Raw genomic sequence first — 142,930 nt, 5'->3', positions numbered from 1 at the left:
GATTTTTGAACCGGGTAGGATTTTGGAAAGAAGATGAAAGAAGAGGATGAAGGTGAAAAGGAAGAAAATGAAGGTTTATTTTTTATTTTTTGGGTTTGAAAGGGAGGATGAAGGTGGAAGAAAAGAATTAGTTGTGATTGAGAAAAATTTAGACGAACTAAAAATGATATGAAAAAGTTCACGTGGTCACTTCAGCTGACTAAACTCATCATTTAGATGGATGACTGGTTAAAATTGATGATATGTAGGCATAAGGATTTACTTTGATTAAAAAAGTTCTCAAGAATAACATTTATTGAATGAAGATCAGGAAAATTCTATAGTATCAAGGGATGAAAGAAACAAGCCCAAACAGGTTACAAATTCAGAAGTGATTCCTAGCAGTGTTGATACAAGCTGTGGACAACTCAGCAATTCTGTTGTAACAAACTTGACAGCTAAGCAAGCCTGCTCAGCAAGAGAAGGTTATGGCAAACTGATTTGGGAATATAATAGGGTGTAGCAGAGTAACAGAATAGTTATGGTGTACTCTACTTTAGCTAGTATAAATAAGGGTAGTGCATTGTAAATCGTAACAAAATTTTTACTTGTTCAATAAGATTCTTCTTCAATTCTATTTGCTCTGCAAATTTCTGATGGTATCAGAGCTCCTACACAGGGGCTCTGCTATCTTCCGCTGCATCATTCTTCCACGTTTAGGGTTTCAATCGAAAGCATGAAGATCGTGATTGTGTTCGTGTTGGTCGATCGCTGAAGTTTCTCAAATTCTTGTTGATTTGTGTTCGTGTTGGTTGATCGGTGAAGTTTCTCAATTTCTTGCTTCCTGATTCTTGGTTCTGGTGCGTGATTCTTGGTTCTTGCTTCCTAATTCTTGGTTCTGGTGCGTGATTGATTTTTCCAAATTGATTTCTGGCTTCAATCTACTGGTTCGATTACTTCCATGGCGAGGAAGGCAAACAACGCACACGCTGAATCTTCAGGTGTCAACAATGGAGTTCTTGATCCTTCACTTGATCCTTTGAGTCCATACTTTGGTCATCCAGGAGATGGACCTTCTACGGTTTCTGTCACACCAAAGCTGACAAGTTCAAATTACCAGACATGGATGCGTTCGATGCGAAGAGCGTTGAGCTCCAAGAACAAGTTTCGGTTCGTCGACGGAAGTATTCCAGTTCCAGATGCAGATCATCCTCTCTACTACGCTTGGGACAGGTGCAACAATCTAGTTCATACTTGGATTATGAATTTTGTTACATCTTCTATTGCACAGAATTTAGTTTACATTTAAAATGTCATTGATGTCTGGAATGAGTTGAAGGAACGGTTTTCACAAGTAGATTTGATTAGAATTTCAGAATTGCAAAGTGAAATTTACAATTTGAGACAAGGTTCATCCACAGTTACTGATTTTTTCACTGAGTTGAAGACTTTATGGGAAGAAATTGATGGTTTTAGACCATTACTTATATGCATCTGCAATGCTAGATGTCCTTGTCAGGGTCATGCTAAGTCTTACAAGGATCAAGATTACATAATCAGATTTTTGACAGGACTTAATGAAGAATTTAGTACTGTTCGTTCACAAATTTTACTCATGAAACCTTTACCAACATTGAATGATGTGTTTTCACTGGTTATCCAACAAGAGAGACAATCTGCTTCAGTGAGTTAAAGTCAGAATGTGAATGAGTCAAGTTCCTTGGTCAATGCTGTTGATTCAAGAAATGGTTATGGTAGAGGCAGAGGTCAAGGAAATCAGAGTTATAATGGAAATCAGAATTATGGTGGAAGAAGTATTATTCCTACTGCTAACACAGGAAATGGTAGAGGATATTATCAAGGCACTGGTAGAGGGAACAAAATTTGTTCACATTGTGGGAGGCCAGGCCATACTATTGACTCATGCTATAATTCTGGATCTGTTAATAATTTCCAGTCAGATGACAATCATCATGGTGATCATGTTGTTTTGAATGAAGACAATCAGTCTTTGCAATCAGAGACAAATCAGTTTTCTCATGTTAATGGCACTAGTTCCTCATCTGTTCCTGCACCATCATTCACAGGTTTTACACCAGAGCAATGTCAGAAACTTTTAAGCTTGATTCAAGGAACTACTGAGAATCAATCTGCAAGATCTTCACATGTCAACCAGCTAAGGATTCAAGAGCACCACATCATATTAATCAATTTTGTAACACCCCGATTTCGGTGGCGTCACTTTAGTAACCAACAAGAAACTTAAAGCGGAAAACGTGAATTATTTTTTTTTGATAATAGAATCAAAGACTGAAAGAAATAAACTCCCAACAAAAGATAACAAAACTAGTATATAACATAAATACAGCCCCCGTTGTAAGTAGCAACCTCGTCACGAGTAACCTCCAGTGACGGAAAGTAGAAAAGTGTAACGCCCGTAGGCAAAATGTACAATCCCAAAAGGATAGGTCAAGTGTCAGCAACACAAGCCCTCAAAATAAGAATGAGTCAGAGCTAGGACACTAACACCCAACCTTAGTAGACTCTAAACACCCATCCCCTATACTTCCATCATCGACTCTCATCTGGTCATGCCTGAAGTCCGGGTCCACGCCGAAGGCTCAGTAGTAGTCATTTCGCTCCGGGTCTTCCCCGAACGACGAAGAATCACGAAAGAATCCATCAACGGCATCTGACAAAAAGGGCATACATAGCCCCCCAAACACAGGTAGCACGCGCAAGGGTCAACTTACGGAATATAGTATAGAGAATACAAGACAACAGGTAAAGTATAAGGGGTATATATATATGTTGTATATATACATATAAGTTCTGTATCGTCTACCCTAAGGTATATACATAACACGTTATCAGATTTTTAATAACAATTCAATCATCAAAGCACGTGACGATATTTATCAATATCTACTCATCAAAACACTTAACGATATTTATCAACATCTATTCATCAAAACACTTAACGATGTTTATCAACATCAAATCATCCAAATCTCAGCGAATATAATTAGAGTGCATGATATGTCAATGCAACGTCACTCTCGACGGTTCCAGAAAGAGTAGGCTGGGCACGATCGAGTCGGTCCTAACACTGGCATTGTGTCGACCATAACCCTCGAGTGTCACTTACAACCTTGACATAGCCGGATCAGTCCTAACCCTGCGGGTCGACTTTTCCCTCCGCTATGCCCGACAATCAACAGGTCGATCCTAACCTCACGGTCGATCATATCCCCCGTCGATGTCCGAATTACCCGAAGGTATAAACTGTACCCGAAGGCATAAACTGTACCCGAAGGCATAAACTGTACCCGAAGGCATAACTGTACCCGAAGCCATAAAGTGTACCCGAAGGCATAACTGTACTCGAAGGCATAAACTGTACCCGAAGGCATAACTGTACCCGAATGCATAAACTGTACCCGAAGGCATAAACTGTACCCGAAGGCATAACTGTACCCGAAGGCATAAACTGTATCTCATGATGATCTCCAAATCATCCGACTCATCTCTATCCGATGGTCAACACTGCTCAACGAGCAAAGAGCATCAACATGCTCGGAAACTACCCGTTTCCCGGCTTATCTCTCAGATAGCCCAACAACACAACTGCTCCCAGAGCACAAGAGTATCAACATACTCAAAACCTCTCAATATCTCAACACTTGGATCCGACGACACTTCTCGTTTTCCAAAACTAAGATTCGACTCCTAAGCTTCCTTCGAGATTATTATCATTACTTAAAGATTTAGAGGTTGTTTAAGGTCTTATGAGTTTTCTTCACAAAATAATATCCTTTTAGCCTTATCGCAATTCTTATAAGTTCTCGGAATCTCCAAATCCCCAAATGACTCCAGAGAATGTCTCGATCCATAAAACACCATAACAAGGCCCGAATCTCATTCGTCCTATCAAACTTTCTCAAAACTCTCAAAATAAAATCGGCATGACCTGCCCGCTATTCTCACTACACAGAATCTCAGATTTCACTGCAAAAGCATAAATAACTCAGCCCAATCAACCAGCATGTCATATATCCACATATTATGCAATAACCACGTAGCACTTAGCATATAAAGCATGCACCACACATCCTAAATTACCCACTTAGCACGTACCATATAATTCAATCTCAAAAACAGTCAGTAGATGAATCATCTACATTGTCAGCCGAAGCCTCAGAAAACTTTTCCCAATCAAAACACAAACAAGTGCATAAACAGTAAATCAAGTCGAATGCGTCGACACCTAAAGCATTAGCTAGTAAGGTAAGTTGCCCTTACCTTAGCCAATTTTCTTCCTAAACTGCAACTCCAATCCTATCACATCTTTGTTTTCTGTGTCGGCTCGCTTCCTTCTATTCTTTAGCTTCGTCGCAAGGCGCTCTCGTCCTTCGTACCCTTCACAAGTTCACATACTAAACCTTAGCCTCTAAAGTCACATCTAAAGTTCCAAAACAGCTTAGCTAATCATTCTAACTAACGTAGGCTAATGCACATGCTTTATGTTTCAAGGACTAAAGTCCAAACCGAAGATATTTGTGAGTTTTAAAGAAAGGTCCTTCAAAAGCCCATTTAAAAAAAACAACTCCTCAACTTTTAAGTAATTCAACCCTAGTCCCTTGACAAGCACATAATCACAAAATGGTCCTTTAAGAAACGCATTTTGCAAACAAGTCCTCAACTATACGTGAGTTCTTTTTCAACCCTCAATCTTAAATAAATTTATCAAACAAACCCAAAGACTTTTAAAACTCAAGTTTAACCCAAAACTTCTAAGCATATTGTGTTTTAGTCCTAAGGTTTTCCCACAATAAACTTTTAGTCCTCAAACTTAACTTATGATTTTCACTAAATCAAAACAAGTTTCAGAATTGATTTTCCAAACCCAAAACACATGCCATAGGCTCGACCACGTCTACATAAATATGTATAAATTTTCCTTTTTCCCAAATCACTTTCCAAAGCCATTTTTAACATTTAAACACAACTAATCAAGACTTAAATTAAAGCTCTTTAAATCCCAAAATCACTTAACTAAAAAAAACAACTTTTTAGAAAACTAATTGGTGAAATCTATAGATCCGGTGATGAGGAATAACATTTGTAAAAGCACTTTGGAAAAAGCTCTAATTGAAAATTTTACAAAGACAAGAACTCAACATTTTTGGAAACAAAAATCAAAGTTTAGTGAATCATTTCCATAGTCATAACTTTAATGAAAACACTATGTGTGGAAACTAAAAGAATAAAGAAGAGATTATTTACCATATAAGTCCATAGAGATTATGGTTACTGTGGCTGTCCAAGGGAGCTACGTGAGGAAGAAGGACAGAGGGTTGTGGTGCGTTTGGCCAGCCATGGAGAAAAGAAAAGTAATGAAGAAGAAGAAAGGAGAAGAAAAACGTGATTTGTAGAAGAAGAAACATGGTGTGCGTGGACTGCCAAGGGAAAGAAAGATGACGGTGATGCTTGCTGCCAAGAAGAGACAAAAACGAAGAAGAATGGTGATGTTGGTGGTGAGAAGAGAGAATGGGTCGAGAGGTGAGGGGATTGGGATTATGCTGTGCCAAAATGTGATGATAATAATCATTCAGATATGTAAAGGAAAGGATAGAGAAGAAGCAGATAAGAACGTGACGAGGATAGATAGAAAATATCTGAATTCAAAATATCCTATGGGTTGCTTCAGCAAAAGAAAATGAAAGAAAGAAGAAGTGTTGCAGGAAAAGAAAATAAGGGACGTGAATGAAGGAGAAAGAAAGAAAATGAATAAGAAAAGAAAGCTGGTGGTGAATTGCAAGTGGGAGAACAAGTGGTGAGATATTTATTCAAGATGTTTTGAGAAGATACTTTTAAAATCGGTACGAATTGATTTAGACACCGAATGATTTAACTCATAGAGTTAAGAGAAAAATATAAGAGTGATATATTATTATGTAAAAATTATGAGGAACTCTATGAAATGATAAAATATAAATTTGAATCACTTTGAGCAAAATAAAATGATTCATAAACCAAGAAAGGAGTAGAAACTGAGCTAAAGAATAACTGTGAGACGATCAGAACAAATATGAAGTTGTCATATTATGCATCAGAGTTAAGTATCTCTCTATAAAATGTCGATACTTGTTCCTGGTTCATTTAAGTGAGAAAATAGCTTGAACGTAGTATGGGTTGAAATATGCCGCAAAACTACTTTTTGCGTTTGACGTCGGATGAAGAAACTTCCTTCTGAAGAAAGATTGAAATCATCAAGAGAAATGGGTGCACGCGTGTGGAATCTTCATTTGATGTTCCGAATAGAAAAAGTCTTCATTGTCGGGTGATTCTAGGGTTTTGAAATACCAGGGTTTCGGTTTCGGCAAACTTCCGATGATTGGAATCGGACGTTCGTAGATCCTAGAGTTTCGCCTCGAAACGATTGTGATATATGGAAAAAGAGAAGTTCTAACATTTCTCTGAAGATTTTTGGAATTAACTTCCATCATGCCTATAAGTGAAAACTAGCTATTTACTAGGGTTTCTGACCTAGGTTTAAGCGTATAACGATCGTGCTATAACTTTTATCGACTTCGGTACGATCCTCAGACTTTCCCTGAACTTTCTCCTTCATATATTTATTTCATTTGGTAAACTCTAGTTCAGGTTTCCCTTCACAACACATCAACCCTAATCGTGAATAAGATTTTATTCACTTAGCATAAGCTTAAAAACTTGGGTCTTACAAATTTCATGTTCAACATAAGTCTCATGATACTTCTCATGTTACAGGGAAAGGTAGAACCATAATTTTATCTTCTTACACTACTTCTACACAAGCTTGTAGCTCCTGGATATTAGATTCAGGAGCCACTGATCATGTGTATTCTTCATTGGATTTGTTTCATACATATTACAAGATAAGACCTATTCATGTCCAGTTACCTAATAGTACCATTGTCAATGCTCATTTGGCTGGTACTGTTGTTTTCTCTCCAATGTTATCCATAAGAAATGTTCTTTTTGTACCACAATTCAGCTTTAACATTGTCTCTACTTCCAAATTGTGTAAACACTTATCTTGTGTTGTCCAATCCTATTATTCACACTCTTTGATACAGGACCTCAATTCCCAGAAGATGATTGGTTTGGCTAAGCAAGAGGGAGGCTTATACTACTTGATGGTTGATAGTCTAGAGGGTCAGCCAGAAGAGCAGAAAGCACAGGGAGAGTCAAGGGTTAATACAGCTACTACTACATCCACTTCTACAGTAATACCTAGTTCAGTCTTATGGCACTTTAGATTAGGACATTTGTCCAAAGATAAACTTCTTGCTATGACTAAGTCTCATCCTTATATTCATGTAAATAAGGCATTAGCCACTGCTTTAGTTTGTGATGTATGCCATATGGCTAGACAAAAGAGATTACCTTACTCTTTGAGCATAAATAAAGCTGTAAAACCTTTTGACTTACTTCACTTTGATATCTGGGTTCCTTTTTCCATGACAACAGTACATGGCCATAAGTATTTTTTAACTGTTGTTGATGATAATACTAGATATCTATGGATAATCATGCTGAAACAGAAATCAGAAGTATCTTCTAAGGTTCAGGACTTTGTGATGTATGCTAAGACTCAGTTTGGTGCTGATGTTAAAACTATTAGAACAGATAATGGGCCTGAGTTTACACTTCATAATTTATATACTTCTAGAGGCATTGTTCATGAAACCTCTTGTGTAGAGTGTCCCCAACAGAATGGAAGAGTTGAAAGAAAACATCAAGACATTTTAAACATAGGGAGAGCATTACTGTTTCAGTCTAAATTGCCAAAACAATACTGGAATTATGCAGTACAACATGCAGTGTTTTTGATCAATAGAGTACCAACTGTAGTTCTGCATAATAAATCACCCTATGAACTTTTACACAAGCAGCCACCAGACTTGACAAACCTCAAGGTTTTTGGATCTTTGTGTTATGTATCCACTCTACACAATGCTAGGCACAAGCTAGATCCTAGAGCTCGAAAGTGTGTTTTTCTAGGATATAGACCTGGTACAAAGGGTTATGTTGTGCTAGACATGATAAGTAGAGCCTTGAGTGTCTCAAGAAATGTAATTTTCTATGATCATATTCTGCCTTATCATCAGTCAGAAGCAATGCCATGGTCTGTTTTTACAGCAGAGAATGAGGATGCTGAGGGCCCTAGTATTGATCTTTTGCAAGATTCACCTGTTCCTGCAGCTTTCTCTAATTCTCTGGATGATTTGTTGGCTTCAATTCCCTCAGCAGATGCTACATCAGTTCAAGTGTCTCTTCCAAGTCCAGCATCTCCATCAACAACTTCTGTTTCTGATCAGACAAGGAGATCTACACGACCTAGACATCAACCATCACATCTCAGAAACTTTGTTCTTCATACAGCCTTTTCCTCTTGTAAGGCTAGCCAAACATCTTCAGGTACTAAATATCCTATCTCTGACTATATGTCCTATTCTAATTTGTCTATCCCACATCATGCATATGTCATGTCTCTGTCTCTTGATTCTGAACCCCATTCTTATGCTGAGGCTTCCAAACACAAATGTTGGGTAGATGCCATGAATTTAGAAATCACTGCTTTAGAGGCTAATGGAACATGGAGCCTAGTGCCACTACCTCCTAATGTTGTACCTATTGGTAATAAATGGGTTTATAAAATCAAAAGGAAGGCAGATGGTACAGTAGAGAGGTACAAAGCTCGCTTAGTAGCTAAAGACTATAATCATATTGAAGGGATAGATTATTTTGACACATTCTCACCAGTAGCTAAACTTACTACTGTCAGAATGGTTTTAGGCTTTTAGCCCTTGCATCTCTGAACAATTGGCATTTGCATCAATTAGATGTCAATAATGCTTTCCTTCATGGAGATCTATATGAGGATGTGTATATGAAGGTACCAGAAGGGGTTTCTTGTGTTGATTCTGGAAAAGTCTGCAAGCTTCATAAGTCTTTATATGGACTTAAACAAGCTAGTAGGCAATGGTATGCCAAGCTCACTAGTTTGTTAGTTACTTGTGGCTATAAGCAAGCACATTCTGATCATTCTTTGTTTACTAAAACTCAAGGTCAGAGTTTTAATGTCTTGCTTATCTATGTGGATGATATTATCTTAGCTGGAAATTCTTTGGATGAGTTTACACAGATCAAAACAGCCTTGGATACTGCCTTTAAGATCAAGGATTTGGGAGTCTTAAAGTATTTTCTTGGTTTAGAAGTTGCTCATTCTGCTAAAGGTATTTCTTTGTGCCAAAGGAAATACTGTCTTGACTTGCTTCATGATTCAGGTGTCTTGGGCAGCAAACCAATGAGTACTCCTCTTGATCCATCTTCCAGATTATCTCAAGATGGGGGGCAACTCTATGAAGATGTTTCTTCATACAGAAGACTCATAGGAAGACTGCTTTTATCTTACTACAACCAGACCAGGCATAACTTTTGCAGTCCAACAACTAAGTCAATTCCTCTCCAATCCAACTGTGACTCATTATACTGCAGCTCATAGAGTTTTAAAGTATCTGAAAGGGAGTCCAGGAAAAGGGTTATTTTTTCCAAGGGATTCTGCAGTACAATTGTTGGGGTTTAGTGATGCAGATTGGGGAGGTTGTGTAGACACTAGAAGATCAGTGACTGGCTATTGTTTCTTCATTGGAAAGTCATTAATCTGTTGGAGATCAAAGAAACAACAGACAGTATCTAAATCATCCTCAGAAGCAGAGTATAGAGCTCTAGCTTCAGCCACTTGTGAGCTACAATGGCTTACTGTAACACCCCGATTTCGGTGGCGTCACTTTAGTAACCAAAAAGAAAGTTTAATGCGGAAAAACGTGAATGTTTTTTTTTTTTTTTGATAATAGAATCAAGACTGAAAGGAATGAACTCCCAACAAAAGATAACAGAACTAATGTATAATATAAATGCAGCCCCCGCTGTAAGTAGCAAACCACGTCACGAGTAAACCTCCAGTGACGGGAAGTAACAGAAGGTAACGCCCGTAGGCAAGAAGTACAAACCAAAAGAAAGGTCAAGTGTTCGCAACACTATCCCTCAAAAATGAGAATAAGCTGGCCCAATGGCCTGAAAGAAGACCTCCTAAGTCCAACCAACTCTCTGTGATTCCCGTAAAGAAACCACACAAAAAGCTATAGGTGGGAAACTACCCTGTCCCCAAAGAAACAAATGATGTTCAGAGCTAAGACTCTACTCCTACACTAATCCCATCTCGAGGAGCTCACACCAGCACTAAAACCTACATACTGGCATGATCGTCGTCCGAATTCGAAATCCAGAACGACCTAGTCTATGTACACCATCCGTCCTCCTCTCGCTACCGCGATGCGCTCCTGTTCCAGCATCTCCAACCTAGTTCCCCCCGAAGGGTGAACCATCATGAACTAGTCCGCCATGGACATCTGATAAAGGGCGTAGTCCGCCAAAGCACACACAGAAGACGCGAGGGTCAACTCCAAAGAATTATGTAAATAATAAATCCAATAGATACAGGTAAGGTATAGCCACTTAGGCTTATAAGTTAGAGATAGCATCCTAGGGTTGTATATTTCACAATGAATATAAAAGACAGTAATAACAATTTAACATGCATCAGATAAGATTAACAATTATCAATCACACTCAGCAACTAAGTCAGTATGCATGTTGCATGAAATGATATGGCGGTTAACCCAGTTAACCAAATGCATTCCGGAAAGGGATGGACATCAAACGGATCAGCCCTAACACCAGCCACGGTGGGACCATTTCGGCCCGCGTGCCTCTTACACCACACAAAGGTAGTCAGATCAGCAGTAAACCCGAAGGTCTGCCATTTCGGTCTGCTACAAGAGTCGTCTACAAACGCTCTTACACGGCATTCCGGGTCTTATGACCATTTTGGAAACCGACGAGGTCCAGAGTACGTCCTGTGTTAATACCTCATTAATGTTGCATGAATGCAGGATGATTAGTCAAACAACGTCTCCGAATCTCACTCGACACGTCGCCACGTGTTCTAGCTAAATTAATGTCTCTAAAAGCTTACCCTAAGGTAACAGTCGATTCTGCGACAAAAGACAACACTTCACAACAACACATAACTCATGATGATCTCCAAATCATCCGACTCATCTCCATCCGATGGTCACAACTGCTTAACGAGCAAAGAGTATCAATATACTCGGAAACTACCGGTTTCCCGGACTTATCCCCAGGATAGCCCCACAACACAACTGCTCCCAGAGCACAAGAGTATCAATATACTCAAAAACTTACTAGTTTTCTCAGCTCTTGGACTCGACGACACTTCTCATTATCAAAACTTAATGTTCAAGCCCTAAACTTTCGTCTGAGTCTTTTATCATTATATTAAGGGTTTTGAGGTTGTTTAATACATTATGGAGGTTCATTATGCAATTGTTTAAGTTTTGTCTCTAATCCTATTAGTTTTCAAAGATCTCATAATTCCAATGATTCCCTGGAGAAGGTCTCAAAACAAAAGGTCCATCATCACCCAAGTAATGGCCCGAGAAGTCCCCAGGTAAGCTGGCCGGGCACAATGCCTCATTAAAAGCCCTTCTTGCCTTAGACAGAACAACCCAAGTTCTTACGTGAATTCAAATGGGGTTTTTCCAATATCATTTTCAAACTCATTTTCCTTTGAGAAGGTCTCGATCCATAAAACAATAACAGGGTACGAACCTCGGTCCGTCCCATCAAACTTCCTCAAAATCTCAAAATAAAATCGGCATGACATGCCCGTTATCCTCACTCCGAAACATAACAGATATAGGTATAATGGCATAGTTAAATTAGCATAGTCCAACAATCATAGCGCATATATCAACACATCCTAAATTAACCACGTAGCATTTAGCATATAGAGCAGATATCACACATCCTAAATTAACCATTTAACACATAGCATGTGATTCAAACTCAAAAACAGTCAATAGATGAATAATCTACATTGTCAGCCGAAGCCTCAGAAAACATTTTTCCAGGCAAACACAAATAAGTGCATAAACAATAAATCAAGTCGAATTCGTCGACACCTAAAGCATTAGCTAATAGTTCAGTGAGTAGCCCTCACCTGTAGATTCTCCAGGGTTCTCTTCAAACGCTCCTTCACAATCAGCTCCTTGTTCTTCAGGAAATTCCTCAAAATAACCTTAGAGTAAAACCCACAGAATTCTATCAAAATCTATCGGAAACTAAGCTATCAATACTCACTAAGGTTACACGAAGCAGTATATACTCCGAGGTACGAAAATCTAGCGCGAAAGGACAAGTTTGCGAAAAAAGGAATTTTCCTCCTCCCCCCTTAGGGTGCTCGGCCACTTTAGGTAATTAGGAGGTTCGATTTTTCTTCGATCAAACTTGGTTTTTATGCTATCATTGGCCGTAACTAAGGGTATTCTAAACTCGGAAAAATTATCGGATCAAAAACTGTCGCAGGGGTATTTTGGTCATTATTTTCAGCTCAGAATTTCAAAACTGAAATCTCAAAAAGCAAATTGGATGAGGACGTCACCAACGACGTATATGACAACTAATCCTACTAGCACTAAGCTAAGGCGATAGTTTTCAGCCCAAAGGTTGAGACTTTGCTTAAAAATGGGTATTTTAAGCAGAAATTGATTCTGGCGGAAATCCGGCGACATAACGGAAAAACTAATCCGACAGAAGTTCTCTTGGGCACGTAAGGAAGATGTTTAGAATCAAAAATGAAGTATTCAGGATAGTTTTGCAAAAACCTCAAAACTAAGAGTACAGAAAGACATAGAGAAAAGCTATGGAAAAGACGATCAGAGGTAAGGAAAAGCGTCAGTACCTTGAGGCCTACGCGTAGCAACGAACTGTGGAACGATCAGACAAGAATCGGCGAAAAGCTCTCCTCCTCCTTCTTCTCTCCAAGCCGCGGGTTGTGTGTGTGTTTTTGGGTGAGATTTTGTTTCAAGCTTCAACATGTATATAGGGAAGGAAATGGAAGATATTTAGCAAGGATCGGATAAGTATGAATAGATATTTATCAAGATTGGATAAGTATGAATAGATATTTATCAAGATTGGATAAGTATGAACAGATATTTTGAGAAGATATTTTGTAAACCGGTACAGATTTGTTTAGATATCGGAGGATTTTGCTCATAGAGTTAAGATAAAAATATGAGAGTGATTTCCGATTCTTCCTACTGATTCCAAGGTATTCTAGACACGATATTCTCCCCGCTGAATCTTCTAATTCTTCAAAGAAATATCGGTATGATTTTTGGTTTTCGAGGATTGTTTTTAATGCTATATATAGAGGTTGGAAAAACGCGGGAAAATGAAAGTTTCGCGAATCTGATTTTTTCCGGCCTCATTCTCCGTGAATTCTAAGATAGGTTTTGGCGACATAAATCCAAAACTCAACAGAGGTTTCCTTGTATTTTAAGTGACTAATGCAAAGTCGGTGTAAAACTATTTTACCCGATAAGTTACTTTTTGCATCGATTGTCGGAATAGAAAACTTCCTTCTGAAGAAAGATTGAAATCATCAAGAGAAATGGGTGTACGCGTGTAGAATCTTCATTTGAAGCTCCGAATAGAAAAAGTCTTCATCGTCGGTTGGTTCTAGGGTTTTTGAACTATCAGGGTTTTAGTTTCGGCAAACTTCCGATGATTGGAATCGGACGTTCGTAGATCCTAGAGTTTCGCCTCGAAACGATTGTCATACAATGAATAAGAGAAGTTCTAACATTTCTCTGAAGATTTTTGGAATTAATTCCCATCGTGACTTTAAGTGAAAACTAGCTATTTACTAGGGTTTCTGCCCTAGGTTTAAGCGTATATCGATCGTGCTATACCTTTTATCGATTTTGATACAATCCTTAGACTTTTCCTGAACTTTCTCCTTCACAAATTTATTCCTTCCGATAAACTCTTGTTCAGGTTTTTCCTTCACGATACGTCAAGCCTAATCGTAAATGGAAATCTCTTCCACTTATTCTAAGCTTAAAAACTTGGGTCTTACACTTACTTATTTACTAAAGGATCTTCAGATTGAACCTGTAAGATCATCAGTCATTTACTGTGATAACCAAAGTTCCCTTCATATAGCTGCTAACCCTGTTTTTCATGAAAGAACTAAGCATTTATAGATTGATTGCCACATAGTAAGGGAGAAATCAGAAGCTGGTTTAATGAAGTTACTGTCTATTTCTTCAAAATTTCAAGTGGCAGATTTATTCACAAAGGCTCTTTCAGTAGGACCCTTTTCTTTTCTACTAAGCAAGCTCAACATGTTAGACATCTACCATGGTTCAGCTTGTGGGAGGCTATTGAATGAAGATCAGGAAAATTCTATAGTATCAAGGGATGAAGGAAACAAGCTCACACAGGTTACAAATTCAGAAGTGATTCCTAGCAGTGTTGATACAAGCTGTGGACAACTCAGCAATTATGTTGTAACAAACTTGACAGCTAAGCAAGTCAGCTCAGCAAGAGAAGGTTATGGCTAACTGATTTGGGAATAGAATAGGGTGTAGCAGAGTAACAGAATAGTTATGGTGTACTCTACTTTAGCTAGTATAAATAAGGGTAGTGCATTGTAAATCGTAACAAAATTTTTACTTATTCAATAAGATTCTTCTTCAATTCTATTTGCTCTGCAAATTTCTGAACATTTAAAAGATTTTGTTTCCCGTAACTCAATTTAATTTCTCTTATAAAGTCAGGAAATCAAACATATTCAACTTTAAATTTAATCATTCACTTACACAAGAATTACATATTTTAGCACCTCAATTACAGTTCAAGCTCATAGCATATATGCTAGTTCTATATCGTTCATTTGCACAAGCATTACGCACTTTGTATTCCACCACGTGCGCCATGCTGTGTCGTGGACCCCGCACAAACTACCATGTGTTCAACCTACATTTACTACATAAAGATGGGTGTTTTAAGAGTTTTACTTGCGAAAGAACATTTTTGCACCATTTGTCGGGAATTCGAAATCAATCAATTCCCATCGCAAAGTAAAGTCACACCAGTAACTTTGTTTGGAAGAGTAAAAAACAAGAAGAAGCAATACTAATTTTTAAAGTTTTTTCTCTAGTTTGAAATGCAAAGAAAACAAAAAGCGAGCCTTGGGCCACACTAATTTTAGTGTCTAGGCACAATCGATAAGAAAGTAACCCAAAAACCGGATTAAGTCTAAAATCTGTTATAATATTTGATTTCTAAAAAAAAGCAGCAATACTATGCCAACTATGACTAGCTATCGAATGAAAATTGGAAAGGTTGTCTTTGGCCCTAGTAGTTCATCCAATTTTTGGAACATTTTCTGAAATATGAGGAACCAAATTAATAGGTATCTTTTTTTGGGTTTGCTAAAAAAAATACAGATAAACCTCTCATTACTCACCTTAGTTTCTAATCCAATGTTGTTCTAATTACGCGATGTTGTGTATTTTGGCTACCCCCGGGGTAATATATGTTTTCTTTTAAAGCAAAAAATATATATATATATATATATATATATATATATATATATATTGATAGATAGTGTTGAGAAATATATTTTCTCAACATGAATATAGTAATCAATACAATAAAGCAAACCAGCGTAAACTCAACTAAACATAAGAACCCAAATCACCTACTGTTTACACTGATTTTTGGTAAACAAATATCCTCTTAGTTCGACTAAAGGAAGTTTAGATTCAGGGTCCTTTTGAGAAAACGCTTTGCCAAAGTGTTGTGTGCGTGTGAGTGTTTTTCGACAACAACGAATCGGTTTAAACAGAACTGAATTTCATTAAGCATGGGCCAATTACAAAGAAGTCACATACATCAAAATAACGCAAAAGCTACAAGAAATGTGGATTTCGACAGGAAAATGCATAAAGGAACTGGAAATTAACAAGCTTAAATACAAGAAAACTAAAGTGTTGGTTCTGCAACATACTCCTCCATCATCACGTTTTGCTCCTTGAGTCTCATTGATGCGGACATTTAGAGCTTTCTGGTGAATTTTCAGAGTTTGAGTTGGGAACCCTTTTTTCTGCTGCTGCTTTTCCTATTTATAGTGCTGCTTCTTCCTCCACGTTCTTGGCGGTTTTTTCTTCAATGCATGATGGCTTCGTGGGTTTGAATTTTGGCGCCTTACCCCACGTTTAGCCGGTGGATTTGTGCACGTGACTTTGATTGGTTTGCTTGCGACGTGGGTAGCCTTGAGTCGTGGGTAACCACCGCTGTTTGTGGCATCGTGGGTACGCACACGTGCTGATAATTGCCCACCTTTGGTAACTGCCTCTTTCGTCGCGTTTGCCGGTTTGTCGAATTTTCCTTTACTCCCCTGACTTTGGGGGGAGTGTTGCCTGATGGGCTTCAAGCTCCGTCGCGGTTCTTCCTGTCGAGGAAGCATCCTTCTAACACCGGTGTCGATAATTGTAGCATTAGAAATCTTGGCTCAACAGTTGCCCCCCAAAAATGTTGGTTGTCGACTGCTCTAGCTTGAAGACACCAAGCATTTTTGATCGCACCCGTTCAATCTCAACGATTCAAATACTTTGTGCTTTTGACCGTTCGATTCTCAGGTCCAATCAGCAGCCATAACGTCTGATGACTCTCTACTAGCTGACAGTTATAGCCTTTTTAGGGCCATAATTCCATCTGTACCAAAAAGCTGAGACATGACTTGATTTAGCTAATAAAATAACCACTTGGACTCCAAATTTTATAAATTAATGCGCAATGTGGCCTGGGTTCCGTTTGCCTCTCTGCTTATAAATACCCTATTGCCGTTTCTTGTTCAAACTTTACTTTCCTCCCCAAGCTTTCAGCTTTCTCTCCGAGAGTTCTCACTTCATCTTTCTTCATTTTCTCCGGAATACCTATTATTTCTTTCAATGGCTTCCGACCCTGAGCAGACCATTCCGTTGGCCACTGAGCTTAAGTTGGATGAATCCAAACGCGTGGCAATCCCGGAACCTCCCAACGAAGCGGAGAAGAGAGCTATCTGGAAATCCCAGGTACTCATTCCTTTCTCTGTTAATGGTACTTTACGCGCCATTTTGGGTCCTTTGAAAGTAGTAAAGCATGATAGGCCCAATAGTCTCCCTGAAGAACATGAGTCATTTCACCCTAGTGTTAGGGGAGAGGAGCTTATTTTGGCATTCCAACCTTCTTACCGTATGCCATTTCTTAATTATCCCAAGCGGGCTTTTCGTTCAGCTCCCCCTAACCCTTCTGCTAACGACAAAGCTTACCTCAAATGGTTAGATAGGGTTGAGGAAGCCAAGAGGCAACACTGGAAGGATGTCGGGATTCTCGACTTGATTCAACTGTCGAGATCGCAAATCTCGTATAACCCTGCTATGCTGTTGAGTGCTCTTTATTTTTGGGAGAGGTCTACCAATTGCCTTCATGTTCCCTTTGGCATGATTACCCCCACCCTCTTGGATGTTGCTGCTATCACCGGATTATGGCCCATTGGTGATGATTATCACTCCGCACCTGCAACTGCTAAACCCATTTCGCTTCCTACTGACAACATTTCGTTTAGTCGATTTATTAAGGACCATTATGTCGAGAGTGGTGAGGTGTCTGACGCTGAACATGTCGCGTTCCTATTGTACTGGCTTTCAGCTTATGTTTTCTGTACCAAGTCTTTGCGCATACCTGCCAAGCTTTTGCCCTTAGCCAACTTGCTCCACGAGGGTCGACAACTTGCCATGGCCAGGCTTGTTCTTGGTAACCTTTACCAGATGCTGAATGAAGCTGTCGAGGATATCCGGAATGCCAAAACTGTTTCTCTAAATGCAGCTAGACCCCTCTGGTTATTTCAGCTTTGGTTGAACGCAGTTTTCGAATCTCTATTGCCGGCACGAGACAATCCTCCAGCTGTTTCTAACACCAGGATTGATGCCCACAGGCTCGAGACCCTGACCCCAGCTTATGATGCGTCGAGCTTTGAGGCCGATTTCAGAAAGTACTTTACCATGTTTCTTGAGCTGAAGCATTATCGCTCTAGTTTCTCTCCTTATAGCAAGGCTACTCGTGGCCCTTTCTGGCTGAGGAATTCCTACCCTAACGCTTCTGATTCCGCATTGCCCAAAGAACATCATATTACGCTTTGGAGGACCATCCTTTCTCCTAGGGTTTTAACTGTGGGCTTTGCTAGCAGTGATTACACTTTGTGTGGCCACAACCCTCAATTGGTTTCTCGACAGTTTGGGCTTAGCCAAGCTCTGCCCAACACCTTGTTTGACAGGAGTCTTGTCTTGTACCCTGGGGCTGTTAAAAGGGCTTCTGCTTTTGACACGACTGTTCATTTCTATAACAAGAAACTTCTCAACCTGAGCCCCTTCACTTACGCTCCTTCGTATTATGCCACTAATGCTTTCAAAGCCTGGTGGTCTGATTATTGGGCCCAGATTTCGAAGCCCCTCGTAGATTGTCTTCAATGCATGATAGATGCTTTTCTTTTGCAGAAGCAGGATCTCAAGAAGACCAAAGGTATGCACCTGGCAAAAATTCGATCCTTTCAAGAGTTCTTTGGTGTGGTATATTATCCAACTCTTCGCCTTCGAGATACGGTTGCGAAAGCAGCCCAAGTATTAAGGCAAAAATGGGAATCTAAAGCCAAAAAATCCAAGTTAGTTATTCCTCCTGGTGAGGAAGGTCTATCTTTTGTTATTCGAAAAACTGGCTTTAGGTTCCCATCTTTGCCTACGAGTAGGTTTGCATTGGCCTTTCCACCGGTCTTGCCCAAATGGGTTGACCATGTAAATATAAGTGTGTTGGCCAATCAAGCTCTTCCTCCTCGAAAGCGAGTGACTTGGACCAAGTACCACTTATGGAACTTTCCGTATCATGTGCCCGTCGAAATCTTCAACCACATATCGCTGAACATGCGTATTGGTCAAGGTAATATTTCGACTTGGCCTAGGTTTTTCTATTTTACCTCTTAATTTCTCTTTCTATTTGCAGCTGAGGTCATTACCCATCCGACTCCTCAAGTTATTTCTCCGGTGGCTCATTCTTCTAAGGACAAGCCAGTTGTGATTGAGGACGATGATGATGATGATGAGGATGATAATGTCCGTCTCGCTGACAAGCTCAAGGTACTTTCCTCGTGGCTTTTCCTTTTCCTTTTCAATTTCTTTGGAATATTGACTAATGTATTCTTCGACAGGGTCGAAAAAGGAAACCTAAGCCTGCTGCTTCGGCTAGCCAGAAGAGGGCCAAGGGGGCTAGTGTTTCCACCACCAGTGGGGCTTCTAAGTTGGCATCTGATGCTCAACCAGAAGTCGATGGCAAAGAAGGTGGTGGTGACGCCACTATTCAGGTATGTTTCTCATTCTCGAGAGTGCCTTGTGACATGTTAACCTGTGATTTCTTAGTCTGATCGTGTTTTGTTCTTATCTTCAGGCTGATGTTCATGAGCATTCCATTTCCAATCCTCCATCTCGTGAGGATTCTCCAGCTCCCAACCCTGCAAAATCCAAAGCTGAGGGTGTCGAGAAGCCTCCCAAGGCCGCATCCTCGGCTAAAAAGACCTCGACATCTGAGGGGAGGAGGAAGGTTAGGAGCAAATCTGGTCACAAATCTCCCCATCGTTCCAAAAGCTCCACCAACTCAAGCCCTTCTAAGGAGTCTACTTGCCATGTACCCTTACACTTTTCCATGTTCTGTTGGTTCCTTAACTGTGCATTTTACTTTATCGAAGAGGGCATTAAAGAGGTTTTTTCTGATTTTCTCTTGTAGGAAATTCAAGGTGCAACCTCTCCCATTCGCGAAGCAGAAGCTCTTCCAGGCAAGGACGATAACCCCATGGCTCCTCCAAAGTCGACTGCCATTGTGCAACCTTCGTCTCAAGCCAAGGGTGGCTTTTCATCTCATGTGTCTAGTGAAAAGCTTGACACTTTATTTGAGGAGGACCCGCTGGCAGCTTTGGATGGCTTTCTCGATGGCACCTTGGAATGGGATTCTCCACCCCATCAAGCTGATGCCACTGCTGAGACTGCTCAATCTAGTGGGGTGGCCAACCTTCAGCAAATCGAGGAGAGCATGGGTCGGTTGAAGGCTATCGTCTTCGCCAGCGGATTTCTCGACCAGATTCAAGTTGACCCTCAAGCGAGTCATGCTGCTAAGGAATTGCTTGTCTTCCTACTTGGCCAAAAGTTTGATTCTCATCAGGCTGCTGCTATGGCCAACCTTCAATCTTTCTTACTGGATGCTTTAGCCACTTTTCATCAAGTCAAGGACGTTGGCCAAGCTGTCAGCCTTAAGGAAGCAAAAGTCTCTTCTGGTAAAGCTCAAGTTGCAGCGATGAAAGAAGACTTTAAGAAATTTACTGCTAGGAAGGTTTTAATTGCAGATGAAATTTCTGATGTCGACACTAAACTTGAGGAGCTGCGTCGAGAGATTGCCAAGTTGGAGAAAAAGCGAGCTGATTTGGTCGAGGAATGCCCTGCTGTGAAAGCTCAGTTGGATGCGCTTACTAAGGAATCCAAAGCTCTGATCATCTCGACAAAAGATGTTATCAAGGAGTTGGAGGTTGACCAGGCCGTGAAGAAGGATCTCGATGCCAAGATTGCCACCTTTGCTGATCGCTTGAATTCTTTTAAATTTATGCTTTAAGACTTTCTCTTATCAGTATGTAATGATGGCACTATTCTAACCATGGCTTTCGATGCCGATTTGCATGTAATTTTTCGACAATGGTTTTGGCACGTAGGCCATATAATTTGACGTTTAATTTGCCAAGTCTTTTCAGTTTCCACTATGCATTTATTCTGACGGCTATTCACTTATTGTTGCGCCGTTCGAACTCCATTGCACCCTTTACGTAGTCGTTGCTTGGTTTCTGGGAAATAAGCCAATTTATTGCAATCTTATACCACGTTTTCTTGATTCAATGAAAGTCTTTGTTCATTAAAGGCCAAAGCCATTTACGATGGTAGTGGTGATTTACGTGGCCTGTAACCATAAGATGAAGAGTTGGCAACTGATTGCCACTAATTAATGCACTCCTTTGTTGTTATACTATAAATAGAGCGTTTTTGGTTACTTCTCTTCAGTAACTTCTTCAAACTCTTCCTTGCTTCTTTTCCAGAATTCCTTTCCTGTTTTTGGCAACCTCCCTTAACCATGGCTAGCCGTCGTATCCTTAATCAGATCCGGAGCTTGGCCTTTGACCAAGACCTGTTTTGGGAATTGCATTCCTTCCTTTCTTTGGCTGAAGAGCTTACTGGGCTCATCAACCAGCTTCTGCAGAGGAATATTATTGCCTCTGTAAAAACCCCTCTCCTGGAGTTTCTGGGCCTTCTGCATGAAGCGGTGCCCCTGTATGAAGAACACCGGGAACTCACGGCTCGAGTGTTCTTTGCTGAACACCAAATAGATGAGAAGATGGAGGAATTCGAGGCGTTGAGGGCTGCTCTGAACCAAGTGGACCCTGAGGGGAGTGTGGGAGCTCTGAAAGCCTTGGTGGACAAGCTTTCTACCACTGCCCGTGAGGAGCTGGATCTTCGACAGGAGAAATCGCGACTGGAATCCCAACAAGAAGATGTCTTAAGGCGCATGGAGCCTCTTAGGGCCAGATACAATAGTTATAGGGCCAATCTTCCCTTTTAGAGCTTTTTTGCCATAGTTGTAATGCTTCATTTTAATTAATAAAACATTCGAGTTTTGGCAATTTATTTTCTTTTACCTCCTTATTCGATGTTTATTTCATGCAACGTTGGCTTATACGTTTTTAAGTATTTGCCATTTATCGCTATCTGTCGATTTCGATTTCCTAATTCCTTAATCGAATAAGCGTTGTTTAAAAGTACTTTCTCGACTGTGAAAGGGCCTTCCCAGTTTGAGGCCCACTTTCCGTAACGTTTATCCCTTTTATCGACTGGTAAGACAACCTTCCATACGTAATCACCGGGCATAAAAGATTTAGCTCTAACCTTTTTATTATAAGCTTTAGCAACGCGATCCTTTTGCCTGGTTAAGGTATCCAATGCCAATAGTCTCTCTTCGTCGAGATCGACTAACTCATCAAGCATCATATTGCAATAGTCTTCACTTGGAATTTCTTCTTGCCTTTGGATTCTACATGACTGTAAATATACTTCTGCTGGTAACACCGCTTCTTGGCCGTATGCTAGTCGAAATGGCGTTGCTCCGGTAGCTTCCTTAGGTGAATTCCTGTAAGCCCAAAGCACTTGGCCTAACGTTTGATGCCAGCTTTTAGGTTTTCGACCGACATGTTTTTTAATCAAGGAGATTAATGTTTTGTTGGCCGCTTCTACTTGGCCATTCGCTTGAGCATAATAAGGAGTCGAGGTTAGGAGTTTTATACCCCAAGACTCTGCGAATGATGCCACTTTTTGACCTACAAATACTGTGCCTTGGTCTGTAGTGAGTGACTCAGGTAACCCGAAACGATACACTATGTGATTTTGGATGAAATCGATCACCGTGTCCTGGGTAACATTTTGTAGAGGAATTGCCTCTACCCATTTGGTAAAGTAATCTATGGCCACTATTATGTACTTATGCTGCCTAGAAGAACATGGGTTAATCTCGCCAATTAGGTCTAAAGCCCATCCCCTGAATGGCCAAGGTTTAATGATTGAGTGTAACTCACTTGCTGGCACATGTTGTATCCTTGCATGTTTCTGGCAATCTTGGCACCCCTTGGCATACTCCATGCAATCTTTCATGATAGTGGGCCAATACATCCCTTGTCGAAATAGGATCCACTTCATCTTGATTCCTGCCTGGTGGGCACCACACAACCCATCGTGAACAGCCGAGATCGCTATGAACGCGTCGTCTTCGCTTAAACACTTCAGTAGTGTTCCGTCGACATTCTTCTTGAATAGCTCGTTTCCCATGACGACATAACACATTGCCCTGTACTTTGTCTTCCTGTCTGTAGTGCCCACAGAATTTTGCAAGTAATCGACAATTGGTTTTCTCCAATCATTAGGTGCCATATTGTTAATGAACAGGAAGTCGAGGTCAGAGGGATTTAGTTTTTCTTTGACCTCGATAAGCTCTTTTAGCCTAAATTTATCGACCATGTATCCTGACGCGATTTGTGCCAATTCATTGGCCTCTTGATTATCTATCCTGGGAACATGGCCTATTCCGGCTTCGTCGAATTGGGCCAACAAATTATTCGCTTTTGTGTAGTATCTAGCTAGATTTTCACTAACGCATTTGTATTACTTGGTAAGTTGCTTCACTACCAACTCAAAATCTCCTTTTACGACAACATTATTTGCCCCAAGGGCTATCAGGATTTCGAGGCCTGATGTTAATGCCTCATACTCAGCCTCATTGTTTGAGCAGTTACTCTTAATCCTAAACCTGAATTTCATGGGGGTGCCCCCTGGGGATACTATGAACATCCCGATTCCGGTGCCATTCTTGTGGCTGGAACCGTCGAAAAATAGCTTCCAAGGTTGGATGCCTACGTAAGTTACAATTTCTTTAGGCAAAGTATGATCTGCCAAGAAGTCAGCAATTGCTTGCCCCTTAACTGCCTTTAGTGGGGCATAAGTTAGTGAATACTCGGTTAGGGCTAAAGCCCATTTACCAATTCGACTGTGCAAGATAGGTTTGGATAACATGTGCTTTATTATATCATAATGAGAAAAAACCATTACATCGATTGGCTTTATATAATATTTCAGCTTTATACAAGAGAAGTACAAGCATAAACACAGTTTCTCGATCATAGTGTATCGAGTTTCTGCGTCATTTAACAACCTACTTAAGTAAAATATGGCTCTTTCTTTGCCATCCTCATCTTCTTGGGCTAACATACTTCCAATGGTTTCATCTGTGGCAGAGATATACAACTTCATTGGCCTCCCTCCTATGGGTGGTGCCATCACAGGTGGGTTGGACAAGTACTCTTTGAGCTCCTCAAATGCTTTTTGATGTTCTGCTTCCCAGTGGAACACCTCTTCTTTTTTAAGTCGAAGAAGTGAGGAGAATGATTTAGTCTTCTCGCTAAGGTTAGCAATGAATCTCCTCAGGAAGTTGATCTTTCCCAGTAATGATTGCAGTTGTTTCTTGCTAGTTGGTGGACTCGTGTCGAGAATGACCTTAGCCTTGTTTTTGTTGATCTCGATGCCCTTTTTATGCACCACAAAACCCAAAAAATCACCTGCAATAACACCAAAGGCACATTTAAGGGGGTTCATCTTTAAGCCATATTTCCTCATCCTCTCAAAGGATTTCCTTAGATGGGATAAATGGTCATCCCTTGATGGGGATTTTACCACAATATCATCAATGTAAACCTGCATGAAAGTTTCAATGAAATCATGAAAAATGGTATTCATTACCCTTTGGTAGGTCGCGCCAGCGTTTTTCAACCCAAATGGCATGACCACCCACTCATATGTCCCCAGGGCACCAGGACATCGAAAAGCTGTCTTCGACACATCTTCTTCTGCTATGAAGATTTGGTTGTAGCCTGAATAACCATCTAGCATGCTTAAGTACTCGTGGCCAGCAGCTGAATCCACCATCATCTCGGCAATAGGCATGTGATACTCATCTTTTGGAGTGGCAGCATTAAGATCTCGAAAGTCAATGCAAACCCTCATCTTTCCATTCTTCTTGATTATTGGGACCACGTTAGCTAACCAATCCACATATCGAGCTGTTCTGATAAATTTGCACTTGAGGAGTCTTTCGATTTCTTCCTTGATTTTTACCAACACGTCTGGATGGAACCTCCTAGGTAGTTGCTTGACTGGTTTCTTGTCTTCTTTGATGGGTAACTGCAATTCCACCAGTTCTCGACTAAGTCCTGGCATCTCATCATAATCCCAAGCGAAACAGTCTTTGAATTCTTTGAGCAGTTTCACCATCCTATCCTTTAACTCTGGGTCAATAAGTGCACTGATATATGTTGGCCTTTTCTCTGAGCCATCACCCAAGTCCACTTCTTCCAAAGGGTCCTGAGCTTCCATTTTCTTGGAAATGTCGATCGCTGGCTTCTCGAAACCCAATGGGCTGTCATCATAGATGCAATCCAGCCTCAAATTGCGGAGATCTTCAAACTCTTCGACACTCTGCTCGTCTTCTTCCAAGCGCGTGTTATCCTTATTCGTTGTTACATCCTCCTGAGATGTCATTTCGACAGGCAGAATTGAGGCATTAGCTGCATCAATAGCCATTTCTTTGGCCATTCTTTCGGCCTCTAAGGCCGTTCTTATTTTGTTTTCGGCTGCATAAGCCGAAATTCGAGCTATGCTCGAATTAATCATCTTTACCACTGGTTTGCCACTCAGTAGTGGCATCTTTTTCTTCGTCGTTGTGTCATCCACTCATGGCATCAGGTTTGCATGCTTCATTGAGGTTTAGACCCCGGATGGGATCCAATGTCACTGAGTAATCTGAGTAGGGGTTGAAATATTGATTAGCCACTGTGTCCAAAGGAGCTATGGTGGCTAGGCTCTTTTCGAAATTCTTTTTACCAACGTAGCCTGTCTCTGCTAAGTAGTAGCTTTGATCTGCTTGTACATTTTCGACGACCCCATCAGATTTCCAAATGGATATACGTTGATGCAAAGTCGAAGGCACTGCTCCCACACCATGAATCCATTGTCTTCCCAGCAGCAAATTGTAATTGGCCTTTGAAGGAACCACAATGAACAATGTGGAGCGGGCCACCGTTCCTACGGTTATATTTAGCATGATTGCCCCCAGGGAAGAACCTGTCTTTCCCTCATAATCCGAAAGAACCATATCATGTGGGATTAGGTCTGCTTCAGTTTTACCCAACTTTTTGAGCATAAACCCAGGCATCAGGTTGATTGCGGCTCCTCCGTCGACAAGGACTTTGTTAACTCCTTTCTCCTCGACTTTGGCCCAAACGAATAATGGCTTTAAATGGCTCTTCATTTGTTCAGTTGGCCTCTGGAAAATAGCTCTCTCCTCCTCGACAGACCCTCTCTGCATCACATAATAACACAAAGGATTGTCATCTGGCTCTTCCTCGACATAGTAATCTTCTTCGCTTTCTGTAACTTCTGAGATTCTGTCGAATTCAGCAGGTAAGATAGACACTATGCAAATGATGTTGAGGTCTTCTCCATCACTGTCGTCGAAATCTTCGAGCATGTCTTCATCCTCATCTTCAACAGCCTCTTTCCTCTTTTCCTTGGCTGGGTTAGGTGGCATAGTTGTTCCTTGTTTAACGGCGTGGTCTAGCTGGTTGATAATCGACGCCACACTAGGTTCATTACGAGGGTTGTCTTCTGGCTTTATGTCCCATAGTGAATGGAACTTGCCACTTCTTTCTCTTTCAGCTTTCCTTTTCCTCAGGAAACGTCTGAACTGAGTCCTAGTCATTTGTTCAGGAGCATAGTAATTCCCAGAACCATAGGAGTAGCTTCGCGACACACGGGAGTTGTTGATGTAAGAGGATCCCTGGCCCAAGTCGATTTTCTGCCACTTTTGGTGTTGTTTTGGTCTTGGAGGTGCTGGCCTGAACCATTGATTTTTTGGCAACCCAGCATCAGGGACGTAAGTTTTGTCTTTATTCCTCGACTTCTGGCCTTTATGGCCATCGAGTTCCTGGCCTCTTTCAACCCACTCCTCATGGGGGTATTTCAACCTCCTAGACACAGGCATTTTGTTCTGGTAATACTTCTTCATTTCAGAATCTTGGTAGGCTTTGGCTGCAGATTTGTCGAAGACGGCGCTGCATCGAGGGCACAGCATGACTTCTTTCTCGCCATCTTTGCTCCGAGATAGAAACTCGACAAGAGTTTCTCCAGCCTTGGGGTAAACCTCCTCTAAGCTCACCTCTTTCTCGACCTCTGGCTCGTCGACAGCAATGTTTTCTTCCTTTGCCTCTCCAAGTGTCAAACCCAGATCTAGCTTTTCAGAAATGTCGACTATGCCAATGTAGAAAGGCTCTACATAGTTGGCCTCATCTATCTGCAATGGGTCAGAGTCAATCTTCATTTGGTTTTTGGCTTTTTCATCATACTTGAGTCTTCCTGAATCCAATGCCCCCTGCACAAGATCCCTGAAACGAACACACTGTGAGGTCCAATGACCAAAAAAGTTGTGATATTTGCAGTATTTCTTCCCTTTCCTTTGCTCAGGAGAAGGAAGTTTTTGGTCTTTAGGGACCACAAGCAAACCATCAGACACAAGTATATCATAAATTGCATCACATTTGGTCACATCAAAAGTATAAGTTTTTACTGCAGGAATGGTATTCTTGGGGCTTTCTTCCCCAAGTTTGTTTTCATATGGTTTCAATGCCTTACAAACATAAGGATCACCTGGTTGGAGTTCATCCAGATTGACATCATTTAAGTCGACGTCTGCGGGGACTTCTCGACAAACACATGGACTTTGACACACTGGATCAGCGTCTATGTACGCTACTTTTTCCTTCTTTGGCCACTTAGTAGTTTTGGCCTTTTCTTCAGATTTCTCGGCCCTTAGTAACTCGATGTGCCTCACTCTGTCTGCGAGTAGAGACATATCTCGAATATACTGAGTATCGATTTTCTTTCTAATAGAATACTCTAGACCTCCAGCGGCTAAGACAACTAGCTCATGTTCAGGGACATGAGTGAAACATCGAGATTTAAGCATCCTAAACCTGTTTAAGTAATCATCAATGGTCTCTGCTGGCTTTCTTTTGACACTAGCCAGATCTTTCAAACTCACTTTGCACTCTCCCCTAAAGAATTGTTCATGGAAAATTCTTTCCAACTGGGCCCATGTATGAACCGACCTAGGGGCTAGGGTGGTGAACCAAGTGAACGCATTTTTAGTTAAAGAACTCGGGAAGTACTTCATTTTTAAATTTTCATTGATGGCTAGATCCCCTGCCTCGATTTGGTACCTGGCTATGTGCTCTACAGTAGACTCTCCTGAATCCCCAGAGAACTTAGTGAATTTGGGGACCTTCCAGCCTCGAGGAAGTTCCGATTCGAGAACCTCTTCTGTAAAGGCTGACACAAAATGGGGTCTATTCGCAAAACCCACGTTGAAGCCATGTTGGTTCAACAATTGTTCCACTACGGCAACAACATTTTGTTGCCCCCCAGCATTCTGGTGTCGAATTCTTTCTAGTACGCCATCAGCATGCTCTTCCCTGTTTACCATATACACATTTTGCAATGGTGGCTGCACTGCCTCGTTTCCCCTAAACAAAGGGTTTGCCCTCATTTCTTGACGTTGTGGCGCTTGATAGCGCACAGGGGCAGGGACATGGTTAGGCAATGGGATTTGGTTAAACCCTGGTGCTGGTTGCATTTCGACTGGTGCCCCCAGGGCTGTAGCCAAACGATCCATTTGACGTGCCAAATGCTGATTATTGGCATTACTATTTTGGAGCACAGGGTTAATTAGTTCACCTATCTGTCGAGATAGCATGTTAACCATTTCATGGTTACTATCATCTACTTGCTGCCTAATGGCTTGAAGTGAACCAGTGTTCATACCTGTAGACAAATAAATCTGTGAACTGGACCCAGGGATAGGGCCAGGAGGGCTGACTTGACTCCCTAAGTTCAACATTGTTCCATTTGCCCCAAAGGGGGGTATGCTAAATGGAGGAACATTCTCGGGGAATGTCGAGTATGAGCCCTGTATGCCTTGCATTACAGACATAGGCATACCATAAGGCATGTCTCCTCTCGTAACAGTTGGAACAATTTGTGCCTGCACTGGTGTAGATACAGGCATTTCTGCAACTGCAGAGATTGCCACATTCTGGGTTGGCATAGTGGTGCCAGGTCCCATCCCAGTAGACACTTCTTCATTATTATTACCACTACTTCCCCCGGGGCTACCCTGATTGCCCACGTTAGACCCTTGGGGGGAGGTTCTTCCTCGATTGCTTGCCATACTTATAGTCTTACCACTTCTCAGGTGCATATAAATCACAATCAAGGCAAGTAACAAATACCAAATAGCATGCAATAAACTAAACACACAAAACGCTTCTGTAAAACTTAGTTTTCACAAAAACGGTCCCACTGGGCGTGCCAATTTGTTTACACTGATTTTTGGTAAACAAATATCCTCTTAGTTCGACTAAAGGAAGTTTAGATTCAGGGTCCTTTTGAGAAAACGCTTTGCCAAAGTGTTGTGTGCGTGTGAGTGTTTTTCGACAACAACGAATCGGTTTAAACAGAACTAAATTTCATTAAGCATGGGCCAATTACAAAGAAGTCACATACATCAAAATAACGCAAAAGCTACAAGAAATGTGGATTTCGACAGGAAAATGCATAAAGGAACTGGAAATTAACAAGCTTAAATATAAGAAAACTAAAGTGTTGGTTCTGCAACATACTCCTCCATCATCACGTTTTGCTCCTTGAGTCTCATTGATGCGGACATTTAGAGCTTTCTGGTGAATTTTCAGAGTTTGAGTTGGGAACCCTTTTTTCTGCTGCTGCTTTTCCTATTTATAGTGCTGCTTCTTCCTCCACGTTCTTGGCGGTTTTTTCTTCAATGCATGATGGCTTCGTGGGTTTGAATTTTGGCGCCTTACCCCACGTTTAGCCGGTGGATTTGTGCACGTGACTTTGATTGGTTTGCTTGCGACGTGGGTAGCCTTGAGTCGTGGGTAACCACCGCTGTTTGTGGCATCGTGGGTACGCACACGTGCTGATAATTGCCCACCTTTGGTAACTGCCTCTTTCGTCGCGTTTGCCGGTTTGTCGAATTTTCCTTTACCCCCCTGACTTTGGGGGGAGTGTTGCCTTATGGGCTTCGAGCTCCGTCGCGGTTCTTCCTGTCGAGGAAGCATCCTTCTAACACCGGTGTCGATAATTGTAGCATTAGAAATCTTGGCTCAACGCCTACAAAAAGCAAACCCCACAAGCATTAACACATGCTTTAACACCTAACATAACAGTCCAATAGAATCCCTAAGAGTGACAAAATCGATCAATTCAGGATTTGACAAACATCTTCAAAGCACGATCCACGGTGGCCGGAGCAGCTAAATATCCAAGAGAAAAACATCAAACCAAAGAGTAGCTAGCTTCAAATAGTGCATAAGCAAAATAGGCAGAGGTGAGTGACAGTAGCTAGCTTCAAATAGCGCATAAGCAAAAGAGGCAGAGGTGGGTGGCAACAAATCAGGACCAACAAGAAGCACGCCGAGCAAGAGACAACAACCCAGGAACGAAAAACCCCAGCAAATCAGAGTCAACAATGTCACAATCTACCATGTCTTACCTGAACATAAGCAAACAGAGCATAAATGAGCTAGCGCCATCAAAACCAATCATAACCCACAACACCAAAGGTCTCAAACACAGCAAAGTTCGGTAATGTAACACCCCGATTTCAGTGGCGTCACTTTAGTAACCAAAATAAACTTAATGCGGAAAACGTAAATATTTTTTTTTTTTTATAATAACTAAGACAAGACTGAATTGAATAAAACCCAAATGCGAAAGGTAACAGAACTAATACACAATACATATAACATTCCCCGCTGTAAGTAGCGACCTCGTCACGAGTAACCTCCAGTGACGGAAAGTAGAAAAATGTAACGCCCGTAGGCAAAATGTACAATCCCCTAAGTGATAGGTCAAGTGTCAGCAACACAAGCCCTCAAAAATAAGAATAAGTCAGAGCTAGGACACTAACACCCAACCTTAATAGACTCTAATCACCCATCCCCCATACTTCCATCATCGACTCCCATCTGGTCATGCATGAAGTCCGGGTCCACGTCGAAGGCTCAATAGTAGTCATTTCGCTCCGGGTCTTCCCCGAACGACGAGGAATCACGGAAGAATCCACCAACGACATCTGACAAAAAGGGCATACATAGCCCCCCAAACACAGGTAGCACGTGCAAGGGTCAACTTACGGAATATAGGATAGAGAATACAAGACACCAGATAAAGTATAAGGGGTATATATATATATGTTGTCTACATACATATAAGTTCTGCATTGTCTACCCTAAGGTTTAAACATAGCATGTTATCAAATCTCTAGTACAATTCCATCATCAAAGCACATAACGATATCTATCAACATCTACTCATCAAAACACATAACGATGTTTATCAACATCAACTCATCAAAACACATAACGTTGTTTATCAACATCAACTCATCAAAACACATAACGATGTTTATCAACATCAACTCATCAAAACACATAACGATACAATTAGAGTGCATGATATGTCAATGCAACGTCACTCTTGACGGTTCCAGAAAGAATAGGCTGGGCACGTTTGAGTTGGTCCTAACACTGGCATTGTGTCGACCATAACTCCGGAGTGTCACTTACAACCTTGACATAGCCGGATCAGTCCTAACCCTGCGGGTCGACTTTTCCCTCCGCTATGCCCGACAATCAACAGGTCGATCCTAACCTCACGGTCGATCATATCCCCCGTCGATGTCCGAATTACCCGAAGGTATAAACTGTACCCGAAGGTATAAACTGTACCCGAAGGCATAAACTGTACCCGAAGGCATAAACGGTACCCGAAGGTATAAACTGTACCCGAAGGTATAAACTGTACCCGAAGGCATAAACTGTACCCGAAGGCATAAACGGTACCCGAAGGTATAAACTGTACCCGAAGGCATAAACGGTACCCGAAGGTATAAACTGTACCCGAAGGCATAAACGGTACCCGAAGGTATAAACTGTACCCGAAGGCATAAACGGTACCCGAAGGTATAAACGGTATCTCATGATGATCTCCAAGTCATCCGACTCATCTCTATCCGATGGTCAACACTGCTCAACGAGCAAAGAGCATCAACATGCTCGGAAACTACCCGTTTCCCGGCTTATCTCTCAGATAGCCCAACAACACAACTGCTCCCAGAGCACAAGAGTATCAACATACTCAAAACCTCTCAACTTCCTCAACACTTGGATCCGACGACACTTCTCGTTTTCCAAAAACTAAGATTTGCATCCCAAGCTTCCCCGAACGAGTCTATTATCATTATTTGAAGATTTAGAGGTTGTTTAATGTCTTATGAGTTTTCTTTACAAAATAGTATCCTTTTAGTCTTATCGCAAATCCTATCAGTTCTCGGGATCTCCAAATCCCCAAATGACTCCAGAGAATGTCTCGATCCATAAACACCATAACAAGGCCCGAATCTCATTCGTCCTATCGAACTTTCTCAAAACTCTCAAAATAAAATCGGCATGACCTGCCCGCTATTCTCACTATTCAGAAACTCAGATTTCATTGCTAAAGCATAAATAACTCAGCACCATCAATCAACATGTCATATATCCACATAATAAGCAATAACCACATAGCACTTAGCATATAAGGCATGCACCACACATCCTAGATTACCCACATAGCACATAGCATATAATTCAATCTCAAAAACAGTCAGTAGATGAATCATCTACATTGTCAGCCGAAGCCTCAGAAAACATTTTCCCAATCATACACAAACAAGTGCATAAACAGTAAATCAAGTCGAATGCGTCGACACCTAAAGCATTAGCTAGTAAGGTAAGTTGCCCTTACCTCTAGTTATTCCAGCGTTCTCCCCAAACGTTCCTTCACAATGAGCTCCTTGATCTTCAGGAAATTCTTCAAAAGAACCTTTAAAGTAAAACCACAGAATTCTATCAAAATCTATCGGAAACTAAGCTATCAATGCTCACTAAGGTTACACGAAGTAGTTCATACTCCGAGGTACGATAATCTAGCGCGAAAGGACAAGTTTTCGGAAAAGGAATTTTCCCCCTCCTCCCTTATAGGGCTCGGCCACTTTTCACAATTGTGGGGCTCGATTTTTCTTCGATCAAACTTGGTTCCTATGCTTTCATTAGCCGTAACTAAGGGTATTCTGAACTCGGAAAAATTATCGGATCAAAAACTGTCGCAGGGGTATTTTGGTCATGATTTTTAACTTAGAAATTTCAAAACTGAAATCCCAAAAACCAAATTTTGCAGGGACGTTACTAACGACGTTTATGACAACTAATCCTACTAACACTAAGCTAAGGCGATAGTTTTTAGCCTAAAGGTTGAAGCTTTACCTCAAAAACTCCAAAAATGGGTATTTAAGGCTAAAATTGATTCCGGCGGAATTCCGGCGACATAACGGAAAATCTAATCCGGCAGAAGTGATCTTGGGCACATATAGAAGAGGTTTAGAATCAGAAATGAAAGATTCAGGATAGTTTTGCAAAAACCCATAAACTATCCACTCAGAAAACTCTACAGAAAAGCTATGGAAAAAGCGATCAGAGGTAAGGATTAGCGACTATACCTCGAAGCCTTGAAGCAGCAACTGATTAATCGACGATCAAGCAAGAGATGAAGAAAAACTCTTCTTCCTTACTCTTCAATGGAGCTCGCGGGTTTGGGAGAGAAATGGAGGAGTTCTTGTAAATTTTCTCACCTTTCTTGCTATATGTAGAAGATGGAAATTCGCGGCGAAATGAAAGTTTCGCGAATCTGATTTTTCCGGCGTCATTCTTCATGAATTCTAAGATATGTTTTGGCGAAAGAATTCCAAAACTAAAATGAGGTCTCCTTATATTTTTGGCAACAAATGCATAGTCGGTGTAAAACTATTTTACCCGATAAGTTGCTTTTTGCACCGAATGTCGGAATAGAAAACTTCCTTCGGAAGAAAGATTGAAATCATCAAGAGAAATGGGTGTACGCGTGTGGAATATTCATTTGAAGCTCTGAATAGATAAAGTCTTCATTGTCGAGAAATTCTAGGGTTTTGAAATACCAGGGATCCGGTTTCGGCAAACTTCCGATGATTGGAATCGGACGTTCGTAGATCCTAGAGTTTCGCCTCGAAACGATTTTGATATATGGAAAAAGAGAAGTTCTAACATTTCTCTGAAGATTTTTGGAATTAACTTCCGTCGTGCCTAAAAGTGAAAATTAGCTATATACTAGGGTTTCTGACCTAGGTTTAAGCGTAAAACGTTCGTGCTATAACTTTTATCGATCATAATGCAATCCTTGAACTTTTCCTGAACTTTCTCCTTCATAAATATATTTCATTTAATAAACTTTCGTTCAGGTTTCCCTTCACATTACATCAAGCCTAATCGTAAATGGAAATCTCTTCCACTTATTCTAAGCTTAAAATCTTGGGTCTTACATTACTACCCTCCAAAAAGAAAGTTTTGTCCTCGAAACTTAAGGGTCAGTAATAGTTCTGGATATTATTCCTTGATCTTTTCCTCTAACTCTCACATAACACCGTCCGTGTCCTTATTCCAAATAATTTTCACTAAAACACTCTGCTTTCTCTTCGATTGTTTCACTCTTCTAGTCCCAATGTTGACCAACGGCGTCTCAACAGACATATCATCTTTCAACTTGCCGAGGTCTAACTACAATCCTCAATGATACCACCACTAAAACTCTTACTCGAATATGATCTCCAGCTTCTGAAGTCAATCTTTACCCTAAGATTCTCATTCCACATAGCAAAATTCACTCGCTAATCTCTAGCTCGTATCACCAAAATCCATAACAAGTTTCATTCACTCTTAGACTTTAAGCAACTTGTCCAAATATGACAACCTCAAGTGTTCATCTTAATACTAACACTTCCCTTTTCTGTAACTTGATCACCATCTCGTCAATCAACTTCTTAATCTCTCTATCAAATTCTAATCAACTTCGAGTCCTAGAAACTTAAGACAACAGTTCATAGACTTAAAACCTGAACCTTCACCAAGTTTGGACCTCTAATGTCCGTTAATTCTTCAATGCTTCCTAAATGAATATCCATTTCTTCAAACTATATCTCCTTCGCAAGGGAACTTATACTTAATGCGAACTTTTCCTCCCAGCTCGACTAATCCTCGATCCAATCAAGTTAATCTTACCAATCCTTCTATCAAAGTCCATAGCCAGCTCTGATTCCGAATATCACCCCCTCAATATTAAGTTGATCAAGCCAATACATCGAAGGTGAAATTTAGAAAAACCCACTGGAACAGTCAATGAGTTCCTATCATCCAATAGTCACAAATATCCTGACCTCACATCCTCAACGATTCCGCTACGGAACTACACGCCCTCGACATCATACGTATACTATCCATAAGAAATCTCTATGAGATTCATTCTTCAGCTTCTAGCTTCCTTTTAAACGCATCGGTAGAAGACTACTTTCTAAGCTTAGCGGGTCATTCTAAACCTCGTATAACTTCTATAGCTAAAATACGAGCTACGGTCAAATAAGGTATTAATAGGCATAATAACTATAAGATCAAAGCTTAGACAGTATAAGTAAGTTAGGTGTGTTTGCACACGCTACGAGAGTAATGGAATATTACTGAAATGAGAAAGAATGGTTAGAAGGTTACCGTCGTTCTTGCGCCCTCCTCTGGCTAACTTCTTCGATCCTCCTCCGTCCATGATATAAACTCTTCCCCTAGTAGTGAGGCGCTTTCCCCTTGCAGTGTTAACAGATGGCTCCTTCTTGGGCGCCTTACAATCCACAGCTCGATGTCCCACTCGGTTGCAATTAAAGCATCTTGGTCCAGTCACTGGGCACTTGTCAGCAAAATGTCCAGTCTTCCCACACCTGAAACATGTCACGTCCGTGTTGCCGACTTGATTCTCTGCACCTCCAGTAGCAAGGGTCATCGGTTTGTATTGTCCTAGGGTATAACCTTCCCCCATAGGGCGCTGATAAGGCTTCTTCATCTGAAACCTTCCTTTTCCAAGATTGTCCTGGGAATTCGACCTCATCGGTCCCCCAGTTCCAGCTCCATTCATCCTTCTATTTTTCATCAGCTCCACCTCTGTGGCCTTCTCCACTAAGGCTTGAAACCGCATAATACCCAACGGCCTCACAGAATCTTCGATGTCTGCTCTCAGCCCATTCAGAAACCGCTTACACATGTAGCGTTCATCAACATGGTTGTTGAAAAACTGGAAGTGCTTAGCCAATGATTCCAGCTTGGAAGCATACTCAGGTACGGTCATGCTCCCTTGACCCAGGGTCAGAAATTGTGCCTCCCGCTCGTCTCGAGCGCTAGTTGGAAAGTACTTCTCTAGAAACGCAGTACGAAAGGAGTTCCAATTCACCTCTTCGTGGTTAGCCCTCATAATTCCTCTGGTACCCTTCCACCAGTACTCAGCGTCGCCCAGCAGCAGATAAGTTGCCAGGCCCACCTTAGCCCCTTCAGCAGTCTGCAGTACTTCGAAAATCTTCTCAATTCCTTGGATCCACAAATCCGCATTGTCCGGGTCAGTCCCACCCGTGAACTTGGGTGGATCCTGCCTTCTGAAATCATTCAGTCCTCTGTTCTGGTCCAGGGCTATTTCTCTCTGAAGCCGGTGTAGCTCGCGTGTATCCTCAGTAGCACGCCTATGAGCATTGTCATTCGTCTGTACAGTCATTGCTTGGACCAAAGTGGCCACCATCTCAGCAAGTTGGTTAGAGTTCACCATGTTCTGTTAAGTTAAGCAAACAGTTAGTACTCATCATAAGATAGCATTTCCATAACTATACAATATGATTAAGCAATAACTTCAATCAATTTTTAAGCGAAAAATCGCTTGCAGACAATCAATTTTTACTCTTTGCAGAGTCACACAACCTAGCACAGAAGACCTATTCCCCAACAACTCCCAAAAGACTCGACCGTGCTCTGATACCACAATGTAACACCCCGATTTCGGTGGCGTCACTTTAGTAACCAAAATAAACTTAATGCGGAAAACGTAATTTTTTTTTTTTTTATAATAACTAAGACAAGACTGAATTGAATAAAACCCAAATGCGAAAGGTAACAGAACTAATACACAATACATATAACATTCCCCGCTGTAAGTAGCGACCTCGTCACGAGTAACCTCCAGTGACGGAAAGTAGAAAAATGTAACGCCCGTAGGCAAAATGTACAATCCCCTAAGTGATAGGTCAAGTGTCAGCAACACAAGCCCTCAAAAATAAGAATAAGTCAGAGCTAGGACACTAACACCCAACCTTAATAGACTCTAATCACCCATCCCCCATACTTCCATCATCGACTCCCATCTGGTCATGCATGAAGTCCGGGTCCACGTCGAAGGCTCAATAGTAGTCATTTCGCTCCGGGTCTTCCCCGAACGACGAGGAATCACGGAAGAATCCACCAACGACATCTGACAAAAAGGGCATACATAGCCCCCCAAACACAGGTAGCACGTGCAAGGGTCAACTTACGGAATATAGGATAGAGAATACAAGACACCAGATAAAGTATAAGGGGTATATATATATATGTTGTCTACATACATATAAGTTCTGCATTGTCTACCCTAAGGTTTAAACATAGCATGTTATCAAATCTCTAGTACAATTCCATCATCAAAGCACATAACGATATCTATCAACATCTACTCATCAAAACACATAACTATGTTTATCAACATCAACTCATCAAAACACATAACGATGTTTATCAACATCAACTCATCAAAACACATAACGATACAATTAGAGTGCATGATATGTCAATGCAACGTCACTCTTGACGGTTCCAGAAAGAATAGGCTGGGCACGTTTGAGTTGGTCCTAACACTGGTATTGTGTCGACCATAACTCCGGAGTGTCACTTACAACCTTGACATAGCCGGATCAGTCCTAACCCTGCGGGTCGACTTTTCCCTCCGCTATGCCCGACAATCAACAGGTCGATCCTAACCTCACGGTCGATCATATCCCCCGTCGATGTCCGAATTAACCCGAAGGTATAAACTGTACCCGAAGGTATAAACTGTACCCGAAGGTATAAACTGTACCCGAAGGCATAAACTGTACCCGAAGGCATAAACGGTACCCGAAGGTATAAACTGTACCCGAAGGTATAAACTGTACCCGAAGGCATAAACTGTACCCGAAGGCATAAACGGTACCCGAAGGTATAAACTGTACCCGAAGGCATAAACGGTACCCGAAGGTATAAACTGTACCCGAAGGCATAAACGGTACCCGAAGGTATAAACTGTACCCGAAGGCATAAACGGTACCCGAAGGTATAAACGGTATCTCATGATAATCTCCAAGTCATCCGACTCATCTCTATCCGATGGTCAACACTGCTCAACGAGCAAAGAGCATCAACATGCTCGGAAACTACCCGTTTCCCGGCTTATCTCTCAGATAGCCCAACAACACAACTGCTCCCAGAGCACAAGAGTATCAACATACTCAAAACCTCTCAACTTCCTCAACACTTGGATCCGACGACACTTCTCGTTTTCCAAAAACTAAGATTTGCATCCCAAGCTTCCCCGAACGAGTCTATTATCATTATTTGAAGATTTAGAGGTTGTTTAATGTCTTATGAGTTTTCTTTACAAAATAGTATCCTTTTAGTCTTATCGCAAATCCTATCAGTTCTCGGGATCTCCAAATCCCCAAATGACTCCAGAGAATGTCTCGATCCATAAACACCATAACAAGGCCCGAATCTCATTCGTCCTATCGAACTTTCTCAAAACTCTCAAAATAAAATCGGCATGACCTGCCCGCTATTCTCACTATTCAGAAACTCCGATTTCATTGCTAAAGCATAAATAACTCAGCACCATCAATCAACATGTCATATATCCACATAATAAGCAATAACCACATAGCACTTAGCATATAAGGCATGCACCACACATCCTAGATTACCCACATAGCACATAGCATATAATTCAATCTCAAAAACAGTCAGTAGATGAATCATCTACATTGTCAGCCGAAGCCTCAGAAAACATTTTCCCAATCATACACAAACAAGTGCATAAACAGTAAATCAAGTCGAATGCGTCGACACCTAAAGCATTAGCTAGTAAGGTAAGTTGCCCTTACCTCTAGTTATTTCAGCGTTCTCCTCAAACGTTCCTTCACAATGAGCTCCTTGATCTTCAGGAAATTCTTCAAAAGAACCTTTAAAGTAAAACCACAGAATTCTATCAAAATCTATCGGAAACTAAGCTATCAATGCTCACTAAGGTTACACGAAGTAGTTCATACTCCGAGGTACGATAATCTAGCGCGAAAGGACAAGTTTTCGGAAAAGGAATTTTCCCCCTCCTCCCCTATAGGGCTCGGCCACTTTTCACAATTGTGGGGCTCGATTTTTCTTCGATCAAACTTGGTTCCTATGCTTTCATTAGCCGTAACTAAGGGTATTCTGAACTCGAAAAAATTATCGGATCAAAAATTGTCGCAGGGGTATTTTGGTCATGATTTTTAACTTAGAAATTTCAAAACTGAAATCCCAAAAACCAAATTTTGCAGGGACGTTACTAACGACGTTTATGACAACTAATCCTACTAACACTAAGCTAAGGCGATAGTTTTTAGCCTAAAGGTTGAAGCTTTACCTCAAAAACTCCAAAAATGGGTATTTAAGGCTAAAATTGATTCCGGCGGAATTCCGGCGACATAACGGAAAATCTAATCCGGCAGAAGTGATCTTGGGCACATATAGAAGAGGTTTAGAATCAGAAATGAAAGATTCAGGATAGTTTTGCAAAAACCCATAAACTATCCACTCAGAAAACTCTACAGAAAAGCTATGGAAAAAGCGATCAGAGGTAAGGATTAGCGACTATACCTCGAAGCCTTGAAGCAGCAACTGATTAATCGACGATCAAGCAAGAGATGAAGAAAAACTCTTCTTCCTTCCTCTTCAATGGAGCTCGCGGGTTTGGGAGAGAAATGGAGGAGTTCTTGTAAATTTTCTCACATTTCTTGCTATATGTAGAAGATGGAAATTCGCGGCGAAATGAAAGTTTCGCGAATCTGATTTTTCCGGCGTCATTCTTCATGAATTCTAAGATATGTTTTGGCGAAAGAATTCCAAAACTAAAATGAGGTCTCCTTATATTTTTGGCAACAAATGCATAGTCTGTGTAAAACTATTTTACCCGATAAGTTGCTTTTTGCACCGAATGTCGGAATAGAAAACTTCCTTCGGAAGAAAGATTGAAATCATCAAGAGAAATGGGTGTACGCGTGTGGAATATTCATTTGAAGCTCTGAATAGATAAAGTCTTCATTGTCGAGAAATTCTAGGGTTTTGAAATACCAGGGATCCGGTTTCGGCAAACTTCCGATGATTGGAATCGGACGTTCGTAGATCCTAGAGTTTCGCCTCGAAACGATTTTGATATATGGAAAAAGAGAAGTTCTAACATTTCTCTGAAGATTTTTGGAATTAACTTCCGTCGTGCCTAAAAGTGAAAATTAGCTATATACTAGGGTTTCTGACCTAGGTTTAAGCGTAAAACGTTCGTGCTATAACTTTTATCGATCATAATGCAATCCTTGAACTTTTCCTGAACTTTCTCCTTCATAAATATATTTCATTTAATAAACTTTCGTTCAGGTTTCCCTTCACATTACATCAAGCCTAATCGTAAATGGAAATCTCTTCCACTTATTCTAAGCTTAAAATCTTGGGTCTTGCAGGTGAACCTGACACACTACTCCACGAAACTGTCCTGCCTCACCCAGGCTACGAATCAACCGCTGAAACCTGTGGAATGGCCTCGGGGAGACCCCAACCACACCAAAAAATAACAACCAAAAGACACACTGCAACTATACAAAAACACACAACAAAGAAAGAGCGAAACCGCCATGAACGGCCTTAGCCACCACCAAATGAAGAAAGGATCCCAAATATGTTATGAGAGATATTAAAGATTAATACTAAGTTTATTTATGTAACGCCCCGATTTCTCAAGAGTCACACAGTAACCATTATCACAATTTTCGCAAAAAGTTTTCGCCGATTAATTAAAATCTTAAATTAACGACAAACCATTTATTACGAAAAGCTCTTTCCATGCGGGAAATAAAATCACATTAGCCTTTGATTGATCATCCGAAACAAAACGTATAACCATAGGTTCAAATCAAAATGTAAAGGTTACATCAAAACCGAACTTATTCAAAAACTGAAATAAATAAAAGTGTTCAGTGCCCAACCGAATCTCTCTCCCCAGCAATTACATAAAACTCTCAACCCTTTCCCTAATCTTCATCTCCGGAAGTGATCTCAACCTCCTGTGCCGGTTCTCTTGGAAATCTCTCCCTCATGTAGTCTAGCAGACCTTCGTATATACCACCCGCGCCCATCTCATACTGTTGTCATGCTGTATCGACAAAGCTCCTAGCTCTCCTTTCGTCGTCGGATGGATCTTCCCAGTTCCAAGGCTCTCCCTCCAATGGTGGAAGCTCCTAGATATCCGCCATTGGTTCCGGCATCAGCTTTGAATCCACCGAATGCTCCCTCTCATCCTCTAGCACGAACTCTGAAGGATCTATTTCCGGTTCATACCTCATGTTCGACGATTGTTGTGAATCCACCTCGATGGGTATTTGGAAACGTTGTGGAGCATACGGGAGTGTCACTCTTCCGTTCATCAAATAGGTCTTGAGCCAATTTCCTTGCTGGTCGTAACACCGAATTGCAGCACTGCCGACGTAGACTCTCCGGACTTGGTGTTCGTCGGCTACCCAAGCTTCTTTCCTCTGCTCATCATGGAGAATGATCTCCCAAGAATGACCCGGCCTCCTCGCGATGGTCATCTGGGGTTAAGCCCCCCCCCCCCCAAACAAACACGTAGCAAACAAGAGAAGAGAGGGTCAATTTCCATGCAATAGAACTCAAGCATACTTGCATATTAAACATAAAAATGTAAATATCGCATCACATATTCTCTTTTCGATAGTTAGTAAACCTAAAGGCTCAGTTAGGCTAATCGTCCTCACATCACACAACCACCTTTCTCCTTGGATCCAATCTCGATCATCCGCAGATAAACATCAATGGGGACCAACACAGTCAACCCATCACATGGAGACCAACACAGTCAATCCATATTCACAAGGGCCCCAACAAAGTCAATCCCTATCCCATGACTCATCATGGTTATCACGTGGGACCAACACAGTCAACCACAAAATCACCCTCGCGTGCAAGTACACTGTTTGTCTCTAACGGTACCATCATTCTCATGGTCCAGAGACTATTCCTAGCACTATTTACCATAATCATTCACACTACTTGCAAGCGAATGGTTCATAACTCTTATCTCAAGTTACTTAAATTAAACAACAGTAACAAATTACATAATTCTCAAGGATACAAGGCAAACATCATCCACACCCATCATACTATTCTCATCACAGAATCATGAATCACGCCTAACCCTAGAGGATTAGGGTTTCGGCCTCACATCCCAAAATCAAACACAACTTGTCATCATGCAATCTCATGTTACACGCATACAATAAGCATCATAGTATCAAACCTTAACATCATATATAGCATGTTACACGCATACAACAAGGCATCATAGCATCAAATCTTGACATCATATATAGCATGTTACACGCGTACAACAAGGCATCATAGCATCAAATCTTGACATCATATATAGCATGTTACACGTGTACAACAAGGCATCATAGCATCAAAACTTGACATCATATATAGCATGTTTTTCAATGAAAGGATCATGTAAACATGGCAAGCAACTCTCTAAAAAAAACAGCAACTTATCATCCTAACATGCGTATCATCAAGGGTTCGATCAAGCATCAGAAACTTCACAAAAACTTCAAGATTTCGCATAGCATCATGTATTGATCAAGGTTCATCACATATATACAACATCACACGCATAAGCATCACAAAACATGCATCAAAAGCAACCCGAAGACTATACCCGGACTGAAGTGCCCTCACCTTAGCGAAATGAATAGAAGAGAAGATGAGTGGTGATGATAGGTCACGAATCCTCTCCCTTAGCCTTGCTCTTCACACGAGTTCTTCCTCTTCTCTCTAGCCTCTTCACATAAATCCTTATTTCTAAGAGTGTACTGTTGGTTTTCTATTCTCAACACTTTAACAGAGGGTTTTTATCTCTCTTATTTTGAAAAAAAAAAAAAAAACAAACCCCTTCCTATATCACTCAACTCGCGGCCAACACACACACTAGGAGATAGGGATTTTCAAATTTTAACTCTATCACTTCTAATCCTTATCATATCTCTTAGGATTTAAAATAAAAGATAAAACCCTTCATCTTTATTTAAAAAAAATGAAATCAAATCAATTAAATCCCTTTTTCTAAAAAAAACGCAATCTTCAATTTAAACCAAACATATCTTTCCACAAGTTGTTGCAACTAACTCACAACAAATCAAAACCATATCTTTACATGAAAAATTCGGCCACTAACCCTAATTTTCCCCTTCTCCATTTTTTTTGGGTCTAAAATCACAAAATCAAATCATCTAAAATTATTTTCACACAAATTTTATTATTTTTCTGAAATAATAAAATTTTCACACACATAGGCTAAAAATATATATAGCCACACACATATGTCACACAGTAATTCTGTAATTACTGAAAACTCACTCACTTATAATAAAATCAGGGTCTTACAACTTACACCTCCGCTCCTTTTTACTTTCACCTATTACATCTTTACTTTCTTTTCTTCCTATCCCTCATTCCCATCCACCTCTTGCCACCTCAATACCTCAATATGAGATCTGAAAGAAACAATATTCTATGTGAATAATGTGGTTTAGGGTTTAGAGTTTAGGGCGTCTGTTGTGGATCTTCCTCAGCCTCCCCGTCGGCGCAGTCGTCCTTTGAAGACTCCTCCTTCCTGCGTGAGTACCTGTGCTCGTTCCCCGACGTGCGAGGAGGTGCGGGCGGCCGATGAGGGTCCTTCGCCCTTGTCGTCGCGGGCATCTTTTCCTTTTAGCGGTGGGCCTTACTTCACGCGTTCGAAAAAGACGTGGCTTCTTGGCAAAGTCTTGGGTCTTGAGTTTGAAGGAAGCGACGTTGAGGCTATTCGAGGTTTGGAAAAGCTTTACGAGGATCATTTCAAGGCTTGATTTTCGGTTCTATTTGGGCTATGGTTTAAGGATATTTATAGGGTTTGTCTGTGGCTTTTTTCCTTGGTGTCCAGTTTGTTTGTAATCCGGTTTTGATCCTTTTGTGCGGCCTAGTTGGTTTTTCTTTGTGCGTCGTGGTGCCTTGTTTTTGGGGTTTCCTTCGCTCCCTAAGTGTTCTGTCCTTAGGGTTTTTTGTGGATATTAATATATATTCCTTTATCTTTCAAAAAAAAATGTGGTGCAAAACGTGCACTAGCGGCAGGTAATATTTTAATATTTTTAATTCCAACACTGAATGAAAGTAAAAAAGAAAAGAAACTAAATGAAATTCCTTTCTAAAACACTTAGCATTGCTTGGTTCAATGGAGGGGAGGGGAGGGGAGAGATTTTAATGGAGAGAAGGGTAGAGAAAGGGAGGGGAGAGATTTTAATTGGCTATTTTGTTTGGTTCAAGGGAGGGGAAGGGAGGGGAGAGAAAGTAATTATTTTCTTATTAAAAGAGTAGGAGTTTTATAACTAAATAACTTTTACACCCTTTATGTATTTACTGATTATTTTTAAAAGAAAAAAAATTATAAAATTTGCGGCGTGAGAAAAAATCATATTAAAAACAAAAATATAAAATAATGTTATCAGCGTTGATCATTAAAAATATCAAAGAACATTTTTTTATCAACGTTGCCAACCCTTTAAAAAGAACGTTGCTAACTATAAAATAATATTATTGTTATAACGTCCAGAAGATTTTAGGAAAAATGTCAAGAAAAATAACATAAGATAAGATGCAGAAACATAAAATAAATAAATAAAGGATAAAAAGTGGAAGAAGTTAAAGAACAGAGTGCGAAATGAGAAGAACACAGATTAGAAGAAAGAGTATTTGATAGGATACGAGAAGAATTTTAAACAATTTGTAGGGGCATTTTAGTCATGTGAATTATTTTCCCTCCCATTGCCCCCACTTTTGGAGGGGACACAAAATTGAGTTATGAAGGATTTTGGTCCCCTCCATTTCCCTCCTATCCCCTCCTAAAATTTAAATCAAACAAGTTTTAAAAAATTCCTCCCTTCCAACGTAACAGAGCGGAATGAAATGAAATGAAATGGAGCGGGACAGAATGAATAAAATTCTCATTCCATTGTTTGGGTACTTTATGATGGAGCGGGACAAAGTTATCATTCTATTGTTTCGGTAGTAGACTGAACAAAATGAGTTATAACTTCTTTTATTCCTATATTACCACTTTAAAATAATAGAATGATCCTTTTATCTATAGTTATTGTTTTGTTTGTCAAATCATATACTCCTTCCTTTCTCATATTGTTTATCTCTTTTGTTTTGATGCCCTTCCTGGTTGCTTTTGCTGTTGAAAAATAAAAATAAAATGCAGCAAGGAATTAGCCCAGATACGCATGAAAAAACAATTGAAAAATAAAACGCAACAAGTAAAGTGTAGGAAGCATTAAAAAGCATTTGTAAAAAAACGTAGCAAGGAAAAGTGCAAAAACGCAGTGCAGCAAGATACAAGTGAGCGTAGATGTAGGAACAAGTGGGAGGTGTACCGAATTGATGAATAAAATGAGGTATATTTGTAAAATGATAATATTTTAAGAGACCAAAATTCTGACTCCATCCCCTACTCCCAAATTGGGGGAGGGAACGAATGTGATGAAATTCAATGAGATTGGATGGTATCTATCCCACTAGTTTCCATCTTATTCCACCCTTCATTAATATACCCAAAACAGTGAAACATAAAAATACACTATCTCATCCCACTCCTGTTGGAAATTGAGTGGTGCAGCTGAAAAAATTAGAAGAATTTTGTGATTCACTGACAGATTTTCTGGTACATCGTTTGTTCTCCGTTTTGGCTGAAACTTTAGTATGTCATTCGTGTCTGTGAGCTCTTTATTTTAACTCTTTTTATATGGGATTTCTCTTCACTATTGTTTGGGTGGTTTGCCATTTTTCTGTAGGTTCTTTTGTTGTATCCTATTTCCACTTTTCTTTGGTGTAGTTTTTCCCCTTTTTGTTTGAGGTTTATTTCCACCGTTTTTTGGTGAAGCTTTTGATGTCGTGAGACATTATTTTGTAATCATTATTTTTCTATAGTGGATTACTTTCTGCCTCGTGCCCGTGGTTGTTTACTTCTCATATTGAGAAGGTTTTTCCACATTTAAAATTTCACGTGTCTCTATTTTATTTTATTGTCATCTATTTACCGTCACAGTTGGAGTTAGATTTGTTCGGAAGTTTATTTTGTCCAGATTCTCACAAGTGAATAGAAGTTTTTGTGCTTCTATTTTTTCCACTGCGTCATTCAATTCCTAACAAGTGGTATCAAAGCTCTAGTTCTTTTCGGGGTGATTTATCTTGTGTTGAACAATGGACGTCAATCCAAGCCGAATGGTGACTTATTTTGAGGCGGCTCATTGATAAGTGCCAAATTTACCTGATTTTCTATATTAATTTCGGCACTTATCTGTTCTAAATGTGTACGTTATCTTTCAAATTATCCCTCAATAAGGTTAATTTAGTAAGTAGATAGTTTTTATATAGATAAATGTAAGATATGTTAGTTTTATCATTTAGACTCTTTAGTTTTTATTGTAGGAGAAAAGTCAAGAAGATCCAACCATTTGAAGATCAAAAGGGCTAAAAATATTGAAGTCCGCTTAAGCCAAATGTTTCCTCGCTTAAGCCAAATTACATGGCAGTAGCAATGATTCTGGAAGACAATTCGGCTTAAGCGAGAATTGGTCTCGCTTAAGCCAAAGACCTTACCTGAAGGTGAAGAAACCTGCTCGCTTAAGCGACACCTTTATCAGCTTAAGCGAAACTGTTGCCCTGTTTTATAAAAGGCTCGACCAGATCAGAATTGAAGAATCTCTTGACCTATTTTGGACTTTTGAGAGAGAAAACTTCAGAGAGAAGAAGGGAGGAACTTTGGGAGCTTTGATTCACCATCCATCAAGCTGGAATCATCACCGAGGACGGCACGGATCATAACTTTCGTCTTAGTTCTTCTTGTAAGCATAGCATCCATGTCTATGGATAGCTAAACTTCTCTTTGTTGGGATTGGGTGTAATACTTGACTTAAATGTATCCATCTTAGTTCTCTTTCATATGAATCTAGTTTATCTCTTGATTTCAATGATATGATCTTGATTTTAATGCTTGTTTTAGCTTGATCAACTAGAACATGATTTGAGATTTGATATGTGAGTGAAAGCTACATATTTGAATTAGATTTAGGTTGTATCATCTAATTTACCTGATTGCTAGACATAGGGTTAGGTTTATTAGTCGCTTAACATCTGAACTCATTACGTTTTGCTTCGTTAGTTATGCGAGACATCGATAATTAGAGAAGTGAATCGTTAATCTGCTCATGTAAGAAATTAATGAGATAGATAAGAACTGATGTGATGAAATCAAGGATAGAATAGGTTGTATGTGTTGAATTATAGGATATATGAGAGTTGATGTGTGAACCCCAATCCCAACAGCTTTCTCAATCTGTTTTTAAACCCGTTTTTATTACTGTTTTATGTCCACAACATTTCTCAAAACAATCAACCAAACGTTTCTTGAACTCGTTGCTTAAGTAATTTAGCTAAAGAACGGCGTTGTATTTCCAATTCCCTGAGGACGATAAAAACCATTTACTATACTACAATTGAATCTTGAAAGGGATTTGAAAGTAGTTGTGGTAAAAATCTCTCAATAAAATGGCGCCGTTGCCGGGGAATTGCATCAATACATTTGCATTGCTTTAGCTTTATTATCTTGAGTGATTGTGAATATTGTATATATATCTTATTTTCCTTTTACTTTCTATTTATCTTGTTATTCTCACATCTCTTTTGAGCTTTGAGTAAGGAGAGATGATGGAGCTTGGATTGAATGATGTTATCTTGGCACAAAATATGCTCTTGCAACAACAGCTGGAAGAGATGACAAAGCAATTGGCCAATCTTCCGAAGATGTTCGCATAAATGCAAGAATCATCCTCCAATCAAAAGGTTAGGAGATGTGAATTGTGTTTTGGATCTCATCCTACTGGTTTTAGTGCTCCACAGGAAGAACATGTGCATTACATATGGAAACAAGAACCAGAACCTTCTGATAGGCCACCACTATCATACCAACCACCAGAGCAAGATAAAATCACTAAGTTGGAGGATACCTTTAATCAGTTCATGGAAATTTCAATGGTCAATCTAAGGAATACTAATACCTCCATCAAAAGCTTAGAAATTCAGGTGGGGTTATTGGCTACACAAATGGCTGAGCACCAGAAAGATAAATTAGCAGCCAATGATGAAAAAGTTGATGGTCAGAAAATTGAGGAAGGTGAAGAAATTGTTGAAAAAGAGAATGAGGAAGAAATACAGGTTGAGGTAAGTTCCAAAACATTGGAAGAGTCACATAATCACCAAAACATAGGTATGGACTTTCAAGTTGAACATATTGGCTTTGTGTTTGGTGATATGTTTGATCAATATACTCCGTTTAACTCCTCAATTCACATGTTCATACTTGATAATCTTAAATATAATTATGATGCTAAGCTGAAAACATGTGAATTTTATTTGAAAGAAGAAAATGGAAGAGAATTGAGGTGGAGTAAGAAAAGGAAAGAGAAAACGATGGCCAAGAAAATAAAGAGGCCAAGAAAGAAGAATGGCCTATTTTTCAATCATTGTTTGTGGTCACCATAGAAGTGTTTGCGTCGAGCTAACGACGTTAAACAAGCGCTTCCTGGGAGGCAACCCAGTGTTTAGTTAGATTTTCCAGTTTTCTAGTTATTTTAGTAAGTGACATGGTGATTTTGTGAAGTTTCACTTTAATTTGTGTTTTCCTTTGCTTCACAGCTTTTGGTCACCATATTGAGTATGTTCAAAGGCTTAGAGATCAATGATTTGATGGATTTGTAAAAGATAGGGCTGTGACTTGTTTTTGCATGTGAACTTGAGTAAATTGTGCATCCTGTGATTTTCTGTTTAAAACCTGAGTTTCAAAGTTATAGCAGGTCTAATTTGATGCTTACCATGCATATGAATTGATGATTTTTGAGGTTGGTGTGTTTTGAGAAAATTGAGGTATGTAGTAGTGTGCACATGATGAAAAACAAGTCACTCTAGGTGATTTTCTGCATTAACTGTACAACATTGCTTTCCATAGCTTTTGAAGAAACTCATGTTTGTGTTTCAATTTTAGTTTTCAAATATTAGAATAGGATCCAATGTGAAAATTTAGGCTTTGAAGTGAAAGTGCATTAAGACTGCTCACTGTGTAGTTTTCTTGATCTTGGAGTGTGCCATATGGCGATGTGCTTCAGCTGTAAAGTTTAAGGATTCTCACAAGTTTTAAATGATATGAATGGTGAGTCTAAGGACTTAGAAAGCTAGGAAAATGTGAAAAGAAGAAATTGAGGTGTTGGGTTGTGAAAATAGTAGAATTGTGTGTAAAGAATGAGTTAGAATATGAAATAAGAATCTTGTGTCTCTTTTCATGATTTTAGTCTTCACACAAGTTTCTTAGATGATAAGTAAGTGGTTTATCTTCTTAGGAAGCGTTGAGAATGGATGAATCAAAATTTGAGGTATCCACTTGTGTAAATAGTCAAAAAGAGTGCTACATTGAATTCATGTTCTTTGATGATTAACATGTGAAATTCAAGTGACTCACAGGTTTAAATTGAAGATAGAAATGTCTCATTATGAATGAAAACCAAGGAAGAAGATAAATGCAAATTTTGGAGGTTAGACTTGTGAATTTTGGCAAGACTTGACAGTATTCTGCTGCATAATTACAGGTAATTCGCTTAAGCCAGACAAAGTATCGCTTAAGCCAAATTCAGAAAGAAGTTACAGTGCACCATGGGTTGAATTTCGCTTAAGCCAGAAGCAAGTTCCGCTTAAGCGATACTCTAAACAGAAAAGATAGTACTATAACTGGTATGTTGGCTTAAGCAGGACATGTCTCGCTTAAGCGAGATACTATATAAAAAAATAAAAAAATAAGAGGAAACACTCACTCTTTAAAAACACAAACAACAACCCAATTCTCACACACAAATCACGTACATCACCACACACAAATCACGAATCCCACTCACACACAAAATCAAGAATCACTTCCTCTCACACACAAGAATACACAAAACTTGGTTCCATTGCACACACATGAGCAGGATTTTCAACTCTTTGGTTCAGGTTTCTCCATTCTCTCCCTTTCAATTGTACTTGTAAATTAGGGATTTTGGTTGTCTACTTCTCAGGTAAAGTTTTCTCATTCCTCCCTCAATTTGATTTCACATTCTAGAGCTCTAAATTTGGAGATTTTGATTGTGCAAGCACTGATGAGCATTGAGGAATTTGTGGTCTCATTAGGAAAAGAATTGCATGCTTTGAATAGGACTGTTTGAGGCTCTTAAGTTTGGTTACGGGATTGTAAACTCAAATTTTTATATGCTTCATATGTTAAAGGTTGTGCACCCTAGGTGTTTGACAAAATGCATGAATGAAAATGTTAAAATTGTCTTCTACCTAATGCATGAGATCTAGGCTGTTTAGGAGCAAATGTTGCAGCACAGACAGGGTCGTGATGCTTGGCCTGAGGACAGGCCGAATTCCAGGGAGGAGGAGAGAGCTGCTGGACATGGAGATGGAGATGAAGCTACTACTTCTGCAGCAGCTAACTTGAGAGCTAATGATTACATGATTGATGTTCAGGAGCAGGATGAAGTTGAGGATTGATGACCACAGCCACTCATCCAAGTTCATTTTTATTTTCCGTCATTTCACTTTCTAACTATTAGTACTTTCCTTGATTTTGGTTTTTATTTTGTTGTGTTCTTAATTGCTAGCACATGTTTTGAATTTTGGATTATGAGTTTGTTTTGCTCACTGTTCTGAGTTGCAAATGATTGGCTGTTGGTTTAGGTAATGAGCATGGTCTATGAAATGCTAAGTTGAGCATGATGTGTGTTTTTAAAAGTTCTTAGTTCATTGTGATTGCACTAACTTGGTGTCATTATATGATATGAATGCATCATTCACATGAATGTCATAGGCTCATTTTGAAGATGCTTGAAATCAGGGACTCCTAAGCCTAGTGAGGAGTGTAGCCAAACACTTGGTGAGATTCGAGAGATTCGCCATTGTTTTGCACAGTTTTACTTGTTTGAGTCTCTAACTATTGAATTGCATGGGAATGATAGAAAATGATCAAGGCAATTTTGTTCTTTAGTGTACATAAACTACTTAGCCAAATAAGCCTACCATTGATTAGGAATTCCAATTGCACCCCTTTTGAGCCTAAATGGAAATTTTGTTGTTCTTTGTGTATGATCCCGAACTTAAATGACAAAAAAAAACAATGTTTCTCCCATACTTTTTAAGTTAAGAGAGCATTTATGTGAGGATTGTATGCTAATGTGCTAAGTTGGGGGGAGTGGAGGCTCTGATATATTTTTGTTAGTTTTCTATCCTTTGTATATATAATGTTTGAAAAAAAAATGCTTGTGCATAGTCTATCAAAAAACAAAAAAAAAAGAAAAGAAAAGAAAAGAAAAGAAAAGAAAAAATGATTGAAAAAGAATGGAAATGAGAAGAAAAGGGGTTTATGTGCATGAAATTGTGTAAAAGGGGTGAAAAAGAGGATTGGTAGAAGGAGAGTGAAAAATGTTCATAATTTTTGCATGAATCCAAATGTAATTGCTCTCTTGACTTGAAAATATCTTGAAATCTAGCAAAACCAATTTTCTTGATAACCCTAGCCACATTACAACCCAGAAAGACCTTTGTGATTTTTGAGTTTCCATGCAGTTTTAATAGTTAATGAGACAGGTAACAAGTTTGACATGTTGTGAATCAATGGCTGAATAGTGTGAAACACTTACCTCATAGAGAATTGAAGAGTAGTGAATAGTTTGATGAGAATTTGAATGGTTCCCTGATTGAAGAGTATTGGATTCAATGTTATGCCAATGATTTCATGCTGGTGTGTTTTTGTATCATTACTGTAACCATTTGTTATGGGCTTCACATGTTCTAGTTGGTAAATGATGCTTGAATCATGCTTGTGAAAAGAAACTTTGACATTAGTAGTTCATAAGCCATGCTTGTTCAAGAACCTTTGTGAATATGTTTTGTTAGCCAATACCTTTTGTTTGAGGACAAACAAAGTTTCAAGTTTGGGGGAGTTGATAAGTGCCAAATTTACCTGATTTTCTATATTAATTTCGGCACTTATCTGTTCTAAATGTGTACGTTATCTTTCAAATTATCCCTCAATAAGGTTAATTTAGTAAGTAGATAGTTTTTATATAGATAAATGTAAGATATGTTAGTTTTATCATTTAGACTCTTTAGTTTTTATTGTAGGAGAAAAGTCAAGAAGATCCAACCATTTGAAGATCAAAAGGGCTAAAAATATTGAAGTCCGCTTAAGCCAAATGTTTCCTCGCTTAAGCCAAATTACATGGCAGTAGCAATGATTCTGGAAGAGAATTCGGCTTAAGCGAGAATTGGTCTCGCTTAAGCCAAAGACCTTACCTGAAGGTGAAGAAACCTGCTCGCTTAAGCGACACCTTTATCAGCTTAAGCGAAACTGTTGCCTTGTTTTATAAAAGGCTCGACCAGATCAGAATTGAAGAATCTCTTGACCTATTTTGGACTTTTGAGAGAGAAAAATTCAGAGAGAAGAAGGGAGGAACTTTGGGAGCTTTGATTCACCATCCATCAAGCTGGAATCATCACCGAGGACGGCACGGATCATAACTTTCGTCTTAGTTCTTCTTGTAAGCATAGCATCCATGTCTATGGATAGCTAAACTTCTCTTTGTTGGGTTTGGGTGTAATACTTGACTTAAATGTATCCATCTTAGTTCTCTTTCATATGAATCTAGTTTATCTCTTGATTTCAATGATATGATCTTGATTTTAATGCTTGTTTTAGCTTGATCAACTAGAACATGATTTGAGATTTGATATGTGAGTGAAAGCTACATATTTGAATTAGATTTAGGTTGTATCATCTAATTTACTTGATTGCTAGACATAGGGTTAGGTTTATTAGTCGCTTAACATCTGAACTCATTACGTTTTGCTTCGTTAGTTATGCGAGACATCGATAATTAGAGAAGTGAATCATTAATCTGCTCATGTAAGAAATTAATGAGATAGATAAGAACTGATGTGATGAAATCAAGGATAGAATAGGTTGTATGTGTTGAATTATAGGATATATGAGAGTTGATGTGTGAACCCCAATCCCAACAGCTTTCTCAATCTGTTTTTAAACCCGTTTTTATTACTGTTTTATGTCCACAACATTTCTCAAAACAATCAACCAAACGTTTCTTGAACTCTTTGCTTAAGTAATTTAGCTAAAGAACGGCGTTGTGTTTCCAATTCCCTGAGGACGATAAAAACCCTTTACTATACTACAATTGAATCTTGAAAGGGATTTGAAAGTAGTTGTGGAAAAAATCTTTCAACACTCATGCGGTGGATACAGTTATTTATTTTCTCTCTAATTCAGGGGGGGATTTGGCATATCAATCAAAATTACATAAGTGTTTTGCTATATATACTGTAGAGTCAGAATTTATTGCTGCAATCAAAGTTTGCGAGGAGTTTTTATGGATAAAGAATTTTTTTCATATTTACCTCGAAGATGATGATATTTATTGGTTGACAAAGTCGTTTTCGAGGACAAAGCTCAAGAATTGCAGCATGATTTTTATGATGACAAGATTTAACCCCACTTAAGGAGTGAAGGGGAGATGTGTTGGGTTGTTCCCTCCTTAATTGAGCCACACAACTTTATCTTATGGAAAGAAAAAAAAAGAGATTTTATATTTTAATTGGGCCAAGCCCAAGTTTCAATTATTTAAAGGGTAAACCCCTTATTTTTTTAAGAGGAGCAGTTGCAGCATACGTAACAGTGAAATTGGAATTCAGGTCTATGTTTTTGAAGCACAGCGACATTACAGAAGAATTTTGTGAGTCACTCACAGATTTTTTGGTACATCGTTTGTTTTTCGTTTTGGCTGAAACTTTAGTTTGTCCTTCGTTCCTGTGAGCTCTATCTTTTAACCCTTTTTATTTGGGATTTCTCTTCACTACTATTTGGGTGGTTTGCCTTTTTGCTGTGGTGTAGTTTTCCACCGTGTAGTTTGCTGTGGTTACCTTTCTTTGGTGTAGTTTTCCCCCTTTTCGTTTGGGGTTTATTTCCACCGTTTTTTTGGTGAAGTTTATGTCGTGAGACATTATTTTTCTATAGTGGATTACTTTTTGCCTCGTGCCCGTTATTGTTTAAGAAGGTTTTTCCACGTTAAAAATTTCTCGTGTCTTTATTTTATTTTATTTTATTGTCATCTATTTACCGTCACAGTTGGAGTTGACGGTAAATTTCCTGTCATCCCTGACCTTCCTTATAATAATTCTCAACTGTATATACAAACTTGTCAGCGACTTCAACTCCCCCAATCACATATAAATGGATTCTTTAGCAACAGAAGCAAAATAACCCTCTACGATGATTTCATTGGTTCTCTTATCATCCATGCTCCAAGACGAGGATCAAACACATCAACATTTGGAATCATTCACCCTCCATCAAAGCCGCCTAGTGCCTATAAATTTTCATGTTTGGTATTTTGGTCCATGAATGTTCCCTGGGATCAAATCTCTCATCAACAGATTTTAAATAATCTATGTTTTGAAAAAACTCAAACGTTTCCACTGTATGCTATCCAACCGGATCAAGATCGTACCCGTCGTTTCGCTTTCAACCCACTTTATAGATTCCTCCTCTAATAGCTTTAAATTACTAGTCCCCTGCGAGACTGTTTGGTTTTATCTTAATCATTCGCATCAATGATAACCTTCAGGTACTCAAATGATGGAATGCCAGAAAGAGAAGAAAGATGACACTTGAGCAGACGTTTAGCTTCCTTTGCACCATGGTCATTCAAGTCAAGTACCATTTCTTGGGCCTCTTCAGTGCTGGTGAAATTAATTAAGAAAATCACACTTGAGGAAGATTCATTCAAAATGAAGTGAATCCTAGCACATAAGTATTGAAGATATGTCATCATTAATCCATGGCTTATCATACTAAGTGAATGAGTCCACGTATCAACCTCGAGTAAGAGATAAGAAAATCCGAGAGGGAAGCTTATGGCGTTGAGGTGGAGGTGGCCTTTGCGGTGTGGAACTGTGTGATGGTTATTGGCTCCTGCAAGGTTGTTGTTGGAGGAGCCAAGGTGGTACTCCGATCTGGTGGGAGGGTGGTTCGACGGAGGTGATGTGGCCATTGTTGGAGAAAACGGGAACAAGAATCTCAAGAGTAAATGATGCAGTAACAGAGAGAGAGAGAGAGTAAAAGTGGGAGTAATTTATTTCTGATATCCTCTGTATTCTATATACATCATGACTACTTATAGTCAATGCTAAAACCCAAAGCTTAATAGCAATTAATACCCACTAATCACACAACATTAATTGCTCACATCTCTTATAAACTCTCCCTCTCACCTTGACTTCTCCGATGTGGGACTTGACTCCAACACTTGATTCCAACAATCTCCCCCTCAAGTGTGAGTCCTTCAACCACATCACCCATGATCCTCCCATCTGCGGAAGCATATCCACCCTTGCATCGCCGTTCGCTGCCAACGGAACCTGCCGCCTAGCCACACTGCTAGGAAGACTTTCGACACAAGGAGTCGTTACTATGGTCGCACGAACCATCGGCTCTGATACCACTTGTTGGGGAGAGTCACGACGAGGACCCATGGGCCAAGGCCGAGAGGAGATACCAAGGAGATCTTGGACACCACATTTTAACCCAAAACCTTAAGGCATTAGGTTTATGAGTCACATCTCTTATAAACTCTCCCTCTCACCTTGACTTCTCCGATGTGGGACTTGACTCCAACACTTGATTCCAACAATCATCTCGGCGAAGACCTCCATGGCAGTGGTGGATTTGGTGAGTCTTAATGGGAAGAAATTTGGGGTTGTAGAAGGGGTTGAGGGAGATGGTGAAGAAAGCTAACTTCTCTGTCAAAAGGAAAGAAATGCTTTTAAGGAGAAAGCTAGGTTATTTTCCTCTTTGTTCCTAAATGAGCTATAAGCATGAGGTTTACACTTATAGAGGGTTATAATCTCACTGCCCTAGTTTGTTACGCTATAAGCATGAGGTTTAAATTTCCACAAGCGTTTACGGTAGTTCTTGACTCAGCCCACCCTCTATATACGATATTATGGTTAAGATGTTGCATGACAATAGCATTCTTTTCTTTTGGCTTTTTTTACGCTGATATTGGTTTCATTTTCAGTAAACAACCAACCATTTATATATAATTTAAAAAGTACTTCTTTAGCATGTGCCTGGGACATAACGCTATTGGGAACTTATTTTTATTTCACTTTAGAGGGGATTGTTGTATTTTATTTTAATTAATTTCTTATTTGTGTCAAATTTAAAAAAAATCACATTTACTTTCTTTATATAAATCTTAATTAACTATTGAACACAATTTCTAGTTTACATTGCTTTTTGACCAGGTAAATAAGTTTGTTATCTTGATATTTATTCCTATTCTTTTGCATCAAATTGACAACACGTGAAAGAACTCACAGAAAAAAGGCAAAACTAAAAAGGAAAAAACTACACCAAAGAAAGGTGGAAATAGGATACAACAAAAGAACTCATAGAAAAAAGGCAAACCACCCAAACAATAGTGAAGAGAAATCCCAAATAAAAAGGGTTAAAAGAAAGAGCTCACATACACGAAGGACATACTAAAGTTTCAGTCAAAACAGAGAACAAACGATGTACCGAAAAATCTGTCAGTGACTCAAAAAATTCTTCTAATTTTTTCCGCTATGCCATCTCAACATGAGTGGGATGAGATGGTGTATTTTTATGTTTCACTGTTTTGGATATATTAATGAAGGGTGGAATGAGATGGAAACAAGTGGGATAGATACCATCCAATCTCATTGAATTCCATCACATTGGTTCCCTCCCCCAATTGGGAAGTATGGGATGGAATCAGAATTTAAGTCTCTTAAAATATTATCATTTTACAAATATACCTCTTTTTATTCATCAAATCGGTACACCTCTCACTTGTTCCTACATCTACGTTCACTTGTATCTTGTTGCACTACGTTTCTGCACTTCTCCTTGCTGCGTTTTTTTACAATTGCTTTTTAATGTTTCCTACACTTTAATTGTTGCGTTTTATTTTTCAATTGTTTTTTCATGCGCATCTGGGCTAATTCCTTGCTACATTTTATTTTTATTTTTCAACTGCAACAAAAGCAATTATTTTTCAACTGCCTTTGTTTTCTTTTTAAACACCAATGGTTCTTCTTCTTCATCAGAATGTATTTGTTGTGGTGATATTGGCTCCTCTTATAATCAAAGGAATGATATTTTGTATTTTGTTCAAAGTTATAAAAGCAATTAGTTAAATAAGATTAAATGGTTGAGTTGTTTACCTATTGTATTGTTTTATGGGTAATTTGTTCTTTTGTAAAGCTGTTTGGTACGAAAATGCATGCGACCGTTCAGTTCTGTGACCCCTCCTTCAAGTTGTGATCTGAGAGCTTGATCTCGAAAATAAGTGTCTGATTACCCAAATTTTGCAGCACTGAAGGGAGCTCTTTGTTGTAAGAGTTCTGATGTTGTAGTGTGTAAGTTGTTGGGCATCTCTGTCAAATAATGTCAGTTTTTCAGTTGCGGTTTCATCTAACACTTGCAATTGTATCTTGAACCTGGATTTTTGTTTTGTAATGATACTATGGCAAATAGAATGGTAATTCAATGTTTAAATACATTTCTTACTTGTTCTTGCAGCTCCTTCTACTCATAGAGAAAGGCCAAAGGCCATGCTTTTTGAATGCTTTCAAGATGTTTCTTGGTACCTGAAAAAGTGAAAATAACATAGAAACAAATTAGGAAAGGCAGAGTACATAATATGGATTTCATCTTCTATGCAAGATTTAATATTTGATAAATTATGTAACTGCCGGATTTGGGAGAATAGTGTAGGAAAAACATGAGACAATTAACAAAAGATAAACAAAAGGGTGGAGAGAAAGAGAGGGCAGATTTTTGGTCGAGAATGATTGAGTAAAAATAAGAAGGAAGGGAAAAAACAGAAGGGGGCCAAACTTGTAGCTGAGGGCAAATGAATGAGCCTTCCAGCAGAATATCAATTAAGGGGAAGAGGACCAAAACAGAAGACAAAGAAAGAGACGAAATACATTGTTGACGGCTTCACACAAATGGTCATTACTTGCCGAAATTTACACCATAACTGAAAAATGGTAAAAATTTCTACCTCTCTCAATAAAAATGAGCCTCCCATCTTCATATTCTCGTAGCTCCAGCTTGCTTAATGTCCCATTTGCATCTTTATCAAGGGCAAGAAGCATGTCTGCAGAGAAATCAAGGGCAAGACATATTGATAAGAAATAGTTTTAACTTCACTTCAATTCATTACAAAATTGAGGCCTGTTAATTTAAAGTGATAGAAACTGGAGCAAACAGAATGTAAAGGAGAAATTCTAGTATTTCACTTTTCAGTATAACTATTGATATTGTTGTTATGGAATCAGTGCTAGAATTGGATTTATGATGGACTGGTGTTATAGAAGCAATGCTAGAATGGAATTTATGAAAAAAAAGATAGCAGCGATATTTGAGAGTCCATGAACTCTCTAATCCACACTCTTCTAGTACTCCTTTCTTGCTTTCTCCCTACTCTATCCTTTTATATTCTTTTTCTGTGTGGAAGGTACCAAGGAAAAACAATTATGTTTTGTTAATGGGTAACGTAGATGAAAGGGTGGGGAATGAAAATGGTACAACATCAGTGAAATGGAAGAAGCTGCCACCTAAGCTAAATGGCTGAGAGTTGGAAGAACCAATGAACAGTAGAAAACTGAGATTTCAATCCCACAGCTTGCATCTCAGAATTAATTAATATATTAAAAATAGATCATATAGTACCAAACAAATTGTGATTTCTACAGTAGATATAATGACTCGAAGGCAAATTGAAGGAAGGGCACAGATCACAAGTCGTGATAGTTAAATTGTCATATTAATCTACAGGCTTCCAAGGGAATTGTGCCTGGAGATTTTAGTAGTTCAAGCAGGAAATTATCATACAAAAAGATAAAAATAGAAGACATTGATAAATTGTCATCAAGAACATGTGACAGGGTCTGCATCCAATATCATATAGCTAGTCATAGGAAGACACTTAATCCATTTCCTTGATCAAGCAATAAATGTAAAAATAAGACTGAAATCATACCATCAGAAGAAGCATTGTTGGTGGAAACCTGAGCAAGCAATTCTACATCCTTTCCAAAATCTTTCTGAACCAGAAAGAGAAAATTCTCAAACACAGGTCGAACTAAGGCCTCAACCTTCTTCAGAAATGCAAAAGTTCAGAAAAGAATGGTTTAACTTGGATGACTACTGAAGTAATTAAAAAGATGAGTTGAGCCTGTGAGTATAATGCTAGCCCAGCAGCCAGTCAACCTGAAATTATGAAGGTCAAAAGAATCTAAAATTGAAATGCAAATTTGAGTCATATCTTGTGCCATGTGAAGTCAACCACAAATGGAAAGTTCCATCGGGTGCTGTAGACTTAGGTTGGTAGAGCACAGGTTCACTCAGCACAAGTTCACAAAACTTTTTATAACCCTATTTTTTCTCTTTATTTCACTCTACCATATCAATTATCACATACCACATTTGTCACTCATCTATTCCAATATTTCAACTGTCCATTACTGACTTTTTTTTGTGAAGTCAAAAAGCATATTTACCATGTACAACTTTATTAAGATGAAAGAACAATACAACTCATATTTAGCATGTCTAGCTTCTTTTCAAAATAATGAACAGTGGAATCACTTAGCATGCTCATATTAAAACTTTCCTACCCGGTTTACCAAACATTAGCATATATCGTAGGAAATGTATAAAAGTGCATAAAATTAATGAATAATAGGCTTCTTTTGAATAACTAATACTTAAGGCATTACCGTCCTGGCATAAGACTCCATGTTTTCTTCAAAACACTTAATTTTTTATTAGAGTCTTATTTGTATTCCCCTAAACTTACAATTTATGTTACAAATTTCACTTAGATATCAGAAAGAAAGAAAGAAAACACAATGGTCAATTCATCGCTGCAGTTTTGAGTTATGTACTGGTTTTTTAAGTCTCAACCACAACCTCTAATTGTTTCCTCTGCTGTAACAGTCAGGGAACATGAAGGGAAATTTTCTTATAGATCAGACTTTTCTCCTTGAAGGTGACCTAGAACCCAAAACCAAATATTTGTTTACAACTTTCTATATATCAAACTTTTCTCACAGAATGTTAGCTTATGTATCACAAAAATATGCAAATTAAACAACAATACAACACCAAGATATAAAGTGACATTAAACTGATTGTGATTGAGACATCGAAGCATCTCTATGATATGCGCAATTTGCGTATCCAGTTGTATTCATAGACAAACACAACAGATTCAGTGCTATTGATGGTAGTGCAACAGCAAACAAAGAAAAAGAATGTAAATGTGTATTGAAAGTAAATTCAATTTGCATGTCCATGCACATTTATACACATTACAATTTGTTCTTGTAACGTTCAGATTTGAATCATCAATACGTGGTAAAGTGTAAAACTTTATAGATTATATGTAGAAAAACTGACCTAAATATATCTCGCCTGAGTGGAGGGGATGGCGTGGGGAGTAGGGTACTCCGTTGTTATAATCGTTGTTGCCTGAGGTGCGTGCGTTTTCAATTGTGAGAGGTCTTTTCAATCTGTAGGCTCGCTTCAAAGGAGGAGAAGGCCTCATCTGCGCCAACGCCGGTGGGTGAGCCGTCGCCGTGCCCACCACCACGGTACATTTGCGGAGACTGAACAGCGTGCGTTTGGGAGAGGCTGCGGCTGGGTTCAGATGCCATATATAACAGATTTCATTTTTCCGGATAAATCTCTCTAGTTAGTTATGAACTCATGATACATTTTTTTATAGGCGTTAGTTATAATAGATATTGTTTTTTTTTTGAAACAATAATAGATGTTGCGACATAACTATCTACTAGTGTTTTATACCCGCGCGTTGCACGGAGAATTTGTTTATTGTATTTGATACATCGATTAATATTTTAAATTATAAAATATTTAAGATGCTAAGAATGTAAGAACAATCATAATAAAGATGTAGATATTTAAAGAACATAAATTCAGACACTCAATTTTAGTGTTTTGTAAGCATACACTTCATTAACTAATATAAAGATTTTGAAAAACACAGAAGTTAATAAGTCAAAAGCTTTAAGTTTTGCATATGTGAGATATAACTGAATTTTGTTTGTGAAGATGTACTCGTGTTGCATAAAGGGTAATGTTTTTGTGTTTTAGATATGTAACAATACACAAATATATAATTATTGTTTAAATTATTAAAAATACACTTAAGTTATAGAAAAAATGAATTTTTTTTAACTCCTACAAATTTTCATTTTACATATAAAATGTTCCTCCCCGTGAGATCTCGTAACTCTAATTTGTTAGCACTAATAAATTTAGGTCATAATTTTATAGTAGATATGTATTAATATTTTTTATTCCTCGTACTTTTCTTACTATCCAATTATTATAGTTATAAACATATATAAATATACACTCTTAAAATTTTGAAAACAATACTAAAATTAATTATATTAAATTTTTCTATTAACATAATACCAATCAATTAGTTTAGAATATAATGATTGTATAAAAAAGTATAATGATACTTTTTATATAAAATAAAATCTCACGTAGGTAGCATTATATTAGCTTAAAATTAAAACATATCAATTGAAAATTATACGTAAATACAAACAATAGTCGCTTTTAGGTTTCAGAAAGATAAGCAGTAGAAAATTGTGTGCATCTCCAGAACAAATATTTCTAGTGTTTTTACGGTGAAATTTGCTCTTGTGTTTGAGGCATGGATCAATACCTTGGGTTTATTTCTAGCTTTTTGCCCCGTATGAGTATTTTCTGTTAATTTTACATGAATTTTCATGTAAAATGTTCATCCCCGTGGGAACTCTTAACCCTATAGTTTAACTTAAACAAAAATACACTATATATGTATTAATGTTTTATAATCTCCACACGACACATTTTAATCATCAAATTATCATGCCTTTGTATTTATTTCATTTTAAATTTTTCAAAAAGTTATGAAAAAAGTAATGGCATCATATTGATTTTTTATTTAGCACTAATAGGAATTAGATTTCGACCTATAAGTTCAAACAATCACTTTTTATCTACGTGTTGCACGAAGAACTTTCTCTTGTGCTTAAGACATGTTCAATACCATACTTTAGCAATATTTTCAGATACTAAAGGACATACTTAATGAGAGATATATAATGCTACATAATGTGTTCCTCTAATTTGATTTCTCTCTATTTATAACTCATCTCGTTCTAGTACTAAGTAACTACTATAATAACATCTAACTAACTTAGCAGTCCCTGATTAATTTCCCCTTCTGTTACATCCTTACATGAGTTTGAAAATTTAAGTAAACACACTTCTCTTAGGTGATAAATGGAAACAATATAGAAACAACCGCAGTCCGCAGCTAATGAGAAACTCTGTCAAATTCACCTAGCAACCATCAAATCTCTGCGTGTCCATGGTAGCTCTATGGACCCTCAGCAACAAATCAACTCCCTTTTTTCTGAAATTAATATTTAATAAAGATATTTTTAAATTTTATATTTGATTAGGATTTAGGTTGTTTATTTCTTGATTTTATCTTAATTTATTTTTAGAGTATTAATTAATTTTTATTGAATTTTCAGATTTTTAATTACTAAAAATAAATCAAAAATAAATCAAGATAAAATTAAGAAATAAACAACCTAAATTCTAATCAAATCTAAAATTTAAAAATGTATTTTTTTATGAGAATTAACCTGAGAGTGACACGTGGAATTTTTTTTATGAGAATTAACGTGAGAATGACACATCACTAAGAATTAACGTGAGAATGACACGTCACTAAATCAGCCTGATGGAAGTTCTTCTTTTGTTTTGTTTTTATTGTTATTTGTTAAATTAGTTTATTATTAGTCTTATCTCATCTCATTGAGATTAGAAAAGAACAACTTCTAGCATGACGTGTCAGCACCAAATTAATTTTTAGTGACGTGTCATTCTCATAAAAAAATTCCACGTGTCATTCTCAGGTATTTTTAGAGTATTAATTAATTTTTATGGTAATTTTATGGAATTTTCGGATTTTTATCAGAATTTTATGAGTTTTTATTGTGATTTGCTACATTTTGGTAGTTTTTATCTATATTTGTTTCTCTATTTTAGATTAGTATCTACATAAAAAAAAATTTAAGATTTTGTTTTGTTTTTATTGTTATTTGTTAGATTAATCATTATTAGTCTTATCTCATTGAGATATAATTTAGATTTGTTACTCTATTTTAGATTAGTATCTACTTAAATAGTTAAATAGAGTTAGGTTTAGATAGATTTAGTTTCATTTTATCTCTTTGTTAGATTAATAATTAACTAAATCTTAACATATATTCAACAAAGTCCTTATATGTCTTTGGCTTCTTTGCATTTTTAGGACTTTCTTCTTCCTCATCTTCTCTATTCGTACAACTTGCTTTGTTCCCTTTTCATAGACAATATTTTGTTCTATTTCTGCTGCTTTATGCTACCTTTAATCCATGGAGACTACCTTCTTGATTGAATGATTGACTTTTACTTAATTTTTTCCTGACCGACAAAGAGTAAACGTGTTTTGATTCAGGTTCGATGTGAGAATTTTTGAAATTGCTATGTTCTCACAGATCCTTCTCAAGGATGACCTTCAAGCTGTCTGTTTCAGAGACGTGAATGAGGAATAAATTGATTGAAGAGGTAAGCTAACATAGAAATAGAAACCGTTTTATGTTTAATATTTTTGATATGTTATTTGAATTGTGATCATTGTTATTACTCACATTTCTTTTCTTGGATTTGTCTCCTCTATATTGTGGACTGCACTCTAGAATTTAACAACTTCAGTGTTTGTTATTGTATACATATACATGTAGTTTTATTGTTTAATCAACAATGATATAGTTCTCTGACATAGTGTCATCTAAAGTTGCATACTTCACTTTGTTATTCCTGACCCTATTTTATTAGTTATAGCATCGTATTGAATGTTATTTTTAATTAAAATATATACAAATTGAATAATTATAAATAGTTAGTGTATATTTTTTTAAAAAAAATTGTATATTGGAAAACACAAAAATCCAGTTGAATTAATTTTTTGAATAGGTAACTGGATTTAAATTTAAGGCATTTATAAAAAAAAAATCACATGTTGACCAAAAATATGAAGAAAAATCCAACAAGCTATCTAAGCACATGTTGACCTTTTTAAATTTTAGATTTGATTAGGATTTAAGTTGTTTATTTCTTGATTTTTTTCTTGGGTATTTTATTTTATTTTGAGAGTATTAATTAGTTTTTATCGTATTTTTATTGAATTTTCGGATTTTTATTTAATTCAGGATTTTATGAGTTTTTACTGTGATTTTCTAGATTTTGGTAGTTTTTATCTATCTTTTGTTTTGTTTTTATTGTTATTTGTTAGATTAGTTTATTATTAGTCTTATCTCATCTCATTGAGATTAGAAAAGAACAACTTCTAGCATGACGTGTCAGCACCAGAATCTAGAAAATATATCAAAATCTAGAAAATCACAATAAAAACTCATAAAATCCTGAATTAAATAAAAATCTGAAAATTCAATAAAAATACGATAAAAACTAATTAATACTCTCAAAATAAAATAAAATACCCAAGAAAAAATCAAGAAATAAACAACTTAAACCCTAATCAAATTTAAAATTTAAAAAGGTCAACATGTGCTTGGAAAACTTGTTGGATTTTTCTTCATATTTTTTGTCAACATGTGATTTTTTTTATTAATGCCTTAAATTTAAATCCAGTTACCTATTCAAAAAATTAATTCAAACGACTTTTTGTGTTTTCCAATATACAACTTTTTTAAAAAAATATACACTAACTATTTAGAATTATTCAATTTGTATATATTTTACTAAAAACAACATTCAATACGATGCTATAACTAATAAAATAGGGTCAGGAATAACAAAGTGAAGTATGTAACTTTAGATAACACTATGTCAGAGAACTATATCATTGTTGATTAAACAACAAAACTACATGCATATGTATACAGTAACAAACACTGAATTTGTTAAATTCTAGAGTGTAGTCCACAATATAGAGGAGGCAAATCTAAGAAAAGAAAGGTGAGCAATAACAATGATCACAATTCAAATAACATAAAACACAAAACAGTTTCTATTTCTATGTTAGATTACCTCTTCAATCAATTTATTCCTCATTCACGGTCTCTGAAACAGACAGCTTGAAGGTCATCCTTGAGAAGGATTTGTGCGAACATAGCAATTTCAAAAATTCTCACATCGAACCTGAATCAAAACACATTTACTCTTTATCGGTCAGGAAAAATTAAGTAAAAGTCAATCATTCAATCAAGAAGGTAGTCTCCATGGATTAAAGGTAGCATAAAGTAGCAGAAATAGAACAAAATATTGTCTATGAAAAGGGAACAAAGCAAGTTGTATGAATAGAGAAGATGGGGAAGAAGAAAGTCCAAAAAATGCAGAGAAGCCAAATACATATAAGGACTCTGTTGAATATATATTTAGATTTAGTTTATTATTAATCTAACAAAGAGATAAAAAGAAACTAAATCTATCTAAACCTATCTCTATTTAACTATTTAAGTAGATACTAATCTAAAATAGAGTAACAAATCTAAACTATATCTCAATGAGATAAGACTAATAATAATTAATCTAACAAATAACAATAAAAACAAAACAAAATCTTAAAAAAATATTTTTTTTATGTAGATACTAATCTAAAATAGAGAAACAAATATAGATAAAAACTATCAAAATCTAGCAAATCACAATAAAAACTAATAAAATCCTGAATTAATTAAAAATCCGAAAATTCAATAAAAATACCATAAAAATTAATTAATACTCTAAAAATACCTGAGAATGACACGTGGAATTTTTTTTATGAGAATTTTAATTTTTTTTTTTCAAATTCATTCCGACCAGACAACTTTAAAAATCATCTTATTTTCTATTCTTTTTCTCTCTTTCCTTTTTTTTCCTTTTTCTTTCTTTTCACTTTTCTTTTCTACTAATAAAAGCATTAGAGTTAGCCGTAATTCCCCTGGAGCTCGTTTTTTATTTTTTTCAAATTCGAAATTTGGCGCTGACTAGGAACCATTAATGGTCAATAGTGAGGGTAAGGAATCATCATAAACACCAGGTTTAAAACCTGAGTTATTTCCAGAAATAGGTTTCTTAAAATTAGAAACTGATCAGGAATCAGGAACATCAAAGACGCCAACGATACCATCAGATTGAAACGGCTATACCCTTAATTGCTTGATCCACATGATTAGCATTAATAGGTTGCTGGAGCTGTTGACCAAATTGCATGATTAGCGTTAATACAATTATGTGATTGCATATCATCATACCCGTAACCCTCTCAATACTGAAGATATGGTGTATGACATAGTACGTTGAAAAGAAATCTCAATTAACAGCTTTGAGCCTTTGACTAAGATAATATCATCATTAATTTTTTTAGAGAAAATATAGACCTTTCGCCACCCATTGTCCTCCTATATATATTTCCTCAATTCCACACTACTAGCACCGCACAATCTCCATCCTTTTCACTAATCAAAATTCATTCATTTTGAACTTTGAGACAATGAGGTGCTCGGCATTTGCAATGTTTGTGCTGCTTGCTGCAGTCACTTTAGCTATTGGTAACTTGCCCGGCATCTCAGCTCAGATTTTCTGCAAAGGCAATGTCTTTACAATCATGAATGAATGTCAGGATTTTGTTAAGTTTGATGGGCCTGTCATTCCTCCATCAAAGTCATGTTGTGATGCCTTAAACGATTCTGATATGACTTGTTGGTGCAAATATATTCCGCCGTTTCAGCGGTTTTACAGCGTGGAAAGATTAATCGGTGCGGTCGTGACTTGTGGTGGCAGCGTTGCTCCTGGAACCAAGTGTGGAGGTAAGTTTTCAACTCCTATTGTTACTTTAATTTGATGTCATTTTTTTGGTTTATATATATAATGAATTATTAGATCTCTAATACTATCAATCACCTGGCTCATTCAGATTTTATTGTTCCTGGTCCACCTGCATCTTCATAGGATGAACTTCAACATTCAAGACGCGTCGATCGGAGCTTCGTTGAATTATTTTTTTGACATCCACATATTTCCATTTCTTTGGTTTGTAATGACACGATTTAAGTTGAGAAAAATCAATCTTAATTTAATGAAAGACTAGTTCGATTATATTTTCCTCTTTCTTTCTCTTGCATAATAATATTGTTCATTTTTTCTTTCTTTTTTTTGAGACTTTATCTTTGTTTCTTTCATCACTTATTTAAAAAAAATCACACATACAAATTTTGAACTGTTTGTATGCTTCTGATTAAAAAAAGAATCAAACAAAACAGAATGAACAAACTATTATTTCAGTTTGAAGAATTCAAAAGAACTTAAGAATATTTCTTAAAAATTTATTAAATTTCTTTTAGTGTAGTGAACGCCAAATGTCTTATAAGATTGCAGCTTATAGAAAACGAACTTTCTACCTGTTCAAACAACACTTTTTACTGCCGCGATTGGCATTCGTTGGATATTTTTATTATTAATTAACACTATAATTTATCAAAGTATTAATTATTCAACGTATTAGTTTAAAATTTATAATATCAATAAGGGTACTTTTATTACACACATATTAACTATTAAACCAATCAGTCAACAAACTGTTAAACCAAACTACTAATATAAATATAAAAACTTAAATTATTTCACACAAAAACACACACACGCACACGTATGTATGTATATATATATATATATGTATTATATTATGATTTATAGTAGTACATTGAAGTTGAAGTAATAGTATTATAAATCATTAAATAGTATGTATCAAATACAAGACACTGATGTTAAGTATTAACATAATATAACAATAATATTTTTTCTTACAGATGTCACAACTTTGGTGTACGGAAAATGAACCATTTTATATGAGCAAATGTTTATTATTTGTTTTACTTTAGAAAGATAAATTGTACCCTTCAAGATTGTTCATCAGCTTAAATTGTAACAATAATGTTCTATTTTGATCGACTCGATTGCTACAAATAAACCCTTTTTTAGTACAAGTGAACCCTTTTTTGTACCATAAATTGCACCCTTTGATCCTCATCTCACGGGGAAAAAAACTTTTTGTTATAAAATATCATTGGTAATAAATATTGATATATGGTATATTATGTAATCAAGATTATTTATTAAATTAGTTGATATGCTAAATATGTGTTACTAAGACAACATCATTAATTTTTAAAAGAAAAACATGATTATCTTTGCTAGAGCGCACGTTTGTATTGATGCTTAAGTAGTTTATCTCTTTGTCAGACCGCTTGGATACTTTGCCAGTTGAGTGAGAGTATTCATTCCTAAATCAAGTTGCATTGGCCGACCAAATAGTGTCTTCTTAAGAGCATAACTTAATGAGCCAGTTACAACATCATCGGGTCGTATGACTTTTAGAGTCGACCAGCACATGAACATATCGTTTAATATCAATCTTATGTAAGTGAGAATGACGTTGTTATAGGAGTTGGGGAGACCGCAATGATAAACCCAAAAATGAGGTAAGAGAAGATGTGAGGGTGGTGGTCTGATGCAATGAGATGCTTAGTTGAGAACCATTTCATGGGGTAGCGATGAGAAAGGCGGCGATGAAGAGGAGAAAAAGAGGTGCCCACTAGGGTGGGCAAGTTTCAAACTGGTCCACCGGTGGACCACTATCATATGCCGTAGGATCTGAGAATCTTAGAATATTCTTTTATTGGATGGTGAGGATTAAATGATGCTAAAAAGGATAAAAATGTAAATTTATAACCCCTCTTCATCTTCCCCAACCCACCGACCACGATCTTCATCTTCCCCAACCCACCCACCGTCTCCACCTAAACAAGGCCGGCGGTATCACCGTCGTCACCCCTTGACCTCTCAGAACCTCTTTCTCACTCCCACACCACCACCACCAAAAAATCCCAAAACCATAAACTAAAGAATCTCCAATGGCAAATACCCAGAAAAAACCCATAACTAACAAACACATCATCTGGGTTCGCTTCACTCACAAAGCAAGTCGGCATGTTGCGTTTTGCTTCCTTTGATGCTATGGCGATGAAGGAGGACAAAGAGATCTGAGATGGGAGCGCAGGTCTGATTTAGATCTCAATCATTCAATTATGCGTTTTGTTTTCTAACTCTAAACCCCTCTTCTCTCTTCCTTACAAGATCGACGACGAAAATGGTCGAACCCACACAACAACCTTTCAATATATCCCCTGTTTGTTTGAGCAGTGAAGGTGCGTGCTAAAATTCTCCCAGAGGACTTGCGTGGATCTTTGGTTGGATGCCTTGCTCTTCTGTAATTGCAAGGGCTCGTGGCTGCTGTTACTAAATTAGTGGGGGATTTGGTTTGTTCAGGTTTTCTTTTGTACAGTAGCAGTTTTACCAAAATGGAATACCAAAAAAAAAAACCTTAACCAGCTCAAAGGTGTTCCCATCTTCTCAACTTTACTGAGGTGGTTCCCGAATTGAAGATTATCCTCCTTTTTCATTTGCCCCTCTCTTTTATTGTTTTTTTCTTCTGTGTAATTTGTTCTTGGAAACTTGTAATGAAGCAAGACTCTTTCTAGCTTGGACATTCAAGTTGTGATGGGAGAGGAAATTCCGATGATAAGAAATTAGATTTAAATATGAGTCTAGGTCCTGAACCAGTAACCTAGGATGCACAGGTACGGGTGCGGTACCGGGTACGGGTACGGTACCGGGTACGAGGTACGGCATTTTTAGAAAATCCTAGGTACGGGTACGTTATAGGTACGTTAATATATATATATTAAAAATATATATAAATATATATAGTGAAGTAAAAAAATAGATATCAAATAATCTATGTTACATAATATTATTAATTACATATCAAATCTCTCAATATTCATATATCTTGCATATAATAACAATTCAAACACACGGTAAAGCTTGTAAAAAAAAACACATGGTTTCAAAGTACCCATGGCGTACCCACGGAGTACCGGTACCCGGTACGTACCCGGTGCGGGTGCGTAGTCAATTTCAAAGTACCCGTGCTTCAACCAATGAAGCTATGAATTTGGATGATTGAGATTTTTTTAATATATTTTTATCAATTATAAATTACCAATATAACCCTTGGTCCACCTGTGGATCAGTTTGAAACTTGCCCACTCGGGCACCAGAAAAAAAAGATGTGTGGCAATGGAGAGGATGGTTATGATATGATTTATAGACAAATTAGTCAATTTTCAATGATGCGCTCATGCCTCACTTATTTGCTTGTATAGCCTTCACCATAGTGATATCTATTCTATTTTTCTCCTAATGAAAAAATATAATTTGTAGGAGGGGGATAGTGTCTTAATCGTTGCTCTATTTTTCTTTATTAAAAATCACTATCTGAATTGTTACATGGACATTCAATTTCATCAATGTGGACACTAAATCGGATGTATATCTATAATTATTCTATTATACATTCTTATCCAAAAAAATTCAAGTTTTTTAATACCTAGACGAATAAAACTATAAAAGGCAAGCACATAAAATGAAGCATGTCAGGCAAAGACGAAGCAAAGTCCAACGTTCATATTTGAGCAAAATTATTGAAACTAGGGCCCTAGTTCTGTCGACACAATCATGTTTGTTTCATTGTGAAGAATCCTCATCAATTCATCATAGACCTATTGCACAACTTGTAACTTGCCGTGAACTTGTACCTCCATAATCACAAAATAATCTCTTCCCGTTTGAGCAGTACATGACGTGTCCCTTTTCAACGGCATCGTGCCCAAAGGATACGCCCAACGTGTACGGTCAAAACAGAGACTTGATAAATTTACCAGATCCAACAAAGAAAGAGAGAGGTAGTAATAGTAATAGCTACGGGTAAATAGCCAAGTTGGTCCCTGAAAGTGTTAGCCGCCTTCAAGTTGGACCCTAAACTTCTAAAATGCTTCCTGCAGTCCCTAAATGTGGCTAAAGTCATTCATATTAGTCCCTATCGTTAAAACCTTAGACGGCCGTTAACGGAAACAGTGACTTTGATTTTTTTATTATATTTTTTTTGCCTAGGTGGACTGATAGTGGAACTGGAATGTTAGGAAAACATTTATTCGTCAAATTAGTCCCTGAATGTGGCAAATTAATCCCTAACATAAAAAAAGAGAATTTCTATCACTGAAAACCTCTGTTATCTTCTTCCATCATCAAGTTTTAACTTGAAAACCCCAAAAAAAAATCCAATTTCAAAAAAAAAAAAATTAGATAATTTAAAACCCCTAATTTTTTCTAGGCTTAAAAGCATTTCATGCCCCTGATGTATCAAGTTTGTGTAAATGTTACCCCTGTTCTTTTTTCGTCTATGTTTGTACCCTCCATGTTTCACAAATGTGCACCGTTTGCCCCTCCGTCACTTTGCCGTTTAAAAAGGGTGACGTGGCCGTTAAATGCCCACATCAGCATCCTACGTGGCATGACACGTCATTAAATGAAAATCAGAACTTGGGAAAAGGAGGTGGGAGGATTTGAACCCATGACCTTGAATTAGCAAAACACAACCATTACCAGTTGAGCTACTGAATCAACTGGTTAAATTATGACCAACGTTGTATTTATATCATACTTATTATCATCATTCTTAGATTATTCATCATCTTCATCCCCAACCACATTGAAACCCAGATTTTTCCATCTCCAATATCAAAGGAAAAAAAAAACATGCATTTTATCATCATCATCATCATCTTCATCTTCAAACCCCACTTCCAAAAACAGTTACGGTTTCTCTTTTATAAACCCAAAAGTTTTCAGTTTCACTTCACCTTCAACCATCAAACATATAATTTTTCTTTAATTTCCCCCATTTTTCCTCTTGCTCCTGCTTCCAATCGTGAGGAAGAGAGCTTTTAGATTCACTGTGCAATGGGGGAAAACTGGGTTTTCCGACGGCAGCGGTGATGGGTTGCTAGTGGTGCGTGGAAGGGCTTGGTGTGAATTGGGGAACCCAAGCGACCCACAAGCTGCCACCGGCGACGGTGGTTCCGTTGATGAAGGATAATGGGATTCAAAAGGTGGAGCTTTTCGATGCGGATGATTCCACCATGGATGCTCTTGCTGGGTCTGGGATTGAAGTCATGGTTACAATCCCTAATAAGCAGCTTGTTGTGGGCGTTCTTCGACCTCAAGTTCACTCCAAGGAACATGGAAATTTTGTTGTTATCAAGATGACAAATCCAAAAGTACTTTGTTGATTTTGTAGAAGTCCAATTTTTTACCCTAAACTAACTTCTAATAGCACTTCGTTTATTTCTTTGTTTGTATTGGTTTTGATTTCTCTTTGTGTACTGATAATCTTCATACTAAACTTAAAAAAATAAAAATGAATGAAGTTGTTCGAAAAAAAAAATCAGCTTGCTTTGATGAATGACTATGTTAGTTAATTTTGGGTTTTTCATGTTAGATTTTGTTTTGTTAGCTAATTTGGTTCCAGATGCTGTTGTTGGGGAATAGATTTGGTTGGGGATGAAGATGATGATAATGAAGAAATGCATGTTTTTTTTTCTTTGATCTTGGAGATGGAAAAATCTGGGTTTTAATGTGGTTGGGGATGAAGAAAATGATGAGATAAAGTAGATGATGAAGAAGAATTTGAGAAGAACAAGGAGAATGATGATAGCAAATATGATATAAATACAATGTTGGTCGTAATATAACCAGTTGATTCAGTAGCTCAACTGGTAATGGTTGTGTTTTGCTAATTCAAGGTCATGGGTTCAAATCCTCCCACCTCCTTTTCCCAAGTTCTGATTTTCATTTAATGACGTGTCATGCCACGTAGGATGCTGACGTGGGCCACGTCACCCTTTTTAAACGGCAGAGTGACGGAGGGGCAAACGGTGCACATTTGTGAAACATGGAGTCTACAAACATAGACGAAAAAAGAACAGGGGTAACATTTACACAAACTTAATACATCAGGGACATGAAATGCTTTTAAGCCTTTTTTCTAATGTTAAATTCATCACTGTTCATCTTCTTCTATTGAATATCAAACCCAGCAATTTTTAAATTCTTCTCCTCCATTCTACAACAACTCGTCAACTCTCCTCTCATCACAACTCAAAAGAGCTAGGGAGAAGCAAAACCCAGAAACACATTCAATGAAATCTACCCAGATGCAAGCAACTCCAATCCAACTCCCTTCTAGACCCATGACGCAAATAAAAACCGTGTCCACCTCACTTCTAGAGGTTCTAAGCTATTATCTGGTGCTTTAACGTTGTCCAACTTCTGTACACATTCATGAAATTACAGAGACTTGGATATTTGGGAAATTATAAGAAATTGCAAACAGCTGTACACATTCATGAAATTTGAGAAACAATGCCCAAAAACGTGGTAAAAACATGAAAAATTCAAAAGGGCCAATAACAGAAATCAGCATGAAAATATTGAAATTAAATCAAGAAAAAATACTTATGTAAAATCTCTGAGGAACCATAAAAAAGGCTCCTATTGGTTGACTAGAAGATATTAAGAAACAATTTGCCACATTCAGGGACTAATTTGACGGATAAATGTTTTCCTAACATTCTAGTTCCACTATCAGTCCACCTAGGCAAAAATAAATAAATAAATAAATCCAAGTCACTGTTTCCGTTAACGCCGTCTCAGTTTTTAACGTCAGAGACTAATGTGAATGACTCTTGCCACATTCAGGGACCGCGGGAGGCATTTTAGAAGTTTAGGAACCAACTTGAAGGCGACTGACACTTTTAGGGACCAACTTGACTATTTACCCAATAGCTAGTGTTCATTTTTCTAACCTACCATGAACGGTTCTGAAATAGTGCAGCATTGGTGGGTGGGTCAGGTCACCATTCATCCCTTCAAAAGCGTTTACACTTTTTTCCCTCAACCTCCTCCCTGGCCCACCACCAACTCACTCCCCTATCTATAAAAACCCAACATCCCTCCTCACAAAGAAAGAAAATTAACTGCAAACCCTCATTTCTCTATTTTGCATGCTCTGCTTCTTAGAAACAGAGCATATAATGGCTTCTCTAGCATTCTCCTCTTCCTTCTTCTTCATGCTCTTCCTCTCACTCTCTGCTTCATCATCAGGTAAAATAACAATCATTGTTAGTTTGTTACATTCCTCACTTGATTTCTTTTGTTTGGTAAAACCATATTTTCATGCAACTTGATGCAATATTTCTGATGTTTTTTTGTTTTTCTGCAGAGGCAGGATCTATCGGAATAAACTATGGCAGGATAGCCAACGACCTACCTCAACCGGAGAAGGTGGTGGAGCTTCTGAAGGCTCAGGGTCTCAACCGCGTGAAGCTCTACGACACCGACGCCACGGTCCTAACAGCACTAGCAAACTCAGACATCAAGGTGGTGGTCGCCATGCCCAACGAGCTTCTCTCCTCCGCCGCCGCTGACCAGTCCTTCACCGACGCATGGGTCAAGGCCAACATCTCCAGCTACCACCCCGCCACCCAAATCGAAGCCATCGCCGTCGGCAACGAAGTCTTCGTGGACCCCAAAAACACCACCAAGTTCCTCGTCGCCGCCATGAAGAACGTGCACGCTTCACTCACCAAACAGGGCCTCGACTCCGCCATCAAAATCTCCTCTCCCGTCGCGCTCTCCGCGCTCCAAAACTCCTACCCTGCCTCCGCCGGTTCGTTCAAAACCGAACTTATCGAACCGGTGATCAAACCCATGCTAGATTTTCTCCGCCAAACGGGGTCCTACCTCATGGTGAACGCGTATCCGTTCTTCGCGTACGCCGCAAACGCCGATCAGATCTCTATCGACTACGCTCTGTTCAAGGAGAATCCCGGAGTTGTTGATTCCGGTAATGGGTTGAAATACACCAACCTCTTCGACGCCCAGCTCGACGCCGTTTTCGCCGCCATGTCGGCGCTGAAATACGACGACGTTAAAGTCGCCGTGACGGAAACAGGGTGGCCTTCCTCCGGCGACTCCAACGAGGTCGGAGCAGGTCAGGAAAATGCAGCGGCGTACAACGGAAACTTGGCCCGCCGCGTGCTTAGCGGCGCCGGAACCCCTCTGCGGCCGAAGGAAGCTCTCGACGTCTTCCTCTTCGCACTGTTCAACGAGAACCAGAAACCGGGACCTACATCGGAGAGGAACTACGGGCTGTTCTACCCCAGTGAGAAGAAGGTGTACGACATTCCGCTCACGGCGGCGGAAGTGAATGGCACCGGCGTCGGGAAGGTTCAGGTTCCGGTGAGTGGTGATGTTTCTCCAGCGGCTGGTGGTGGTGGAAGGACGTGGTGCGTGGCGAATGGTGGTTACTCGGAGGAGAAGCTGCAGGCGGCGCTTGACTATGCTTGCGGCGAGGGTGGGGCGGATTGCAGTGCGATTCAGCCGGGTGCCACGTGTTATGATCCTAACACGTTGGAGGCGCACGCTTCGTTTGCTTTCAACAGTTACTATCAGAAGAAGGCACGTGGTACTGGCACGTGTGATTTTGGTGGTGCTGCCTATGTTGTTACTCAAGCTCCTAGTAAGTCGTCATTCTCTTTATCTCTTCTATGTTTCTTTGCCCTCTACATTGGTTTTGGTTTATATGTTGTCACTAATCTCATACCACATGTACAAAATTTTAACCATGGAATCAAAATTGATGGGTTCATATTGTTACCAAAATCAGATAATTTAAGTCATCCAATGGGATTGGATGACTTAGATTTATTGACTGTGTGAATATGTGAATATTGGGTTTTGCAATCAAAATTCTAAAAATTGAAATGCTATAGATGCTACTCATGACTTAATAAGAAGAAATTGTTAAGTATAGTATTCTATAATTTTCATGAATGGAGAGTTTATCTAATTTGTGTTTTGTGTTTTGCAGAGTATGGGACATGCGAATTTCCTACGGGATACTAAATGGATTGGACAGAGATGGAGTGGGTTAGGTGGAGCATTGAATTTGATTCAATGATTTGGTTGGGTTGGGTGCAATTTTAGGTTTTTACTCTTTGTTTTTCTATGTAGCACGCGGTTAGGGACATGCGTTACTTGGACTATAATTCTTATTAGTTTAATTTTAGTAGTGTGGTTACAATAAATATTCATCATTAGTTGGGAGGATTATATCGGTTTCTTTGACTCATTTGTTTGTAATTATCCCTATTTATTATTTTTATTGAAGAGTTATAGATTTCATTTCTTAGAGTTTTTGTTTCTTCTATCTGACATCTTCTATTCCTTTCAAACATTTACATCTATGGATATAAACTAGTCATAGGTTTGTTTGTATTTGGGAATACTATATTTGCACTTGGTGAATATACACCGCCATGTTCAATTGTTCATCATGATGATGTCAATTTTCAAAAACTAGAATGTCCTTAACTTCAACAAAGAATTAAAATTATGATGTTGAGTTCCATGAGAATAAAAATTACATAACTATAAGAATGAGGCCGATCAAGACAATATATTTTAGAAGTAATTATTCTTCTCAATGTATTTAGTTAATCATATTTATTCGTATAGGTTTTTCCAATGCAGCAAAAAAAATATTTATTCGTATAGATTCTCTTTTAGCCATAATCTTCGAGGGATTAGTGCATATTTATGAGATACATTAAAAAACAAAAACAAAATGATTCCTTGCATTGCCAAACCAATATTTGTATTTAGAAAGACGTTAACCAAATAAAATGCTAATTTTAACCTTTTATTCTTTTCAAATTTTGTTCATTCCTATAAGTTTCACACTTTTCTCAAGTTTGTCTTTTTTTTTCATTATTCTTTGACATTTTCTAAGAACAACATTGATAGACACACCTAAAGTATTCACCCACCTCATGGAATGTATACCATGTTTTTCCCTTTATGCCAGGTTATTGTTTGTGGGGGAAATGATTTGTAAAATAAAAATTGTCTCAAAGACATAAAATCCACTAATTGACCTCTACATCTTAAACTCATGATTTTCTCTTAATTTAAATTCATCATCACCATTACCCTTATAAAATGGTGGGGGTCCCTATTAAAATTTTATTCATTTTTAGTCCTTTGAAATGGTGGGGGTCTAAAACTAGATAGTTTTTATATTTTGTAATGATTAAACAAGAACTAAACATATTTATTTTTTTCATATTTGACCCTTATTTTATCTATGGGTTTGTGCTACATATATTAAAAATCAAAGCCCAATATATAAGCCCAACAGAAATACAATTGGAGACTGACCAGGCTAGGTCCTAGACTCCTAGTACAATCCAGAGATAGTATTGTATTGAAAAATTGATGGACCAACAATATCACCAAAAAGCCCTAAACAACAAGAAAGAACCCGCGCATTGGTGATGGTTTTGATTCCCGCGCGCGCGCACATTAACCAACAAAACGAAACAAACAAAAGCTAGCGTGTTGGTCTGTGGACACGTTTCCCTAACACTGCATCTGCAATTGCAATTGGCGTGCCCGCTTCGTAGTAAATGTTACTGGGGACCCCACAACGTGTCTGTCTGTCTCCTCTTCATCTTTTCTTTCTTCCTAGATTTCTCCTCTTCTCTTCTTTTATGTTCATGTTTCTCACCCTTTTCCTTTTCTTGCTCTTTCTTTCTTTCTTTCTTTCTTTCCTCCTCCTCCTTCACATCATCTTACTGTCATCATGAATCGTCAATGCTTCCCTTCTCATTCCATTTCATCTCATTATACCTGATAAATTACTTCATTCATTCCTAACAAAATATGGAAAATTGTAAACAAAAATTCATAAACAAATATTAACTATTTTTTTACACGAGGAAAAATAAAATAAAACAGAAAAAACTAGCTAATGCATCCAAGTTATATTATATGGACGCAAAGGAAGGTCATCACTTCTAATTTTACTACCACTTTCTTAATAAGTTGTCTTTTACTGAGGAGGGAGTAATAATTAAATATAAAGCAATGATGTGGCAAATTAAAGGTTAATTTAGTGCTGCCTTGTGATAAGATACAGGGCATTACAGCCTTACAGGTGTCGGTAAGTGGTGTCTTATTACGTGTGTCAGTAAAATACACACTTCAACTTGAAGATGAACCGGGTTTAAAAATGAACCAGGTGGTCGGAAGATGTGCTTGGGCGGTGGGCACGGCACGCCCTTCAATATATATTCAAATATCTTGAGGGTAGATGAGTGCCACCGGTGGCTGGTGGGTGTGTATGTATTGGCCTCAATTGCATTACTTGGCTTCGGATGTGTGGGCTCCAAATAGGAATGGCTATGAGCCTTTGACTAAAATCAACCACCTATAACTAAGGTTACATGGTACTGTTTGCATTATTATTTTTCCTGATGTTAAATTATTTTTTAATTTAAAGAAGTTATATATTTGAACTCAATACATTGTATTTTGACATATGATTTTGTTTTATCATGTGTCTAACCCAATCATACATTAATAACTTTTGTTAAAAATGTGGTAAACTTTTCTTTTAAGTAACGTATTTCTACGGTGGATAATCATTAAACTAATTTATTATCACATTGTGAATGTATTGAGTGATAGAAATTAATCAATGAGTTTTTTCACCGTAGAAATACGTTACTCAATACATTGTATTTTGACATATGATTTTGTTTTATCATGTGTCTAACCCAATCATACATTAATAACTTTTGTTAAAAATGTGGTAAACTTTTCTTTTAAGTAACGTATTTCTACGGTGGATAATCATAAAACTAATTTATTATCACATTGTGAATGTATTGAGTGATAGAAATTAATCAATGAGTTTTTTCACTTGAAAGTGAATCATCATAATTTGTGGGTCAGATGGACGAGCTTCATGAAATGGATCTTCTAGCAAGTCACCCGTCATTGAATTTGGATCGGGTGAATAAGGTTCCAGTTGTTAGGCCCAGAGGAGTTACGTCAAAGGCTTGCGCTCCATATAAAAAAAAACCTGGTAAAGTCACCAATACAGCTGGAAAACCTTCAATCTCGCACTTGGTTAAGAAAGTAATCAAGACCTTCTCCCTTATTGGCGCGGTCTGCCTGTTTGATCGACGAATCATGATGTTCCATCTAAGGTCAGAGGGTTCACATACTATAATGGACCTCCACCACACCATATAGGCTAACCTCCTCCCTTATCTATTTTAACAATTTGAAAATTATATATATATATATATATATATATTATATTATAGATAATATGTACTGATTTAGTTTGTAAGAATTTTTTTTTCAATAAATATTATGAGTTCATTTCATAATATAAATATGAAAGCTATGTTGGTGAGCGTATAATCTCAAAGATACGCATTAGCGCATGGTGGTCATAACCCAACTAAACTTACTAAAATAAAATAAAAAGAATGTAACCTAGTATTATTAGCAATTTCTAAACAAATACTGAATGCATTGGGCTTGCGATGAAATGAAAAAGACAAATTCAATAATATTAATCAGAATAATGTAATACATGATTTACATCTAAAAAAATATAAACTTAAAAAATCAATAATTTTAATAAATCATTTCAGTTCAATGTAAACATTATGGAAATGTATAATCTCAATTGTAAAAATATTGAGCATATCAAATTTTATCATCTAACCATTAATTTCAATATCAAGCACAAAAAATTCAATAATTAAATGAATGGTCATTTTTCTTTACACTTTATAAAATTATCGATTTCTTAAAGGAGATCGATGGATATGTATTTTTTAGCGTAAATAAGTTATACATTAACATATTCGAAAAAAAAGTTATAAATTAACATTCACTTATATTGTGTTATATAAGACCAAACGTTTATATTCATGTTAATTTTAATTCAAAATAAATAAAATTTTAATGTTGTGGAAATCAATTAAATATGTAAATATATATGTAAAAAAGATGTGTCCCCGAATAATAGCTCAAATGATGAGAGTTATCAGACATTAAATTTTTTTTTACAATAACACCGCACAAACCATTTTCTCTTTTTAAAAGGCATGGATTGAAGAAAGCATTTGCACATCTTCGATCTTGGAAGTAATGCCCGATCATAGTTAGGAGGGATGGCTCTGGAAGGAAAATAAATGGAAAGAGAAGAGAATTAATGTGGTCATGTTAAATGAGTGAGCATGTTAATGAGATAGACCGTAATTGATTTATTGCTTATATCGGTCTCTCTCTCTCTATAGTATTTCCATAAAATAGATATTATATTAAAAATAATTCAATTGATAATCAACGACTTCAATGATAAAAAATTAAAAATTGTTTGGAAATTGATTAGAGAAATTTAAATATTCCTTAAGAAAGTCCGATACGGTTGATAATATTGATAAAAGTTTAATTGTTGTTGGTTTTGTTTTTAAAGATTGTTCACACTTCACACCATTACCTAATAAAGTTTGTGTTGAATATTATTGAGAAATATTTTGCCGGCTATTATGGCATCCACGCATAAAACACACATGGTTGTCCTCTCTCAGCCGAAATAATTGAAACCAATTAACCACAAACAAGCCTATAAAAAAAAAACCACAAACAAAATACAAACTCATTTTTTATATAAAAATCAAATAAAATTTACGGGCAGGAATTTATTTTGGCGTAGAATCTCTCCAAAATCGAAATCCATGGCATCTCGATCTGGTAGGAAAATCTATTTATTAAGATTGAAGATACAGTCATACAGATAAGATCACCTATGCATTTTACCAGTTACCACCCTGTGTCTGTGTGCCCACTGAAAAAGCAGCATAACAAAAAAGAAAAATAAGCACAGAGCTATAATATCATGAAAGGGACTCACCAAATCAAAGGTGCACCAACCAAAGGGAAGCAAATTTTTACTCACCTCCAAGATGCCACAAGACACAACCACCTAGTATCAAGTATTAACCCAATCTCCATAAATGGGAAAAAATAAATAACAAATAAACTGACAAAATTACCTACTTTGAGAGAGGGGGAAGGAAATCCACAAGGGTAGCTCAATTGATAACAAATGCACCAAATAGAGCTCTTGAGTTCGATCTCATACAATACTAACACTATTGAAAAGGAGAAACGGTATTAATTGTATTTGAATTATAAATTCAGAATAGTAGATAATTAAAAGGGGATCGGATGTTCGAATATTGAATGATTTATGCCAAAAAGAAAATGATTTACACCATAAAGAGAGGGAAGAAAAAAACACAAGAGATAAAAGAGCAGGACAAGAGAGGTCAGTTTGAGATCAGAAAATCAGGAAAATAAATTAAAAAAAGAGGAATAAAATAAAATAAATAGCATGCTGGAGACAGACAGAGCCAGAGAAAACCCTCATAGAGAAGAAAGAAAAGTAGCAAACACAAACACCACATCCATTTTTTTCATTATTAATATATTTTGGTGAGTGTTGTTGAAGAAGATGAGGTGGTGCTTCCTTCCACACCCTCTCTCTCTTCCCTCTCTGTTCTTCATCATCTCTAGAAAGACCCATCACCATTTTAAACTCTGAAATGCTTCTCTGACTTCAAAAAACTAATCTTTTCTCACTTTCATTATCTGGGTCTTCTTCCTTTTTCCATTCTCTCACATATTTGTATAGATCGGTGACGAGATGAAAAGAGGCAGAGGAGTAGCAGCTGCTGCTGCGGCGGCGATGGTGGTGGAGGTGAACGGATCGGCGGTGCTTAAGGAGCCACGCTACCGGGGCGTCAGGAAGAGGCCGTGGGGGAGATTCGCAGCGGAGATCAGAGACCCGATGAAGAAGGCGAGGGTCTGGTTAGGCACGTTTGATTCTGCAGAGGAGGCGGCGCGTGCGTATGACGCCGCCGCACGCGCTCTTCGTGGACCGAAGGCTAAGACAAACTTTCCTCTCTCACCTTTCTGCTACCACCACCCCGCCGCCGCGGATCCCTTCTACTACGCCGCCGGGAACAACGGCGGTGTTGTTCAGGACCACCATCATGTCAGTAATCCGCAGAGGCCTACATCGAGTGGCATGAGCAGCACCGTGGAGTCCTTCAGTGGCCCCCGTCCTCCCACCGTGAAGCCTGCGGCGGCGGCGCCGTCATCATCCCGCCGGTATCCTCGCACTCCGCCGGTTGTACCTGAAGACTGCCACAGCGACTGTGATTCCTCCTCATCTGTCGTTGACGACGGTGATGACAACATCGTATCCTCATCGTTTCGCCCGCCGTTGCCGTTTGATCTCAACGCGCCGCCGTGTGATGTTGCCGACGTGGCTGCCGGCGATGATGATGATATTCGCCGGACCGCCCTCTGCCTCTGATATTCATTAGAAAAGTGATTTTTAATTTCTAATTTTTCTCTTATATTGTTATTTATTTTCTTATATTTATGGTATGCGGAAAAAATGAAAAGGATGATCAGATGTAAGATTATGGTAATATGATCTTAATTCTGTGAGAGTATGTTTCTGTGATGAACAATGTTAATTTCTTCTTCTTTTATATTTAATTTTATCTACGAGAGAATATTGAAAAAAAGGAGGGAAGTAACTATGATCTGGGTTTGCATTGGTCACTCTTTAGCTCTGACAAGTTACAAATCCTCTTGTGTATGTACTACTAGTAAAGAAATTCAATTTTGCTCTAGTGAAGTTAGATTCACTTGGTTCTTTGTGAAATTAGTTAGTTCTAATGTTAGACCATATTGAATTTAATTGATCTTGTTCTAGATCACTATTTGTTAGATGACATAGGAAACATGCCAATACCATAGTTTGTTTGTTTAAACTTCAACTGCCAAAGGCCTAACAATAACCTTGAGAGCTTTGTTGAATAAACTTCATTTGTCAAGTGATGTAGAATGGTGATGATTTATTCCATCCTTATTTTGGGAGAAATTGCAACAGAGAAAAAGCAAAGAACTATCATTTTGCCTTCTATGGCACTCAATTTTTTTAGCAGCGTGGGATGTATAGATCTATTGTGTGAATTATTAGATGAAAGGGTTTTCTTTTTCTTACAAATAATGATTTGCAATGTTGTCAATTATGGACGCCCAGGGTGTTCAAATATCAGTTGAATTTAACATTAATGGATGTTTAGGACTTTTAACTTTTAAGTTAATTGTTTAGAGTAATTCAAACATATAACACATTGAAATGTCATGTTTGAAGTTAGAATGTTGATGATACCTTTTTCTCTTTCTCTCAAATTTGTAGCTTGTATTTGAATGCTGATGTGAAATCTCAAAGCGAGGAAGGTGCTATGTTGTGAAAGATGTTTGGCGTGAAGGAAATTGGGTTTCCTTACATTTTCCTACCCCACTCAGTCACTAACAATGTGATGAACGTGGCTTTTGTTCTCTAAAGCCGTGGGGAATGAAACTATGAAAGGTTGTTCTTGTTTTTGTTTTCAAATCAATGGCAAAGTAAGTTGGAGATTCCTGAAAAGTCAACTCAAAGAAACGCCAAAATACAGTGTCCTGATTAAAGCGTGTATCCACTTTCATGTTGCAACCTAACCATTCATACCTGCATTCCCACTTACCTTATAGCACGCACTTGTCTCTCACAATCACACGCAACCAACATCTCCTTTTGGTTAGAGGATTGGTTAAAGCCACACACGAGACCTTTGATTGACATGCAACTTGTTGCAACAAATTTGTGCAGCAGCATGAATTGGTGAAATTTCAGTGAGTTCCCAACAAGTTATCCACTCCCTTTGATTGATAAGTACTTGTTTGTCTGTCAGGCTGAGAGCCTAAAGTGATTTGTAATGTTTAAGCCATTTTATTCACCTAGAAGTGCCAAGAGATTTAGTTTAACGGGCACATTAGCTATAGTACATTTTGATTAGTTTCTCTTTCTTTCAAAATAAATTTTAGCACCCAACAAATGCTATTCAGTTAAGTTTTACCTTATAATTGATTTTAGTGTTAGAACTCATGGGATAAGGATTTTCAAACATGCATTTAGCACGGACTAAGGACATGATCGTCAAGATGATTCTCTCTTTATCCTAGAGCCCTTTAAAACACTCTTAAGAAGTGTGATGTTATGCGTGTTTGGTGTATTTTGGTTGGCCGGTCGAGAGATTTTTATTGATCTTGTAACCATTGGCCCGACACATGAGTGATATACGTTTTATTAACATTATTACTTATCTTGATGAAATTGTAATTGTGTGGTATTAAGAGTGCTTGGTTTTCAGTTGATTTCATTCTAAAACACACATTTGCACCATTTCAATGTAAAAATGACAATGGAACTATCGGGTAGGATTGAGCTGTTGTGCTTGAAACGATTTTTGCTATTTTAGGAGGGAGTAAAACATAAATTATGAAAAGAAGGGAGTGGCAGAGTGATTAAAGAAAATTCTTCTATAGCTAAACGTCCATTTAAAAGTACCGAATTACTTGTGGTCACAATGAATACAAACCAAACAATAATTGTGTGATGTTTATCAGATATTTAGTTGTTTTTTTAATGCTGTGTGATTGTATGCCCACTAATATTCGTATATGAATTCATCCAAGATGATTGCAAATCTGATTTCCTCACAATCAGATAAATGACATGACTATGCTTTTATGCACTGTTATTTTACAAAAGCAAGAAAATTAAAGTACTGTTATTAGATGGAACGATGCTTGTTGTCTACGCCTGATTGTTGATTCACTCTTTTGAATTCAGATTTCCAATAGTTGATTTGGTAATAGGAGTACAAATTCTGAAATATCATTGATTGTGATTAAAGGCAGCAGTAGGTATCTTAATTTCTTAACAAGGAAGTGTTTACTTGGACCACTTCTCAGTTGCATGTAGTTTCTTGATTCTTCTCAAGGTTGAACAACTCTTGTCTAGTTTCCACCACTATTGTCTTACCTCCAAATTTAGGCTGAGGGCAAGTGGGAATTAATAAATTAAATTAAGACTGAAATGTGAATGAAGGTATTAAAGCTGGATTACAAGGTTTGCACTCTACCTCCACAGACATAAACCCGTTTGTTTGAGCTAATCATATAGCATAAGCGTTTATACAAGTACTTATGAAAGCTTATGTAAATGGTTTATGAACTACTTCAGTTGTTTTAAACGTATTTTCATAAGCTGTTCATATTCGCTTATGAATAAGATTTTATGCTTATCTATAATATATTTTCAACTTATTTTAATAAGTTACTTCTCTTATGAATAATCGCTTATGTGATATGCATTTATTCCCATATGCGCTTAATCAAATTGTTTACCATACAGTCCAGATTATTTTTAAAATTAATAGCATGGATGGATTCACAATTTAACCACTTAAAATCACCTCGCCCAGGAAAATGACTTTCAGCAGCTTCTCTCAAAATCATTTTTCCTATACACAATAAGTGTGTTCGCATATGATGTCCAAACATAACACATGAATTCTATTTTATATTAGACGCATATATTAATACTAAAGCAGAACAAGACATAAAACAAAATAAGTGTTAAACTTTGGTTTACCAAAAAGAACAGGAAAAGGGGGGGAATAGTTATGTTCTGTTCTTCTACTCCGTGCCGAATGCTACCTTACCTATATGTTCTGTTCTCTTTTGCTTTCGGTGAAGAAAGTAAAAGAGAAATGACTATCATAACAAATAATTAAACAAAATGCACTTTATTTTGGTTGCAAAACAGTGTAGAATCAGCAATGACTAGGTCTATTCTGCAGGATATAACTAGGGAATTTACCTAATGGAAGATTGAACAGCTTACTTTTTACTTCAAATTTCAAAAGCATTCATTCTAAAAGAAAAACAGAAAAACCCAGGTGCCAGTCACATGGATCCTAGTGGTTCGTGAGAATTGGTTCAGCTCTCTTGATAGAACATGAGGGCAATTTGGGTGTTGTATGCACCATTTGAACCATTAGAACTAGATCAATGCGTGATCTGACTAGTTGAAAGGAAGTTTGTTAAAATATCTTCACTCTATATGACTTCCCGTTTAATTCATGTTTGACAAAAGTAAACAATTCAGAAACTACTAATCAAAAGTCAATCCCAAAAGCACAAAGAAAGAGTGGATAAACTCACATGAAGAAGTTTAATGGTGGATAAAAATACCACAAAACTCCTTGAGGTGAGTTTAAGGGTGGAAAAACTCTTCTACACTTCAAAACAATTTCAATTTAAAAGAACCTTTCCCTAAAGGCATAACCCCTTCCTAAATATGCATAATAAACCATAGAGGTACCAAAATTAAATAAAAAAACTAACTTATGCAACTCCCATGATAGAGATCCCAAATTCCAATGAAATGTCACATTATATACTTGAAAAATATCCTTCTAATGTATCGGGGAAAAACAACTCAGGCTATGCATCATCATTCTCGTAAGCACAGAATGTTCAGTGGATCACAAAGTTCAAGGAACTAAGAATATTATCAAACACAATTGCTCAACTGTATAATATAATATGCAAGGAAACAAAATGTCAGCTATATTTTTTAAAAGAAATTTCTAACCATTATCTCAAAATAACAAGCAAGACATCAAAGATCAGATTCTACGGTTCCACAGTCGTCACCTGTTGCCAGTCCCCGTCAACTGCTTCCTTCCACAATGTAACATTGTTGTTTCCATCAGCCACAGCCAATATGTTTCCAGTCAGTGACCAGGACGCCCTCCAAACAGGGGTCTTGAAATCATTCAAAACCCTGCCTTCCCATTGATCTCCTTCCTTGGCCACAGTCCATATAATCACCTTACCATCCTGCGAAGCACTTGCAATTGTAGACTTAGGAAGTCCCAAATTGGGTGCCCAAGCAACATCTCGAACCCAATCTGTGTGCATCTGAAGAGCAGGGAAGCAGTCCATCTTCCAGAGCCCATTGTTGAGCTTCCACACCTTCACAGTATTATCACAACCACCAGAGCAAAGCTTCTGCACAGGATCAAGCAATCCACCACTAACAAGAGCACCGGGAGCGGTCGAGGGAGCCCATGACACAGAAGTGACACCAACAGGGTGAGCTTGGTCAATCCTGGAAGTATCCCAGCCACCATCAGCCCTTGCAGTGAAAACCGAGATGTTCCCATCCGACGAACCACAAGCCAAGCAAAGGCCTAACTCATGAGGCGCCCAAGCCACTGAATTCACTGATGACTTGTGCTCATCAAAGACATGGGCCTGTGTCCATTCATTTTGATTGCCCTCCTTCCACAAAATAACACGCCCGTCATAGGAACAGGAAGCAAGTAGGGAACCGAATTTAGGGTGAGCCCATGCAACCTGCCAGACGGGTCCTTGGTGACCAGTGAGAGTTGCTAAATGCTGAGAGGCAGCGATGCTCACCCCAATTATCTTAATGGTGTGATCAGACGAGGCTGTAGCCAGCCGTTTTCCATAGTAATCCATTGCAACATCATGAACGGTGTCTTGATGACCTGTTTCAACCTTTTGACCAGGCATGTTTCTGCAATCAACCAACACACAGCATTCAATTTAAACATCCAGCTTCAAAGTAAACACATTTTGCAAATGAAACCAATAGCATGTTTGGATTGGTGGTTTGTTCACAAAAGTGAACCAAGATGATGAAACAAAGTAAGGAACAAAAGGGAAAAATCTTTTCTTAATCTCTAAATCAATAGCATAAATGTGAACATGAGTTTCCCTTTCGAGCAGACTTTCTTTTTGGACTCTTCCAACAGCCCAGTGAGACGTGGCATTCTATTGCCACACTCAAAGATCATGGGGGCGATTGGTTGTGAGCGTCTTACAATGTTGGATCAACTTGGATCGCACGTTAAATTATGGGGTCACATATTATAACCTAAGCTTAATAAAAGTAAAGGAAACATTGTACCGCCTAAAAATCACCTAATGGCTAACATAACCTCATTCAAGTCCAAGTATATGTTCTTCCATTCCGCCCATATCAGTCCAGTGGTGGCAAACTATCTAAAATACGCTAACTCCAAAAGCTACAATTTATTATTATGTTTGATCAATTCTAACACCCAAAAGCTACTCAAAAAAGTTTCTCTCCGAAATTGATTTTGAATTTAAAATCAATTGTAGAAGAAATTTCAAACATAGAACCAAACATACAATTAACAAAACCAATTCTTCAGTTAATTTTTCTTTACAATGTTGTTAAATTCACCTCAATTCAGATATCAAGATGAACCAAAAAATCATGATTTCTCTGTACAATTGAAAAAGAAGCTAACTTTCAGTCAAGGCTCAATAACAATTCACGTAATGTAAGAACCGAAATAACAAAATCCAAAAACCCAATGCTCCCACGTTCATATAATTACGAAAAAAATGGTGGGTAGCACCGATTGACACCTATAATCAATTCGCGAGATGAAAAACGCAAAAACGATGAAATGACAAACAGAAAAATTCAGGGGAGCGAGAGTAGTGTGAAGATCTGGTTAGAAATTGAACAGATCCAGAGAGAGAGAGAGTACCGGCGATGTGGTGTCAACCGTGTGAGGTGGAGCTGGCAGTGAGTGTAACAGAAGAGGGAAGAGGAGGTTAGATCCGAAACAACATATATAGAGAAAGAATGGATCTAGGTGAATTGAGGTTGGCTTTTGTGCTTGTGATCTGTGAATGTGAAACAACAGAAAATAAAAGAACTGATGGAGTTGGCTACATTGATTATTACTAACAAAACCTCCACATATTTTTTTGTCATTTTGGATTAAGACCCAAACATGTCACATGATTTGGGCTACTAACTCACTTTTTTTTTCGACAAAAACAACAAGACTCACTTTTTAACATTTTTTATTAGTTAACATTTATGTGGATCCCAGTTAATTAGAAGCGATACTCATATTCTTAATGATCACATATGTTGTCCTTGGATCTATGACTAGCATGTTATGCCACCGAGTTTTGATGAACATGAACTAGGGTCGACTCTTCTTCTTGCAAAATCCTTGTGCAAGCTTCAAGTTGATGACCATAACGACCTTGTTGATACCAAAATCGAAATCAATGAAATTAGGAAATCTCTTTTCATTGTAAGGGGGAGAGAGCTTGAAAGATCATTTTAAAGGTCTTTTAGATTCAATAACAAAATGAGGAAGGACTTTTTTTAGGTTTCGAAAAAAAAAACAACGGATGAGGAAGGCTCATGGAAAGTAAGAACAAAGCAATAAAGAACTTCAATCTCACATTCCGATTACGCCACCTCCATTAATGTCTCCCTATGCTTCTTGGGGTTTGGAGGTCAACGACTCCAATTTCTCCCCACAACTGCACACCTTAGACCATGGAGCCTACGATGAAGAAAGATCAAGCAAACCCCATTCATGATGTTGCATATAAATTGAAGTACGAAATGGTGGGTATGGATCGAATGGTGTGTGAGTTCAAAATTCGAATAGTATGTATAAGAGAGTGAAAAATTGGGGGTAGGGATGTAGGGTATGGAGTAGAGTGATGCAAATAGTGTTCTCATTGAGAAGAAAATAGTGAAAGATGAAAAGATAAAGACCTAATGAATTCTACGACTATTCAAGTTAAATTTGACCATGTGGATGCCACATAGAGAGGAGTGACGAGGCGTCAACGTCTGATGTCGAGATCTTATTGCCAAATCATGTTTTTTGAAACAAAGATGTACAACGGAGATTGAAGTCACACTCTTTTAGAAAGTTGAGGAATTATTTGAAACATAAGGACTAAAATCAAATGACCAAAATAGGAATTAAAACCATATTTAAGGTAAATAAAAAAGTATAAAGCAGCTTTCTTCAAGTGGTCAACTTAATTAAGAAAACTAAGCACGAGAACTTCAAGTAGTGGCAAAGCACGAACCTCCATTAAAGTTAAGTTAGCATCACAATCCAACTCTATATCACGCAAAATCTTTACCTTCATTCCCCGTTACTCCCAACTTTCCTTCATATCAATAAACCAAGTTCGCAAAATCACAAGTTTCGCTCGCACCAACATCAAAACGACACCGCCAGTGTAACCCTTCGTCGTCGTTTAACGCTTTCGAAGCTTCGTTCTGAGATCGATGGAGTTCGACCCGATCCCGTTCGGTTCGTGCTCCAAAGAGTACCAGTCAATCTACCAGGACTGGTTCAATTTTGCTGATTCAGGTAACTTGCTCTTCTCCATTGAGATTCCAATGGTTTTTTTGGAACGATTGTGTCACTGTGCATGGTTTTTTTTCAGATAACGATGGTCGCATTACTGGGAATGATGCCACCAAGTTTTTCGCCATGTCCAACTTGTCTCGCCAAGATCTTAAGCAGGTTTCTTTATTATCATTACTGTTGTTGTTACCATGATCATTGCTTTGGAGTGATGAGAAAACGATTAATATAGACGGGGATTGTGAATTTGTTTCTGATGGTTCAGCATTTGTGGGATAATTACCTTGTATGACTAGTGTCTTAGTAACTAGTAAGTGGGTTGGGAAGAGTGAGTTGAGAATGGAGGGAGTTTGAAACTGGGGGTGCATGAATGATCAAAGATTTGGTTGTTTGGTACTTTGGTTAGGGAATAAAGAGGAAAGTAATGAAAATTGGTCATTAACACATTATTGGCATGCCCTGCTTAATTTTGGTATGTTTTCCTCATGAAGAAATGAAGTGAGGTGATATTGAAGTTGACTTGCAAATTGCAATGCAAAGAGAAATGACTGAGATGATAATGTGGTTTAATAAGTGTTTGAATTTGTTTTCTCCGCGGATATGTTGTATTTGTGTTCATCGGTTATTTCACTCCAAACAATAAATAACAGTATGTTGCTGATTTTCAAATTTTATCACTTTTTTACCTTTTCCTTCTAGCATGCACTGGTGAACTTTGAACTTCCTGTCATTCGTATCTTAAATTTCTCTCCATTTTTGCTTTGCTAACTTGGTCTTGAATCGGGTTGAACTTTGATTTGTGGAAATGCCTCATAGGTTATTCAGCAGCTGCATTTTTTTATTCTTTGCAAGCAAGATTTAAATCTAATCCATTATTGCTATAGTTTTACATTGTCACTTGTCAGTGAGGCAGTGTCAACTTTGCTGTCAGTGGGCCATAGTGCCAACTATTTAAAATAACTTTTAAACTCTATTTTGCAAGTGACATATTTTAATTCCTCCTATGGTGTGGCACTTAACTGTTTTATGGTAATATTTGATCTTAGACTGGTAGTGGATTCAATTTGAACTCTTACACTTGACTCAAGTTGAAGTTGGCTTTGATTTAATTTGATCTCCATCAATTGGAATGGTTTGGGCATTTGATGATTGAGTTGTTTATATAAGTTGTACTTATACCCTTTGACTTATTCCTTTAACTAAATTGTTTCTTTGTTTATTACTATTACCAAAACAAGGTGTGGGCTATTGCAGATTCAAGACGACAAGGATATCTTGGTTTCCAAGAGTTTATAATTGCTATGCAGGTACAAATATATTATCCTTTATTGGCGTTTAATGCTAACAAATTTCCAGAATCTTACACATTTGAAATGTAGGTAGTTTCTTTGGCACAATCTGGGCACCCTGTAACACATGATCTGCTGAGTAGTGATGGTAAGTTATGTATGTTTAGGTTTGTCTTTATTGTTTTGTTCAAATAACTTTCTATAATTGTATTAATATGTTTTGAAATTCACATTCTTGGTGCTGTCTACATTTGTGGACTGTGAATTTCTATCATATAAGATTTATCTAATGAAAGCTTAACTTTTATTTCAGTTGATTTGAAAAATCTGAAACCTCCCACAATGGAGGGTTTGGATGCATTACTAGCTGTAAGTATTTCTTTTTAATGTTTTTTATTTACGGTGCTAATATTTTTATGTTTATTTAATGAAAGTGCTTACTTGGCTGTGTTTATCCAGAAGAAAAAGCATAAACAAAAAGATGTAGATGTAAATGGTAATTTATTTCTTATTTTAGTGAATACGGGCATTCTTATTGATTTTGTTTCTCTCTTCAAAATCCAAGTTCAATAATCAACAAAAATGCAGGTAGTTCTCAATTGCAGCCATCACCATCAAGTAATTGGTTTTCTTCGAAGTCAACCAAAAAGGCAAGCATTCTTTTACTGTGTCTTTGATATTTCTCTGTGCATTATTTCTGCTAGAGAGCATACTGAATGTTCATTTCAAATTTTCATCTAATGTCAGGCTTGGGTCATTCTTTACCTGCTTTATTATGTTCTATTTCATTTTGTTTCATCACGGTCTTGAATAGTATCCCTGGGAGGTTTTGGTTTAGTTACTCTATCTCTTTTCTTCTTTTATAAGATGACGATACAAATAATGTTTAGCCAGTTATTAGGGCCTGAAACCAACATTATCTTTTGACTTGTATGTAACTTGTAAGTGTCTAAGTGAAATAGACCTAAGAGTGTGCTTGTCTGCCTGATACTCCACAACAAAATATGAATATTTCAGTTTTGAACTGTTATCAAATTTGTTCTTTTTGGACTAACAAAATATGCATTTTTATCTTGTATCTATCTAATTTACTTATTGATAGTACATAAATCAAGTTGGCAGCAGCACCCTAAAGTCTCTTCTGTATATATGTTATCTAAGCCTTTTTATCTGCGTGCATTGCTGCTTCTTTGCAATTTCCTGTACTTAAAACTTGTCCAATACATTCTAATAGGGTTTTCACTTGAACTTTTGGCGCATATTTCCACAGGTTCCCCTTTCCTCCGTGACATCAATAATTGACGGCTTGAAGAGACTCTACATTCAGAAATTGAAGCCATTAGAAGTTACTTACCGTTTTAATGATTTTGTATCCCCATTATTGGTCAGTAAGTGACCTTGTTCAGAAATAACTATCTACTCTAGATTTCATATTTTTTCTTTCTTCAGCTCTTCAGCCATGTTACTTTTTTTTAATATCGACAAAGATATATAGTTGGGTCTTTAGTTGATTGCAACTCTTTATATATTGCAGACAAATAGTGATTTTGATGCCAAACCAATGGTTATGCTTTTGGGTCAGTACTCAACCGGTAAAACAACATTTATCAAACATCTGCTTAAAAGTAGTTATCCAGGCAAGTAATTATCCTTTCTCTATATCCTTTGTGTGCATATGTTTGGCACTGCTTATAAGTGTATTATAAATATTTGTTTCTGACTTCTTTTTCATAACTGTCTATAGGAGCACATATTGGACCTGAGCCTACAACTGATAGGTTTGTTGTTGTTATGGTATGTGCCAGCCGAACCAATTTATCTCCCACGACTCTCTAATACATTGAAAATTTTCTTGATTTTAAATTTCTAAATTGGGACTTCAAACTCCTAGCAAGCTTCAACATCTTCATGGAAGTGCTAGAATTTCTCAATGCACTTAGTAGTTTATCCTGTAGCATTAGTGCCAAGTTTAGACAATTTGAATTCTTGGAGCTTTTTCAATAGATCTATTACTCTATCTTGTAGTCTTCTTGGAAAATGAGTTATTGCATCAGTTTTAACTAGCAAATGGTACTGCTGTACAGTCTGGACCTGATGAGAGAAGTGTTCCTGGAAATACTGTTGCTGTCCAAGCAGACATGCCATTTAGTGGTCTTACAACTTTTGGCACAGCCTTTTTGTCAAAGTTTGAGTGTTCACAAATGCCTCATCCTGTAAGTTGCTCAAGAGCCATTGAAAAAGTTCACAAGATTCTCCTTTTGTAGCATTTGTACTTAACTATTTTTTATTCGTCCAAAGCTACTGGAGCACATTACATTTGTGGACAGTCCTGGAGTTCTATCTGGAGAAAAGCAACGGACACAAAGAGCATATGACTTTACGGGTGTAACGTCTTGGTTTGCTTCTAAGTGTGATTTGATACTCCTTCTCTTTGATCCTCACAAACTTGATATCAGTGATGAGTTCAATCGTGTGATATCATCCTTACGGGGGCATGATGATAAAATTCGAGTGGTTTTGAACAAGGCAGACCAAGTTGATACTCAACAAGTAAGAGCTTGTGTAGTTAAACTTCTATTTGTTTATTTAATGTGGTCAGGGTAAACATAACCTATATTTGGCCCCATTTTGCAGCTGATGAGGGTTTATGGAGCTTTAATGTGGTCACTTGGGAAGGTGCTGAATACACCTGAAGTCAGTCGTGTGTATATTGGGTATGTCACTTCATGTATGCACTCCTCTGTCAATGTTTACGTGTTTGTTTTTGACATAGAGAATTCGACAGAGACTACTTTGTTTCTACATTCCTAAGTTTTAGGAGTTTCTCTTTATGTTTTAGGGTGGAAGACTTTTTTACTCCTTTTACTATGTTTTATTCAATTTAGATGTAATGTAACTGTCTTTCTTTTCCTTATGTATGGGGTTACCATGTGCTTTTTTGAGCTCATTTAACTTTCTCTTGGCAGCTCCTTCAACGACAAACCTGTAAATGATGCTGTCAGTGGTCCAATTGGTAAGGAACTCTTTGAAAAAGAACAGGAAGACCTTCTTTCAGATCTGAAAGATATACCAAAAGCCGCTTGTGATCGAAGAGTGAGTTTATGCATTTAAATGTATTTCGCTTATCATAATAAATTAATAATAGTTCACTAAAATGAGATTACGTATACTTTCATGTTGATGTTAAAAAGTAAATTATGTCCATGTTTGGTTTCATTATCTAGTTAAGTGCTAGTTAAGATTGATGTGATGAAATTACAAGGATGTCAGTCTTTCAATTTGGTTGTTTTTCTTTTTTTGTGGAAATAAAAGAAAATAATGGCCATGTTTGGTTTCATTATCTAGTTAGTGCTGGTTATATGTTTATTTAATTAAGAATTTGCTTCTTTTCATAGTTATATCATTTGTACACATTGGCTATTGTAGATCAATGAATTTGTAAAACGAGCACGAGCAGCCAAGATTCACGCTTACATTATCAGTCATCTTAAAAAGGAGATGCCTGCAATGATGGGCAAAGCTAAAGCACAGCAAAAGCTCATTGATAATTTGGCAGGTGAATTTGGAAAGGTACCATTCCAACCCTTTTACCCTTCCCTGGACTCTTCCACTGGGGAGCTTTATAACATCAATTTAGTCTACAGTTGAAGCTAAAGACAAATTCAATTCTGGTGATCATTTCTTCACAGACCTAATTATTTGAAATGAGAAGCGAATTCAAACATTCTATTATTAGTCTATTACTTTTTATGAATCTGACTGTATATCCTTTCTGCTGACCTGCACGTCTCTTTGGATAACACTTAAAATGCATGTACTTGACCATTAACTTTGAAACAGGTACAAAGAGAGTTCCATTTGCCTCCTGGTGACTTCCCAAATCTGGAGCATTTCAGGGAGGTCTTGGGTGGTTACAATTTTGACAAGTTTGAGAAATTGAAACCAAAAATGGTACAAGCAGTTGATGACATGCTAGCTTACGACATTCCTAACCTCTTGAAGAACTTCAGGAATCCCTATGACTAAAACTATGTGCCCTTGAACCAGTGACATTATTAGTAGACTAGCTCGAGTACTTTGTAGCATAACATTTTACAGGGTTCTTATGTAATGTGTGCCATTCTGTGCCTGTTCTTCTATAGTAGGGAGCTTTATCGTTCAATATCTTTATTTTGTATTCATTTACATTTTTACACCAATAATAAAGTGTCAAGACATAAAATAATAGGATATCAGAATCAGTTTTTTTTTCTTCAAGTTTCTTCAGTTGTGACAGCAGCTTAATATAATAAAAAATGTTTGGTCCAGTCAACAAGTTGTTATGGAAGTGTTTTGCTTGCTTAAGTTTGATTCTTGGATTAGTACTTTTTTATCATCCATCTAAGTCAGTAACCTATGGTAACTCATGATGGAAATTTTATACTTTGGTTGTTACATAAGTTGGTAAAGTAAAATGAAGGCTTCATAAGGATCAAGAGACATGTGCCCTTAAGAGGATGATTTGAAAAGCAAATTAAAATTATATAATGATCTTTTATGCATATATTCTTATGATTTAATCTGACTATCTGAGGATCGTAATAATTTGAAAGCCAAACAAGTTATTTGGGTCATGATTGTTATTGAACCCGATTCTATTTAAAACAAAAGACTCATATCTTAATTAGTTCATTTAACCTTAGTAGTTTTGATAATTATGATATTTTTTGTCAAGTACAGTCACAGAAGCATAAAGATGGAAGTTTATGAAGGATGAACAACACATAAAGCGGGTACACGAATAGTTCATCAATTTATGAGAGTTTCTGTAATTGAAATTAAATGTCATTAGCCATTGGAAAGCTCAACTTTGCATGCGCATATTGGGAGTAGCTTTGGACTTATTAAAGACTCAGAGTAACTAAGCAGTTGCCTTTATCAAATGACACCCTTTCCAAAATAAACATACACCTTTCAGTTGCTAACCCAAGTATATATATTCGTTGCCTAAACATGCCTTTTGCAATCATCATCGTTTTGTATACTTTGAACTAGGATAATCTGTACTCGAACAGTCGAACGTTTCAATTGAGTGTGACAATGGATTCACAGAGAGAGGAAAAATGGATAAAGCATTACAGTAGCCATCACAAGATACTACTAGTGGGAGAGGGAGATTTCTCATTTGCACTATGTTTGGCAAAAGCATTTGGCTCTGCTTCCAACATGGTAGCAACCTCCCTCAATTCCGAAGGTACAATTTGGTTCGTACCAACATGGGGTTGGTTATCTATATCTCAAATATAATATGGTGCTATATGATCATTTTATTCTTTTACAATAGTATCAGAGCCTTTATAATTAAGCCGTTACGATTTTGTGTTCTTATTGTTTTTACCATCTGATCAACTTGATGATTGTTTCATTATAGGGTTTCTAATTGTGGAGTACTCGAGAGCTTCCGCAAATTTGAAGGAACTGGAGGACCTTGGTTGCACCATTATACATGAAGTGAATGCCAAGAGCATGAACACACACCCACTGCTTGAGATGAAGCTTTTTGATCGTATAATCTTTAATTTTCCTCATGCTGGATTTTTTTGCAGGGAGGATGATCGATCGCAAATTATGTAAGATACTCACATAAGACCATATGTATATACATTATTCGTCTTCAAAACATGACCAATGTAAGGTGATCTCAGCCATTCTAAATATATCTTAAATGGTTGAAATATCTGGTGGTCATGTCATTGAACAGAATTCAAAGATGTACATATATAATTACATAAGTCAAGACGCCTATCTAATCATCTATATATGTATCTATATATTTTTTCAGGCTTCACCAAATCGTAGTGTTTAGGTTCATGAAGAGTGCAAGGAAAATGGTAACCCAAGATGGAGAAATTCACGTGACACACAAGGATGGCCACCCTTACAATAGATGGGAAATAGTGAAGTTGGGAGAGAAAGCAAGGTTGTCCTTGGTTGAGAAGGTTCCTTTTATGATAACAGAATATCCAGGGTATGTTAATCGGCGAGGATCTGGGGACAAATGTGGTCAAAGTTTTCTAGTTGGTCTTTCCAGCACCTTCAAATTCTCCAAAAATGCAAGTTAGATGAGGTTTTGGAGGTGTTAGAAAGTGGAATTAATTGACGAATGTGGAATGTTATCTTCAAGTCACCTTGATTATCTGTAGTTGTTTTGATCTTATTTTACTTTTTATCCTTTTGGTAGGGTGTTTGGGTCTTACTGACAAAGACCTTATTTTAATTTGGACATTTTTTTATAAGTAATTTTAGTAATCATTAAAATATTTACCTATCATACTGTGTTCTGTCAAAAGAAAAACTATCATATCAGAAATATAAATTTCACCCGTTAGGGATTGAATTATTATTTTAACCAATATATGTTTATGTTAATCGTAAAAACCATATTAAATATGTACCAAAAAAAACCACATTAAATTATTTAATATCACAAAAAATTTAAATTTTATAAATTGTTACAATAGAATGCATTGGTTGATAACTTGATATAGAACAACATTATTCAAAATGTTTGCCTAACTCTTTAAAATTTATTGTGGCTAAAAAAGACATTATACCTATTTTTCTATTTTGTTTCACAAGTAAATAGTCATTTTATTGGCTAAAGTAAATTCTAAAAAAAGATGATTTAATAATCTTTTCACTTAATTGGACCAATTACATGAAATTCTAAATAGATAAAAATCACAAAATTAATAGATATTGAATTTTATATTTTTTCTTAAATTACTATTTTCTCTGAAAACTTGATTATATGCCATGATGTTTGTAAGGGCAAAATAGTCAATAAACTAATTGATGTGTTTTCTGTTCACCGCCGCAATCACCTTCTTCCCCTTCTCATTTCCTCTTTCTCTAAACCCTTGATTTTCCCTCTGCAAATTCGATCTCCATTTCCATTCCCATTTCCAAAGTTTTCATCTTTTGCCCCTCAACCCTTCTCTTTTCCCTTCAATTCCCTCAACAATGTTCGTCAATAAGCTTCTAACCCGTATCTCCAGAACCGTTTCCAGAACCTCCCTTCTCTCTGCTTCGCAAAGACCCCAACAATTCCATTCCCTCCTTCCCCAATCACCCAACAAGGTTCGCTCCCATGCTTTCTGATTTCAAAATTTCATTTTTTCCCCATTTTCATAGACTAGGGTTTTACTAGGGTTTTAGACCCTTTGATGAAAATTGGACAATTTTAATAGTTTCAATGTTAATTAGGGTTTTACTAGGGTTTTAGGACCTTTGCTGAAAATTGGTCAATTTTAGTTTCAATGCTAATTCTCATTGTTGTGTTCTCTTTGATGCTGTTGTGTTGAATTTGGCTATTTTATGTGGGGAGAGGTATCCACTAACCAGTGCCATTTTTTATGTTAGGGTTCCTTTTAAATTCAAATGTTCAGGAAAAAAATCAATGCAATGTCATTTTAGGGTTCAGAATAACTGAATATATAGCTATGAAATCTCTTCTGTCATTTTGCTACAACTGGTTTTGATTGTCCATTTAGCCAGGGTTTTATCAGGGTGGTATGTGATCCATTACGCTAAAGAAGATTTTACGATAATTAATGTGAACGAGTGCTTTATGCAGAAGAAAGGGTTTTAAGAAATGTTTTCACTTGGTCTGAACTGAAAATAAGTATTTAGGTTACGTTTGGGTAAACAACTTAATTAAGCGCCTATGACAATAAGCGCTTATCGTATAAGCAATTATTCGAAAGCTAATTTGAGAAACTTATAGAAATTGACTGAAAATAGGTTATAGATTAGCATAAGCTAATATGACCAGCTTATGAAAATAAGCTCAACAATTTCTCGGTAGACCAAAAACTATTGACATAAGCTCTCCCAAACACTTGCGTAAGCGTTTATGCTAGAAGATAAACTCAAATAAGCTCTTCCAAGCGGGATCTTAGTCTTGTGATTTTATTTTTTCAAAAAGTCATGCTTTAGTCAACTTAAAAAGAAAAAAAGTGATTGATGAAAAATCTGTAATCTGACAGATACAACTTTATTTTATTGATGAAGAGCACCATGCTTGAGCTTAAGTCATATAATATGCCCAGTCCTCCAACTTTTTTTTTAATCTTATTTTTATGTTTTTCTCTCTGGGGTTTTTTTTTTTTTGGCATAAGCAGGTTCAAGTGCCTTCAATATATGAAGGGATATAGTATGAAAATTATTTATATGATGGTTAATTGATTATTACTGTCCTGTGGTCTAGGATCCATTTATCTTCCTTAAAATTCTCTATTGGATAAATTTGAAGATACGTTCTAAAATTCTCATTAATTTTCACACATGTTTTACAATATACCAGCTGATTTCAGCTCAAGCAAATTTGTTATGTCCAACAATAAGTTCCTTAACTCCAAGATTTGGATTTTCTTCATCACCCACAACTGAAACTAATGAAAAAGAAAAAGAGAACCATCAGCATAATGGCAGTTCTTCAACTGATGACCCAATAAAAACAAGTGAAGAGGCCAAGAAAGTTGATCAGGATGGACAAGCTAAGCCTGTAGATGAAACAACAGAATCAGGTTCTATTTCAGATTCTCAGTCTCAAACTGTCAAAAGAAGGAGCAGGGGTATTAAACGAACTGCATTTTCTGATTCAGATTCAGATTTCGATTCAGAGAGTGAATGTGATCTTTCCAGGGAAGATTTAATTAAGCTTGTGTCTGAGAAGGAAGAACTTTTGAAGTTAAAGCACAAAGATATTGAGAAAATGCACGATAAAGTTCTGCGTACTTATGCAGAGATGGAGAATATCAAGGACAGGACTAGACGTGAAGCAGAGAATTCAAAAAAATTTGCTATACAGGTCTAAGTTTGAACCTGTCTGTCCCAAATATTTTATTCTTCAACTTTGTGCTAAGTGTGTTAAATGTGATGCAGAATTTTGCAAAGAGCTTACTAGATGTTGCGGATAATTTGGGAAGAGCTTCATCAGTTGTAAAAGAAAGTTTTTCAAAAATTGATTCGTCGAGTGACTCTGCTGAAGCGGTAAAACTCCTGAAAACACTTATGGAAGGTGTGGAAATGACTGAGAAACAACTTTCAGAGGTAGAATGTTCTACTTTATGTTGTTTCTGTTTAATTGCAATTGTCAAAGATAATCTAGTATAATATATTTTTCTTTTATAAGGTTATTTTTCTTCTGTTTTCTGCTATTGCTGCTATGTTAATCATTTATGGTCTTGTTTGTTCATGGTAGTGGATTTAAGTTCATTGGGTGAATGTGTCTTATGAATGTAAGGGTGATTTTGTGGGGGGAGGGGGGGAGAGGCTTTGAGCTCAGTATTTTGGTTGTTTAGGGCTATAAGATTAGGGGTTTATATTGGTTTATTTTCAAAAGCCAATTATATTTTAAAGGGTTAAACGTTATATTGGTCCCTGTCTTTGTGTTGCCGTCTGAACCAAGTCCCTCCCCGGAAAATTTATTGATTTGGGTCCTCATTTTTGAAAAGTTTTTGGGGCAAATCCTCGCCGGAGGGCGGAGCTCCGGCGAGTGCATGTGTGGCATGCTGACTAGCTTTAATGAGGTGATGTGGAATAAAAAAAAATTGAAAATTCAAAAATAAATTACACCTCAGTTTTGTAAAAACAATTAACATAATCCTAATCCAACCCTAACTTGATTAACCAAAATTAATTCCCCCCCAAACTTAACCCAAATCCCCAATTCCCAAATTGAATCTGAAGATTCACCCCAAACTAATTTTTTTTACATTAATCTCATATTCATTTTCTTATCTTCATAAAATTAAGAATAATAAACAAAAGAAAATACCAAAACACCCAATTTAATTTTCCCAGGTCTTCACTTCCAAAAAAAAAAATTCCCTAATCTTCAACGTCATAACAGAAAACCCAGAAACACATGATGTTGAATCCTTCAACAGAAACCCAGAAACACATAAGTTTGGTGTGCTGAGCCAAACCTCCTCACGGCCTCACCCCAAACCTCCTCACCCAAACCCTCCTCCACCTGCAATCACAGATCTGTGAGCCCCAACCCCACCCCCACCTGCAACCAGATCTGTAAATCGAAGGGCAGAGTGAAGCGTGAAGTGGTCCAGTGTGTGAAGCATGAAGTGCTCCAGAGGGAAATGAAATTCATCTCCGTCGGGTCCGGCGTGGAGGTTTAACTGATAGCTGTGCTGAGCCTCGGCCTCGTCGTCTCCGTCGCTGAGGATAGGTTAGGGTGGGAAACTGTAACAGTCGGGTCGGGTTTGATGCGGGGAAGACGGTTCTGCGGGTGGGTTCTTTCGGATCTGTTGTTTTGATTTCAGGTTTGATCAATCAGAGGGTGGAGGAGTTGTTGGAGGGTCAGGATTCGATTAGCGGGTGAGGGTGAGGTTTGGGGCTTGGGGTTTCGGTTGGGTTGGGATTGGGGGTGGGGCGAGGATGGGGGTGGGGTTGGGGTTGGGGTTGCAGTGGGTGGGTGGGTGTTGGGGTTGAAGTTGCGGGTGGATCCGTGGATATGGGTGAGGATGCAGGTAAGAATTTTTATGGGGTAATATGCTTTTTGAAAGATCCCAAGAAAGAAGAACTGTTGAGAAGGAGAAAGAAACAGGGCAATGCTGCAGAAGGTGAATCCTCCAATGTTGGTGGCCAGGGTGATATATCTGCAGAAGAAGCTGCTGAGCAAGCAGTTGTCATGAGATCACAGATTCATATCTGCTGGGGTAATATGCTTTTTGAAAGATCCCAAATTGAATGCAAATTGGGTTTAGGGAATGGATGATGATGATGATTTGGGGTTGAAGAGGATAAGGAATTTGGATTTTTAATTTTATTTTTTCTGTTAATAGGGTTAAACTCTAAACCCTTAATTAATTTTTAATTTAAATTATTTTTTTTAATTTAAATTAATTTTCTGATGTGTATTTTTTTTAATTTTCTTTTTTTTCCTAATAATCCACGTAAGCATTTTTATCCTTGTCAGCGATCCAAATCAGCACTCGTCGGAGCTCAGAGCTCCGGCGAGGATCCGCTCCAAATAATTTTCAAACATGAGGACTATATACAATAATTTTTCCGGCGAGGGACCTAGGTCAGACGGCGACACAAAGACAGGGACTAATATGATGCTTAACCCTATTTTAAAATTACAAACTTTTTGAAATGGTTTTCTTATTCTTCTTTTTATAACTATTTCCTGAATTGTTTTCTTAACAAAAAAATTAGTTCTTTGTTCTAAAAATACTAGATTTTGCATTTAACAAGATTGTAGTCTACCCGGGGAATCTTGATTAGAGGGATGCCGTGGGGAATTTGAGGGAAGACTTCTGTTATAAACAGTAAGTTTAATTTATAACTACTATGCTTATTATGAAAGATTTTGCCATATATATCTTGCAATACATCATTGTGTGCTTTAAATAATGTGCTTTCTGAGCATAGTATAGTGCTTCAGTATACTGTTTTAAAGCTTACTGCTTCTACCTACAGGTACTTAAAAAGTTCGGTGTAGAAAAAATTGACCCTATAAATGAGCCATTTGATCCACATAGGCATAATGCCATCTTCCAAATCCCTGATGGTTCCAAGCCTCCAGGCACTGTTGCAGCTGTTCTGAAGGTAAATTACACAATTGTTTTTAGAAGGACTGTGATTTGTTTTTCCCAATTTTAAAATTTGTTATCGGCTCTTCAAAAATCTTGACTTGTGTTATTGTTGGTCTATGATACATGGATACTCCATCTTTTTTTTTTGTTGGAGGAGTGTCTGTATCATATTCACAAATGCTGATGCTTTTATTCATTCTACTGCATCTGTTGTTTTGATGTATGTATATCATTTTTATTTGGAATAAACTGAGTTATATATCCAAGTCATGTTCTCTCCCATACTCTGCCTCTATATCCACGTTGAATCATATCAGACATGCAGCTGCTGAATATCCTTTCAGTTTGCAACTTGACAAGTTATGGTTGATCTTTGTCACAAATCTTAATCATGCTGATACTTTCTGTTTATGATTGCCTGCCTGACAAAAGGCTTTTCAGAAAGCGGCTTTGCTTCGTTCTATGTGGGAATGGATGTGATCTTATTCTTGATTATTTTTAATAGTTCATTTAGGAGATTGAAACAAACAAACAAAATGTCTTATCCTGCGGCTATATGGATACAGATCCATATTAAAGATATCGGCCTGTTTTACGTTGACTGCCGAAAGCCTAACACAACTTTCCTCTTTCATCCGGGCATAGGTGGAGTTATTTAGGAGATTGAAAACATGAATAAAAAGCTATCTTATGGTTATGTTTGCAGGCAGGATATGTGCTTCATGATCGTGTTATTCGTCCAGCAGAAGTTGGTGTGACTCAAGCAGTAGAAGACAATCCAACGGAGTAATGGAGAAGATAGTATAGCTGGTAAGGACTCATGATAAGGGGATTCTGGAGTGGCTTCTTATTGAAGATTTTCCAATGTTTATTTCAATTATGTATCTTCAGAAGCATTATGATCTGCTCTCCTTGACACTACCTCTACTTTCCATGCCTTTAACCTGCATGCAACTGAGTATTCTTATAAACTAGTGTCTCTAGAGTAACATGATACCATAAGGTGGGATTAATTCCAACAGATCTTGGTTGTATTATACTCTTTATACAGATTCATTGTAATAATTTTTTTAGTAGTGGGACTCTGATATGTTGTGTTGTCTTACACAATCTTAGGAGTTATGCTCACTTCGTTTAAGATCATAATTCATAGGCTAGGAAAGATGACTAGTTGGTGCATGTTTGGAAATCCTTCTTCTATTTGATTTGACTGTCATAATCAATTATAAGGAAAAAACTAATGTGAATAACTTATGAATTTCATAATTGCTTTTGATAAAAGAGCTTCTATTCACGAATGCGAATTCCCTGGAAGGACAAAGCAATATGAATGATGGTAAATTGGTTTGTTTTGAATTCAAAGTAAAATGAAGTTTGAATCGATAAAATTTATTTGGATAGTAAGAGTTCGGTTCATTTTTCTGTTTTTATTTTATTTTTATTTTTATGGTACTTGGCTTAATATCCTTTGCCCAACAACACTTGTATTAATGAATAAAATCCCAAAGAGTGACGCCACCATGCAATTAGGTAAAACATTAAGAATAAAGCATGCACACTCATACTAATACAAGTAGTTGATATCCTAGTAACCTAACAAAGCCCCTAAGGGGGTGTCTTTTAGGAGGTATCCAAAAACATCATGAGAAAGTATGCGTTGTATTCATGTATTTGGTAGAAATTTTGTAAATCAACTTAACTATCTGAGCATAAATCTTAATTCATTCCTTGACCTGCAGCTCCATTTGGTGCGATTTGTTTAGCTTTCAAGCAAGCTTACATCAAGGGTTCGACAACACCGAGAGGAGTTAAGCTCATCACTGAGACCATTAAAATATGGTGCCTTCATAACATAGCTAACTTTATGCCGCTAACAAACAACAAAACAAAGTGAAATAGTAGGGTGGATATGGTGGTGGTGAAAAAGGTTGCGACCAACATGAAGGTGACAGAGGAGGCACTACGAGATGGCTGGAGAAAACTAGTGGTGGCTACAAGCAGGGAAAACCGACTAAAAGAAGAAAACTCACTACTGGGTAGCAAATCCACTTATGTGGAAGAGAACTCATCTACTATGGGAGAAACGCCTACCAAGAAGAAGGAGAAGCCTCCATGAGGAGGGGAACCCCCAAAGGAGAGCGACAACTTGTTTTCTTTCTTCTGCCTTCAAACCCTAGCAAAGACCCCAAATATGCAGACCCCTAGAAGGGACTCCCTATAAAACAAACTTTTCTTCGGTAGTGACCCCTGAATTATGGAATGCTGGGAGATTTGCAAGGCCAATGGCTAATTAAGCACATTCCTTGAAAACATACATAATAATATTGGATTAATTATCATAACCTTGGTACTATATTTTCTGCTTATTGAAGTATTAATTTTATCAAATACTTTATCAAATGCTTATGTGTGGCAATGCTAATTGCTAAGCTAAATTAAAGTTGGATGTTGTTAATTTAATTCCCTGAATTGAACTATTTGATAAAATTAATACTTCAACAATTTGAAAATATAAAATAACATAAAAAGATATATTTATGTTATTTTATTTTATTTGGAATTGTTTTATCTATTCATCAATATAATGATCACCGGATTACCATATCAATATAATACTCAATTACTGCTCCAACTTTGACATAAGTGGCAAATTTAAGATATAGAATGATATTTAGCTATTGAAACTATAAAAAATGAACAAGTAATATCAAAGAGAGACTAATGTAAAAAAAAGAGAGGGGGAAAATGAGAAAGAAAATTAGCCTTTAAATGACATCGATTTTACTTTACTCAAATAACATCCTTCCAATCCCAAATAGATATATAGTATAAAAAAAGACACATTCATGTAGCTTAATTATTGATAGAAGCTTCATGCATCTTGAATGTTGTACTTCATGTCGATGGAGCCGGAGCCGGAGAAGGAGAAGGAGAAGGAGCAACAATATAATCTGAATGAACCATGTAATTAATAGTATCAGAGATCTCATAATTAAAAATATATATATGATAATTAAGTACAAATAATTTATTCACCATTTAATTCAACTTCTACCTTGTAAGAGAAAAAAAATAGAGTTGAAAGAAATGTTATCATATTCACTAGCACTACACCAAATTAGCAAGAAGAGTTGAAAGCTTACTTCCACACTTCGTTCCGAGGGGGACTTCGATTCCGCAAGACTTAGCTGCCTGGAGAAAATTTTCTCCGCTAAAATAACGCTCAAAGACTTTGGAAATAATTTTGCATGAGCAACGGATATCAGCACCATTTAAGGCCTCACAACATGCCTTTGATGTTGGGATTTTTGGCCCATCTTTTATAATGAATTTTTGACATTGATTTATGATGGCTCCTATCTTGCATTCAGATTTAGCTGAGATGCCTACAATGGTTGTAGCCAGCAAAACCAACATTGCGAAGGGTAAGAAGCACCTCATTGCCTAAACCTCTTCTCTCAAGTCGAAAATGATTTTTTATTTATTAGAAATCGGACGGAAACTGTTGTGCAAACAGTGTAGAATTGAGAACCTATTATATAGAAGCACAATGTGTGGGGAAGGGGCACATATATATATATATATATATATATTGGTTTAATACTAATATTAATACACCCTCCCAGTATTAATGCTATTACTTTTTACTATAATTTATTTAATAATATACTTTCCATCATATTTATTACCAAATTTAATGGTAAGTGTTTAACTTAATTAATAATTTGTTCATTGCATTTTCTAAAAAATTTAATATTTAATATTTTATACTTTTGATATTTTTTAAAAAATATTATTAATCGCATAGATTTTTGCCCATGTAATAAATCAATACAAATGTCAATATTTTTTTCAAATAATTTTTATATCATTTAAAGATGGCGACTATCATTTATAAAATAAAAAATTAGGTATAAAGTAAATTAGGAAATAGAAATATAATATTATGCAAAAAGTTATGAAAAAAACCAAATAAATAACCCAATTTTTATCAAAATATATTAATTTAATTTTTTTTAACAAAAAACAAATGTCATTAATTAAATAATAGTATTAATATTTACTAAAAAACTATAAATTAATTTTTTAATTTTTAATTTAATTTTTTTACTAATAGTATTTATAATTAATATAGAAATAAATTATTTTTATTTCTATACACACACAAACACACACACACACACACACATATATATATATATATATATATATATATATTTATAAATTCCACTTGAGAATGTATTAATTAAAATATTATTATGTGATTAATGTCGTAATTAATTGTAACTTAACTAAGAAATTAAATTTATTTGATATCAATTTATATAACTAATTAATATTTTATTAAACATATTTAGTATTTGATTTAATATATAATTTAATTAATAATATAAACAGTAGTTGGTTTTTTTCAAAGTTGTTGAATGAATAGTAATCAACATTATCATATAATTTTATCAGTAATTTTTAATATAATTAATATTTTGTTTCAAAAAAAAAATATTTAATATTAATCATAAAACAAATAAGGAGAGAGAGAGAGAGAGATGTAATTTTTCAATGAACCAGTAACTAGCGTTTTTACCCCGTGCGTTGCACGGCGAATATTGATCTCATTATTTAGGCACGTATTAAAAAGTGAAGATATAATAAAAAAATAAGCATTTAACCGAACAAAATCAATCACAATGGTATCACACAACTTGCAAAATTTGATAAATTTGTTTTATATATTTAATCCTAAATATTTTTAAAATTATGAAAAATATACTTAAATTAGATGAAAAATTGTTCCCGACAATTAGAAAAAGTGGTAAAAGCTATGACACATAAGGGTTGGAGGGGAATGAAGAGTTAGGAAAAATTATTAGTTTTTACCTGAATTATTCTTAATGTAAAATGTTTTTCCCCGTGAAAGTTTTTTACCATGTGATTTAAACATAAATATACAGTACTCATTTAAGAAAAATGTTTTAAAATCTGACCGAAAATTTGGCCCCAATTACTATTATTTCGTACTCATTTTAAATTTCAAACTCATTTTTTTTTACAATTTTTTAAAAAAGGAAGTGCATTAACTTAAATTGAATATTAACTCCTTAATCTATGAGGTGATTCTATAAATTATATTTATTTATTTAACAATAAAAGAAACCCAATTAATTTTTGTGAGCGTTTCTTACCCGTGCGTTGCACAACAAATTTTATTCTTTTTATTTAAGTATGTATGTTCATATCAAAATTGATATACTGAAATTAATATTGCCAAGATTTACATTAGGCTTAAAAAGGTGGAGGATATTGAGGCCAAAAAACGTGGATCACCTCCCAAAATAAGTCTCTGCATTTAATTACTTATCTTACAATACTTTTCAGAAAAATGTGATTAGTTTTCCCAATATGCCCGTTTGCGAAATTGAAGGCATATGTTGTAGATGCCTTGACCAATTCCCACTCTGAACAATTTTTCTGTTTCTTTTGCAATTATGGCCCTTTTAATTGTTTCATCGTTGTGGGCTTTTAGTTGATTCATAGCTCCTTTATAATGGGTTGTGCATGAATTATATTTTGGAGAGACTCATGGCTCCTTTATAATGTTTTCATTTAATAGGGGACAAAGAATCAAAATTATAGGGAAATCGATTTGTATAATTAATTTGTGAAAGTCTCTCTGGTTGTCACACTTGTCAGCCAGAGAGAGGGGTGAGAGGAAAATCATTCTGGCAATGTCATGTGTTAATTTTTTGTGGATAAGGATTTTCTTTTAATAAGTATATAGATAACGAGGAGAAAAAAACAGAGATAGCAAGCTAGTCTGTAATTCTTGCATTGAATTTATTTAACTCAAATCAATGTCATTACAAAACTAACGGATGTAAAACAAATAAAAAAGGCTCATGCCATTTGAAGATATATGGCTTAAATATTAATATGTGGACTCAAGGTAATGCAATCTCCAATCGTCTTGAATGTTGTCGTTCACACCAGGAGATAGAGATGGGGATGCCAACGGAGACTGAGATGGAGACGTAGGCGTAGAGGGAGACGGAGATGGAGATGAGGGTGCAGGTGCAGGAGGAAAAATATGACCTAAACGAGCCATGTGATTAGTAGTACGTATTAGAGATCCCACTATTAATAAAAAAACTAAATACACAACAAATGAAAATAAGAATTTTTTTTTTTCAGTGAAGTGATGACACACACACTCTTAGTGCTTTTAGAAACTTGATAAGTTCTCAAACTTGGAAAATTAAATAAGTGATTATGGGAGAAACCATTGGAAATAGTGTTTTTTTAGGGGACGGGGGAGGTAGAAGTGATTTTGAAAAAATCAAAACTAGATCCAAGCATGGTGTTAATTACTCCCTTATACCATTTATTTTCAATAAACAGTAATAAGAAAAATATTATAATGTTCACAAACATGGCATAAAAATGAAAAGAGAGGTTGAAAGATTAATTACTTCCACACTTGGTTCCGGCAGGAATTTTCGCTCCACAAGTATCGACCACATAGATGAATTTTTCTATACTTATCAATCTCTCAGTCACAGGGTTAGAAAGTATATAATTGCATGTGCAAATGATATCAGCAACTCTTACATCATCACAACATTGCTTCGATGGTGGAATTTTTGGCCCAAAATGTAGAAGAAATAGTTCACATGTTGCTAAGTAGCGTTGGCCTATTTTGCATGCATGTAATCGAGCTGAGATGCTTGGCATGTTTCCTACAACTAAGATGACATGCAGCACAATACTTGCCAAGACTAAGCACCTCATTGTCTAAACCTTTTCTCTCAAGTTCAAAACGAAATTTGATTAGAAGATTAGAAATAGGGTGGAGAATGTTGTTCTAATAATTATTATAATGAAGAATTGAGGAACTATTATATAGGGACAATGAGAGGGGAAAGTGATTGTATATAAAAAAAATTGTACTAGTCAAAGTTGATCGCACACCTATTAATGTGATTAATTAATATTTAGTTGACATCTTTATAAATAATAATAATAACAATATTAAGTTTAATTGACTTGATCTTTATATTAGTAATAATATTAATTAGTAGTTAATAATATCTTATATTTATAACCAATTATAAAACTTTTCAATTTTCATATATTAAAATTAAGATTAAAATTATTTTAATTAATAATCACAAGTTAATGATTTTTTTAAAATAGTAAATTAATAATTCTTATTTCGTATATATAACAAGTGTATTAAGTAATAAAGTCATAATTCCAAAAAATTATATTATAGTTAAGTATACCTAATATATATCTATATATACGAGTGAATTCACTTGACCTTTGCATTAATAACAGAATTAATTAGTTATTTATTGTCATTTTCAATATACTATTTATATTTAATTACATACAGCTAACTAAAGATAACAAGTAGTCGTCGTAGGATAGCTAAAGTGGTAGGAGCTGAGGGACATATGGTTTGGGTAGGAAGAGGTCTACAGATCAATTCCTAGCGGGTGCAATTTATTTTTCCGATGTACCAAAAAAAGATAACAAGTAGTTAAACCATTGATTATCAAACTTTAAAAAAATAATTATTTTACTAATTATATTAACCACTAATTATCAATTTTTTAGTTTCTTAATTATATTATGAAAATAAATTACTAAGTATGAATAAAAAATAGTTAGAATATTAATTATCAATCGTAAATTGAGGGATTTTTTTTCCTCTAGCTCTAAAGAAACTAAGGAATAGGATTTTTTTTTTTTCAAATTATTTCTTATAATTGTTTATTTGTCTTTGAGATAAAAAGTTCGAATCTCGAAAAAAAATTGTTGGAAAAGACATTTAACTTTATCTTCAAAGAAATATGTAAATAAGTAAAAAAAAAAAATCATGCCACTGTACAACGTTTGTGGTATAACTATATAATCTCCAAAGCAAAATATCTTCATTATTATCCAACACTACGAGAGCTCTGTGTTTGTTGAGCTGTGAGTGAAACAGCAAGAGTGGTTCATGACCATGGAGCTGTACTCAAACCTTCACAACGGTTCTCCTCTTCAACAACCCTTCTTCTTTCTCTTCCAATGCTCTTCTTCTTCGTCCCGACACTACTACTAGACCCAATTCCAGAGTATGTTCTGTCTTATTCAATCCTCTCTGTTTAAATTTCAGGGTTTATTTGAATATTTCACAGTGATTGGCTCAAAATTCAGGATGTGAATCAGAAATATATTTTTAACTTTTGAGAGGGGTTGTTTCTCAACTTTTCTTATTTTATTATATAATATATATTTTTAACTTTAAGAAAAATAACTAATTGATATTTTACTAAATATAAGTAGTATTCAAATTTAACACATAATTTTAAAAGTCATTGGTTATTTTCAAAGTTTTTGAATGAATAGTAATAATCGATATTATTTTATCAGTAATTTTTTTAGTACATTAGAAAGATAAATTACACCCGTCAGGAATCGATCCCTAGACCACCCCTATTCAACCCATATGTTTCACAGCTCCTACCGCTTGAGCTATTATACATTTATACAGAGACATTTTATTAGTAATTTTTAATATAATTAATATTTGACATAATCATAAAAAACAAGCCTACTTTTATATATATAGATGTAATTTTTTCAACGAACCAGTAATAACGAGGAGAAAAAAAAACAGAGATAGCAAAGGTAGTCTATTATTCTTGCATGAAATTTATTTAACTCAAATCAATGTCATTACAAAACTAACGGATGGAAAACAAATGAAAAAGGCACATGCCATGTATAGATATATGGATTTATTTAACGAATGTTGTCGTTTCACACCAGAAGATGGAGATGGGGATTCCAACGGAGACGGAGATGGAGACGGAGGCGTAGAGGGAGATGGAGACGTAGGCGTAGAGGGAGACGGAGATGGAGATGAGGGTGCAGATGCAGGAGGAAGAATATGACCTAAACGAGTCATGTGATTAGTAGTATTAGAGATCCCACTATTAATAATAAAACAAAATACACAACAAATGAAAATAAGAAATAATTTTTTTCAGTGAGGTGACATACTCTTGGTGCTTTTAGAAACTTGATAAGTTCTCAAACTTGGAAAATAAGTGATTATGGGAGAAATCATTGGAAATAATTTTTTTTAGGTGGGGGGGAGGGGGGAGGGAGAAGTGATTTTGAAAAAATTAAAACTAGATCCAAACATGGTCTTACTCCCTTAGACCATTTATTTCATTAAACAGTGTTAAGAAAAACATTATAATATTCACAAACAAGGCATAAAAACAAAAAGAGAGGTTGAAAGATTAATTACTTGCACACTTGGTTCCGATAGGAATTTTCACTCCGCAACTCTCGACCACATAGATGAATTTTTCCATACTTAACAATTCCTCACCCACCTCAGGGTTAGAAAGTATAGTGCATGTGCAAAAGATATCAGCAACTCTGACTTCATCACAACATTGCTTCGATGGTGGAATTTTTGGCCCAAAATGTAGAAGAAATAGTTCACATGATTAATTCTAAGTTTCCTAGGTCGCATGCATGTGATTGAGCTGAGATGTTTGGCATGTTTCCTACAACTAAGATGACATGCAGCACAAAACTTGCAAAGACTAAGCACCTCATTGTCTAAACTTTTCTCTCAAGTTCAAAACGAAATTTGATTTTAAGATCAGAAATAGGGTGGAGAATGTTGTGCTAATTATAATGAAGAATTGAGGAAAACTATTATATAGGGACAACGAGAGGGGAAAATGATTGTATATGAAAAATGTTGTACTGGTCAAAGTTGATGCACACCTATATATTAATTAGTAGTTAATAATATCTTATATTTATAACAATTATACAAATTTTCAAATTTTCATATATTAAAATTAAGATTGATATTATTTTAATTTTAATTAATAATCACAATTTGATGAATTTTTTTATAATAGTAAATTAATAATTCTTATTTTGTATATTTCACAAGTGTATTAAGTAATAAAGTCCCGCCATTCCAGATTCAAGCAAAAATATCTGTCTAGTCTTTGAGATTTAGATATTCCTTCTTCGCAAGTTTCACTACAGAATGAACGGGATACTCTAGGAAGTCAACCATCCCCTCGAATTCCAATAGTTCTACAAGAGGACGGTGTAACTCCTGAGGCTTCAACCTCTCGAGAGCATACCTCTTTTGATTCCCAAGGAGGTAGGGATTCAATGGACAACCATCACCTTAAATAAATCCATCTATAACAATATGTAGTTGATGAACTTCTCTCTCTAACGTTACTGCTCTGACTTCTCTCTTCCGTTTCTTGACCTAGCTATATCCATGGGTGGCCGCCGCGCCGCCCCTTTGCGCGACGGCAACCCCCTTCGTTCTCCCTATATTATGATTAGTCCCATTTATCCTCTTTCCTCCGCCCTGATTTAGAGTTCGAACGACCATGGTTCCAGCGGCTTCTGGCCTCCGATCTGGTCTTCTGGTGTTCGAAGTCTGGTGATGAGCAATATTTTACCCATTATACATAGCCTTAATTTGTCATTATTAATGATTATTCGTAATTAATTGACCTTGCTTGACAGTGATTTCTATTATTTGATTTAATTACGTTTATTCTTATTTTCAGGTCTTATTTGACATCAAGGGCATTTTGGAGAATTGCGGAATGAATATTTAATTGTGCTGGAGTGAAGATTGTGTTTTAGGAAATATTAGGATTTAGTTTCGAAATAAATTAAGTTTGTTATCTTTAAGATTCAAACTTATTTAGATTGTTATTTTAAAACTCTATCTTTAGGATTTATTGTTATCTTTTAGGATTTGATTTTGATTAGGATTTGTGATCTCAGCTCTTATTTAAGGGTTTGTGCTGAGAGAAACAATTACCTTAGACCTTCTGCTTATTATTCAATATAATTTTGTTTTTCAGTAATTATTAGAGCTCTGCTAGGGTTTATGCTTTTATTCCCTACTTCCTCCAATTTAATTGCTGAATTCGCCCCATCCATGGAAGGCTAATTCCCTTCGAACGAATTCCTTTGCAAAGTATATCGCGCTCTTGAGGTATAGTGCTTAATAGAATTCACCCAATTAATTTTCTTCATCTCTACTTCTGACTTAGGTTTGCTTAATTCCTTATGATAAGAAATAGAAGATGATGCATGTTCGCTTAGTCATGTTAGGTCGTAACCAGTTCTTAATCGCTTAGTTTAGGAATCCGTGAATTAGTTATCACTTAGTTAATTAATTCTCACGAACTAGGAAACTAATAACAAGAATTGATCTTTAGATACCCATGATTGAGCAGCGATATACTGAACAAAGGGATTCGTCCGTCTTTACTTGATTATATTAATCTGTTTTTACTTTCTGCTAGTCTTTGAAACTGAATCACAAAACCCCCCTTGAGTGTGTGTGCGTTTGTGCGTTTTAATATTGAATCTGTGTCGAAACGATAATCCTTGGGAAACGACCTAGGAGTCACTTCCTAGTTACTACAGTTTTCTTAATTAATTATTTGTATCGGGTACGACCTCGATCATCCGGCCAGGTGGAGGGTTCTGCAACTGTGGCTTCTCAGGCGTGCTGCCTGACTCCTTTCCACGAGTTCTGTTCGGTGTTCATCCACGTGCCTCCCCAGCTTCGCCGCCGGCGACTCTCGCACCTTGGGCTGGTCGTTCTTGCTCGTGTTCACTCCTCTCCTTGGCGTTTATCTCATTCTCTTGTCAGATTAGCTCAGGTTTGAGGTTGGGCATGGCTGTGGGTTTTGATTTTGGTGGTTTTGGCTTGGGTTCTTCAAGGTTAATTTGGAGAGGTTGCGATGCTGGCTCGACGATCGCTTTAGTTTGCTCGGGTTTCTGCGGTGTGGGTTTCGATCTTGTCGTTGTTTCTATCGCCTTTGTGAAGGGCGTTGAGGCTACAGTTTCTTTCCGACCTCAACGTTTTCTCCTTCGCTGATGATGCTGCTGCAGGATTGAAGGTGGTCTTGTGTTTGTTGGCACTGTTGTTGGTTGCTGCCGGTGGTTGCTCTCTCTTCTGGTTTCAGTTCTCTTTTAGTTTTTTCGTTTCTCCTTGTCGTTTTTCAAGGTTACAGCTTCTACAACACTCTGTTTGGTTTTTTGTGGTAGGTCTTTTGGTTTGCTATGCTGGGTTGAGTCTTCGTTTCCAGGTATCGAGCGGCTTGAGAGGATCCCGTGTTGGTTGATCTTATCGTTGTTTTTCGATTTCAATAGGGACCTATCCATGTAGTGTAAAGGTTAGGGGTTGTTGGTTAGGGTTTTTTTTGGAGGTTGTTGCTGTAGTTGTTGGGTATTTGTCAGCTCTATATTGACATGATTGGTCACTGTACCCATTGTTGAGATGAGATGTTTCTCAACGTTATCTTTATATATATGGTCGTGATAACATTAGCCCGTTGCTTACATAAATAGTCCCTCACAATTACACACTTTTGCCGCAAAAATATCCCTATTTATCTTTATTGTGCTCGTTGCTTATCTATGAGTTTAAATAAGCCCGTTATCTTTGTATAAATTTATTACGTAGTACTTAAAAATTGTTAGAATATTAACTATCAATCATAAATTGAGAGAAAAAAAAAATTAAGAAACATATTTATATGTAGACAATATTAATAATTTAAATTAAATAGTAGTAAATATAAAATTTATTAATGAACAATATAGAAAAATAGTTTCAAAATTAAATGAATGTCTCTAGAAGATATTTACTATTAAATATACTGCATGTGTGTATTATTTGAAAAACATAGTAGTAAAAATATTTTCTCAAGTTTTCTTATGTTATTAACTAGTACTTTTTACCCGTGCGATGCACGGGGATATTCTCTTCTTTTTTGGTGATTTGTTTAAATTATGTGTTATTTTCTTAAAGATATTTTACGGATTATAAGAATAAAATTAATTTTAGATATAAGAAATTATAAATTTGTAAGTTTTTTTTATTGAATGTTTTTTTTTTTTGAGTTATGATTTTTTTTTCTATCTTTTGTTGTTTTCCTAAATGCTCGATTGATTGTAACATGAACGTGCTAAAAATAGATACTGAAATATTTTTTTTCAATTGGAATAATCACATTGAGAATGTAGCGTTGCACATTTCTTGTAAAACATCTTCTTCATAGGTCATATATTGAGAATCAAACTTGAAATTATGATTGACCCGTGTGATTTCTTGAAATATAAGATAAAAAATAGAAGACAATAATTAGTCGAATGGGATAAATTTATTTGGATTTGCTTAATTTTTATTAATTGATTTTTTTAATATAATAATTATATGGGAAATTTACTACAATCTTTTTTGTCTAAAAACATGGTAGAATGGAAAGAAATCACCTTTAGACTATCGTGCATGCCGTTAGCGGCATGTTGGGAAGGCCAACCGAGGTTCACTCTAGGGTAGGGGCATTAGGAATCTCCCCGATGAGGGTTGCCCACAATTTGAGATTTTATTAGACGCATGGAGATTCAATCCCTCGACCTATGTGAAGATGAGAGTTAAACTCAAAACCTATGACCATTTGTGTCAACCCAAGTTCGCAGTGACAACTATTTTTTCTGTAACTAATTTTGTGAAAATAAAATCATAATAAAATTCTCATTAGTATAATTTAATTAAATGGCTTACTAAAATCATAATCACAATATGCATCTTATCCTTAATTTAATATTTATATATTTTATAAATTCGAAATATTTTATCATGTCCTATGGCTATAAAAATTCATCAATGATATTAACTTTTTAAAGATTAATAAAAACATTAATTTTTTTAAACCACCAACTTTTAAATGAATTTATTTCGTTACCGATAAAAAATTATTTTACATGTGGACATAATTTTTTTTAATATTTCAACCATTATTAGATACAGAAAAACAATAGATCAAAACCTATCTTTAGCATCAAGACAATAATTTCAAAAAAAAATCAAGACAATAAATTATTAATAAAAACTAAGAAATAATGAAAGGCAACTCTTTATTGAAGAAGGAGGGATAGAAACATGCAAAATTGGCTAGAAGTAAATTATACAAATGATACACCCACTTATATGTGTCCGTAAAATGACTTAAAGTTTGAGTCTTTGTAAAATCAATGCAAATAACTCAGTTTATATATGAATGGGAAAGAGTTAGTGAAATGGTTATAACTAATTAATAATTTTAGAAATCAAAACTAATTACTTGTGTCATATGGGGTTCCTAACTTATATGAACTAAATAATAATAAGTCCATTTAATTTTTTTTTGAGGTAAATAATAAAAAAATTAATACAATTAAAAACCATTTAATTTAATGTTTATATAGTTGAAGGAAAAGGGACAGTGAGAATGTTTTCAATCTTTTCATTGATATCATGCGTAATAATAAAATCACTCTCTGAGAGATTGAACCATGTTTGCTTGTACCCCACCGTAGTTCTTGTTTTGTAGGTTTGTTCCTTGCTTTTATGTTTTGTAGTTACTTCTGTAAGTCATGCTACAATTGTAAACCTTCATACAATTGTATCCTGGGATTTCAATCCCCATTCTCTCAATACATGATATCTTTTCTCTTGAAAAAAAAATCACTCTCTTTAACATTTAAAGATTAATATTAATATTAAATTATTATTTAAACCCATTTAAAATAGAAGACGCATGTAGCATGATATTGATGGAAAGTATTAAACTATCAAATAGAATTGATTAGCAAAAAATATAAAACCAAAATAATTTATCACTTCTAATGTAATTTTGTAACTGATAGTAACCTCATTATCTGGTGTGTTTGTTTTCAATCTTTCTCTTTTAATCATGTAGGTAGGAGTGCAAACATGGTAGCTCATGATTTGTCTAGGTTCTCATGATTTGTCTAGGTTCTCTTTGGTTCATGAAGATAGGATTTGGGTGGGTGTCACTCCATTTTGTATTCAGCAATGTGTACTCAAAGATTATGTCTCTTGTTAATGAAGGAATTGCTCTGTTTGCTGTCAAAAAAAAATATTAATCATGATTTTAATTACTCCTAAGTAACTTATGAAGTCCTATGAAATTCTGTAACTGATATTAACCTCATTATTGAGTGCGTAGCTAATATTAATTATGATCGTAAAAACAAAATTTGGTGAAGGTGAAAGGGTTAGTTCAATATTTTTTTTGTACATCGGAAAAAAGTTCAATATTTATTTAAGCATTCATATCTCAAATGTAATGTTAATGATTAATATTAATATTAATATAAATCCAAAATAATTCAGCATGACCTGTGGAGTTCTATAATTAATATTAAATTTCTAATTTAATGGGTAGTGAATTAAAAAATTTAGAGTAGGAGAAAGGGTTGCTAAAGACTAATATTATTATTAGTTATTATTCAATTAATAATTATGTAAATCCAAACTAGTTTATATGTGTCATATTGAATTTCATAACTGATATGAACTAAATAATAATAACCTGGTTTAAAATAGAATAAGGATGTAGCAGCTAGACATTAATGGGAGGTCTTAAACTGTTAAATCAAAATGTAAGGTATTAAACTAAATAAATTGATAAAAATGTCTTTAAAAAGCATATTAGTTACATATTATTTGCTGTATAGTTTACCCATATGAAAGGGTGTCATAGTTACAGTTTTTGGAAAAAAAAAAGTTATAACATTAAATATTACAAATAAAACCAACTTTGGAGTGCCTAATAATGACATAAAAACCTACCTTTCACATATACTTTCTATTATTATATAGATTGTAATTTATAAAATAAAAAATCTTAACATACTATTTCATTTTATTTGTGAATTGAAGAAAATAAAATACAACAAAAATTTAATTTAAAAAATAAAAATGAAATATAAATATTTAAAAAAAAATGCACTCGATATTTTCCAAGATTGAAATTTAGAGTGGGATTTAGAGAGACTGATCCACTCAAAGTGCTCCTGATATTTTCATTTTCTTGGATTGTGATCCGTTAATAATACACTGGGGTATATCAATCATATTAAGTTCATAAATATTATAATGATTGAACTTATGGGGATTGTGTTCTCAATAATAAAATAGGAAAAAAAACTACTCATTGAGGAATTTGAATGTTAATGACATTCATATAAAATTTATTAGAATCTTAATTTTTTCACTTACTCAAAACAAAAGTTAAGTAGGCTAATTAACATTTGACTTTCAGTTACAATTTTATTTCAAATTTCAACCATTAGCCGTTTTTAATAGCAATTAATACTCTATAAGCTAAGGAATTGAAAAAGGTTCACCACTAACTTTTAAATGCATTATTTATGTTACCAATAAAAAATTTATTTACATGTGCACATAACTTTTAATTCAGCCATTATTTGATAAAGAAAAATAATGAATAAAAACTTATCTTTAGCATCAAGACAAATAAATAATAAAAACTAAGAAATAATGAAAGGCAACTTATATATTGAAGAAGGAGGGATAGAAATATGCAAAATTGGCTAGAAAATAAATATACAAATGACAAAGAATATTTCCTTCATAAGCTAACTAACAAATAGAAATCCAAACTGAAATCTGCATCGGGTGCAATTCATTTGCAATGAAAAAGGAATGTGATTTACATAGACCTAGCTCCCAACTTAAAAAGAAAAGAGGGACAGAAAAAAGCAAGGAAATGTTATCAAACTTAGAACCCTTTAGTATTTGCACCATCATGAGAAAGTGCTATTGGATTGCTGGTAGTTTTGAGCATAATAGTTCCACTTCCCTCGGTTCTGAGAGTAGTTGAAGGAAGCTATTCTTGGAATGAATTGCTAGCCAATGCAGAGGCGAAATTCACATGTTCTTCCCATTCTTGATTGAAAGTTTGAGTACCTCTATTTGATTGAAAGTTTGAGTCTATTTAAATAGAGAACCAATAATAGCACATCATAAGCCAATATGAAATACAATAAACAACTGTACTTGAATGAAGTGGCAAGTTCATGTTACCTTAGAAGCATCCCTTTTCTTTTCTTTCATGACAATGGCGACTGCTGGCTTGTCTCTGTAGCAGATTCAAAGTCACTTTCTCGACTGAGTTTCCTAGAATAAGATAAAAATGAAAATGATACTATCAAGTCTTTAAATATAGCTGAAAGGGAATATAATTAATAGAGAAAGATATTTAGAACTTCACAGCTTTGCCATTATAAAAAAATCTGAGACATATTTAGAACCACACTACAATGAGAATAGTTCAACACCAAATAAACCGTAAGCCCAAATAGCCATGACTTGAACTTGGTCAACCCCGGACCGACAAAAGTGATTCAATTGTAGTTAATCAAAATGCTACAGAGACATAGAAGATGACAGAACAGTGTTAGACAATTTCAACTTATACTTTTTCATACTTTCCAAAATTTGAAAATGGCAATTAGAAAATTGAAACTATAATAACAACAAATATGGGTATAGCTATTAGTACCTTGCTTAAATAGTCCCGAAGCTAACATGGGTGGATAAATTGTCGGTGTTTGTTGAGTTTTCATCTGTGAAACTTCTTTTGACATGAGTGTGTTGCTTGCAGGAAAAAGTATTGAAGTGAAGATGAATTAATAATGCAGAAAACTATACCTCAGGTATTAGTACCTTTCTTTTTTCATAATGTAGCCTGACTCTTGGACTGAACTTGGAGATGTAGTGAAGAGAGCATATGTTGAAACTGAGCTCAAAACACTTGAGCCTAAAGAAACACTTGAGCTCAGAACCATATATATAGTAGTGGAGCTGATAGATGATGATGCAGAGTTTGTTATATTAGCCAGTGATGGGTTATGGAAGGTAAGATTTGACAAATAATGAACTATGCACACACCTTATGGACCATATTTTTGCACTTCTTACATCTGTATATTAAATTATTCAAGGTAATGACAAATCAAGAAGCAATGGATGCCATCAGAAATGTAAACTGTAAAGGAAGCTTGGTCTGCAACAACAAACCTTACAGAAGAGGCACTTAACAGGAAAAGCTGTGGTGATACCTCTTGCGTTGCTGTCACAGAACACACTACGAAAAGAAATAATCACTCGAATTAGTGTGAGGTTTTCTAACACATGAAATCCAATTTTAAAGGAGAAAGAAACAACAGTCACAATTAAAAAAATTGAACTGAGAATATAATAAGTTGTTTAACATATATGCCTTTTCCACACACATGATCAGATTTCAAATAAATTCAAGAATAAATAAGAAATTGAATTGGGAAGAAAGATAAAATTAAAAATGAAAAAACTTGAATTTAACCAATACAGGAAGAAGTGAACTTGACTGCTTCAGAAAATTTGAAGAAAATTTTCAATCATGCAACTACCTCCCATCATCGGGCAAAAACCCCTATACCTTACTCCTTCCACTTCCGGTCATTGTCAGACCTAGGCGAGCTTGGCTTTGCTATGAAGGAATCAAACCATATTTTCAGCCAACATAGCCACATAATTATAAATGAAAGAAATTAATAGATGCGAAGAGAAAAATCAAGGCAACAGTGCGGGTTGATCTATGCGGAAAAAATAAACTGTTTGGAGAAAAGGATGGTTGATTGAGGACATTAAGGGATTTGAATCGAAATTTTTGAAACAAAAGAATCCATCAAACATGCAGGTCATATTATTTCTTCCTTCAAACTTATGCATCAGCTAACGAATTGTGTTTATAGCTTGAGTAAACCCCAAAAATAGAAAAACACAAAAGCATAAAACATCCATTCAATTCAAACCCAAAATGCAAGCATGGGTGACAGTTCAGATGAATCAAATAAACAAATTTGAGATGAACAAATGAACCTTCACCGTGGAAATGAGAAGTCCACCTAAGGCTCCTAAACTAAGGAAAATATGTATTAGGAGGAAGAAGATAATCACAGAATAACAATCAAAAAGTTAAAGAGAAATAAACCTAACACACAGATGAACCCAGCCAAGGCGCACAACAGTGGAGGAGCAAAAAATCAAAGGCGGAAGCAGTGGTGCCCGTAACATAAGCGACATAACTGAAATTGCACCAGAAAAGCAAAAAATTGGAGATTAGTCTGAAATCGAAGTTCTCGTGCTGGAAGAGACCTTCCTCTAATAATCACAGAAATTCAAGTCAAAAGCATACTGATAAGAAAACCCAGGTAAGAAAATAAACTGAGGCAGAGAGAAAGATTGGATCCCTAAACATTCAATAAGAAAATGAGAGAAAGAGTCGGTTACCATACTGTGTTGGTTCTTAGAGTGATTCCCAATTGCAGTGGAATAACTGGCGAAATCGTTAACGGTATCCGGCGATGTTATAGGGGGCATTGGTTGAAATGACTTTGCAGCTTTCAGAAAAGAAGGAAATTGATCATACCCACTTGAGTTGAAATAGAGCGGAATCCAATTCAACAAAGTGAAATCAGTGAGAAAAATGAAGAGAAGGGACATTGCAGAGATTGGGGGAAAACAAAACGCACCGTCCGAAACAAAAAACCATAGGAACTCTCCAATTTCCAATTTGATTTATGTCTTTCACGTTTCTCACCCTCTCTGCAGACTTCTCACAGCAACGCCATCTTCATCGCACCAGATCCGCTGTCTCACCCAGTGCCGCACGAACTCATCTCTTCGGCTGGACCCTCTCTCTCTCTCTCGCACGACTCTGCTCTAGTGAATCTTAGTCATATGTTTTTTTTGTTATGGAGCTTCAGAGAAGGAGAAGGATCCGAATGAAAAAGGGGTGAGAAAAGAAACGGAAGAATAATGTGAGAGAGGTGAAATGAAATGCGTTTCAGATGGAATGGAAAAGTGAAACGGATGGAATTAAAAACCCAAATCTTTGTCAATCGAAATCGAACGGCTGAGATTCAATCTAAGGGAAATAAAATGTCTTTTTACCAAAATATCCATGCCCAACTTCCATAGTTTTTGGAATAAATTGTTGAACGACTTTTTTGCCCTTCAGGCTGCAGAAACTCTGCTTTTATATAGATATTATAGATTATAGATAATATTTTCTTTTTCAATTTTTTTTAGAGCAAAAAAGATTTATTCAAAATCAAAGGAAAGTACAATCCCACAAAGGGAGGAAAGAAAAAAGAGAGAGCAAAACCAACCCAAAGAACAAAGAAAACCCAACAAGAGAAACAAGACAAGCTCAAGCCAAAAACCTACCCCACCACCAAACGCCCACAAGAGCCCCAAAACCAAAAATAAAACCAAGAGCCGGGCACCAAACGCATACAAGCTAACGGGCCAATTCTCTCTAAGCTCCTCTGCCAAACCACGAATAGCCTCCTCATCGCTACTCGGAAACACCATACCCACAGATTTTCCCAATAACCAAGCCTTTGTAGCGCGAGTGAAGTAGCCGCCAGAAGAGGGAGCATAAGCGACGACGGGAGGAGGGATACCCGAGCTTTTCAATTTTTTTTTATATTTCAGTAATATCGTTTATTTACATAAAGAGAATTCGAATACCAAGGTATCCCCACAGCCGAAAGCCGTGAAATTAATCTCTCGCCCGAAAAAAAAAAAAAGAATTTCAATACAAGTAATTTAATGCATCAAAAAAACCGTAATACTATCTATTTCGATGTCTAAACACAATAATTTTTTCTGTTATATTTATATTTAAAAAATATTTTAATATTTATTATTTATATAATTACACTATAGTAATTTTCATATAATATTAAAAAATATCTTAAATAAACCCGTGCAACGCACGGGTATAATATCTAGTTAAAAGGGATTAGGAGGATTGAATAACACATGCATGTTCACCAATGATCAGTGAGGGTCAATTTAATAGCGACTTGGGTTTCTTCCTTACTTAGCTAGCCTATTAGTGTACTTTATCCTGGGTGAGATCACATTAGAAAACCACACCCTCTTCATTTTAAGCATACAAAATGTCAAAGTGCCTTGATAAAATAATTAATTTTTTTTAGTGAATTAGACAGGATTTAGAGAAGTATTTTGATTGCAGAAACAAGTAAAAATTTACAGAAGCACAAATCATAAATGACACCCATCAAATCCTTCCCAATGATAAATCAGACCCTACCTACATATAAACGACACTAATCAGAACATAAACTCATCAACACACAGTAAATTCCACTCCCATATATAACTTCTCATGTAAAATCAAATCAAAACATGCAGGTAAAATATGATATGTTACTACTACAACTACTACAACTACATGTCCCTAACTTGGAAAACGTTCTTGTTCTTGACAACTATGTCATACATGTGCATGGGCTTGAACTTGTTGAAATCTTTGGGGAGGGAGATGAGGTGCACGGTGGAGCGTTTGTGGAACTGAAGGAGGTCAGGGTCGTCATAGTAGCGCTCCCACCCGAGTGAGTAAAGCTTGCGCTCGAGAACGGCATAGGAAGTGATGGCTTCATCGGTTGGTGTGTGAATCAGCACCTTATTATTGCGCGCCTTACACTTGAACCTTGCCTGCTTCCTTCTACCACTTCACCTCCAGGGTTCTCCACCAGCCTCACCACCCCGTTCTTGAAAACCCAAACCCCTGACATTAATTCTTATTCACAAGAAGAACAAGAAGTAGCTAGAAGTGAGTTTGTTTGTTTGTGTGTTTTGGAGGGGGTATGTGACCTTGCTCCTTTATATAAATGAAATGATGAAGGTATGGGGAGGAGTATGGGATGTAATTAATTAGTTTCACAACTGAATTATTTTATTTATAAATTGGGTTTTGATGTGTTCATACCATATTTTCTCTACCATCTCATTTTCACAATTTATCTTCTCATCACTCGTTTTTTCATATCATACACATCACATCACCTATTGTCATTTATCTCTATTTTATTCATATATAACTCTATTGGTGTGGGTAGAATTTGTGATGAGTCATTTTTCAGTGAAGGGATTGTGTATGGTTTTGGAGGAAAGTTGGTTTAATCAGGCTAGGTGGGTTGTCCCAAAAGAAGTAAGAAAGTTAGTGCCGGTGAAGGTTTCTCAGTTTGTTTGGCAATTGCAGCGGAATCGAGAGGCAACTAAGGAAGCGTTGATGGCGCGAGGCATGCATTGTTATTCCAGGTGGAGGAGTTTGTTGTTTTTGCTTGGTATGTGTTGAATCTTCTTCTCATTGTTTTTGCATTAATTGTTATCATGTCTGGATGGTGTGGTGTGCAATTCTTTCAAGAGAAGGAACATGTTGGGTAATGCCGGGAAATATTGGTATGGTTCTTTTGGAATGGGGGAGGCGTTAAGAAATAAATTAGATCCTTTGATATGAGATTTAATGTTGTACGCGCTTTGCTGGTCCGTGTGGATTGAGAGGAATGTTGTGGTGTTCAATAATAAGGAGTTCTGTGCGACAACTGTTTGGGATATGTGTCGCAATCGGGGCCGCGGCGGGACGGCAAATAAGAGTTTTGAAATCAGAAGAGTCGCCACCAATATTTGTTAAAATGGAAAACATTGGAAAATCCATAAAAAAATGGTCTTTGAAACCAGTTTGGATCCGGGAGCCGATTACTCAAGGGGAAGGTTTTAGCACCCCACAACGTTATTGTGAAAATGGAAAAAAATGGTGACAGGTAGGTTCAAAACCAAGACATGAGAGAAATAAAAAATAGGTTCTACCACTATGCCACTGTTTATGTTATTTATGTTATTTTAGTAAAGGCAAAGTTATGTATATATAATTTATTAAATAAAGACAAACTTTCTATTATTTATTGACGTTAGGTTCCAAGCACACCTGCAGCGGTACAAATTCATGTAAAAACTTTTGCTTAAATCTTTTTAACAATTTGTTCATTTTTATCATATATTTAACTTAAGAGTAATGATCATTTGGATACACAAAAATGTATTAGACCAATCATTTAGATACACAAAAATGTATTAGACCAGTTACATAATAATTTATGGAATTTTAATAAATTCTTTATTTTTATATGTAATTAAAAAGAATTTTATCATTTGTTAATAAGGTATTCACTAGCTATTGGCTTATCTAAAAAAAACTAGTTATTCACAAATATAGCATGTATTATCTATATTAAATTATCACGGTCGGACCTTGACTTGACCCCGGTTCAACCTTTGAACCTTGAACCAATACCTTGACCGATTTGATGACCAGTTCGGTTTTCAGAGCATTGTTAATTTGTGACAAAACAAGCACATGAAAATTAAAGTGAAGCAAAATTTTCATCTCAGTGTATGATACAATCTTTCACGTGACCCCACCTTTAATGAAAGTTCCCTAATGGTTTGTTGGATTGGAATATCTCCAAATACCAACAAGTCGTGGTAGGAATCGGTCATAAAGCATAATAGATCCCGCCTCTAAAACTATATATCAGTGTGTAAAGAACTTTTTCACACCATGCATAGAAAAATATTAAACATTTTTTATCAAAAAAGAATTAGAGGTTGGAACTGTAGCAAAATTAAAATTAAAGCCCAAAAGTCTTAATATTATGAAGTGTTAAAGAGGCACACTATTGACCCAAAAATCACAGGCCCAGCTACTCTGTTTCTTACTTTCATTTTCTGGTGAGCACAGTAAGAGTGTAGAAACTGAAAACTAGGGTTCAAGCTCTGCTTCTCCGTCGAGAATTTTGCACCTGAATCTGCGAAAATGGCCAAATTGAGGAAGCTAGGTCGACCCATCGGTCACCGAATGTCCATGCTCAGGTTAGTCTACTCTCAATTCAAACCTCCAATTCGCCTTTCCTCCATTTTTGTTAGCTGAGCCTAAAACCGCGTTTCACTTTCCTTATTCAGAACCATGGTATTGCAGTTGATAAAGCACGAACGCATCGAAACAACTGTTGCTAAGGAGGTCAGAATCAGAAGGCTTGCAGATAACATGGTACAACATGGTACAACTTGGAAAGGAGGTTTGTGCATGTTTATTTCTATAAATTATGTTGAATAGAATTAATTAACTTGGACAAGAATATATATTTTTTATCAGTTCTTACTTAAGAGTTGTTAGAATATGATTTAGAACAACTCATGTGACCCTTACCGTTTAAGCTTTTAGGATAATTGGTTACTTGACATACTACATAGTAGGTGAGTTTGTGCATTGTCCACGCTTTAAGCCTAAAGGGCTGGGATAATTGGTTGCACAGACACGTTATGATTGTTGAGGTTGAGAAATTGAGTTCAGCTGTGTTCCTTAACTTCAAATTTGCACATTTGAAATTTCATTGATGCCCTGTATCTCCTTATCATACTCTGATGTAGTATAATCCGGGAAGCAGTAGCTGGACAAAAGGTCCACTCAGTCAAAGGAGTATTCCAACCACCATGACCTGGTACCATAAGATCCACAACTTTCTCAAGCCCTAACTCACATCTTGTCTTAAATTAACTGGTGGTCCGATGGTGAGCCAATTGTCATCCCAAATTCGAATACTAGTACCATCCCCAACCCGCCAACAACTACCATTTTGAACCATAGAGGAAGTTTTCAAAATGCTACTCCACGCATAACTCGGTCTATACCCCTTCTTAGCACAAAACATACTCCCGGTTGGGAAATAAACAGCTTTAAAAACCCGTCCAAGAAGAGAGTCAGGGTAATTATTAATTCTCCACCAATTCTTTGCTACCAATGACAAATTAATAGACTTGAAGTCCCTAAAGCCAAGATCCTCAGCATGCTTGGGCTGGCACATAGTTTCCCATTTTATCCAATGGATAGCACGTCGAGTGACATCACCACCCCAATACAATCGAGATACCATACTCTCAATCTCGTTACATAAACCATCCGGCAAGACAAAGCAAGACATGGCATATGACGGTATTGCTTGCGCCATAGATTTAATCAACACTTCTCTACCAGCCCGAGAGAGAGTTTGCTCTTTCCAACCTTTTAATTTTTTCCACACTCGCTCTTTCACAAAATTAAAAATCAGACTCTTCGATTTACCAATAATAGTGGGTAAACCTAGATACTTGTCATAGCTATCCACTGCCTTTACTCCCAACAACAGTTGCAAATCCACAAAACAGTTCTCTGACACATTTCGGCTAACCGACAACATAGACTTATCCAAGTTAATTACCTGCCCAGAAGCTCAGTCATAGGTAGACATAATGTTTTTTATGCATTCCGCTTCCTGAACCGTAGCCCAGGCAAAAAGAAAACTATCATCTGCAAAAGAAGATGAGAAATTATAGGAGCAGTACGAGCAATTCTTACACCATGCAAAGCAGAGGAAGAAATAGCTTGCTGGATCAAAGTTGAAAAAGCTTCACCACAAAGAATGAATAGCTTACGAAAGGATCTCCCTGTCGCAAACCCCGATAGAGTGCGAAATTCGGTTGCGGATTACCATTTAACATAATGGAAAAATTTACAGAACTAACACAATTCATAATTATATGAACCCATTGCACACGAAACCCCATATGAGTGAGAATACTTTCCAGGAAAGGTCATTCCACCCTAGCATAAGCTTTTGACATGTCAAGCTTAAGGGTCATCATGCAATTTCGACTTGTAACTCGTTTCTTCATGTAGTGCAAGCATTCAAAAGCAATCAAAGCATTATCTGTTATTAACCTGCTTGGAACAAAGGCGCTCTAGGCCTCACTAATTATATCATGCAAGATCAATTTCAATCTCTTTGCAATGGGATTAAAACAATCAAAGTTTGATTTACCGTACCTGGAGAAATTTCACCATGAAGAACCTTCAAGCAAAAATCAGAAACATCATCACCCACTATTGGCCAAAAATTCTGATAGAAGAGTGCTGGAAAACCATCCAATCCTGGAGCCTTAGTTGGGTGAATTTGGAACAACGCCTCCTCCACCTCCTCCCTGGAAAAAGGGGTCTCCAGAACCCTCCTATGAGCCTCGGTCACCCGCCCTCCCACCATAGACGCCACCTCTTCAATCCTTGTAGGGTCACTAGAAGCAAAAATCCCTTGGAAGTAGCTCGCCAAGACGCTATGCCCACATCCCTTGTGAACTTCCTGCCATGCTCATCCTGAATCTCCTCAATGGTATTTCTTTTCCTCCTTTGGGTTGCTTTTGTGTGGAAAAACCTCGTGTTCCGATCACCATGTTTCAGCCAATTTGCCCTCGATCTCTGACACCATGCCACCGCTTTCTGTTTCAGCATGTCATTTTAAACTTTTCTCTGCTTCTCTGCTTGCAATGATCACTTGCTCGGTTTGGGTCTCTCCTTGAAGACGTTGAAGGTTAGACGTGAGGAAGAGATGGTACAGAATGAAGCTAATGATAATGTGGAAAAAGGACTTAAATGGGTGCATATAGCTGATAATGTGGAGAAGGATCAATTGCATATTAATCTGAAGAAGCGTACAAGTGTGTTCTCTTCAGCACCTGGCACAAGGGTTTCTCCCCCTTTGAAGAGGCTTAACTCAGATGGATTGGGATCGGCGGCAACCGCTAGGCGCTCCCGCCCACCTCAATGAGGATCATATCGTGGAACTGTCGCGGGCTTGAGAACCTGGAGGCAGTGCGGGCTTTGCGTAAGCTCATCCACTTAGAAGCTCCCGACATAGTGTTCCTTATGGAAACTAAACTTTACACTTCAGAGATGCTGAGGCATCGTGGCATGAGTGGTCTTTGTAACATTTTCCCAGTCCAGTGTGGGGGCCGTGGAAGGTCCCGTGCAGGTGGCCTGTGCCTTTTGTGGCGGTCAGAGGTTGAGGTAACTGTTATAAATGCTTCTTTACATCATATTTTATTTAATATTGTCCATCCGGATCATGTGACTGTGCCTATGCCGGTGTATGCTATTTATGGATTCCCTGAAACACAACAAAATAAGAACGTGGGAATTGGTTCGACTTGCGAGGCCTATGGTACGTATGCCATGACTCTGTATTGGAGATTTTAATGATATACTTTCCTTGTCTGACAAGTCTGGTGGCGACCCACCTGTCCTTGGGCAATTGCAGGTCTCCAATCAAGTTTGTGTGGATTGTGGGCTAACCAGGGTGGACTATATTGGTAATGATTTTGCTTGGTCAAATAACAAGGATGGTCCAGGTAGTGTGGAGGAGCGCTTGGATTATGCCTTGGTTAATCAGGCTTGGGCTGAGTTATGGCCTGTTTCTTCGGTGTCACACTTGATTCGACACCAATCTGATCATAGCCCAATTTTTCTTCACTGCGGAGCTCGCAAATCTGAGGTCCAACGACATCGTGTGCAACTGTTCCGGTTTGAGGAGTTGTGGTTGGAGAGCGGGGAAGAGTGTGCTGAGGTTGTTGCTGAAGGGTGGGGGAGCCCAGACCACTCTTTTCTTTCTAGGATTGAGTTGGTGGGGCGGTCCCTTGATTCCTGGGGGAGGGCAAAATATGAGGATTTAACAAAGAGGATAAAGGAGGCAAGATCTCTCCATATATCATTACTATCAAAGGGAGGTGTTATATGGCACGATACACCACAACCCAATTATAGCACCACCCTTTTTTTTAACTTCATTAAAAATCATCTTCGCATGAGATCATGTACTTTGCTGGCCTCTTACCCTCATCCGTTAAGTGTTCACATTTCCTCTTTCTTTGAAGACTCTTCTTCTGTCTGTCCTTTGCCTTAGCTTTCCGAGAGGGCCGGTGAGACGTGAACAGCCCCCTGGAAATTTCCCCACTTAGTTCCCAATTCCCCTGGACGGGTTTATTTACACTACTTTTTTTAATATAGTATAAAAATTATTACAGTGTAATTAAATTACTTTTGTATTAGTATTAAATTAATTTTAAAAACTTTGGTTGTAATATATTTTATTGATTTGGGTTCTCTGTTTTTAGGTTTATTATTGTGGTTTCAATTGTAGAAGTGCTGATTTATCATATATTCGGTTTAAACATTGATACTCAATTATTGTCCCCATATGTTATTCTATTTTTCAATCATAACTAATCTTTAAAAACCAATTTAATAATTTGAAAAATCCTTAAGTGAATTTAAAATATTTTAAATCAAGTAATAAGGTTTTAATATAAGTTATAATAACATATTTTTTTTATACTTTTTTATCAACAATAAAATAATTTTAACTTTTTTTTTAATTTGAAATAATTTTAACTTAAAAATTATAATTGAAATAACTTTTTATAACTTGAAATAAAATAATTATTTTTCTCTGTTATGCTTCCTCAAGTTATTTTTACTTCTACATAATAGATCAAAAATCATATTAATTTTTTTTTTCAAATAATATACACGTTCAATATAGTAATAATAATATCTTATAGAGACATTATTTTTTAATTTTCAACTATTTTTTTGATATCAATTATTAATAAATATTTTTTTATAAGTAATAAATAGTAATAAGTTTTATTTTGGCTTAATTGCACTTTTGTTCCCTTAAGTATCACTAATGTGTGATTTTCCTCCCCTATGTTTAAAAGGAGCGAATTTACTCCCTTAAGTATCAATTTGTGAAAATTAAGTCTTTCCGTTAAGTTGTCATCCAAATTTAGACGGACGTTGCTGACGTGACTTCATTAATTGACGTGGCTCTGATGTTGCGCACACTTGGATGCCATGTCATCTATTTTTTCCTTATCTTTTAAATAAAGAAGAAAATAAATAAAACAAAACACAATTTAAAACTAAAAAATTAAAAAACCTACGAATATATTTTTCAAATAATCAGATCTAAGAAGTTTGCTTCTTCTTCAGCTTTTCCCTTCATCTCATTTGTTTTTTGTCCTTTTCCAGAAGGAGGTGAGGAAGCTTCATGCGGAGGATGGCATGGCGCCGCCGCCGTTGCTAAGTGTGTTCGTGAAGGGGAGGCTGAACGAGTTGGGTCGGGTCGGCCGGATCTTGAGCGTGACCCGTGTGGAGAGAGGGGGTTAGGAGGCTTGGTTGGTGAGGACGAAATCTGCTGGTAATTAGGCCAACCCATACTGACCACCACCCTCAACCATGAACAAACCGAACAAGGGCAGAGGCAAGAGTGGGAGGAAGAAAGAAGAGACACGAGTTTGATGGTTGATTTCGCCGTGACCATCGAGCCCTGTCGCCGCCGCGAGTGCAAGGTTCAAACACTCTGTTTCGGTGTACCGAGGTCACAGCGTCGGAGTCTCGTCGCCGTCCTGGGTCTTCTCGCCCTTCGTCTTCCTTCCTCCTCCGATTGCTCTCTCTCATGAGGGTTGGGTCTTCCTTCATCCTCTGATTGAACCCTGATTTGGGGGAAAAAATTCTGAGTTTGAAATTTCTGGGTTCGAAGATTGAAACTAGAGATTGAGGATGAAGAAGGAAAATATCGAGATGGAAGGGTGGTTGTGGTGGTGAGTGGTGCTGGTGAAAGGGAAGAAGAAGGGTGGTTGTGGTGGTGAATTCGCATATGGGGTGGGGGAGAGCAGAAGATGAGTGGGGGAGAAAAAACGTGCTTTCAGGAAGAAGATGGGTATTTTTTTGGTACAAGAAGATGGGTATTTGTTTTTACATTGAAGATATAAATTTAAAAATAAAATAAAAGATAATTTGTTTTTTTTTTTAATTTAGTGTAGGGGGTGCAGACAGTAAAAGGGGGTGAAAATAGCAACAACCGTTAGCAATTGGATGGAATGATAACGGCAGGACTCAATTTTCACAAATTGAAATATGAGGGAGTAAATCCGCTCGTTTTAAATATAGGGGAGGAAAATCACACAATGGAGATACTTAAGGGAGCAAAAGTGCAATTAAGCCTTTTATTTTTTTAAAATTCCTCAACTTATGATTAATAACTAATAAGATTTATAATTATTATTAAGAATATAAACAAATTATTATTAACAATCTATTATTGTCATTAATGTAAGGTAGTTAATTTCAATTATTATTATTTTTAAAAAATTCACCTCAAGTTGTAATGAATAATTAAAATTTAAATAATTTAAATATTTCATTTATTAATTTCAAAAAATTCAAAGCAGTTTTTCTCATATTTTATCTTTTATACCCTTTATAATTTTTCTGCCACCTTTCACCACCATCTTTTGTTATATTCCTTTTTTTTTGAAATAATTCCTAGTTTACTCTCTCTCTCTCTAGATTAATTGAGGCACAAGTCCGGGATGGCAATGGGTAGGGTCTGAGTAGGGTACTACAGTACCCATCCCTATACCCGCGTTTTCAAAAAGTACTCGTACCCGTCCCTATACCCACGTGGGTAGAAACCTGAGTGCCCGTCCCCGTACCCTCAGGGTACCTATATGCCCGTACCCGTGCCCGTTACCCGCAATTTAGTTAGTGAAAATTTAACTTTCTTCAATAGAAAATCAAAATATAACTGCTGTTATAAAATAAAACTCATTAATTAAAAATACAAATGATCATCAATATTTAAGAAGTAAAATCATTTGAATAATCATTTGAATAAGTATAAATTTTATAAAAAGAATAAGCGAGAATTGAAGCTTAAAATTTATAAATTTAGATTATTAATAAACTCTTAAAGTTGTCGGTTAATAATTTATTTTTAAAATAAGTGAAAATAATCATGAACCGTACATATAATATTAAGACTTCACTTGCGTATTTTTTAAAAGAAGTTGAGAAGTTACATTCTAAGTTTATTAAAATATACTACCAATTATGTGTATGTATATGTATAATATGTGTGGGGGGGTATGGGGCGGGTTGGGTACTGTAGTACCCATACCCGCACCCGTACCCATTAATTTTTGCGGGTATTTACCCATGCCCAACCCCATACCCACCTAACGGGTTTTTACCCTACCCTTTGTGGGTATTTTTTGCGGGTACCCAATGGGTCTTGGACCCATTTCCATCCCTAAGTCCGCCCATTAGAAATTTTCAATGTCAATTAATTCCCACTAATTTAGGCACAAGTCGTCCAGTCGTGTGTATCTTCGATTCAAAATTCAAACTCACCGCTTGGCTTCTCTCTCGCACAGCTTCGATTCAAACTTGCACTGCTTCACTACTTAAACTCACACTGATCCTTCTCTCTCGTGGTTTCTGTTTCTCTCACTCTCGTTCAAATTCTGTGGAAACAAGGAAGGAAACAAGCAACGCGCGTTTAGGTAAACTATTCTGACAAAATTCATGGCTTCAAGTTGTGAATTTTCTTTTGAAAAACATAGGTGAATTTTGGACATAGTTATCGATTCATATTTGAAAGGAATTTAGTCCGTTCAAATGTATTTGAATTTTGATTCTTGGAGTAATGTGGGTGAATTTCTCTCACTCTTGTTCAAATTCTGTTAACTGATTATGTCATGGATGAAGGATTTGTTGATGATATGAAGGCAGAGGGATGGAAATTGATTGCATTTTTCGCCTTTTCTTTGAGTGATGTGTTTTTTGCTTTGCTCTTCATTGAAGTTTTGATCTTATATGAAACTGAAATTGACCCATCATTTACATATAAAACTTTATTGAAAGTGAGAGAAACTATTAGCAATAAGAGTATGTGTGGCGTGGGTTAGAGTGAGTCAAACAGAGGAAAGTGGCCACAGTTCAGTAAGTTAGGAATTGAATTAGTTTGTACAACCTTAATTATTAGGTGTCCAAGTCCAACTATGTTTTGATACTATTTCTCTTTCTCTACTCTCGTTCTTTCTATCAGAGACTCAGACCCAGGGCAGAGGTGTCGTCCCGATCCTTCACCGCTCAGCGCCGTCGTGATCTCTTTCTCTAATTTAAGGTCAGTGCCTCCTATTTCTTTCATTTTTCTTTTGCTGGTTGTTGGTTTGAGATATTGTATTCATATAAACATTGAGATCTGTGTCATCCTGTTAAAGTTATGGTAGTTTTTGGCACAAAAGTTTGCTACAAACCCAAGTGTACTTCCAAAAGTTTCAATTCTTGTCTGTTGACCACAGGAATCTTAAGAAGTCTCTAACACTTCTTTTGTTGAACCCCCCATAATATAGAATTTGCTTATAATATAAAATTATGTACAAACAGAGCTTGAATTAGAAGTAGATGATTGAATATACATGGCTTGCTTTGTTACTTTTACTTTAAGTACACAGCCATTGGAGTTGTCATATGAGGTTTCAGCAATTTTATATTCTAGTTTGTTGTATACATAAAACTTAAGTTTCAAGATAGTTGTTGAACCATTAGACCATTAGACCATTCATAAGTTCCACAACCTTGAGTTACATGCACATCTCCTTGTGCATCTCGAGAATTTCTTGTATAATTGAACTTGAACGAGAATTAAGCCTACTTTGATCTGACAAATTAGTTTATGATAGAACCAAGTGGATCACACAGAATTCTAGCTAACCATAGAACAAGGTGGATCACACAGAATTCTAGTTAAACATAGAACCACAGATTTCTCAATATTTGTTCAACATATTTTACTAACCATGAGTGCCAAAAAATATAATCTAACATATTTTACAGAATTCTAGTTAAACATAAAACGAAAGCCTACTTTTATCAATTGAACTTGTACTAATTTACTTAATCACCACGCTTCCATTGTGTTACTCTGAGAAAAATAACACAGTTTATTAACTATTTGTTTATGTCTGAAATTTGCTTTTAATCCTGTGTTTGTTTGATTCTGTGTTTATCACTTTCATGATATGTATTTTAGGTTTTCGTTTTCAACACTGCCAATGCTTGATTTCCTGGGTTTGTTTGATTCTGTGTTTATCACTTTCATGATATGTATTTTAGGTTTTGGTTTTCAACACTGTCAATGCTTGATTCGGTGTCTATAACATTTAGGGTTTATACTGTTTATTTACATTTAACTTGATGGAAATTCATTTGATTCAGTGTATGCAAGTTTGTCCATTTTGATTGTTTCTGTAAAATTCATAACAATTAACTGTTGTTGCTCCGTGTATTTGAAATTCTGATTCTCTGCAACTAGATGGCGTCAGAACACTCCTCCTCCTCTTTAATTCCAATAAATGCAAGTAACGCTCTTCAATCACAACAAGCAAGTCTCTCTCTTCAAGAAAATTTTGTTGTTTGTATTGTGCATTTGTTTAATTTTGCTACCTTTTTATCTTTCTTTTCTAGGATAAAAAACAGAGGCAACCTATTAAGGTTGAAGGCATAAAAAAACTTCTGGCTCTTGGATTGACAGAGGCAAAAAAAAAAAGGCTAATGGAAAAATCAATCTTTTCCAATTTAGTACAAGTTCGAAATGTGAGAGAGAGTTCTGGCACTCTCATTAGACTTTTCTGTAGACTTTATCATCCAGAAAATAAAAATTTTGTCTTGAACAACAGGGGGGTAACCTTCCGCTTTTGTGCCGAAGAGGTGGCACATGTCCTGAGTATTAAAAATACCGGGACTGATTTAGTTAACACTAAGGGGAAAGAATTTCCTCAATTCCTCTTTGACCTCTGCAACAAATATCCTCCTAAGAAAAAAGCACCAACAACAACCATAATAACATCAATGATTAAGAGTGTATTGAATCAAATGCTTGTAAATGACGAAGAAAGCAAATTCCGCTTCAAACAATTGCTTTGTTATTACCTCATTGAGAAAATTCTGATGTGTTCAGCCAATCCAAAGGCTCCTCGTATGTCTTTTTGGGGGATAGTAGAAAATTTGGAGGCCTTGGAACAAGTCAATTGGGCAAAACAAATTTTTGATTACACCTGTGAAGCTATTTCTGATCTTAAGAGTAGGACTCCCAATGTTGTACAGAACCAATTTAAGGGGTGTGCTCCAGCTTTAGAGGTAATAATTTCAATTTAATGTTTTTTTTTTAATATATGATATTTCTCATATTGTTTATTTTCCGCTATTGATATTTGACAACACTAATGTTAGACAATCATATACGAAAGAATCCAACCTTTACGACCACAGCTACAGAGAGATAATTCTTATCCTCCGGTCCAAAAATACTATTCTCTCAGGCAGACGAAGGATTATTTTGAGGGTATCTTGGAAAAGCTTGAAGCCTCGGAGGTTTTTACACTCATTTCATGCATAATTAACCACATTTTCATGCATAACTCTTTTTTTTAATTTTATGGATTGTTTGTATTTATTTTAAGTACATTCATTTAAACAATTTTTTTCTTTTAATTTTTTCAGATAATCAAATGTCAATGGTGTGGGGATGGAGTAGAGGGTGATGCTAGCCTTTCCACTCCCTCTACTCCCTCTTTGATGGCGGAGGAGGAGTATGATAGGGTGCTGGTGGATATAGACTCTATGACCATGACTGATGCATCATCTTCACCTGTTCCTTCCCAGGTGCCTCCTCCTCAGCCAGAGAAAGCTTCATCATCTTCACCAGTGCCTTCACATGTGCCTTCACAGGTGCCTCCTCCTCAGCCTGAGAAAACTTCATCATCTTCACCAGTGCCTTCACAGGTGTCTCCTCCTCAGCCTGAGAAAGCTCCATCATCTTCACCAGTGCCTTCACAGGTGCCTCCTCCTCAGCCTGAGAAAGCTCCATCATCTTCACCAATGCCTTCACAGGTGCCTCCTCCTCAGCCTGAGAAAGTTCAAAGGAGGTCGGCAAGGCCAAGAAAAGCTAATCCTAAGTATACCAATTAGTTCAAGAAACAATTGTTCTGGTTTTGTTTGGAACTAATTTTGTGTAATAACTTTGATGCATTTTCTGTTGTTTATAAAGTGCATTTGCTTTTATGATGTGCATATCATCATCCCGTTAATTTTGTGTATTTGTTAGGGGCTTAGATGACGAATTATGGTTAAGTTTAAAATAGTAGAAGATCTCAGCTTAGAGCTGGGTTAAGACTCATTGGGAAGATTTGTGATAATTTACCAAAATGGAGACAAATAAAAGTCTTTAGAACCAAGTGGCAAGCGGCTGCATGATCAATTTGGTAAATACTTTTATTTGTCTCCATTTTGGTAAATTATCACAAATCTTCCCAATGAGTCTTAACCCAGCTCTAAGCTGAGATCTTCTACTATTTTAAACTTAACCATAATTCGTCATCTAAGCCCCTAACAAATACACAAGATTAACGAGATGATGATATGCACATCATAAAAGCAAATGCACTTTATAAACAGCAAAAAATGCATCAAAGTTATTACACAAAATTAGTTCCAAACAAAACCAGAACAATTGTTTCTTGAACTAATTGGTATACTTAACATTTGCTTTTCTTGGCCTTGCCGACCTCCTTTGAACTTTCTCAGGCTGAGGAGGAGGCACCTGTGAAGGCACTGGTGAAGATAATGGAGCTTTCTCAGGCTGAGGAGCTTTTCTTGGCCTTGCCGACCTCCTTTGAACTTTCTCAGGCTGAGGAGGAGGCACCTGTGAAGGCACTGGTGAAGATGATGGAGCTTTCTCAGGCTGAGGAGGAAGCACCTGTGAAGGCACTGGTGAAGATGATGGAGCTTTCTCTGGCTGAGGAGGAGGCACCTGGGAAGGCACAGGTGAAGATGATGCATCAGTCATGGTCATAGAGTCTATATCCACTAGCACCCTTTCATACTACTCCTCCGCCATCAAAGAGGGAGTGGAAAGGCTAGCATCACCCTCTACTCCATCCCCACACCATTGACATTTGATTATCTGAAAAAATTAAAAGAAAAAAATTGTTTAAATGATTGTACTTAAAATAAATACAGACAATCCATAAAATTAAAGAAAAGAGTTATGCATGAAAATGTGGTTAATTATGCATGAAAAGAGTGTAAAACCTCCGAGGCTTCAAGCTTTTCCAAGATACCCTCAAAATAATCCTCCGTCTGCTTGAGAGAATAGTATTTTTGGACCGGAGGATAAGAATTATCTCTCTTAGCTGTGGCCGTAAAGGCTGGATTCTTTCGTATATGATTGCCTAACATTATTGTTGTCAAATATCAATAGCAGAAAATAAACAATATGAGAAATATCATATATTAAAAAAAAGAACATTAAATTGAAATTATTACCTCTAAAGCTGGAGCACACCCCTTAAATTGGTTCTGTACAACATTGGGAGTCCTACTCTTAAGATCAGAAATAGCTTCACAGGTGTAATCAAAAATTTGTTTTGCCCAATTGACTTGTTCCAAGGCCTCCAAATTTTCTACTATCCCCCAAAAAGACATACGAGGAGCCTTGGGATTGGCTGAACACATCAGAATTTTCTCAATGAGGTAATAACAAAGCAATTGTTTGAAGCGGAATTTGCTTTCTTCGTCATTTACAAGCATTTGATTCAATACACTCTTAATCATTGATGTTGTTGGTGCTTTTTTCTTAGGAGGATATTTGTTGCAGAGGTCAAAGAGGAATTGAGGAAATTCTTTCCCCTTAGTGTTAACTAAATCAGTCCCGGTATTTTTAATACCCAGGACATGTGCCACCTCTTCGGCACAAAAGCGGAAGGTTACCCCCTGTTGTTCAAGACAAACTTTTTATTTTCTGGATGATAAAGTCTACAGAAAAGTTCTATGAGAGTGCCAGAACTCTCTCTCACATTTCGAACTTGTACTAAATTGGAAAAGATTGATTTTTCCATTAGCCTTTTTTTCTCCTCTGTCAATCCAAGAGCCAGAAGTTTTTTTATGCCTTCAACCTTAATAGGTTGCATCTGTTTTTTATCCTAGAAAAGAAAGATAAGAAGGTAGCAAAATTAAACAAATGCACAACACAAACAACAAAATTTTCTTGAAGAGTGAGACTTGCTTGTTGTGATTGAAGAGCGTTACTTGCATTTATTGGAATTAAAGAGGAGGAGGAGTGTTCTGACGCCATCTAGTTGCAGAGAATCAGAATTTCAAATACATAGAGCAACAACAGTTAATTGTTATGAATTTTACAGAAACAATCAAAATGGACAAACTTGCATACACTGAATCAAATGAATTTCCATCAAGTTAAATGTAAATAAACAGTATAAACCCTAAATGTTATAGACACCAAATCAAGCATTGGCAGTGTTGAAAACCAAAACCTAAAATACATATCATGAAAGTGATAAACACAGAATCAAACAAACACATGATTAAAAGCAAATTTTAGACATAAACAAATAGTTAATAAACTGTGTTATTTTTCTCAGAGTAACACAATGGAAGCGTGGTGATTAAGTAAATTAGTACAAGTTCAATTGATAAAAGTAGGCTTTCGTTTTATGTTTAACTAGAATTCTGTAAAATATGTTAGATTATATTTTTTGGCACTCATGGCTAGTAAAATATGTTGAACAAATATTGAGAAATCTGTGGTTCTATGTTTAACTAGAATTCTGTGTGATCCACCTTGTTCTATGGTTAGCTAGAATTCTGCGTGATCCACCTGGTTCTACCATAAACTAATTTGCCAGATCAAAGTAGGCTTAATTCTCGTTCAAGTTCAATTGTACAAGAAATTCTCGAGATGCACAAGGAGATGTGCGTGTAACTCAAGGTTGTGGAACTTATGAATGGTCTAATGGTCTAATGGTTCAACAGCTATCTTGAAACTTAAGTTTTATGTATACAACAAAATAGAATATAAAATTGGTGAAACCTCATATGACAACTCCTATGGCTGTGTACTTAAAGTAAAACCAACAAAACAAGCCATGTATATTCAATCATCTACTTCTAATTCAAGCTCTGTTTGTACATAATTTTATATTATAAGCAAATTCTATATTATGGGGGGTTCAACAAAAGAAGGGTTAGAGACTTCTTAAGATTCCTGTGGTCAACAGACAAGAATTGAAACTTTTGGAAGTACACTTGGGTTTGTAGCAAACTTTTGTGCCAAAAACTACCATAACTTTAACAGGATGACGCAGATCTCAATGTTTAATTGAATACAATATCTCAAACCAGCAACCAGCAAAAGAAAAATGAAAGAAATAGGAGGCACTGACCTTAAATTAGAGAAAGAGATCGCGACGGCGCTGAGCGGTGAAGGATCGTGACGGCACCTCTGCCCTGGGTCTGAGTCTCTGATAGAAAGAACGAGAGTAGAGAAAGAGAAATAGTATCAAAACATAGTTGGACTTGGACACCTAATAATTAAGGTTGTACAAACTAATTCAATTCCTAACTTACTGAACTGTGACCACTTTCCTCCCTGTTTGACTCACTCTAACCCACGCCACACATACTCTTATTGCTAACAGTTTCTCTCACTTTCAATAAAGTTTTATATGTAAATGATGGGTCAATTTCAGTTTCATATAAGAAGATCAAAACTTCAATGAAGAGCAAAGCAAAAAACACATCACTCCAAGAAAAGGCGAAAAATGCAATCAATTTCCATCCCTCTGCCTTCATATCATCAACAAATCCTTCATCCATTACATAATCAGTTAACAGAATTTGAACAAGAGTGAGAGAAATTCACCCACATTACTCCAAGAATCAAAATTCAAATACATTTGAACGGACTAAATTCCTTTCAAATATGAATCGATAACTATGACCAAAATTCACCTATGTTTTTCAAAAGAAAATTCACAACTTGAAGCCATGAATTTTGTCAGAATAGTTTACCTAAACGCGCGTTGCTTGTTTCCTTCCTTGTTTCCACAGAATTTGAACGAGAGTGAGAGAAACAGAAACCACGAGAGAGAAGGATCAGTGTGAGTTTAAGTAGTGAAGCAGTGCAAGTTTGAATCGAAGCTGTGCGAGAGAGAAGCCAAGCGGTGAGTTTGAATTTTGAATCGAAAATACACACGATTGGACGACTTGTGCCTCAATTAGTGGGAATTAATTGACATTGAAAATTTCTAATGGGCGGACTTAAGGATGGCAATGGGTCCAAGACCCATTGGGCACCCGCAAAAAATACCCACAATGGGTAGGGTAAAAACCCGTTAGGTGGGTATGGGGTTGGGCATGGGTAAATACCCACAAAAATTAATGGGTACGGGTGCGGGTATGGGTACTATAGTACCCAACCCGCCCCATACCCGCACACACATATTATACATATACATACACATAATTGGTAGTATATTTTAATAAACTTAGAATATAACTTCTCAACTTCTTTTAAAAAATACGCAAGTGAAGTCTTAATATTATATGTACGGTTCATGATTATTTTCACTTATTTTAAAAATAAATTATTAACCGACAACTTTAAGAGTTTATTAATAATCTAAATTTATAAATTTTAAGCTTCAATTCTCGCTTATTCTTTTTATAAAATTTATACTTATTCAAATGATTTTACTTCTTAAATATTGATGATCATTTGTATTTTTAATTAATGAGTTTTATTTTATAACACAAGTTATATTTTGATTTTCTATTGAAGAAAGTTAAATTTTCACTAACTAAATTGCGGGTAACGGGCACGGGTACGGGCATATAGGTACCCAGAGGGTACGGGGACGGGCATTCAGGTTGCTACCCACGTGGGTATGGGGACGGGTACGAGTACTTTTTGAAAACGCGGGTATGGGGATGGGTACTATAGTACCCTACCCAGACCCTACCCATTGTCATCCCTAAGCGGACTTGTGCCTCAATTAATCTAGAGAGAGAGAGAGAGTAAACTAGGAATTATTTCAAAAAAAAAGGAATATAACAAAAGATGGTGGTGAAAGGAGGCAGAAAAATTATAAAGGGTATAAAAGAAAAAATATGAGAAAAACTGCTTTGAATTTTTTTTTTGACAGGAAAAAATGCTTTGAATTTATAAACACCTTACATTTTGGAATGTATAAATTTTAAAGAGAAAAAGGATGATGCATCGATGGTGTAAAGTTTTTTTACACCGTCAACCAATCAGATTTTAAGGATGTGCCACATCAATTAATGAAATTAAATAAA

At 36.7% G+C, this 142,930-nt stretch overlaps 11 protein-coding genes, 1 long non-coding RNA gene and 1 pseudogene across 55 annotated transcripts; 8 read left to right on the top strand and 5 right to left on the bottom strand.

The window, feature by feature from the left end:
• Window positions 1–2,177: 2,177 nt before the first annotated feature.
• LOC130733077 (uncharacterized) lies at window positions 2,178–5,823 on the bottom strand. The gene is made up of 3 exons (XR_009017320.1): window positions 5,266–5,823; window positions 4,282–4,398; window positions 2,178–2,671 (listed from the first exon to the last, which is right to left on the bottom strand). It is a non-coding gene; the product is annotated as an uncharacterized LOC130733077 (long non-coding RNA).
• Window positions 5,824–29,227: 23,404 nt separating this feature from the next.
• Window positions 29,228–60,950, bottom strand: LOC130733076 (uncharacterized). Of its 7 annotated transcripts, XR_009017319.1 has the most exons (7): window positions 60,699–60,949; window positions 59,434–59,507; window positions 59,278–59,341; window positions 58,297–58,392; window positions 57,798–57,877; window positions 57,452–57,664; window positions 44,800–45,281 (listed from the first exon to the last, which is right to left on the bottom strand). XR_009017319.1 is itself a non-coding variant. In XM_057585141.1 (5 exons), the coding sequence occupies exons 1-4, from the start codon at window positions 60,844–60,846 to the stop codon at window positions 57,816–57,818; spliced, it is 366 nt and encodes a 121-aa protein (XP_057441124.1). In that variant the 5' UTR covers window positions 60,847–60,950; the 3' UTR covers window positions 44,799–45,281; window positions 57,798–57,815. The 7 variants fall into 7 exon arrangements, 2 of the variants coding, with proteins under 2 accessions (XP_057441124.1, XP_057441123.1); XR_009017317.1 differs by lacking the exon at window positions 44,800–45,281 and adding an exon at window positions 29,228–30,252 and having other exon boundaries at window positions 59,278–59,507; window positions 60,699–60,945; XR_009017316.1 differs by lacking the exon at window positions 44,800–45,281 and adding an exon at window positions 36,784–37,160 and having other exon boundaries at window positions 59,278–59,507; window positions 60,699–60,945.
• A 5,404-nt stretch (window positions 60,951–66,354) lies between these two features.
• On the top strand, window positions 66,355–67,476 carry LOC130731515 (uncharacterized). The gene is made up of 2 exons (XM_057583820.1): window positions 66,355–67,186; window positions 67,294–67,476. Exons 1-2 carry the CDS (start codon window positions 66,871–66,873, stop codon window positions 67,326–67,328), a joined length of 351 nt encoding a protein of 116 aa, XP_057439803.1. The 5' UTR covers window positions 66,355–66,870; the 3' UTR covers window positions 67,329–67,476.
• Window positions 67,477–74,284: 6,808 nt separating this feature from the next.
• On the top strand, window positions 74,285–76,532 carry LOC130733075 (glucan endo-1,3-beta-glucosidase 12). 2 transcript variants are annotated; one of them, XM_057585139.1, is made up of 3 exons: window positions 74,285–74,441; window positions 74,560–75,858; window positions 76,210–76,532. In XM_057585139.1, the coding sequence occupies exons 1-3, from the start codon at window positions 74,342–74,344 to the stop codon at window positions 76,242–76,244; spliced, it is 1,434 nt and encodes a 477-aa protein (XP_057441122.1). In that variant the 5' UTR covers window positions 74,285–74,341; the 3' UTR covers window positions 76,245–76,532. The 2 variants fall into 2 exon arrangements, with proteins under 2 accessions (XP_057441122.1, XP_057441121.1); XM_057585138.1 differs by lacking the exon at window positions 76,210–76,532 and having other exon boundaries at window positions 74,560–76,174.
• Window positions 76,533–81,569: 5,037 nt separating this feature from the next.
• LOC130733074 (ethylene-responsive transcription factor 3-like) lies at window positions 81,570–82,775 on the top strand. Its single transcript, XM_057585137.1, has one exon. It carries the CDS (start codon window positions 81,913–81,915, stop codon window positions 82,585–82,587), a length of 675 nt encoding a protein of 224 aa, XP_057441120.1. The 5' UTR covers window positions 81,570–81,912; the 3' UTR covers window positions 82,588–82,775.
• Window positions 82,776–86,667: 3,892 nt separating this feature from the next.
• LOC130733073 (protein transport protein SEC13 homolog B) lies at window positions 86,668–88,897 on the bottom strand. Its single transcript, XM_057585136.1, has 2 exons — window positions 88,727–88,897; window positions 86,668–87,720 (listed from the first exon to the last, which is right to left on the bottom strand). Exon 2 carries the CDS (start codon window positions 87,714–87,716, stop codon window positions 86,811–86,813), a length of 906 nt encoding a protein of 301 aa, XP_057441119.1. The 5' UTR covers window positions 87,717–87,720; window positions 88,727–88,897; the 3' UTR covers window positions 86,668–86,810.
• A 1,157-nt stretch (window positions 88,898–90,054) lies between these two features.
• On the top strand, window positions 90,055–95,900 carry LOC130733072 (EH domain-containing protein 1). Its single transcript, XM_057585135.1, has 16 exons — window positions 90,055–90,376; window positions 90,453–90,532; window positions 91,612–91,680; window positions 91,753–91,810; window positions 91,976–92,031; window positions 92,122–92,158; window positions 92,251–92,312; window positions 92,933–93,046; window positions 93,197–93,299; window positions 93,407–93,456; window positions 93,747–93,875; window positions 93,961–94,212; window positions 94,297–94,376; window positions 94,629–94,755; window positions 95,089–95,232; window positions 95,503–95,900. The coding sequence occupies exons 1-16, from the start codon at window positions 90,292–90,294 to the stop codon at window positions 95,686–95,688; spliced, it is 1,632 nt and encodes a 543-aa protein (XP_057441118.1). The 5' UTR covers window positions 90,055–90,291; the 3' UTR covers window positions 95,689–95,900.
• An 841-nt stretch (window positions 95,901–96,741) lies between these two features.
• LOC130732798 (uncharacterized protein At4g26485-like) lies at window positions 96,742–105,567 on the top strand. Its single transcript, XM_057584785.1, has 4 exons — window positions 96,742–96,895; window positions 97,073–97,271; window positions 97,484–97,752; window positions 105,138–105,567. The coding sequence occupies exons 1-4, from the start codon at window positions 96,742–96,744 to the stop codon at window positions 105,182–105,184; spliced, it is 669 nt and encodes a 222-aa protein (XP_057440768.1). The 3' UTR covers window positions 105,185–105,567.
• On the top strand, window positions 98,509–104,372 carry LOC130733071 (grpE protein homolog 2, mitochondrial-like). 2 transcript variants are annotated; one of them, XM_057585134.1, is made up of 6 exons: window positions 98,510–98,781; window positions 100,007–100,229; window positions 100,308–100,513; window positions 100,588–100,755; window positions 103,147–103,275; window positions 103,969–104,372. In XM_057585134.1, the coding sequence occupies exons 1-6, from the start codon at window positions 98,665–98,667 to the stop codon at window positions 104,050–104,052; spliced, it is 927 nt and encodes a 308-aa protein (XP_057441117.1). In that variant the 5' UTR covers window positions 98,510–98,664; the 3' UTR covers window positions 104,053–104,372. The 2 variants fall into 2 exon arrangements, with proteins under 2 accessions (XP_057441116.1, XP_057441117.1); XM_057585133.1 differs by having other exon boundaries at window positions 98,509–98,781; window positions 100,007–100,513.
• A 14,151-nt stretch (window positions 105,568–119,718) lies between the features above and the next one.
• LOC130733070 (uncharacterized) lies at window positions 119,719–123,033 on the bottom strand. Of its 31 annotated transcripts, none has more exons than XM_057585130.1 (8): window positions 122,721–123,033; window positions 122,484–122,620; window positions 122,180–122,273; window positions 121,225–121,291; window positions 120,856–121,008; window positions 120,707–120,770; window positions 120,229–120,321; window positions 119,719–120,135 (listed from the first exon to the last, which is right to left on the bottom strand). In XM_057585130.1, the coding sequence occupies exons 1-7, from the start codon at window positions 122,738–122,740 to the stop codon at window positions 120,230–120,232; spliced, it is 627 nt and encodes a 208-aa protein (XP_057441113.1). In that variant the 5' UTR covers window positions 122,741–123,033; the 3' UTR covers window positions 119,719–120,135; window position 120,229. The 31 variants fall into 31 exon arrangements, 5 of the variants coding, with proteins under 5 accessions (XP_057441113.1, XP_057441115.1, XP_057441110.1 ...); XM_057585132.1 differs by having other exon boundaries at window positions 122,484–122,588; XR_009017305.1 differs by adding exons at window positions 121,097–121,127; window positions 121,625–121,675 and having other exon boundaries at window positions 120,229–121,008; window positions 122,479–123,033.
• A 1,312-nt stretch (window positions 123,034–124,345) lies between these two features.
• LOC130731514 (flowering-promoting factor 1-like protein 3) lies at window positions 124,346–124,844 on the bottom strand (annotated as a pseudogene).
• Window positions 124,845–126,752: 1,908 nt separating this feature from the next.
• LOC130733069 (probable pathogenesis-related protein ARB_02861) lies at window positions 126,753–137,834 on the top strand. Of its 6 annotated transcripts, XM_057585123.1 has the most exons (8): window positions 126,753–126,933; window positions 127,024–127,139; window positions 131,960–134,274; window positions 134,820–134,897; window positions 136,089–136,134; window positions 136,241–136,912; window positions 137,006–137,146; window positions 137,276–137,834. In XM_057585123.1, the coding sequence occupies exons 5-8, from the start codon at window positions 136,129–136,131 to the stop codon at window positions 137,741–137,743; spliced, it is 1,287 nt and encodes a 428-aa protein (XP_057441106.1). In that variant the 5' UTR covers window positions 126,753–126,933; window positions 127,024–127,139; window positions 131,960–134,274; window positions 134,820–134,897; window positions 136,089–136,128; the 3' UTR covers window positions 137,744–137,834. The 6 variants fall into 6 exon arrangements, with proteins under 6 accessions (XP_057441106.1, XP_057441103.1, XP_057441104.1 ...); XM_057585120.1 differs by lacking the exon at window positions 131,960–134,274; XM_057585121.1 differs by lacking the exon at window positions 131,960–134,274 and having other exon boundaries at window positions 135,807–136,134.
• On the top strand, window positions 129,695–132,132 carry LOC130732797 (uncharacterized). The gene is made up of 3 exons (XM_057584784.1): window positions 129,695–130,060; window positions 130,152–130,653; window positions 131,960–132,132. The coding sequence occupies exons 1-3, from the start codon at window positions 129,695–129,697 to the stop codon at window positions 132,130–132,132; spliced, it is 1,041 nt and encodes a 346-aa protein (XP_057440767.1).
• Window positions 137,835–142,930: the final 5,096 nt, after the last annotated feature.

Source organism: Lotus japonicus, chromosome 1, assembly GCF_012489685.1.
Source record: "Lotus japonicus ecotype B-129 chromosome 1, LjGifu_v1.2".
Taxonomy (NCBI): Eukaryota; Viridiplantae; Streptophyta; class Magnoliopsida; order Fabales; family Fabaceae; genus Lotus; species Lotus japonicus.
Note: the sequence above shows the minus strand (reverse complement) of the source record. Positions and strands in the feature narration are given on the sequence as shown.

Bases quoted from the DNA above. Each gene is read 5' to 3' on its own strand.
- LOC130733076 (XM_057585141.1), bottom strand. From the start codon at position 60,846: ATGAGGCCTTCTCCTCCTTTGAAGCGAGCCTACAGATTGAAAAGACCT. The intron at 59,338-60,698 runs GTCAGTTTTTCT...TGGTTCAGAAAG, and splicing joins CTCAGGCGAGATATATTTAG to ATTTTGGAAAGGATGTAGAA. The intron at 58,393-59,277 runs GTATGATTTCAG...ATTTCTCTGCAG, and splicing joins CAACAATGCTTCTTCTGATG to ACATGCTTCTTGCCCTTGAT.
- LOC130731515 (XM_057583820.1), top strand. From the start codon at position 66,871: ATGAGGTGCTCGGCATTTGCAATGTTTGTGCTGCTTGCTGCAGTCACT. The intron at 67,187-67,293 runs GTAAGTTTTCAA...TGGCTCATTCAG, and splicing joins TCCTGGAACCAAGTGTGGAG to ATTTTATTGTTCCTGGTCCA.
- LOC130733075 (XM_057585138.1), top strand. From the start codon at position 74,342: ATGCTCTGCTTCTTAGAAACAGAGCATATAATGGCTTCTCTAGCATTC. The intron at 74,442-74,559 runs GTAAAATAACAA...GTTTTTCTGCAG, and splicing joins ACTCTCTGCTTCATCATCAG to AGGCAGGATCTATCGGAATA.
- LOC130733074 (XM_057585137.1), top strand. From the start codon at position 81,913: ATGAAAAGAGGCAGAGGAGTAGCAGCTGCTGCTGCGGCGGCGATGGTG.
- LOC130733073 (XM_057585136.1), bottom strand. From the start codon at position 87,716: ATGCCTGGTCAAAAGGTTGAAACAGGTCATCAAGACACCGTTCATGAT.
- LOC130733072 (XM_057585135.1), top strand. From the start codon at position 90,292: ATGGAGTTCGACCCGATCCCGTTCGGTTCGTGCTCCAAAGAGTACCAG. The intron at 94,213-94,296 runs GTAAGAGCTTGT...CCCATTTTGCAG, and splicing joins ACCAAGTTGATACTCAACAA to CTGATGAGGGTTTATGGAGC. The intron at 95,233-95,502 runs GTACCATTCCAA...ACTTTGAAACAG, and splicing joins TGGCAGGTGAATTTGGAAAG to GTACAAAGAGAGTTCCATTT.
- LOC130732798 (XM_057584785.1), top strand. From the start codon at position 96,742: ATGGATTCACAGAGAGAGGAAAAATGGATAAAGCATTACAGTAGCCAT. The intron at 96,896-97,072 runs GTACAATTTGGT...GTTTCATTATAG, and splicing joins AACCTCCCTCAATTCCGAAG to GGTTTCTAATTGTGGAGTAC. The intron at 97,753-105,137 runs ATGCAAGTTAGA...TATGCCGCTAAC, and splicing joins CACCTTCAAATTCTCCAAAA to AAACAACAAAACAAAGTGAA.
- LOC130733071 (XM_057585133.1), top strand. From the start codon at position 98,665: ATGTTCGTCAATAAGCTTCTAACCCGTATCTCCAGAACCGTTTCCAGA. The intron at 98,782-100,006 runs GTTCGCTCCCAT...ACAATATACCAG, and splicing joins TTCCCCAATCACCCAACAAG to CTGATTTCAGCTCAAGCAAA. The intron at 103,276-103,968 runs GTAAATTACACA...TTATGTTTGCAG, and splicing joins CTGTTGCAGCTGTTCTGAAG to GCAGGATATGTGCTTCATGA.
- LOC130733070 (XM_057585127.1), bottom strand. From the start codon at position 122,691: ATGTCCCTTCTCTTCATTTTTCTCACTGATTTCACTTTGTTGAATTGG. The intron at 121,292-122,179 runs GTTTATTTCTCT...TTCTTTTCGTAG, and splicing joins TGGGTTCATCTGTGTGTTAG to TGTGTTCTGTGACAGCAACG. The intron at 120,771-120,855 runs GTATAGTTTTCT...GAAGTTTCACAG, and splicing joins GAAAGGTACTAATACCTGAG to ATGAAAACTCAACAAACACC.
- LOC130732797 (XM_057584784.1), top strand. From the start codon at position 129,695: ATGAGGATCATATCGTGGAACTGTCGCGGGCTTGAGAACCTGGAGGCA. The intron at 130,061-130,151 runs GTGGGAATTGGT...TTGTCTGACAAG, and splicing joins AAACACAACAAAATAAGAAC to TCTGGTGGCGACCCACCTGT. The intron at 130,654-131,959 runs GTGTTATATGGC...GTCCTTTTCCAG, and splicing joins ATCATTACTATCAAAGGGAG to AAGGAGGTGAGGAAGCTTCA.
- LOC130733069 (XM_057585120.1), top strand. The intron at 136,913-137,005 runs GTAATAATTTCA...CACTAATGTTAG, and splicing joins GGTGTGCTCCAGCTTTAGAG to ACAATCATATACGAAAGAAT. The intron at 137,147-137,275 runs GTTTTTACACTC...TAATTTTTTCAG, and splicing joins AAAAGCTTGAAGCCTCGGAG to ATAATCAAATGTCAATGGTG.